A 122,278-nucleotide genomic window follows, 5' to 3' on the forward strand; every position below is an offset into this window, starting at 1 on the left:
ATCTAGTTAGCATTTTTTGAGCTTCTTTTTGAATTCCCAGCTGCTCTTTAAACAATGTAACATTTACTCACTAAACTCTGAATTCTAGTGAATTCAAATCTGAATGGCAAAATTAAGGCTAAAATAACCAAGCTGTGACTATAACTGAACTAGAAAATGTTTGTCTTTCCAGAACTGCTGTTTTAGAAGAAACCTTACCATTCAGCATCCAATTCCCTGCCATTCGAATTTTGGTGAATGGCCCATTAATTTCACGGGATATCCATTAAACCGTGAATTCCACTGACTCGAAGACCGAATCTGCATAATTCGGGCTACAATAGCCAAATTGGATATGTAGAATTATATATTTTTTTCAAATTAGTCATATAGGGCTAAACTTTGCAGTTTTGTGTTTTCAAGTCACCATAATTCCCTTTTTAAAGAATATACAACACACGGATATTGTGGATATTTTGGATGATAGTTGCCATTTAAAACATGTAATCCAAACCCTACTGACTTGTTTGCTTTCATGTGTAAACTTAAAAAGAAAGGGGTCATTGTGATCACTCGTTTATTCTGATCCCAGTATACGAAGAGAATTGCAAAACCAATGATGTAGTACGTAAGAATGAATGACTGCTACACACCCACGCCATACTAGTATATAGCATATATGTAACACTGGTTTCCTACACTTTTAGACTCTTTCTTTACCATTGTCCCATTCTCTCTGTCTTTCCTTGGCAAAAGGAGCATCAAACTTCTTGAAGTGGTTTAAATCGTGTGGTTGAGAGGGTTAAGGATTTTTAGAGGGGGAGCAGGGTGGGGAGAGGGGCTGGCTTTAATTTCCTTTCTGCAGATGTCAGGTACAAGCTGAGAGGGTCTGAAGGAGAGGGAATGGTACACACACGAGTTACACCCCACAGATTTAGGAGTACCAGGAGAAACTCCAGACCCTCCACCTCTCTGTATCCTGTTCCGAATTAGGAGTTAGGACTGGACAAACTCTGAGACCCTTCCCCCACCAACAACCTCTCTAACCCTATAATCTGACTACTCTGTTCATTTGGGGGAGGGAGCCTGCTGTGACCTGAAGGTGGTGGTCCTGTTTGACTTTGGAAACTGACCAAGAGGACATCCTATCTCCATCATCTCCAGGGACACTGAGAAGAGGTAGGCGGAGCATTAAGACCTGCAGGTAATGTTACCCCTGATGTTGGGTTATTCTGGGAATTAGTTAACATGCAGGAGGGTGTAATCTGGTGGTAGGGGGTATGTGGACAGTATTCTAGAGCTGTACTCGCCTCGCTACACGCATCGTCTAGTCACCCGGGTGTTATTAACTTTGGATCCTTTAAACACTGAGATTCCTTAATATCCAATATGTTTCTTTATTACTGTTACTATTCATGGGGCGCAGCCTTAAATTAACATTTAAAATCCATGTTTAAAAGCTGGTGGGTCAGAAGCCAAACTGAGCACTGAGCATGTCTCAGGACTGGGGTGAAAGTGACACATGTGGCTAAAATAATGGCATTTTATGACGACCGGTGGGCTGGACGTGATGGGAGTAGTTGACATTTTCCTTTAATGCAATAGCACATCCAAACATGTAATCACATTGTGTTTGTGTGGGTTGTGTCACAGGAGGGTTTTCTGACACTGTGATCTTAGGGTCCAGGTACTGTAATCCTTCCCAGCAGGTATCTAGCAGTCTACAGACTATGTGTGGCTACAATAGCTATTCTTTAAATGTTACAATGTGTAGCATTGTATGTATTGTACAATATGTTTTCAATCACAGTTTTGAGAATGTGAGAACCATTCCTGCATTCCTAGTGTTAGAACGGTTGATAATTAAATAAAACTGCAGCATAATGACAGAATACAGTGCTGTGTGAAGTATCTAGCTGGAGACATGCCCAGTACAGTCTTAACAGGCTATCTCAAAATTACATTAAGACTAAATGCCTGATTAAATATTTTTCTAAATTATTTTTTTTTTTTATCAAACACCGTTCACCTTCTACGCCATCTAGACGCCAAGATATAACTGTTCACTAAACTTCAAATTGACTGGGTAAATGCAGATTGTAGGCCAAAATTGCTCATTTGGGGAATTTCTTTGAGATAGATGCATCACTTGTAAATATTCCTTTAACATTAAAATATATATATATATATATATTTAGAGAAAGAATTTTAAAACTTCAAGTGTATTGAAAAAGGACATCACATCCACAATACCAGTTATTAGAATATCATTTTCTAATGTATAGACATAATACAATAGCCAAAAGAGAGAGGAGAAAAAAAACAAAGAATGCATGATAAGAATTAAGAAGGGAAGGGATTAGAGATGGGATAAGGAAATGGCTACACCGTGTAACAGGCGAAGGATTGGGTAATACAGGGATAGGATGGCTATTGGCATACCCCAACACAGAGTTTATAAATACATTTTAAGTGTTTTTTAGTAATTGGATTACTTTCTTCCAGTTCCCTGTATTGTGGAGTTTTGGGTTTATATAGTCCATATTTTGCTGTGATATATTAAATGTTGATGCCATAATAACATGCTGCTCAATTTGTACCTGTGTAGGCTTGTTCTCCATCACACGTCTTAACCCGTATTTAAGGGATGTGGAAGCATGGAGCCCCTTTACTTCTCCTCTCCCTATTCCTGGCTGCATTGTCCCCGCTGGGCAGGTCCCAGAGTGTCCTAACGGATGATGAGATTGAAGAGTTTCTGCAGGGGTTCCTCAAAGAACTGGTACCAGAAGAAGAGGAGGATGACAAAGGGGAGCCTAGAAGAGAAGAAGATGGGGAGATTGTCGAAACAACAGTTAGCAGAGGTGGTGGTTACGAAGAAGAAGAGGAGACTCTTGCAAGGAGAAGAGAGCCAACACCAAAGGGCGAAGGAAAAGGTAAATAAATGGTATCAACAAGAAGAGACGGTCATCAGTGTTAAAAAATGTTAGTTTTCCATACAGGTACTTTGAATTCTGTGCAGTGAGTGGCTGTGCCTGTTTCCAGATGGTAGATCAGTTACCATAGCATTATCAGCAAAAGATCCGTCAACAGGTCCAATTTTCTAGTTCTGCCCAAAAAGCAAGATCTGTTAATCCTTGTTAGAGCTTGTTGGGGTCCATAATGTGGTGTCTTTTCCTACATACTTTGAGATTAATGGCTTGAGATAATTATATGGTTTGCAATGCATGTTATGTCAATGAACCATACTCTCTATATTCCATCTAAGTATTACCATTGCCAGAGAGCTACACCACTTAGCATGTATAGCGTTCAGATTCATTCCCAGGTTGGTTTTTGGGTTTGGCAAGGGATCTACTTTTTCCTAGTAGCTGTAATTGTGTTGTTTGGGGTGATTAAGTTATGTAAGAGAAGCCATACACTAGTTTTAGGCCTAGATTGTATGAATGAGGTTTCCCAATGTAAGGAGTTCCAATGCAGCTTATTTGTAATCAGGGTCACTCAGTAGAACTTGGAAATTAATTACTCTGACTACACAGTACTCAGTCAGCTCTGTACTGGCCAAGCCCCTTATCCAGCCCCAGGAATAATACTATATTCAAATATGAATTTCAATTACAGTTCAAAACTGTGTCATTACAGCACCTACCAGAGAGACCTTACCATTCTTCCCAAATGTCCCTATTTAGGGGTGACAGTCCCTATATTGTGCAAAATCGCTGTGTCCTTCTTTTCTGCCTTAATGTCCCTCTTTTGCAAGAGCTCCATATTGTTGGTTGGTCTGAGTGTATGACAGAGCTTGAAGTGGTCTGGGTGCAGTGTCCCTGTCCCCTTAACCCTGCAATGTAAAACACTGAACACTGCAATAATTACAATGCAGGGTTAACTCCACCTCTAATGGCTCAGTCTCTACCAGGCACGCCTGTCGCTTAACTCTGTGAAATGATGCTGGATGCCCATATGCTTTGAATAAGAACATCCAGCATTTTCAAATACCCCATAGTAAAGCATTGCTGTGATGTTGGAGGAGGAGGAAACCGAGCCAGGGCCAAGGTCAGTGTTAAAAAGGGTTTTTAACCCTTTGAACACTGGGGGGAAAGGGCAGACCTTTAGCTATTGGTAGAGGAACACTATTGCGTTAAGAATACAGTTTTGTACTCCTAACGCTATAGTGTGTGAAATTTGTGTAAATAAACTTTTTTTTGCCATGGCTATAAATTACATTCAAGTTGCATAACTTGTTTTTAGTAAGTCACCAAAAACTTCTCAGAACAGCCCCACCCATGGCCACACCCCCACTCACACCCCTAATATTAAAGTGTCCCTCTTTGTCCATTTGAAATGTTGGGAGGTATGCGTTTTGAGGGTCATAACTGTCCCTAAACACTCATGTCCTCACAAGTACAGCCACAAATTAAACTGTGTTCCAGTCTGTTTTATTAGTGCTGTTAGGGCTGTTAAAAAAAAATCCCTGCTGTGACGTGTTAGTTGTATTATTGCTTCATTTGTTTTGATTTTACTCTGCTTGCTAGCTGTAGCCATCTAAATAATTTGTCTGGAACATCTGAAGGCACTTGAGGATCAGAATCTCTATAAATGTTATGTTAATATTTGTAAGACGTTAAGGACAGAACTGCCAGTACATACAAAAATCGGAATGTATGTTTTGTACCTGACCATTCACTGATAGGTTTCTCATATTCTAGTTTTTTTTTTTGTTTGTTTATGTTTTAAATATCCATTTGTTATAGTATTTGTTTTATTCTAATATTTGTTTTAAATATCTGTAATATAGTTTATGCCTGACAAGCTTCCCCAAAGATATTCCAGATTAATTAAATGTTAGAGGTGAGGGCTTTGCTCTAAATTGTAAAACACAGTCTGACGTTATATTGAGATTGTCACAATATTTAATGGCATTTGGAAAGCCGCCAAATCTGTTTCCCTGACATAGATTTCTATTGGCTGTTGTAATATCCCTGCAAACAGTAGGCACTTATATGTGCTTGTGTGAAAATACAAAAATCTTTCACTATGAGATACAGTGATAATACAATTTCACCAGTGTAATATAACACCAAGTGTTGTAAGTAAATGAAGAAACTTTCCTCTAAATTGTGGATTTTAACCCGAAGATCTCCTCAAATCTTCCTTATAAACATGAAACCAAAATATGGGTCAATCCAACTATAGGGAAATAAAAAATAACATAGTGCAACTCTGTTTGGAATATGTAATAGTGTTATGTGCCAAATGGATCACTCACACTTTAACTGTTAAAACAGGGCGTATCGATATTCCTTGTGGCTCTCTGGTGTTTCTTTGGTTCCCAATTTATTCAATCTCATATGTATAGAGAGAGTATATATGTGCTTGACTGCTATTCCATGCATTTAAAAAAAAATAAAAAAAAAATATTTTTGTATATTTTCTTTTTCATACATTACTTTTCCTAGAGGTTTTAGAGGATACAATAAGTTAAATACTGTAATTAATACATTGCCAACATACATTGTAAACCTAGCTCTGGTTAGTAGGTAAACTATATGACCAACTATGACCAACAAGGTTAAACTGCGCTACCTAAATTGTGGAAATTTAATAGGAAATGTTGTGGTTTAGGGACATTCTAAGCACCAAAACCACAAAATGTTACTACATTAATGTAATATAATGTTCCAAATATGTTGTTCCTTTTTTCTGGCAATACATTTCTGAGAAATGTCCATTTTTTTCATTGGCCTTAAACGCTACTCGTCACTGCAAATCTGGAGGATCCATGTTACACTTACCAGGGCTGAATTTCTACTCACCAGGGCTTAATGTTCACTCGTCAGTGGTTAGTGGCAAGTGAAAGTTTTAATCCCTGCATCAAAGTTGAATTCACCATGAGAGATCTATTATTGTATATGTAATCATCAGCAGGGTTTGTGATTTAATCTAAAAATCGAATACAGATATGTATAGATATAGCTGGGAAGGTGGTCTGATTAAGATTTGAAATGGGGTTTTCCCGTTCCAAGGCAGTTATGCTAACATTGTTCAAACCAGCTGAGAACGACATCTATAATAGTTTGACATGTTTGTTGTAAAATGCCAAAAAACGTATAATGAGGGTTAGGTGGGGAAATCTAAAGTAAATAGTGGATAAAAAGTGCTAGTACCATACCCCAGCTGCTATCAGTATAACTACAACTTGGTACATAGTTTTTGTATGCAATGATGTCCCTAACTGACACTGTATGTGAGTGCTTAGGTTTTCTCCAGAGCTGGACAAAAGGACGGGGAAAGATGTGAGTACAAATGGGTGCATCTGGGATAAAAATAAAAAGAACACCCCACCTCCCTCCATCCCGAACACTGTAGTGTTACCATGCAGGACCGCAGTAATGGCTCCTCTGCCTGATCTAACAGGGAGCTGCGAGTGGCATGTAGTTTTTTCACAGTGTCTATGCTGAATATAGGCTCTCACTGCTTCAGTCACAGGGTCCAGTCACTGGCTCATAGGCTTTTGGAAGTACGGTGTGAAAGCTGAGAAGGACCTGCATGTATTGGTTACCTTTTGCTGCATTACATAGTCTCCACTTACTATCTAAACCAGGAGGAGGCTGTAGCTGAGTAGCAAGGGATCTGTAATCTCTGTGCTCTTCCAGCACTGCTCCCTCGCCCACCCTGCGGTGATGCCGGTAGCTGGGTCATGATGTCACTCCATCCCAACTATCACTAAACAGCGCATAATAGAGCAGAGCAAGAAGACTCTGAAGATGACAACAGCTCCATTAGACCCCATGGAAAGTGTCCTCTATGGACCCAGTGGAAAGGATCCACTCCAGGTCTCCCATGGGTAGGAAGGCAGGTGGACTTAAAAACAAATAATTAAAAAAATAATAGTTTGTGAGTTTGTGTGTGTGTGTGAGAGAGAATGCGTATGTGTCTGTCAGTGAGTGTATGTCTGTCAGTGAATGTGTGTGTGTCTGTCAGTGTGTGTCAAATCAGTGAAAGTGTCTATCACTTAGTGCATCTGTCAGGTTTTTTTTGGCACTGCAGTGACCACATTCTATCTTTAATCAGGCTTGTTCTCCAATATGGGATTAATTTAAAGTTAAGTGTCTACACGTTTCATTTGGAATTTAAATCAAGTTAAATTACTTTCACGAGGCAGTAATACTTGGGAATATTTTTTAAGCTTTTAGACTCCGTAAACGGTTCTAGAACATGTGTTACCTAGGTTTATCATTAGCATGTGCCATAATCCAGACAATTTGAGCAGGAGAAAGTTTTTGCAAAGGAATAGACAGAATCTGCCTGTCTATATGTTGTGACACATCTTTGAGATATTTATTCTAAAAGACACATATAGAAAACAAGATATGCAACCTGGAGTTTCAGGTTGACACTGCAGAATCTAACTTTGTCTCTTTTGTCCCGTTACAGATTCAACAGGAAAGGTAAAAGAAAAGCCAAAGAAAGAAAAGAAGGAAAAACCTATTAAACCTACAAAGAAGCCAAAGGAGAAGCCCCCAAAGAAAGAGAAGCCTCCTAAGCCTACCAAAAAGCCTAAAGAGAAGAAGCCAAAACCCACCAAGAAACCTAAACCACCAAAACCCACTAAGAAAGCACCAGGGAAGAAGCCAGAGAAACAGCCACACAGAGAAGAAGTAGAGGAAAGATCTAGTAGACCTGGAATCTTTGAGGAAGATCAAGAGAGATACAGGAATCCTCAGATTACTGAAGAAGAGGTAGATGGGTACGGGAGGCCTAAAACAACCTTAGTAGAGGAGGAGAGATATGGTAGACCACAAATTACTGTTGAAGAAGAAGATGGATACAGAACTCCACAAGGTAAAGAGGAGGAGGAAGATCGGTACAGGAGACCCCAAATCACAGAAGAAGAGGAGGATAGATATAAAAGACCTGATCTTACAGATGACTATGATGAGGATGGGAACAAAAGACGCAAAATTACAGAAGAAGAAGAAAGGTATAGAAGGCCCCAAATCACAGAAGAAGAGGAAGAAAAGTATAGAAGGCCCCAAATAACAGAAGAAGAGGAAGAAAGGTATAGAAGGCCCCAAATTACAGAAGAAGAGGAAGAAAGGTATAGAAGGCCCCAAATTACAGAAGAAGAGGAAGAAAGGTATAGAAGGCCCCAAATTACAGAAGAAGAGGAAGAAAGGTATAGAAGGCCCCAAATTACAGAAGAAGAGGAAGAAAGATCTAGGAGGCCATCAGTGACTGACAAAAATGAAGAAGATTGGGAAGAAGGTGAGAGAATTTTTACGAGTAATATATTCTACACGTGATATGTACTGTCTAGATATATTATTAAACTTACTTTCTGCTGTCATACTATAAGACTCAGGTTTTTACTGAAGGCAATGAATGCAATATCTTTACTCTCAAGATCCCTTTCTTTTAATGAATGTAAAATATCTTCTTTGAGTTTCAACAAATTACTTTGTCTCTTGTCCTGAGCTTTTTTTATGAACTTATCCCCAGAGTGCTGTGTGTACTGACCTTGTATGTATTTTTATAATATTATCCCAGTCCCACTGAGATGTATTTTTACTACCGTCTACAGCCTTTTTTTTGGGGGGGGGGGGGGGGTTTAAACCCTTTTAAAAAAATGTGTTGCTTGAACTTTTGCCCGTTCCATAGTGGATTGGGTTCGGTTTCAAAGTGAGGAATGAATGCTTGCTACTCAGTCCCAGTAAGAGGCAGTCCAATTTAGCAGGAACATTGCTTATATCTCGTAAAACACATAACGCTCACAGCATTGAGATATTGGTTTAAAACATTTGCAAACAATTTGTGCTGATGAAACCTGATCACATCATGTTGCTTTTACTGCACAGGTGCTTTTTAAACCCGTGGGCAGATGGAAGCACAACGAGGTATATTTATCATTTGTGAAAATAGCTGCACTAAATTATTGACTGCCATCACAGATCAAAGCAAGGGATTGAGGAATAATGTTCGAAATTGCTAATGGGGATATTAGTGTCCTGCAGATTGATGGAAGAAAGCTACATAAGCAGAAGACAGGGAAATTACTGAACAATTGTCAAGTCTTGGGGTCGGTAGATCACAGAAACATACAATAATTACCTACTGAGCCCGAAAGCAACATAGAGAGGCCAAAGGAACAGGAAGGGGGATATATAGAATGGAATAATATATCAATACAGGCACATTCAAGGGTATTTTTTTGTGTGTGTGTCTTTTGTAGCTCATGGCTGTACTTAAAACTTTTCAGACTATACAGGGAAAACAACCCTCTTTAGCACTCCCATATGCATTTGGCTATGGCCCCCATAATTTTCAACCAGTTGGATGGCTTGTAGCCTAAAACTGTAACAAAGTCATGGCTCAGGTTTTGCTAGGCATATATGAAAGTTTAAAAAGCTTGTTGTTTTTCTTCCTAGCATGATTCCATATCAAGTAGCCATAACCGTAATTTCAAATAATACAACTTGGTCTATCCTGGTAATGCTAAGCTTTATTATAAAATGTTGATCTGAATTTGTGAAATTTATTGAAATTCCCTCACGCTAACACAAATATTATTTAATAAGTTCTGTATGTTTTTATTGCTACATATGTGTCTGTACTCTGTATGCCTTTTGTGAGACATTTCTAACTCTATATATTTCTGCTTAATGGTTCAGAACTGGTTTGCTCCTGTGGCTTATTAGTTAAACATTGATTTGTAGTGATCTGAAAATTAAATTTTGAATTTTAGGGCAGAATAGCTGCATTGAATTTGTCCAGTTAAACTTGTTTTTTCCAGTTTGGTTATTTTGGATAAAATTTTGTAACAATTGTCTCTGTTCATCAAAATTCACTGTCAAGTGAATAAACTTCATAAATATCCACCATTGGCTTCTCAACTATTGGTCTGCAGCTCTGATGGCTGTCAGTGGCAGAGCATTATGGAACATGTAGTCCAGACTAACAATAATTAAAGTGGTAATGTTGGTCACCCAGTACTCTGCATCATAACATTATGCAGGACCTAGTGCAACTGGTACTAAAGTAAACTGTGGCTTAAGGAAATATCATCTCTTTATTTTAATTTCATTGTAATTAGCATAGAAATGGTTGGATAACATATTGAATATATAAAAAAAAATACTCATCATCAAAACCCATGTAACGAAGAAGCCATCTCGCACCCTCTTAATAAAGTCCACACATGGGTTCTTCAAGTGATGTATTATAAGTGAATAGTGCAAGGATAGCACGGGTAACACCCAGTGCCTTGTGATGAGATAAGGATGGCAGATGATATATTACTTCAGGATCTGAAGAGCTGTCTGCTGGTTATATAAATCCCTGCTGTAACTACATGGTCAAAGTTCAACATTCTAGATAGAATTCATGCATGGAGGAGTAAGGCAGGCTTGGACAACAGCCTGAAAGAAACGGAAAGTGTATATCTGGAATAACTTTCCAGTACACAAAATGTTTTCAAGAATGATTGGGATATGTAAGGCTATAAGGATATTCTAAAGAACAAACTGGGTAAGAGGATAAGATGTGTCAATGGTGGGACTAGATGGACCAAGTGGTTCATATGTGCCATCAAAATAAGGTTCTAAGCAGTTGTTTTAGCCAGAAATATGATTTTTTTAAAGGAAATTATTAACATGTCTCAGAGAAGGATATGGTTACTATTTGCGCTGAAACATATAGAGAGCTAACAAATAAAACACCAGGCTCTAATTTTGATGGAGGAGAGGGGCGGAGCCTGACAGCGAGACGGGCTAGACGCCATTCCTGGGAGCTCCTTCCCGGCGTCTAAAATCGCACGAATATCGCCCATAAAAAGACCCCATCCAACCCTGACTGCAGCAGGTACGGGTCCGTGACATCCCGCGGCATCGACAGATGCCTTTCCAATACACCCCGAGGCAGACCAAGCCGAGACGAAAAACCGGGGCCTACCACGCGCCGACGCTCGCCGACCTCGAGGAACTCTTCGGCGGAACGGGCGCACACAAAGCAGGGGACATCCCCACTTACCCCCCTGCAACTGCTCACAGCCCCTTCCCAGCAATGGGGCGCCGCTCCCAGAGACCCCAATCCACCTCAGCAACGGATCAGCGTGATATCGGCACTCTCCTGCAGCGACAGGTACCATCCAAAATGGCGGCCGCCAGCGGCCCTGACACCCACACGTCCCCTGACTCACCAAACCAGACACACAACGCAATCCCAGCAACACAAGGGGATCCAAACCCCATGACTGGGGATATCCCTGGAGGCACAGCCCCTGCCACTAAGCAGGATCTTCACAACATGCAGAATACACTGCTGGAAATACAGAAGCTCCTAACTGCAGACATGGCCTCCATAAAATCTAATATGCAGCAGCTCAATGACAGGACAACACACACTGAAGGGGACATTGGGAAGCTTCACAATGAAGTAGCTGAACTGAAAACAGCAATGGTCCACTTAAAAACTACACAGCAGGCCATGTCACTTCAAATGACTGCACAAGAAGATAGGCACCGCCGCAACCACCTTAAAATCCGCGGGGTCCCCGCTGAGATCGACGCAGAGGAATTACCTCACTATATAAGACGGCTAATTGCCTCTCTACTACCACCAACGCTTGCCAAGAAATTCACTATAAATGGACTGTACCGACTGCCCACCATCACTAAAACGGCAGCCCCAATCACCGGTGACGTAATCCTCCGATGCTGTACACCACAAGAAAAGGGCCAGATTATGGCAGCAGTGAGGGGAAAAACCCCATTACCATTCGAAGAATCACACCTAACCTTTTACCAAGATCTCACTAAAACTACACTTCAATGGCGTAAATCACTGCAGCCCCTCACCAGCCGCCTGCGTTCAGCGGGGATAACGTACCGTTGGGGCACGCCAAGATCCCTACTAATCACACACAATGGGACGACCCACAAGCTCACAACTGAATCAGAAGCACCTGAAATACTCCACAAGCTGGGCCTTACAGAAGTGGCAACCACAACTCCTGCTCCCCGGGTCGAACACACCTGGGACCCCGAGTCAACAATCCCATTCGTACCGAGAGCCGCACCAACTACCTGACTGAACAAGAAGAGGGCGCAGCTACCTCACACTGAGGAACGAACTTTGACACATCACCAATGTTTTTGTTTTATACTATGCGCTATACTAACCTCTGTTCAGATCTCTCCCATCTCAATGGTTACCCTACTCTTACCCCTCATATACACCAAACGACCTACTACTACCCGCTCTACATACTAACAAACCCAGAGAGGGACAGTCCCAGACCCGTCTCGCACACACATATGAGATACACCCACAAGAGGTGTACAAACACCCCCCCCCCCCGTTGCCCCCTTGGTTAGGGGTATCTACCCATTAGGGTAACCGAAACAAACCTCAGATTAACACCACTCACACCTTGGTTACCCACACGCTTCCCTTATCAGCGCTCTCATGATCTAACGCACAACTACAACATAACCTACTGGTAACCTCATGTACGAAATTCAACCCACTCATGAATACCCAGTATACTAACACTTAGCCTCCACGAACCCTCTAAAACATAGTATACTTCCCTACCCGGACTAGAGGGAGGAAAACACTAAGGAAACCATACATATCATCCCCTCCATCCCACCGGGAGCTAACACCTCACAAATAATAAAAAATGTGCGAAATGTTTATTATGATGCCTTGACTACTAACCAATATCTAACATTATTACCCTGCATTACGGATACAGTACCAGTCCTGGCTGTTGTGGCCGGACGTGTTTATGTTAAACTGAAAACGCACCAAAATAAAGAATTTATAAAAAAAAAAAAAAAAAAAAATTATAATTTTGATGGAGGAAAGGGGGACAAATTGTGACCCCTACATTACTTGAGATCCATGTTTGTTATGAATTCATTTCTTAATCAAATAATTTTCCATCCAACCAATAAGACTCTTTCAAAAATGAGTACAATAACATCCCAAGTGTGGTTTTAAACATTTCAATGTGTGGTGTTGGCTGGATAAGAAAATAGTGGGATAAGAGAAAAGGACGGAAATATCTTGTTGCTGAGCTGTAATGAAGCAGACAGTTGCAAGGACCAGATTTTTCCAAAAGTGCATGGAGAAAGTGTGTAGGTGTAAAAACAATGTGAGCAAAGTCCAAATAACTCTCACAGAGATTTTTATCTTCCCTTTTACAATTCTAAAGCCAACTGGTCTTTGATAGAACTGTCCACCTTTACCATCTATTTTAAATACTTTAATTGAAACCCAGATTTAAAAATTATACGGGTGCACAGCACCGGCAAAATCTCATCAAAATCTGCCATTTTGCAGAGTCAAATATCCCTAATTTGCAACTACTCGACTAACAACTTACAGCGAACACCCTTACCGCTGACTCAACACCGTTCCTTTGTACTCCATCACACAAAAGACAATATCAAAACTCTGGGAGCCGAAAAAAGTCAGATACAAACACCCAGGCCAATAACCAAGATATTGCCAATTTATAAGGGTGCAAGGCATTCTTTATTCAGGAGGACTATGCCAACTCCACCAAACATAGCAAATGTATCTGCTTCACCAGGGACCACAGCATCCACAACACCTGCCACAAAGCAGGATTTTCAAAACGTACTATCAGATAGAAATTGTTCAGGCAGACCTGGGGTTAAGAAAGGCAGACATGCAGGTAGTGACAGACCAGCTTCAGGCCACAGAGGAAGACATCATCAACCTCCGTTAGGGTATGTCCACTGTCAATGAAGCCATACAACAGTTACAAGCTACACAGAAAACATATACATTTAGAGTAGACATGATGGAGAAACAAAGTAGACTGAAGAACATACAACTTGTTCCAAACACAGTTTCAAAAGAAACTAACATACAAAATGTAATTTTTTTTCTTGGGACTAGCCCATATGCTCCTTACATGTAACTTATGGTGAACTCAATAAAAAATACAAATAATCATATCAGACAATATACAGGGTCTTATAATGACATAAGGACATATTTATAAAGGATTGGGAGAGACTATAATTAACACAAAATATCTCTTCTGCCTGCAGAATTAGCAATATTTAAATCTATCTCAATATGCAAATTAACAAACCTTGCTATTCATGTAGTGCATATAGCTGTTGCTTCCAACAGAGGGCACTAAACAGGCCCTTCATAGCTAAATTCACCTAGTTGGCAACAAGCATCAGCAGGACAGGAGAGCACACAAAACAATTGACAAACAAATGCATTATACATACCCTGCACCTATAATGGGTACAGGAGGACATAGACATAGGAGTAGTCCGGGGCTCTACATAAAATGTCCATATGAAACCCCAGGTGATGGTGACTACCGGCACACTTCTATAATGACTTTCCTTGATCAATCATTCTGTGGAGGAGACCCTTGATACTTGAAACAAGTATGGGAAGCTGGTATAGACTATTGATGGACAGCACTACAGTCTTTGTCAGTATCAAGGGATGGAACTGTTCATACAATCACATCTCCAGAGGAAGTGCAAGCTTTTCTCATGGCTCTGTGTCTGTGTCATTCCCTGGCCCTAAAGTACTTACCACTAAAGGTTTGTGGGAATTGAGCATTACCATTTGTTCCACGATCAGGAGAAGGTTCTAATTCCACAACCTGATCTGTATCCAATGCATATTTTTTTTTTCTTTTATATGTGTTACTTTTAAGTTGTATAGCTTTGTTATTCTTTAACAGTAACCACACCACACTGGGTATTGTTTTTCATATGGAAAGAGATTCTTATGATCCTCTTTTAATGCTATTATCAGCTTATATCAGTACTAGTTGTATGTATATTATACTATCGTTAACAGTTTTTCTACCGAAAGTGTTGTTAACTTTCAACATTTAGACACTCATTATTCCCTATGGGGAAAGAATGAAGTTGGCAGTTACAAAGTACCAATTTAGGAAGATATCTGCTAAACTGCTGAAAAATATAAATTAGGAAAACCACTTTTCTTCATTTTGATCTTTTAGCTGGCTAGAAGATAACTCCTTAATTTGCTATCCTTAATTATGGCAATCCCATGTAAGGATAGCACATTAGGGAGTTATATACTAATGAACTGAGAGATTAAGCGTAAGAAAAGCCGTTTTCTTAATTTGGCACTATTAGTTGTTTAGTATATAACGCCCTAATTTGTTATCTTTATTAAAACTAATGGATCTGAACAATTTATTATGGATCCATCTATTTTTGTTTTGTTTTTTTATCGATTCGATGCTCTGAATTGCTAAATTCGACTGAATTTAAAAGAAATCCGATTTGTTCCTAAAACAATTGCACATGTCTACAAAATGTTTTAGAATTGCAAGGGTAGGAAAAAAAGATTTACTAGCTTTTACAAAAAAAAATCATGTTCTAATGACACAAAACACTTTCTGAAGAGGTTGCTGTAAGGTGAATCAGTTAGTAAATGGCACAAAGAAAAATTGCCTCCTGGGGCCGTCTGAAAATCAGCATGGCATGTGATCCTACTCTGGGATAAAACATGGACACATGTGTTTGTGATCTGAATGAAATGAAAATACTCTAGATTGGAGAGACCTATAATTAAACGCGACTAGTCATATACCACAATTTTCCATGATTCAGAAGTCAAAACACAGTTGCATGAATTGTCCATTTGTTTTAAATATTAAGTCATTTGTGAAATGTTCCCAACGATATTTTAAGCTTCAATGTAATGCTAATCCCTAATTCACAAGGCACTATATTCTCCAAAGTCAATACGTTCTATAGTGCCACTTTAAAATGTGTGTCCGAAATAGCTGATCTCAACCTTCGAAGTGGAGGCATAACAAAATTAAACAAAAGCCATGTGCAGATAGAGGCGCACCCACTGGGCACACCCTTTGCATATTTTGGGGTTGTGGCCCTGTTTTGCTACGTGTAAATAACAGACTCCTAAATGCTGTTGTATCTGTTGTAAGTCTTGAAATTATTTCAGTTCAACTTACATTTGAAAAAACAAACAAAAAAACAAGGTCGTGCAGTTGTGACCCAGTACCCGTTGTCAAATGTCCAATAGTTGCCCATTACCAGTTGTTGGGCTACAATTCTAAGAATTTAAACCAGTAACATGTTTTAAAAGATAATGAGCATTTGAATAGCCAAAGTGATTTTTAGTCTCCAATAATGGTGTGGCATATACCATGAAAATAAGAAACATAATTTAGTTCTGCAGACATCCATGAACAGGGTAATATAATACAGGTTACTTGTCATACTGCTTTTTTAACACCACTGGTGTTTGCATTGCCTCATATTCTGTGTTCTGCTATTGAATGCAATGAATTTTCCAGGTCGGGAAGTGGAGCCACCGACGGAGGATTACAATGATCGGCTGGAGAGAGAGGAATACGATGACTGTATGGATACAGAGTACTTGACCTACTCATTCTTTCTCTTCGGTCTTCCTCTATTTGTATGTCATCCTGAACTCCTAAACCACTTTTCTTCTAAATGTCTTTATCCACCTTTTCTTTGTGTTTTCAACCTCTTCTCTTTCTTTGCTCATTCCTCAATTTTGCCCCAAAGTTATGACCTTTTTTCCTGTCCTTTTTTTCAGACTCGTACAATAGAAGAGAAAAGAAGCCCCCAGTGGTGCCAGAGAGGAAACCAGTGCCACAGCCTCAGCCACTGCCTCCACCCAGTAAGAAATGTTTACTTCTAATCATTATGCCCCAGAAATTGTAGTTTATAACCGTGGCTAATACCAACAATCACTTTTTATGATTAGGACTATTCCCCATCATTTCAGCTCCTCACATTGCTAATATTTACAAATTGTGTCTGCAAATTCTGTGGAGAACAAAGACTGTTTGACAGCAATGCGTAAGCAGTTTACAATTCGTTTTCTGGTATCACAAAGCAATTAAGTTCTGGTGTAAAGGGATAATTGTATCATTTGTTATAGATTTGATTGAGTTGTATATATCTCCCTAAGCTTAAGAAGTCTAAGCTTTGTGTTTTTTTTAATTGGGTCTACGGACCTCTGCTAGGGAGTTTATACATTAAGTTAAGACCATCATGTCCATGGGTCAAACTGGCATTGGAAAGCTTTTCTGGAGTTTGGAGTTCTTCTAAAATAATGGGTCCCTGACATTTTTGGATTTCCTTTGGTACGAGGGATATGATTAGCAGAGTAGTAGTCCGCTGTTGCAAAGGGTAATGGATAGCTCAGGCTTGTTGGTTAGCCTTTGTTATACAGAGACATTTAATAGGACACACATTCTTCTACAAGGTCTCTTGAGTGTGAGGAGGGGCAAAAATTAAGCTGTATTAACTTATCTATAGTCATGCTAGGAGTCTGCATCAATTCTTGCTGTACTGATATGAAAATGTTATAGAACATAATGCAGTGAAATCAATGGGAGTTGACTAAGCTCTCTTCAAGCAGCTAGATGTGATTTGTAGTTGACATCTGTTGGTATTTTTGTGTGATTGTTCTAGTTCATTAAATGGGACAGGAGGGTTGTTATCCTTTATATCGTTACCCCTGCTATGGTGAGATTTCAATGGATGGATGAATTTCCGTGGTGAGTTTGCGGCAATATTGAGCTGGCAGCACTGAAGGAAGATGTTTTCGTGTTGAGTCCCATAAATACATAGAAGGTAAAAGCAGTGTCATGGCACATACTACTCCAAGTGTGCGCAACTTGGTTCTTGGTGTGAAAGGGTTAAAAATCACTATTTGTCTGCACTAGACAATAATAGTAAAAAATCCAACACCAGCCACACTTTACTCTGCTATCCAAAGCTGCCACACCAAGGCAATTTGTAAATAGGCACCTTGGGTTGCCCACTAAAATCAGATTTAGAAAACCCACAAAACACGTGTCTGTGTGTGGCAGTGTATCTGTCAGTCTGTGTGTGTATGTGTGTCAAGGTGTGTGTATGTGTCACTGTGTGTGTATCTGTATGTCAGTGTGTGTATGTATGTGTCAATGTATCTGTCGGTTTGTGCATATGTGTGTCATTGTGTGTATGTGTTAGTGTGTATACCACATGTATATGTCGGTGTGTTTATGTTTGTTAATGTGTATGTAAATGTGTAAGTATGTATGTGGCAGTACATGTACAGAAATCCTAGCAAGCAAACACCAACACAACACACACTGCAAACACAAACATGACATACAAAGACACCCCTAAACTCGAACTCTAAAATTATATACAAACACTTAAACACCAATACTACACACAAATGTACATCCATATTAAATATCCAACACTACATCCAAAAACACGCAAATGCAAACATTACATACAAACACATCCCTGTATTAAAATGCTAAAATTATATACAAACACCAACTCTACACACAGAAGTAGACCTGCTCCTAAGTACCACGATATGTTCACTATCTGGAGAAATTAGTGTATATATAGTAAAAAGACAAAATTTGGCAAAAAAGAAAACATTATGCTCTTCTAATTGAAAGGTTTATGCTACTGCACAAATTATATTTTTGGGGTGGAGGGGACACGATTTCGATGCACTATGTTAAAGGGTTCCACAGGAAAAATTAATTGGGAACCCCTGATCTAACAAGTATATTAAGCTGGTATGTGGCAGCAGACTTTTCAAAAGAGCGGAATAGGTGACTAAAACGTAACTCCATCTCAGGTGTGCGGATCCAGGGATGATAAGCCTTTTGTCTGTCCTAGAGTACTTGCAGTGGTGTAATTATTCCTTACAACAGTGTAATCAATGTCAACACAAATACTTGTGGGTCTGCCAGGGATCTGATATGGTGTCTGCCAAATGTGCAGTGGCCAAAGCAAAAGTTGGTGCACCCATTTATGCCAAGTTGGTATGGACCATCAGCTTTGAGGTCATTCACTAGTATCTATCATAGTAGTGTATAGGCCATATCTTAAACTGTGGTTCCTCAATAACTAGGTTATGGGCTGCAGAGCCTGTTTGACATGGAGAGATCTCGGCATGGCCATGATAATCATCCTCAAGCTTTCTCTATAATTCACTATTTTGTGCTATAAGATTGCAAAAAACAGATGACGTCACTATAATCGCCATCCTCTTTTTGCAGCTGTTGTACACTGCTCTTTATTCTTCAGTATGTGTTTATATGTCTTACTCATACTAGTCTTTCAATTGTCTCAAATTAAAGAGTAGGTTGCCTTGTTGGGTGGTGGTTTTTTTTTTTTTTTGTGAATTAAATTTTATTCAGATTTTCAAGAATAAATTTGCAAACAACAATAAAAGTAAACGTCTCAAGTGTGGTTCGGTGAAACACGCAGGTTTCCAACAACTGGCAGGTACAGGTAATAGGGCACAGTGTTAGCGACTCTGAAGTGTCGGTAAAATAATGCAGGGAAACGCGCAGGTTTCCAGGTCGAAACATGTGTAGTTAAGCATTTAATGGCATACCTGTGGTCTGCTGTATCCTGGTCCGGCTGCGCGGTCCGCAAGTCCACCCGGGAAGGGGGAGGGGGGGGGGGGAGGGGGAGGAGAAGAAAGAAAAAAAAAAAGAAGAAGAAAAGATATAAAAAGTGGGGGGGAAATCCCTCAGCGTTTGAGAAAGCGTCCTCCCTGCCCTATAGGTTTATGTGGTCCTTCATCTCTGTTAGGGCCAGAATTGTCGAGTTGACTTCTGTCAGTGGTAGCTTTATGTATGACGTGCGCTGTCTTGTCGGTCATTCCTTGTCACCCCTACCCATCGTCTCGGGACATGTCTCCACTGGTGTCCACTCAGTCTGTGATAAGCGTCTGGAAGTCGGGTTTCGTCGTGGTCAGTATCCAGTGTGTCCAGGTCGTCATATACGACTGTTCTCTCCCCTCTGCGTGTGAGGTGAGTTCCTCTAGTGCCCTGAGCTCTTCCATGCGCTTAAACCAGGTCGACACAGGTGGTGGGGTCTTTTGTTTCCAGTATAAGGGGATGAGACTCTTGGCTGTGTTTAAGATCCTGATCGTTAGGGATTTTTTGTAAGCTGAGCTACGGGTGGAGGTGTGGTGCAGGAGAAAGGCTGCTGGGTCTAAGTGGGGGGGAGTATCAGAAAATTTGGTGATGATCGTGTGGATCGCTGCCCAGTAGGGTCGTATCAGGGGGCACGTCCACCAGATATGGAAGAGAGTGCCTAGGGCTTTCTCACATCTCCAACAACTGTTGGTGGCGGTTGGATCGTAGGAATGGGTGACCAGTGGCGTGCGGTACCAGCGAGACAATACCTTATAGGCCGTTTCTTGTATGCCACTGGATGTGGAACAGTGAAGGGACAGGGTACAGATCTTTTCCCATTGGGCTGGCGAGAGTGTAATTCCCAGATCGGTTTCCCATTTACTCATGAAGCTCGGTGGGGGAAGTCTCTTTGCGTCCATGAGGAGGCTGTAGAGTGTGGACAGTCCCCTGGCCAGTGGGCTTGGGTCATGGCAGAGCCGTTCGAAGTCTGTGAGCGGCCTGTGGGCATGGACGTCTTTGGTGACTATTAGTAGGTAAGCGGATAGTTGCTTGTATCTGAACTGCAGCATGAACGTCGGTCTCCCCACGGGCAGCAGGGACTCAAGGGTCCGTATCGTGCCATTGGTGGTAGCGTGGCAGAGTCTAGGTAGCGAGTTTCCTAACATTTGTTGGAACGGGCTTGCGTCTAGTCCAGGTGGGAAGGCGTCATTATGCGTCAGGGGTAAGAGTGGTGAAATGGGCGTGGTGAGGGAGGAGGGTGTCCCCACTTTGTGCCAAACCATTAAGGTCGCTCTAATTAGCGGGTGTGGGTTAGCCAGCTGTCTGCCCTGGTGGTGGTCTAGCCACGGTAGGAGCCCTATTGGTCTGGATATTAGGTCTGACTCTATTTCCTTCCATAACTTGTGGACCTCCGATTTGGACCATTCCATCACCCTCTGGAGATGGGTTGCCTTGTAATAAACCTGGAAGTCTGGGAGGGCCAGGCCGCCCTTCCGTTTTGGTAGTGTGAGAGTGTCGTGTTTGACCCGTGCCTGTAGGTTGTGCCATGTGAATCTGAGCGCCATGGAGCGCAGCGTTGAGAAGTATGCCTCAGGTATGTGAATTGGCAGTGTCTGGAACAAGTAGAGCAGCCTGGGTAGAATGTTCATTTTTAACACTCCAATGCGTCCAAACCAGGAAAGGCGGACTTTAGTCCATTCCTCCAAGTCTCTGCATATTGTGGTTAGGAGGGGTTGAAAATTAGCGGTGTATATTTGTGACAGGTCTCTTGGTATGGAGGTGCCTAAGTATCTTATAGTAGTGTCAGACCATTGGAATGGGAGCGTGTGTTTCAGGGCTGCAACTCTATTGGGTGGGATCGAGACATTCAGAACCGAAGATTTGGCGAGGTTAACTTTGAAATTTGATAATTGGCCGTAGAGCTGGAACTCTGCCATAATTGCTGGCATTGATGTGTCAGGCTGAGTGACATAAAACAGCAGATCATCTGCAAAGGCAGCCACTACGTGTCTCGTCTGCCCTATCTGTATCCCTTTTATGGCTTGGTTGTCCCGGACAGAGTTAAGAAAGGGTTCCAGTGCCAGTACAAACAGCAATGGGGACAAGGGGCATCCCTGTCTTGTGCTGTTCCGGATGGGGAACGGGTTTGTGAGCAGTCCGTTCACGCATACCCTTGCTGTGGGTTTAGAGTACAGTGCTCGTATCCAGCTCATCATGTGCGGGCCCAGACCTATCTCTTCCAATACCGCCAGCATGTAGCCCCAATCTATGCGGTCGAAGGCCTTCTCCGCGTCTGTGGAGAGCAAGAGGAGGCCCTCCCGACCGTCTTGTGCCCTGTGGATGAGATCTAGTGTCCTGATGGTGTTGTCTCTTGCTTCTCTCTGGGGCGTGAACCCTGCCTGGTCTCTATGTAAGAGACCAGGGAGGTAGGTTTGTAGTCTGCGGGCTAGTATTTTTGTGAAGAGTTTAAGGTCACAATTTAGTAGGGAGATAGGTCTGTAGCTCGCACAGAGTTCCGGGTTCTTACCTTCCTTTGGGATTAGGGAGATGTTGGCCTCTAGAGTCTGTGTGGGTAGGCTGGCTCCGTCACGTAAGGTGTTAAGGGCAGTCAGGAGATGTGGGGATAATATGTCAGCAAATTTTTTATAGTATCTAGCGGGGAGACCGTCGGGGCCCGGGCATTTGCCCAATTTCGACTCTTTTATGGCCCAGGCTAGCTCGCGAGGTGTGATCGGTTCGTCAAGGGCATTCGTAGCTTCCCTGGGAAGTCGGTTATGTATGCGTGTGTGTAGGTATTGTCTAGTCTCTGGTAAGGCGTCACCTTGGCGTGGTGGCTCCCTGTCGGGGTGTATGGCATAAAGCTCCGCATAGTATTCCCGTATAGCCGCCGCCATGTCTCCCGGGAGATGTTTCAGTCGCCCTTCTTTATCGCGAATTTTAGGTATGTAGGATTCTGCTCTCTTTTTGGCGATCATACGGGCCAGCAAGGTCCCGCATTTGTTGGCGTGTGTGTGAAAGAAGGCTTTGGTGCGCAGGTGTGCCCTTTGGTGGTAGGCATTCATGATGGATGCCAGTTCCCTGCGTAGTGTCAGTAGCTTGGCACCATCGCTCTGGAGCCGTGTAAGTTTGTGCTTGGCTTCCACCACCTGTATCTCCGTGATTATGGTCGCCAGTCTGGCAGCCTTCGCTTTTTTCAGTGCTGCGCTTTTAGCTATGAAGTAGCCTCGTATAACGCATTTGTGGGCCTCCCACACGCAGAGGGGTGTCACATCTGGGGTAACATTGTCAGTGAAGTATTGAGTAAGTGCGGTTCGGGATTCCGTGGTTACTGTTAGGTCGTTAAGTAGGGCTTCGTTCAGTCGCCAGTTGCTGCACGTCGGCTTATAGAGGGGAGACGTTAGCGTCATGGTGAGTGGAGCGTGGTCTGACCATGTCGCTGTGCCAATCGTCACAGACTTAACATCCGTCAGGTAGTAGTGTTGTAGGAAAAAGTAGTCAAGTCTGGAGTACGTCTTGTTTGGATTGGAATAGAAGGTGAAGTCTCTGTCGTCAGGGTGCGTCGCTCTCCAACAGTCGGTCAGGCGTTGGTCTCTAAGGGTTTTGTTGATAGTGGTCAACACATGTCTGGGTATCGTCGAGGTGCCCGTAGAGGTGTCTAGGCTCGGTTGTAGGGCCACATTTAGGTCTCCCCCCATGATCAGACAACCCTCCGTAAAGGCCATGATGGCTTTCAGTGATTTAGTCATAAAACGGTGTTGCGCAGTGTTAGGAGCATACAGGTTGGCTAGCGTGTACGTACGGTCAGCTATCGTTCCCTTAACACATATATACCTTCCCCAGTCATCTTTCATGGTTGCTGTGGGTGTGAAATGTAGGGATTTATGAAGGAGGATGGCCGTGCCTTTGGATTTTCCTAAGGGGTTGTTGCTGAGATAGCATTGGGCGAACCGTTTGTCAGTCATTCTAGGTGTCAGACCTTCCTTGAAATGCGTCTCCTGTATGAATACTATATGGGCTCTTTGGCTGTGAAAGTGGCAGAGCGCCTGTGATCGTTTCTCAGGTTGGTTAAGGCCCTTGGCGTTAATAGAGATAATGTTGATGTCTGCTCTGGTTACCGGTTTCGGGTTCTGCATGACGGAGTACCTGTGGACTACTCTGGGAGGAGTAGTGCGGGCAGATAAGTGGTGGGCCTATGGGTTGCAGTACTACTCAGGTGTTGGGTGGGTTCAGGGGAGGAGCGTGTCAGAGGTACAGGGAAAGGGTGTTACCTGGACGGGTGGTCCTTGATGAGGCCCCTTCCCGAGTCCCCACGCGGACACCGCAGCCGGACTTTGAGTGCCTAGGAGTAGACACAGAGACAAAATAAAATAAAATAAACACTATGTAAACAATAAGTAAACAATGAACAATAAAACAACACTATACAAAATAATGGCTCGGGTGTAGGCCGAGGTGGAGTCGTCCCGTCCGTACTAGCGGTTCGGTCGAGTCCCCTTGCCTTTCTACCTGACACCCCGACCAGGTGGGAACGTGGCCTACTGGTTACTGAATGCTTCTCGGGTATACCCGGTCTCTCTCCGGGGTCCCGGTTCAGAGAGGGGAGAGGAAAGGATAAAAAAGGAGAGAAGAAACGAGGTGTTTCCCCGTGGGGTCACCTACAGCGGTGACAACCAAAAAAGAAAAACTCCCACGTGGAAGGCCCCTCCGGCTACCCCCTACCCGCCCCGCCCAAAAAATACTCTAGCCCCTAGGTTATCTGTGATCTTGTGAGTGGGGTATCTGGAAGATTATGCGTGTCGTGTGGACCAGGCTTCGAGCCTCGTGAGTTGTGTGTGTGTGTGAGCATCATGGCGTGTCGAGTTGGGTGGCGTGTCGTGGTGTGGTCCTGAGCTCTAGCGTCAGGCGTGTGTGTGGTGGTTGTGTTTCCCTCCTGCCTATCCTTCCCCATGATATATACCCAACCACATCAATAGAGGGGGAGGTTGGGCCCTCCGACAAAGACCCTATATCACCGTTACTAGTAGTCACAAAAATGTGCCGGTGGCACCGAGTCTCGTGGTGGGTTTTTTTTGGCGATCTTATGACATTGAGCAGATCTGCACTGTATTGCTTTCACCACAATGACTTGTGTGTCCAATGTCATTATTTCTCCCATGGGTCCGCCAGCTCAGTCCTTAGCGTGTCTTTTATATGATCCACCATGGAGGAAGGGTCTGCCTATTTTATGCAAGACTCACCATTTTTGTAGTAAGGGGAAATCAGCCAGTTGTACATGGTCTCTGCACACATGTCTGAACTAGAGTGAGATATTACCATTTTTTTTCTCGCAGTGCAGGCAAGCCAAGGTAGCACGGAATTCATCCATAGACCCTGATTGGTTATTCAAGGTGGAGCAGTGGGATCTTTGTCTATGTCTTTATGACGGCTCATTGAAGCAGTTGGCATGCTGGGGATTTCTATAGTCATGTGATCTAACACACAGCTAAGATAATGCTACACTTGGTGTAATTCTTATTTTTCTCTCTTTCGAATATGCCCATTTTCAAAATGTTACACATACAGAGAATAGTCACTGTTTGAACTTGCCTTCTTGGTTGAAATCGGTGACTATATCGAATGAGGAATTCTATTAGTCTGTATAAAAGAAAACAAATTCAAAGCGTGGGAGAGTAACCCCTGATTTACAAAATGTTTTTGTGTTTTGTGATACGCCATGCATTGCAGATCATTCTGTAGTTTGACCTGGCACTCTAATAGATGGGAGCCTCTCTTCCTTTGTTCATATGTTTGTCACTGAACTGTGTGTCAGTGTGACTAGTTGTAACATTTCCAGTTTCAATATCCTGTTTGAAATGGTCTCACATATATAGTTATGTGCAATTATTTTGCATTCTTGTTCACTGTCCAAATCAAACTCTGGGGCAGCTATTTTTAGATTAGATTCTCTATTTTATATGTAGCACAAATGTCTCTCGGTGGAATTTGTTGCCTCATCTGTGAACTTTTCTCCAATTTCTTGTAAGACATCAGATTTTACTTGAACCATTGAACCTGAAATTGTTTATTTTATGAAGCTAAATGTTACCGATTAAAGTAGAGATTGTAGCCTTATTAGTCCAGTGATGCAGATGTAAAAAAAACAGATAGATTTCGTGTCTTGCAATACCTTTTTGATTGGACTAACAGAATTTTGTAATGACAAGCTTTTGGGAGAACCTCCCTTTCTCAAGTCTAAAACATGTCGCTTTAACCCCTGTATCACAACTCAACTTTGAATTCAATGTGTTGTGTTTTCTCAGAAATGCCTTAGACTTGAGAAAGGGAGGTCCTCCCGAAAGCTTGGCATTACAAAATTCTGTTAGTCCAATAAAAAAGGTATAAAAGGTATTACAAGATACGAATGTTATCTGATTTTTACATATATTACCGATTAGATAGTTATCTCCTAACAGTGCCCTCTCCTCTGCAGCCATATTACTATTTTATTTACCTTATTTCTTGTACTTACAGGGAAGCCAACTGCGCAGCCAACATTACCTCCATATTACACCGATGTGAAACCTGACAAGAATTATGATGACTGTAAGTATAATGTGCAAGGAGTTTTTAGTGACGCGGTGTTGTGCGAAGGGTTGAAGAGACTTACTTAGCTCTCTCGGCTATTATACTAAAGTTCATTATTCAAAAAGTCTTGATTTTATTGTTGTGGTCAATATCAAACTGTTGTCATAAGAAATCTGACTTAAAAACATTGAGTGCCATTCTATGGTATCATTATACTGTATTCGAACATTGTAACACTGTGTCCCTAAGATATGAGGATACAGCTATGTATAGGAGATGCACATAGGAGATGTTGTGGACCCTAACTATCATAATTTATTATGATGCAGTTCATTTTAAGCAAAGTTGTACCTTCAAACTGTTCCATCACTGTTTAAGTTATAACAACACTGCTTTCTCAGGTGGACAGTACCATCACAGTGTCACATTTAAATAAAGCTGCATCTTTTAAATATGCAGTGTTAACTGCTTTGCTTCAAAAAAGATTCCCAGAAGTTCCCATTCTACCCCAGTCAGTGATTATCTTGTGCTCTTCTTAGGCCTTGATTTAATATGGAACATTTCCACAGACTTTAATTGTGACTTCTGTAGATAAATCATTTGGAAACATTTCCCAACAGTATTGGATCCTTTAGAAAGCTTAGAAAATGGAAGCCGTAGTAGAAGGCTACCCAAATTAATTTGATCCACGGACGCAATGGCTTTGAGCAGCAGCTGTTGTAAAACTGTGAGGAACTGATCCCCTCTTCGTTATCTTTCTGGTCAATCTCCATGGTCTAGAAAGATTTAAATATGCTGCCTGTACGTGTGAATGGCTGGAAAAATGTAATTTTAAAAAAGCAGTGCCTGGATGTGATAACTGACAGATGAGCCTAATTATAAAATATCTAAAAAAAAATGCATATCTATACATTTTATGTATGCAAAACTCCAAGCATCCTTTGTTGATATTCTTGATCAGGCTATAAAAAGAGAGCCTAGAACCTCTAGTAGAGACTCTGGAGATTAACCTGCCACACTCTGTACTTTGTTCTTTAGACGTGCTCCCCCTTTTTCTTTTGCAGATGATTACTTATTGCCCCCTGAAGTTACAGATGAAAATGAGTTTGAAGTGGAGACAGATGAAGGAAAATATGGATCAAGTAGTTATCTAACCAGTCCTGATTACAAAGTGCATGTTATATATAAAAAGGGCGATCTTATCCAGTTATAGACCAATGATATGTTGTCACCACAATCTAGCCTTTAAAAACCCTATAGCAGTATATAAAGTACTGCATATAAGGCATATGTAGTTGTATGAAGACTTCCCACTGTTAAATAAGAAGACTATCCAATTTTGATATACACAGAGTCATTCACCAAAGTGAAAATTGAAAGTTCATTTCAAATTCAAGGTAAAAATATTGCCATTTTGGCAGCATTTGCCTTAAATTTGAAATTCAATTTCAATTCACTTAAAATGTTCTCACTTTAGTGAATAACCTTGACAGACTATATTTGGCTGGTTTGCTATTATAAAATAATGTATTTCACACCAGTCACTTGTTTTATTTTTTTTTGAAAACCTGTTGAAAAAACCTTGAACCTTTTTGCATGTAACAGGCAGCCTGCTATGAAATAATAGTTGGCACTGATGACGATGTAAAAAATGGTCTTCATAATACAATACACACTTCTCCATATTGTTGTATAGACACATGTATTGATGTGAATTCATGGTATCTCCAGTTGGATAAGATCCTGCTTTCCGATTTGTATTGGCATAAAACCAGGAGATGATATCTATGAATGTGAGTGAATGGGCTCTCTGACATTCACTGAAAACACAGTTTATCATCTTCTGCAACAGAGAACTGAATGGGAATAATGGATTTGTCTTACTGACTGAAATATCTTTTTGTATTTTACTCTCTCTAGAGAAGCCTCAGAAACCAACTACCAGCAAAGAGGAAAGAGAAGAGGAAGAAAGGCAGAAGAAAGGTGAGGAGAGAGAAATATAGTGTAAGATGAATGAATATTGGGTAGAAAACAAACTGTAGATGGCAGAAGGCGTAGCTTGGGTGTGAGGTACTGGTAGTACCATAAGATGAATGCAAAGGGAAGTACTGGCACAAGGCCAAGAAGGTGAAGTCCAAGGAAGACAAGTCAGGTTTATCTGAAATTCATCAGAGAACAAATTCAGGTTTATCTGATTCTTTTTTTTTTAAAGAAATGTGTCTGAAATAATAAAATCTGAACACTTTTTAAGCATGCACTGAAAGGGTTACTAATGAGGCCCATTTCCCTCACACCATGAGATTTAAGAGTTAATAACTGATCTGGTCTGTGTCTGCACCCCTTTGGCTGTAGGATGAAAAATAAAGAGAGGTCATCTCATGGTGGAACCCGAATACTCACTATCCACATCCACTGGTCTCCGGGATAAGGGATACATAGATATAAAATGCGGAGGGAACCTACCTATTCCCTATGCATCTTACCTATATGTGGGTGGTGATTGACAGGTTAACTGTTGGAGTGGGTGGGTTGCTGTGCTGCCAACTCTCTCCCCACTCCCTTATCTCATGGACTTTGGAATGGGGACACATTGTACAATATAACAGGGGTCTTCCATTGAGTCCCACATGGCACCCCCTTATGGATGGTAGGTTAAAGATAAAAAAAGATCATAGGTGTTGGTCAATCACAATGCCTCTTGCTCCCTTCACCTGGGCTATGAGATTAGGAAAAATTGGAAAATATAGGAGGGGGTAGGCCTAACACCACCTGCTCCTCACCCTCATCCCCTGGGCTGTTATAAGTTGGAAAATGGTTAACTACAGGGGGCTTTCCAAACGTTCCCGTCTATACTCCTAACAGTAGAAGAGAGAGTAAAAACCCTGGTAAGCAGCTGTACTTACAATCCCAATCCCATTCCCATGGCTCTTGGACAAATAGTTAATGGTGGACTTGCCCAGTTGTCCCTTCCACCATGCATTCACCATGCTATGCTTATTCATAAACATACAGACAGTTTTATATATAGTTTGTATTTATGCATTTTGTACACTTTGGACATTTGCTAAAACAACCAAGTGATACAGAGTTCACATCCACTAATTTTCAGTGGTACGGATAAAGCTATATATCACATGATTTTATTGCAGAAAAGAAGAAAACCTCAGATTGGGACTCAGAGGAGGAGGTGGAAGAGCTTCCTAAAGAGAGAATAAGTGAGCATACAGCATTGTCTTCTAAATGATTACCTCATCATTACTAGACATCTAAATCATATTCCTCTCTCTCCTTGCATTCTATCTAGTTTACACTACTATATTTTCATTTTTTCTTTCTAATGCACACTGCTATCTTTTCAAGCTCACTATCCAATAGACACTGCTATCACTTCCTGCTCACTATCCCATAGACACTGCTATCAATTTCTGCTCACTCACATAGACTCTGCTATCACTTCCTGCTCACTATCCCATAGACACTGCTATCACTTCCTGCTCACTATCCTATAGACACTGCTATCACTTCCTGCTCACTATCACATAGACTCTGCTATCACTTCCTGCTCACTATCCCATAGACACGGCTATCACTTCCTGCTCACTATCCCATAGACACGGCTATCACTTCCTGGTCACTATCCCATAGACTCTGTATTCACTTCCTGCTCACTATCCCATAGACACTGCTATCACTTCCTGCTCACTATCCCATAGACACTATCACTTCCTGCTCTCTATTTTATACTTTATATCTCTTCATGCTCTCTTCCCTATACACACTGCTATTTCTCCCTGCTCACTATGCCATACTTTCTGCTGTCTCTTCCTCCTCTCTATCCCATATCACTTCATGCGTTCAATTCCATAAACGCATCTATCACTTCCTGTTCTCTATTCCATATACATAGCAAGCTCATTCAGTTCCATACACACATTTATCATTCCCTGCTATCTGTTTCTCACATCTAGATCTCTGAATCAAATGGTTATCATCTTCTGCTCTCAAACTGACACACATAGATACCTTACCCTGCTCTCTGATACACTTAGCTATCTTTCACAGTTCTCTGTCTGACACGCTTAGCCACATCTCTCACTTACACAATGCCCGTTGTCTCCATCAGAGTGTCCTCCACTTGGTCTGGAGTCTCACCGAATAGAAGATGATCAGATGCTTGCATCCTCCATGCTACGCCATGGACTGCATGCACAGAGAGGCCGTCTGAATATGCAGGCGAGTACAGTACTTTGAAAGTGATGTCACTGATAATAATAGAAAGCATTGCTATTCTGCTGATAATGTCAGTTCTTAATGTACCAAAGCTGAGGCCTACGTGACATATTAATATGACTGCTTTCTAAATTATATTCTTGGTTGTCAATACAAAATGGGGAGGAATTCTAAAATCCTGTGGTATCCACAGTCAATCCCTTTATTTAATCCTACCGTTTTTTTCTTTTCCTTTCCTTCATCTATGTCTGAGCTCTGCTGTTAAACTTTTCTCCTTTATTTTTTGTGTCCTCTCCAGGCAGGTACTAATGAGGATGATTTTTTCGATGGTGCCTGGTGTGCAGAGGATGATGGCCTAATCCAGTGGCTAGAAGTGGACACAAGAAGAAGTACACTGTTTACTGGCGTGATAACACAAGGACGGGACTCCCTCATCCAGTGCGTCTTTCCCTTATTCTACATGCTCTGTTGTTACACTTGTGAATACTCCTGTAGCATTTTTTTAATAGGAATACTTAGACTAACACTGGAACAGTACATATTACCGTAATCTAGATATATAAAATATATGTATATATGTATATGGCAAGTTCTCAATGACTCCTCTCTTCTTCTACAGTGATGACTTTGTCACCTCGTTTCACGTGGGATTTAGTAATGACAGCCAGAAGTGGGTTTTGTACAGCAATGGATTTGAAGATATGGTGAGTCAGAGTTTTCAGATGAGTAATGTACTACAAATCTCATTATCGCACTATTAAGGCCGCTAGGGCTTTATTCCTTCTATACAATGGGATGATTTGGCTCTGCATGTTTCAGTACTTTGTGCATTTATGTGCACTCTTTACTGGAGCCTGTAATATTATTGTCCATAGGCGATGTAACATTCAACTTTAGTATCACCATTGCTCGGTCCCTTACTCGAATTTTATGGCTACTGCAGAAATAGTGCTAAAATGTATTAACAGTTGGAGTTGCTTTACATAATCTATCTCTACCCTTAAGTCAAACTTCTAAACATGGATTCTAAACATTAGTTTCTAAAATGGAAATTCTTCCCGTAGGCTGTTTTCAGATAATTTGCTTTTTGGAGTAATTGTATCCATTATCAAATTGGTGTTATATTGTAGGACAGTGTTGAGTAAAGTTGGCATTGCAGAGTTTTGCAGACATCTGCATTGCCAAGGTTATCAATGAAGTACAATAAATTTGCCTAAGAACCAGCAGTTCTTGGCCAACACTTTAGCATTGACTGGAGAATATGGTTTGTTGGTTTGTAAAAGCTTTGTGTGTTCTGACCTTCAAATTCCATGGGTCGCACTGCCAATCTCTGCAGTAAAGACAAGGGAGAAAATTCTGGGTAATATTCATTGTTTGCCTGTCTCCCTACAGCTGTTCTATGCCAATGTGGATAAGGACACACCAGTTCAGACAGATTTCCCAGAGCCTGTGGCAGCACGATTTATCCGCATATACCCACAGACTTGGAATGGAAGCCTCTGCATGCGCCTGGAAGTGTTGGGATGTCCTATATCAAGTAAGGAGACTATTTTGACTCAATATATAATCTGTGCATGTGGCCAATAGCAGACTGTAGCTGTTTCTCATAATGGTTATTGTTTGTTTCATTAGACAATAGCGTTTCCTAAATTTAAAGGAACACTATAGTCACCAAAACAACTTTAGCTTAATGAAGACTTTTTTTGTGTATAGATCATGCCTCTACGTCTTGCTGCTAAATTATCTGCCATTAGGGAGTTCAATCACTGTTGCTTATATTTATGCAGCCACACAGCCCCCTGGCTGTAACTGACAAAGCCTACATGAAAAAAGAAATGGTTTTATTTTCAATCAGTTGTAACTAACTTTAAATGTTTTTATCTCCTGCTCTGTAAATTGAACTTTAATCACACAGAGAAGGCTCCTGCATGGTCTATCAAACTGTTAACACAGGGGTAGATAAGGAATACTAAATTAAATAGAATCTGTGATAAAGGAAGTGTAAACATTAGATGACTCTTTACAGGTCTTTAAATGAAAGGCTGTATAAGTCACATGCAGGGAGGTGTGACTAGGGCTGTATATACGAAACAGTTTAACTCCTAAATGGCAGAGCATTCAGCAGTGGGATGGCAGTGCCATGATCCATACAACAAAACTGTTCCAACAAGCTAAAGTTGTTTTGGTGACTATAGTGTCCCTTTTAGTGTGACTTCACACAAAACACCTCAGATGTAATCCAGCTGTGAGTTGAACCTATAAAATAAACTACTACATTACATACAATAGCATTTCGTGTTCATACTCTGCATTTGTAGTAGCTCCTTGTCTTTCATAAAATACAATTAAAACAATAATAACAACAATAAATGCACTTCTTTATGTTCCTGTATCAGAAAAGCCTGAAAATGCCTTATATAAAGCTTTGAGAGCAAAGCTGCAGTCTGTATATAAAAGGAAAGAAATGCTCGGTGTTCAAATGAGTAATGTGACCTCCTGCAATGTTGTCTGAATTGCTGAATTTATTTAAAATAATAAAAGTGGTTTATTGGTTTGATAAAACCACTGAAAAGCAATAAACAAAGTGTCCTCCCAAAACCACAGGATACACAGTTACCAGTTGAGAACAAATTATCAAAATCCACACACTTACAATCTCGACACATCCTCAAGGTACAGCAAACAATAGGGAAAAAAATAGGAATCTTTGATCTCCTAGAGATGATGGAATCGTAATAGATAGAAATAAAAACCTTCTTTATTATTACAATAACATAAAAATGAAAATTGGAAAAATGAGAGCATGTTACATGCACCGACATCAAAAAGATTGACACATTTTGCATCTTCCCTTTTTAACAGCTATATAGCTGGAGTGCAATGGATCATCTTCTTATGTGTTGCTTGTTTGACAAAAACAGTTTTAAAAAGAAACAGAGGACATTTGTTAGTCTTTAAGCACCATTACCACAACAAATCATTGTAATGGTTAGAATGCTATGAGGGCCTCTTCAACATCTATATAGTATCAGGATCACTAACCCAGTGTGTGGAGATGCTACTCACTCCACCATTTTTTTGTATTGTAATGTATTTTTTCTCTTTTATTTTCCAAGACGTGGTCAGTTATTACAGTCAGAATGAGGTAATTACATCTCCCGACAATTTAGATTTCAGACATCACAACTACAAAGACATGAGACAGGTGAGTGGCACTTCTCAAATTTTAAGGAGGCCTGCACTTACTCCTATGGAGCAATGTCCTCTGGTTTGCCAAATATATTCCATCTTTTACTCACTCCTTTTCTCTTTAAACTTTCACAGCTCATGAAAGTCGTCAATGAAGAGTGTCCAACCATTACCCGTATTTACAATATAGGGAAGACGCCAAAAGGGCTGAAGATCTATGCAATGGAGTTTTCAGACAATCCTGGGGAACATGAGACAGGTTGGAAAATAAATTACTTTAAGAGATCATGTTAAAACATTTTTTTTAAATCAGTCACTGAACTGTAGACCAGCCATGCGGTAAGACATGCAGACAACCTCTGCCTCTGGCTACACGTTGGGCTAGATCAAGGAATGATGTTTACAACATGTAGATGTTGTGGATGTTTACAACAATGCCTCTCGAATGCCACCAATATATATTCTGTATTCACTATAACAGGGCAACCTTTGGCTCACCAGTTGTCGTGGACTATATCTCCCATAATGTTCTCAGAGCCATACTGCTTGCAAAGCATCAGGGGATATGACCTGACATTTGGAGTGCCAAAGGTTACTTACCCGTGCACTAAATAATTATGTATTAAGAGTTGCCAAAAAACTTGTGAAAATGTTCATTAAGGTATTACATTTAAAAAAACAACAACTCCTAGCTGAGTTAGAGATTTAAAAAAACATACAAAAAATATTTTTCATGAAACTCAAGATTGTTTGTGAATTCATTAAACAGCAAATTATGGTGATAGGGGATAGCAAATTGTAAAAATATACACCAAAATAGCCAAGTAGGAAAACGCTTATTTGAAGAATTTTTCCTTCTAATAGTTATTTTGGCCTAAATATATTTTGGCCTCTCATTAGTCCAATGTAGGTCTGGCCTTTTGAATGTTTACTGATTTCCTTCGCTCTTCTTTACTGGCTTTTTAAGTCACTATTCTTATAGATGTTCTGTTTACCCTTAGCAATACCATACTGCCTTTGTCTCATTTATCCCCTCAATTTCCATGTCCTCCTTGGTTACAGGAGAACCTGAGTTCCGGTACACAGCAGGTCTTCATGGGAATGAGGTTCTAGGCCGGGAATTGTTGCTTTTTCTCATGCAATTTTTGTGCAAAGAATTTCGGGATGATAATCCACGCATCACGAGCCTGGTCAGGGAAACCAGGATACATATTGTGCCATCAATGAACCCTGATGGCTATGAGATTGCAAGCCAGATGGTGAGTGACGGGAGCTAAAACAGCACAGCCTTAAAGGGGAACTGGCACTTCTATAGAATTTACACTAGTGAAAATCACATGTAGTGTATAAACAACATTTAGTAAATGACATCACAATCCAGTACAGACTAGGCAAAGTCAGGGCAAACATCGGAAATAAGGAGACATGGAATCATTGTTTGATTTGTGTTCTTCTCTGTGTGCTATCTCTGTGCTGGCTGGCAGAACTCATAAACATGTTTGATAGAGAGCTAAACTGGCAATTCCAGATGCAAGATGAAGGGGTGTAGATTTCTACATTTAATTTTATTTTTCACAACTAAGAAAAACATATTTGTTAAATAGGGAAAGGCAGACATTATATTAAAATTCCAGAAGTGACAGTTCCCTTATTAAGGAGGGTAGTTTTATATTCTAAAGCTAGTTTTTACATATATTTCAATTTGCTATATATTGAGTATGAAAACCATTACTGATATAATACATTAGCTTTTACTTTTCAGCCTTCCTATGAAGTAACATTAATGCAATAGAAGAAAAAAAATCCAATTTTTTTTTTATATATATAATAAAGGTGACTGGTTGGTTTTAATGTTTTCCTTCTCTCCATTTAGGGCTCAGAGTTAGGTAATTGGGCTTTGGGCCATTGGACAGAAGAAGGCTATGATATCTTTACAAACTTCCCAGATTTGAACACAGGACTATGGGCAGCAGAAGAGAGGAAGTTGGTCCCTCATCGCGTGTCCAACCATCACATACCTATTCCAGAAAGTTTTCTGGCAGAGGATGCTACGGTAAGCAAAAAAATTTTTTATTAAAAAAATAAATAAAAGATAAAATGCTTTGAGGGTAATCTTAGTACTAAAAAATGAATAGTCCAGCTTGCCATATGGTAAAAACTTACAGTTTTTGTCCTGTATTGAAGTACAGGAATTAAAAGTCGAAGATTATTTGGAAATTATCTACTTGTTAAACTTTTTCTAAAATGCAGGTCGCTGCCGAGACAAGGGCGATCATGGCCTGGATGGACAAAATTCCATTTGTGTTAGGGGCAAACTTACAAGGGGGGGAGAAGTTGGTATCATACCCTTTTGACATGGCACGAGCGGCCAAAGAGGAAGTCCCACCGGAGCGACCTCGTCATCACTTTTATCAAGAAGAGGAAGAGGAAGAAGAAGAAGTTGTGGAAGCTGGTGCAGAAGATGAGGAAGGGGCGTCTCGAACTCCAGACCATGGAATTTTACGGTGGCTTGCTATCTCTTATGCTTCAGCCCACCTCACCATGGCAGAGACATCTCGTGGAAGTTGCCATGGAGATGACTATACCAAGGGAATGGGGATAGTCAATGGTGCCAAATGGAGGCCAGTTTCTGGCAGTAAGTATGCAAAGCAGAATTAAAGGAAAAATATTTTGCAAAAATAATTAAGCATGTATGATAACAGGCTGCTTAATTCACTGCTTGTGAGAGTGCTAACAGTAGGTATAGCCTTGCTTGTAGTTATTTTTCCTCAACTGAGGTTAAGCAAGGATATATGTTAAAATAAATATACAAGAATCAATTTTTTCGGGCATATTATGGGAAATAGAAATATAATGTGTGAGTGTATCCATCTATGTATCTCATATATTTGCGAGACATGATACTGACCACAAGTGATGCAGACTGGTGTTTGTATACACATACAATCTGCAAAAACAGATGGTGAAATAGTTCTGTGCCACAAATAACACGCAAAGTTGGATAGTGTGTTATAGATCCTTAATTGTGACAACTTCTCTCCATTCATCTAATATCTTCTTTTTTTTCAATAGGTATGAATGACTTTAGTTACCTCCACAGTAACTGCCTAGAGCTGTCCATATATGTAGGATGTGACAAATTTCCACATGAGAGCGAGTTGGCTGAAGAATGGGAGAACAACAAAGAATCTCTGCTGTCTTTCATGGAGCAGGTAAGTGATCGTACTCCACAAACAAGGTCCTGTGCACTGTGGAATCATTCTTTTCCTGCCATGCTATAGAATTGTTCTTTGTACATACAGTTTGTAGAGCATGTTGGTGGTTGATCATTGAGAGAAGTTGAGAGTTATGCTTTCCTGAAGTAAGTAGTATGTTCTCAAAGAGCTTGTGATGCGCCAGAGAGAAGAGTTCACAATGATGAGAAAGGTCATTCTAGTACTTGGCCACTCTCTTAAGTCTTTATGGTAGCCCCTCACAGTCAAGCAGATCTTTGAAAAAACTAGCTCATGAGTTCTGTGGAAATATCCTGGATCCTTGTCAAGGGAGCGGGAAGTAATTTGAGATATCAGCTAAATGGGATCTGGGGAATATATGAGGATCCACTAACATATTTCAGGAGACTTGTACTGGATAAATAGTTATGTATTTGTCAATGTGCTTGTGATGTTTTAAGATATGTATGTTTTCTGCTATTCATAGGTTCACCGTGGCATTAAAGGCATTGTGACAGATAGAGAGGGGGAGCCTATTGCCAACGCCACTATATCTGTTGCTGAAATAAGTCACGACGTGATGACAGGTAATGGAAAGAAAACATATGGGGGCACACAGAAAAGTCTGCAGAATTTCAAATAATCTATAGTTTTAAGAATACATATTTGTATTACTAACGCTATATTGTCCCTTTCCCTACTCCTTTCCACCTGTCTCAAAACTCAACACTCTCTGCAGATCAAGAAACCATCCATTACCCCCGTTGCAACTTACTCACTGGCTCTGTGTTACCTCTGATCTCTCCCTTTCTCTCCACATCCTGCCTCCAACTGTAGTAATTTCTGCCTTTGGTCAACCTACATTAACTCCTTTCTAAAGCACAATGTGACAAAGGTTTGGCTGTGCTTATATTTTTTCCTACCCCAATTACTGTAACTCCTTTTCAGTACCCCCAATGTCCACAGTGCTCCGCTACACTACTACTACGAACTACTATCTATTATGAATGCTGCTGCCAGACTTATCTTCCTTTCCCACCATCCTCTCATATCTCACACTTTTATAATTGTTATATTGTGTCCCTCAGCTTCAGGGTCCAATTCAACTTATGGACACAACTTACAAAGTCCCTCAACAACTCAACTGTTTTCCACTCTAATTTACCACTTCTTCTCACTCCACTCTGCTAGTGTCCTTCTCAGGGCTGGTGCTACCATAAGGCAGCACAGATGCAAAAGCCAAAATTACAATGGCAAAAAAGGGGTACAATAATCAAGACATGAAAATGGGGTAAGATGCCAGAAAAAGGGGGTAAAGAGACACATAAGAATGCACCGGTGGAGATGCATTTTTTTTTCTGGGGGAGCAAAATGCATCCACGCATGTTTTGCCTAAACACCTTGCACCAGCCCTTGTTCTTTGTCCTCACATTCACATTGCTATTTCTCACGTACAGGACTCCTCAGGGCAGTACCATTTCTTTAGATTGGTCTAATTCATCCTATCAAACTTTCCCTCATCCTATACATTAAGAAGCCACTTAAAATTACCGCTTTTTGAAAGCTTATCATTTTCTCGGTTTACATCCTTTACACCAGCCATCGTCACATATATAGTTATTCTAAATTGAGCTTAATTGTCTTCTTCACTACAACTCTTCAGACCAATATATTTTAGAATTAGGACATTTTGCACGATGTATGGAAAAAAAAATATTTTATTGAGGAGAAACTCAATATGTACAAAGATGCACACTTATATGATTGAGTGGCTAATCAGAATCAACACACTTATATGATTGAGTGGTTATATCCTAATTTAAGTGGACATATTTACTGAGAAATAAAGAATATACAAAGTCTGGTAATGAATGCACATATTTTATGGTGTGGTTTTTGAGTGCATTTACTAAAAAACATTTGCTGAATATTCTCTTTATATTCTTTTTCATTCTACCAGCAAGCGGTGGTGATTACTGGCGTATCTTGAACCCTGGAGAATACCGGGTGACAGCACGGGCAGAGGGCTACACTCCGAGTGTAAAGACATGTACTGTAGGCTATGAAATCGGAGCAACCCACTGTAATTTTGGCTTACAACGCTCCAACTGGAAGAGGATCAAGGAGATCATTGCAATGAAAGGAAAGGGTCCACTTGTACTAGCTCCTGCTGGAGGACGGCGATTATCACCTTCTGCACGCCAGCGAATGCAGAGACGCCGTATGTGGTTGAACCGCAGGGCTAAACTTACCACTACACCAGCACCCACTACAACACCCACTACAATTCCTGTTGTTATATCTACGACCTTACCACCCACAGAGGCCCCTACAACACTTCCTCCTCGTAGGCTGGAGCCCCCCACGCCTTCTGAGTCACTGTGGGACACTGAAACGGAGACCTACACAGAAATTGTTACAGAGTTTGAGACAGAAATTTGGGAGGAGGAGGTCACCACTCCTGTGGCCCCATTTACCACAGTAGAGACTTACACTGTAAACTTTGGGGACTTCTAAGAGGGGGAAAAAGGCTATTGGCGAGGGCATTGAGAAAATGTGAGAGGCATCAGAAAGGGCAAACTGGATTGCAAGGAACAGAAACCTCTCTTCAAAGTGATCTTGAGTTGTGAACATAACATGTGTTTACTCCTGTTGCTGGAGATTCAGTATATTGGGTTGGGAAAGGCCTCTCTTTGCAGGGAAATTAAATATCTTTTAGACAAAGTAAATTATCATCATACCTTCAAAATGTAGCTTGATCACCATGCAGGGTTTTCTGTGTAACATCCAAAAAAGTGCCATGCTATCTGCACCTGTACAGTTCCATCAATTACTAATAAAAGTTTTTTCTAACTAGCTTCTCCAGTTTGGTGATCTCATCAATAACCCTTTAATAATGACTTTATGCAATCAATGGGCAAAACTCAGTCTATTTGATAACTAACAAAAAATGCATATAGTATTGCAGTTTAGTGTTCTATCCTCATCTTTTACTCCCGCTTTCATATGAACTCAGCTCTCCATCGATTTCTCACACCTTAACCTCATGCTTCTCTCTAGAGAAATTAGTCCTTAAATACAGGATGTAAAGATGGAAACTTGTACCTGTACAAATACATACTACTTGGGTGCTGAAAACTACCACAAAAATATTCTACTGGCATTTTATACCAAAAATTACATTACTGTTATAAATCCTGCAAAATGTTTAACGTAAAACCAATTTAAAATGGGCGTACATTGAAGTATTTCCCATATGCCTCCTATTGTTTGATATAGCTTATGGTCTGCAGGCACGCTAATGTAATGTAAACAGCAGCTGCAGACAAAATGTTATCAATACCAATTCACTGTACTCACATTATTGTGAAAGATGCTAGTCAGTTAACCTTTGCTTGCAACTGCTGTTCAAATTCATAAAGTTATTAGAGAACCTGGTGAAGTTATTTACTAATGTTGTGGGTGTACTCCTTGTACAAGACAGTGTTCAGTTAGAAGCAAACAGATTCCCTGTGATAACATAGAATGTTATAGGTAGTCTTTCTTTAAGTAGTAGAATAGTATTCATATTTTTGGGCATAATGTGTCTGACAGCATAGAACATGGGTGTCCAACCTGTTGGCTTCCCTGGGCTGCATTGAGCAAAGAGGAATTGTCTTGGGCCGCTAATAAAATATATAATAAAATTTATTTATATAATAAAACTTCTTTTCTTGATATAGATGTTTCATTTGTTTAGTAGATAACTCCCTTATTCGTTATCCTTATGTGGGATTGCAATATTTAATGGTACCCAATTAGGGAGCAATATACTAAACACATACACATGTATATATATATATATACACACACACAATCACAGTCCCACATACATACAATCACATAAACACAACCACATGCGCACATAATTACTGGCATACACACACATTTAGTAATTAAGAGGTCCACCCAGCCTTCTTACCTTGCTCTGGAGGGATCACTGTGCTCTTCCTGGTAAAACAGTTTTATACACAAAAACTGCTTTATTAAGCTAAAATTGTTTTGGTGACTATAGTGTCCCTTTAACCCCTTAAGGACCAAGCTTCTGGAATAAAAGGGAAACATGACATGTCACACATGTCATGTGTCCTTAAGGGGTTAAACAGGCTGTGCAGGAAATGTGTAGGATTTAATTTCTACATGGCAGATAATTTAGCAGTTGGCCTGCAGGGGCAGTCTATACATTCCATCAAGCTAATGTTGTTTTGGTGCTTATAGTATCCCTTTCCAACTCCATTCGAAGTAAAATGTGCATTGCATAATTGAACTCACTGATGCCAAATGGATTTTATTCCACTAACATACAATTTCAGACCAGGCTTGCCAATATTTGTTGGTGGAGTAAAGCTCATCTAGCATTTAGAAGTCTGGAGTTATTTTGTTTTTTAGAAACTTAATTGTTTACATTCTAGGGTTACAATACACTTCTACTAGAGGCACTTCTTCTGGAAAGCATTGATTTCAATGCTTTCCTGTAAGAAGCATTGGATGTGTGCGGCGCTTAATTTGCACAAGTATTAGGTCCCCAATGCTAGTCTATGAGAACCATTGGATTGGACCAGAGGCAAGGAAGTCATGCCTCCTCAATGATGTTGCAAAAGGTGGAGAGTTGAGCAGAGCTGAGGGGAGTCTCTGCAATTAAAACAGTTAGGTTTTTACACCTGACACTTGGGAGCCCTGAATCTAACTACAAACAGGGGCCCAATAGGATTATGAATACAGGTTTGTATCCCTAATGCTGTAGGGTTCCTTTCAAGGAACACACAACGCACTGAAACCACTACAGCCTGTTGCAGTGGTTATGGTGCCATAAATGCCCAGCTGCGCTTGCATGGCAAGTAGTCAAACCATTTCAGAACTTAACTGGGGTCTGCCAGAGGCTTGTGGCCACCTCCTCTGCAGCCAAAAAGCTCTGCGCTGAGCTATACTAAACAGTGCAGTGAGGCACTTACTGGCTGAGATTGCTTGGCTGGTGTTCTCAGCTAATGAGCTAGCACTGCAAGGCAGGACTTAGTTCGGTGAAGGTAATGAAAGCTCTTTGTAGGAGATTGAAGCTCTGCAGCTACCAGTGGTGTATTTTGGATTTGTACTGCCCTAGGCACGATGAAACTTCAGTAGCCACCTAATTTAAATTTGCCCCACCACTTCCTGTTAAAGACCAACATGCACTTTGATTGACAGACACGCCTTTACAGATGCATGCACCGACACAGTAACTGACAGATACAGTCATTGGCACACACTGTTTAACCAACACACACTTTCACTGACAGATACACACTCAGTGATTTCACATACTGACCGACACACACAATCACTCACTCAGACACAAACTGACAGACAGACAGACAGACACACACTCACTGATTTGACACAAACAAACAAAATCACTCACTCACTGACAGACACCCACACTTTTTTTTTTAAATTCAAATCCACACAGCTATGGGAGAGCTGGAGTGGATTATTTACCTGGAGTCCTGTGCTGGCTGTTGGGCAAAATAGGATGAGAGGGAGTTGTATTCTTCTAGTTCAGCTCCCTCGCGCGCCGCTTAGTGATGCCAGGAGCCGGGATATGACATCACTACCGTTCCAGACATCACTAAGCAGCGCACGAGGGGGCAAAGCAGGAACAGATCAGTGCTCCCTTGTCACCTGCATGTGATATAACAGGGTGCCCACCTCAGGCCCACCAGGACAAGAGGCGAGCAAGGCATACGCAGGGGCGTCATCTTTTGACGCCACCTGGAAAGTGCCACTTAAGGCAAATGCCTTGTTAGTCTTGCAGTAAATACACTGCTGACAGTTACACAGTGGAAGCCGTCCTGATTCATAACCACTAAAACCTGTTGTGGTGGTTATGAACTTTCGTGTTCCTTTAGGAATAAAAAAAAAAAATATATATATATTTTGCAGCTGCCTCTTCTTTCCATAAATTGATTCAAACTCAGTGTATGCTTCCATTCTCACAGCCAATCACTGTCCTCTTATTATCTGTATAGTATATAAAAGCTGTGCTAAAGAAAAAGTGGGCTGTGATAGGCTGTGGGTCAGAGTCACCTCAGCAACTCAGCTCATACTAATCTCTCATTGGAGAAGCTCAGGAATACATCAAAGGCACTTATAGTCTTTTTAATCACGGAACCCTTTATCCCCTGATGAAGGTGCATCTACCTTAGCACCGAAATGCGCGTCGGTGTATAAATAGGGAGCTGAGACTGTTACAGACAGAGCTGGGACAGAGTATCACACAGGGAGGACTGAGACAAAGGAAAGAAACTTCACCAGGAAAATAAAGCGCAAGGAGCCAAGTGGGCAAGGGTCCGTGCGGAGTAAGAATTTGAAGTTACCAGCACAGCAGGATACATCCCAGGTTGTAGTCAATAAAGTATCTCTTGCACTTTACTTGGCATCCAGTGGATCTGTGAGGTGGACCAGAGGACGTGGAACCAACCAGTGTACAAGAAGGGAGTAGGAACCCCACAAGCCTACATATTGAGCCTAAATAATACTGGCTCCATCCTTGTGAGTACAAGACTAGAGATTTTCTTTACTCATATTTTCATACTTTGCAATACTGCACTAGGATTTGTTTATCCTCTTTGAATTTTCGGCTTGTATCATTATATATTTCTGTATCACCTAAAAAAAAAATCTACCCAAGAACCTACAAACTCCGCCTATTGTATGTATGTGTAGTTTTTAATTTATTTGTGTGAGTAGAGAGGAAACCACACAGGTGTTTATAGTGTGTTGGGACTTTTTTGGCTATACACCAGGACTTTGTGTACATTTTGTCCTATTAGAGAATCAACATCCTGGCCATATCACGTTTTGGGGAAGACCTCTCAGCCCATCTTAAACCATTCTATTTGCCCTATACAAATGTCACAGAAAATTTAAATAAACTGAAGAGTACTTGTATCGTTGGGCAAATAGGAAAGTAAAGACATTTGGCATTCCATAATATACAGTTTATGCTGCACAAAAGCCAATGTTTTACTTACCTGGAATCCAGTGCTGGGCAAGCAATGATAGGATTCTCATATAAAGGCTGTGATTGGTCCGTTTCACCAGCTTAGAACTGAGGCCAATGAGGGGAGGGAAGGAGTGAGGAAGGGCAATGTAAGTGGGAAGGGGATTGCAATCTTACCCTTGTAGGAGCTCTGCCTGCAAGAAGATATTCACGTTTGTTAGCAGTGTGCACAACATATTTTATGCACAGAATTGACATTAGGCAGCCTGGACTGCCAAGGTCACGTATGCTGGAGTGTAACTAGCTCCCAGCACACAATTACAAATATCTCAGTATGTGCAGTGTTTCTGCTTGAAACACTGTACATCCAGACTCCTACCACCATGACCACTTCAAATCACTGAGGTGGTCCTGGAGGTTGGAGTAATATGGATGTTCAAACCATAGCTTTAAGGTCTACTGCTGTGAGCAAAATTGTGATTTGGAAAGCACACTTATTTATATTGTTGCTCCTGGAAATTGTACCAATGGTACCAATAAAAATAAAAATCCAATTTATTTATATTTAACTACACAGTCCTTTTAACAATAATGTGGAGTTGACGTGCACCAATCCTTGCATGTTAACGTAGCATAGTGAATGCAGTCCTCAGAGATCTGTAGAGAGTTGCTCAAAGAAAGAATGGAACTCCTTAGCAAGCAAGGCAGAACATCAATTCAGTCACTTGATTCATCATCTGCGCTGAATCCAGAGAAGCTGATTGGTTGGCACTGCAGGGTTCGCAGGTTCACCAGGCAGGCTGTTTGAGTGCTGCTGAAGTCTGGAACTGTAAGAAGAAGTACACGCTGGCCTTCTGGACCTGTAGCAAACAGAGGGAATAAGGATCTAATAGCAGTAATGAAAACAAGACCAAGATGCTGCATGCCAAGCCAATAAACTCCAGGGACTAGATGAAGAAAAATCATCCACAACAGCCCTTTTTGTGCCATTCCATCATCTGGAAAATAAGTCCAATAATTTTTTCAAATAAAGTGGTAACAATTGAAGAGGAAGGGGGGAGCGGGACACACACCACACCACAAAAAAACATCAACTATACACCCCAATAACTGGGAGGAATACCTTTACATGTAGTTAAAGGGTTACTCTAACCCTTTGTATAACATTTTTTAATTCCGTTTAAAAGCCATATTGGGCATAATTAACTAGTCCCTCCCTATCATCCTGGAAATAAAGATTAAACTTACCTGCAATCCTATGCTGGGCGAAGCTCCAAGTGCTGGTTTTCCTGTCTTGGTCGACGTCACAGCTGCCTGCTCGTGGTCCAATCAAATGTTGCTGATAATGCTTTTGACTGGACCGCTCTGCTGGCTCAGAGTGCATGCCAAAAAGTCAAATGTGCTGGGGTTCAACCAGCCCTCAGCACAAAAGTACAAATATCTCTGTATGTGCAGTGTTTCAAGCAGAAATGCTTCACGTACTGTCTTCTACCACCATGACCACTTTTAAAGCAAAAGTGGCCGTGGTGATTGGATTAACCCTTTAATTTTCAGAAAGGTTCTGAAGTTTTGATGTCATTACTCAACTATACATTTTTCACTTGTATTATCTCCCACCTTCCGAACATGTGTGTTTTGCAGAGAAGCTACACATAATGAAAAACTGTACATCTAGAAAAGAGTTCCGTCTCTGAAGAAGTAGGGGTTCACCTACGAAACGCGTAAGACAATTGGATACACATCAGGACTTAGATCCAGCATACACGCATCATTTGAAGTCAGTATTCCAACAGGACCTGTTGGTTTGCTTTTCGTCGGAGCCGTCTACAGCACACGTTCCTCCGGAGTGAGGCTCCCGCTGGGACGCATACTGAACGAACACGCTGTCCTCACCGGCGGTATCATCACAAGCGGCAACTGAGAAATACAATCCACATCCATCCGAACACAATCCGAAGGTCTCTGAATATTTCTGACTTCTATATGACTGGTAATACCTGTATGAACTTTTCCTGATGTACATTTTTTAATATTATATATTTTTTTTTACATATTTTTATCTTTTGTCTAATAAACTGTTTTTTATTTATATCCAGTTTCAGAACCATTGCTTTCTACTAATCACTGTTACATTGTGTAACATTTTCAGCCTACAGTTCCATATACTGTATTTGCTATTATATTATTTTTCACTTTTTCCATCTACATCTTTGCAAGATACAAAGTATATAATTTGGTATAAGTGCCAGTCATTCTGTTTTATAGCAGTAATAGAGGCACTTGCACTGCACATTTTGTTTTAAACATTTATTTATCCATTTATTTAATGTACTATTTATTTATTTACAAGATACACATTCTCCACTTACATATAGCTTATCCAACTATTCGATTTTATTCATTCATTTTGCTTTTATGCTTGCCTGTATATTTTAGTTCTCTTTTATGTATCCATCCACATTTGTACACATTTTAGCCATATTCTAGGCCAGCTCCTGGTATTTGTACACAGTATTAGTGTCTCCCCATAACATTTAGAAATTAATTTTTCCCTCTGAAATCAATGAGAGCTGCTAGCATATTTACCAATCTAAATGTTGCTGGTGTATAGATGCACATCTGCTCAAATCCTTTGCAAAAACCTCTGATCTTAAGGTGACATATGTGTGAATCTGTACATTTACTGGAAATATAACCAGTACAGATTAGATCTAATATTAAGAAGACTCGAGAAACGTATTAAACAGGAGGAAAACATCGGAAAAAAAACAAACTAACCAGTCATTATTGCTTTATCAGTTGCCACGTGCAACAAAGATTTAATAGGATTCCATAGAAACAGTCAGTAATAAGCTGGCCAAGTGACAGCCCGGACAGTTTGAGAGTTTTGCCACGATCTTTCTCACCTGTAACTTCTTTGCAGCTGAAGCCGGGGGCACTGCCACAAAAATACACATGTGGACAGGTATGCAGGATGAAGGGATCAAAGTTGTGGAAAGGATAACAGCCTGTAAAAAAATTGATTAATTACCATTAATCTCAAATAATTCGGGACTAAAAAGATTAAAAAATAACCCAACCTCTGCCCTCTGCTTTGCTAAAATTGCAAAAAAATATATATATTTGCTAAAGATTTCCCATTAAGAAATGCTACCAACAGAATGTACGATAACAGAGAAAATGATAAAGAAACCTGATTTTTGTTTTTACCTAGAGTATCTGGGGCAGTAGGACATATGTGCCCCACCTGTAGAGTCCATTCTAATATCTCCAAGTAATCTTTCATGCTGCTGTACTTAGAAATATCACTTATGTTTTGACCTGAAGTTCCCAGGAACCTGGAAAGAGACTGCATATTAATATGTGGTTTAGATGTTGCGGATGTGAATTACCGTAAGCTAAATATTGGCAGTAGGTACCTGACGCCATCTATTTCGGCTTCATATGGGTTTGTTACCAGCTGAAGGGTGCCGTAAGGAGCAGACTGTGGGAACATGCAGCGGTGAAGAGGCTGCTGTGGAAGGACGTAGTTTGTGGGGTCGAAAGGGCCAGGCATTACATCCACAGAAACAGAGCCCTGTAAAGGAGAAAGTGATAACATGAAAACTTAAGAACGTAACATAATGCATATAAGGATTTTAGTGAGTTAAATTCAAGGCGAATAAAGCTTGTGAAGAAAGAAAAAAACAAAACAAAAACACCTTAGTATTTCACACAATGCAAAAATTAATTACGGACATGCAAAGGGGCGTCTTATACATACACTTAAATGAGAGCAAAAGAGGAAGGAAGGAATTCAATTTAAAAAGGTATCTCTTACACTCAACTGAAGAAGTATCTCATCCAGCATCTTCACAGCTTCCACACTTGCTACCTGGGTCTTCTTGCTAAGATATTTGGCCTAGATAAAAAGATAAAAGCAGAAATGAAAACTTGGTTAAGAGTGAAAGTCAAATGACATGAAACAATGAAGACACATTGTTTCCATGCTTACTGTAATTTTTTCTTCCTGTTCATTCACCATGGCAACACTAACCAATGGGTTTGCTCTTACTCTCACAGAAGAAAGGTCATGAAACAGAACTATGAAATCAATCCATCAGTCTTTGAGTCAACGTAATGCTTCCATAATGAATGATCAGGGTAAAATAATAACAGAAAATATGGAAACAACTTCCTTATCCCTTATCAACCCATTGCAGTAATAACCTATGGGTAATATCAAAGCAACATATAGGGAGAGATACATACAATGTTCAGATATAGCCAAAAAAAGCATAATGAGTAATCAATGGGACATCCATTCTACATCTGCTTTAATGACTATACCTAAGAAGCTGCTGGTTGCCAACCCCATGATATTCAATTACAGGGAACATTCTGGATAAATGCAGTTCCAGGCACCAGGCAGGTAGATTTTTTAAAATTCTTTTAGCCCTGTTGGGCAAGCGGTAGGGCTGCCTTGGGAGTGGGTTGGTGTTGGATAGTGAGTGTGTCTCTGACAGATGTAGAGCTGAACTGCCCACCCTAGACACGTCCTTCTGGAGCTGGCTGCAGCTCACTGGTTGCTCACAGGGAGGAGTGAGTAGCCAACCCCTCCTCACAATTCAGCATGACGTCATAGCCCAGTGGCCAATGTGCTATTAATGGGCAGAGTAAGCATGGGAAAGGCTGCTGCTGGTAATCAGGGCTGTGTTTGTCAGAGAATATGTAGTTTGTGTGTGTATGGGTCGGTTGGTGAGTGTGTGGATGAGTGTGTCAGTGTGCAGTATGTTTGCGTATGAGTCAGTGTATGTGTGTTTCAGTGTATTAAAGTCACCTACAGCCAGCACACAACATACCGTACTTGCGCCATACGCACATGACACAGCCAGCACACACAACATATACATGAAACACAGTGAGCACACACCCCACACAGACAACACACACCGAGCAGACACAGCAAGCAGACACCACACACATACACACATACACTATGATAAAGGGGGAGACGATGGGAGGGCAGAAGGTGAAACACTCAGGGTAATTCACAAGACTCAAAATGTTTGCAAAATAAATACAATAGGCAAAACTAAGGCAGAAATAGCTGTGTTGTGACTAAAGCAGATTTAGGGAATTTGTTTGCATTTTTCCTTTCAGATTAAGTTTGTGAAAATGTCAGTAAATAGTGCTGTCAATGGCCCAGGGCTCTAGGCAGGGGCCCCAATTTGTTTAATTGAGATAATTTTGTGTTAAAACAAGTAGATTGTCATAACAGGCATGCAGATTGGGCTACCTCTTTAGTCCCTTGGACAAGTAGATTAAAAAAGAAAAAAAAAATCCACAACCCTTGGAGTGAAACACTCTTCTTGCATGCAGCTTTTTTCCCCTTCACTGTGTAAAACATTTAAAATGATTAGAAACTCTAATATAAGATATAAATCAGCAAAATACAGGGAACCATTAAAGATATCCAGCGTTATAAAATAAATTTTCTTCAGACACTATAAACAGAATAACATTTCACTGATGATATTAAGTTGCTCTTTAACAGAGCAATACTACCACATTGTTATGCTCACCCTGTCTTGAACAAGTTATGAATAAATAAATGTTGAATGGTGTAACCTATGGTCATTTATAAATCCTTGCACATCCGGTTTTATTGTTGCCATGTTTCCTTTTATTGAACATTATTAACAGTTTGTTTTATTTAAAGTTTTTACACACAGAAAAGGGTAACAAGGATTTTGTATATCAAGCCAATAGGAAGAATTATAAAAACAGTGAGATAAAAAGTTACAACTGCAAAAGTAATGATACATTATAAACACAATGTAATAAACTAGACACGTGTCTCACAATATAATAAACACTTTTCAAAGGGTGTAAGTATGTAAGAAGAAAAAAAGAAAAAAAAAAAAAGAAAAAGGGTAAAGGGTGATAAAGGGATTTTATCACAAAAATATAAACAGAAGCCTAAGAATATAATTCACAAAACTTTCATTATGCAAATGGCAGGAATGAACAAGCACACTGACAATGTGAAAAATAGCTGCCATAACCTAGAAGGCAGCTGAGGGCAGCTACTGATTTAGATATAACGAGTCCAGGCACACAGGTTCCATCATACTGCAGATTTTTTATTGGAATGAGCACAACATGACAACTTTTCAGCCAATATAGACATGTAGTGCTTGTTCCAATAAAGAGTCTGCAGTATGATGGAATCTGTGTGCCTGGACTCTCTCTGAATGTGCAAGTATTCTAGCGGGCTTGCCATCCCCTGAACCAGGAGCACCAGTATATTACTGGGATCAATAACCTCACAGGATGTGTGCAGTCCCTACTGGATACATATTTGGCAACTGATTTAGGTAGTGGCAAAACAGGACACTCTTAGAACCAAAACAACTTTAGCTCAATGAAAAGGACAGCTGTGGCATTCTTGTGATACCCTACATGTATATGTAACTCATTATTATCAATAATAGATAAAAAAAAAAAAAGGTGAAACAAGTGGTAACACCCTCCACCAAAAACAACACATTTCTGTCCCCATTTTTCCTATCATATTCTGTATTGAGCTCACCTAAGCCAAGGCCTGCAATGTACTGTAGAGATTATGTAATATAGTATTCATTTAAAGGTACACTACAAAACACCTAAAGCACTTTAGCTTGCTTTATGTGTAAAGTGTGTGTGCATCCTGGCTGTCAAACAACTCATCCTGTTATTCAGTGAAGCTAATTTCAAGAGGCAGCAATTGCCCAGAGCACCTGCCTTGCAAAAACCTCTCCCTGAGCTGCATTCGGGGTCTGTGATTGGACAGCCACAGAAAGTATGGGCTGGGGAAGTAGGGGAGGGGATCTGCAGCTTTTGCAAGCTGTGTTTACATGTACCCCCACTGGAAAAAAAATGCATAATTAAATGCATGAATGTTTTCATTGGGGGTATATCTACTAAAGAAAGGTGTTTTTTTTTTACATTTTTTGGGGCAGTGGAGTTATCCCTTTAAGTGTTATGAAATTTGTTTACATTTAGTATGTAAATTATGAACAGCACTTTTTTTATATAAATTCTTTGTTTATAGCATTTCAATTGTTACAGAAATTGGAAAACAGGTTAAAGTAACAAAAACAGAAATAAGTTAATTAACTGCACCTTTTCAAATATTTATAAACTGCATGTTTACATTTTGCAGGCCTTGGTTCATACTTGTATGCCTTTGATAAAGCTCTGAATTAATGAAGAAAACACATCTCACTGTTCTGTAAAGAACTTATGAGGAATTTATACTAAGGAACAATCATTAAGGTGACTGAATCTGACTGAATGATCTTATCACAATAAACTTTGTAAAATCTATAATATCCACCAAAAAGTGGTCTGCCGGGTATACTGCGTGGGGGATCCGAGACTACAGAGAGATGAGAGACCAAGACTGTTGAGTGCCGTGTTTCAGATTAGCATGTTATGTGTACATGTGAGAGTCTAGTTTTTTTTTTGTTTTTGTTTTTTTAAATATCTGTGTTTTATATAAAAAGGTGTTTATCTAGATGTATATTTTGCACCTGTCCTCCACTTGTCCTTTTTGTATTTAAATATACATCTGGCACTTGCAATCAGAGGGAATGCTGGAAGGAAACTAATGAAGTTCACAGCTACTGCTATAACGCTTTGCTGTGACACTGCAGATTTTTTTTATTCAGTTTTATGGTTTACTTTTAGACTTTTTTTCTTCTTGTTTGAATACATTTTATAAAATGCATTTTGTTTGGTGGTTCAGGGTAATTCTCTTATTTTATATTTGCGTAACTTCCATATTGTTGGGGAAATAGGTTTAGAAGTATTTTCCTATCCTAAGCTATTGCTCCTACACAGCATTTTTAAGTTTTTTCCCTCTCTAGTTATCACTAAGCCCAGCAAACAATCTATTCATGTTACTGTGTCTTCACACTAAGTCCTAAAGTCCTTCCTGGGGGCTGTTTTGGTCTCATATGCGCATACAGACAAACAAGAGTCAGAAACAATAATTACAGGGAGTGCAGAATTATTAGGCAAATGAGTATTTTGACCACATCATCCTCTTTATGCATGTTGTCTTACTCCAAGCTGTATAGGCTTTGAAAGCCTACTACCAATTAAGCATATTAGGTGATGTGCATCTCTGTAATGAGAAGGGGTGTGGTCTAATGACATCAACACCCTATATCAGGTGTGCATAATTATTAGGCAACTTCCTTTTCTTTGGCAAAATGGGTCAAAAGAAGGACTTGACAGGCTCAGAAAAGTCAAAAATAGTGAGATATCTTGCAGAGGGATGCAGCACTCCTAAAATTGCAAAGCTTCTGAAGCGTGATCATCGAACAATCAAGCGTTTCATTCAAAATAGTCAACAGGGTCGCAAGAAGAGTGTGGAGAAACCAAGGCGCAAAATAACTGCCCACGAACTGAGAAAAGTCAAGCGTGCAGCTGCCAAGATGCCACTTGCCACCAGTTTGGCCATATTTCAGAGCTGCAACATCACTGGAGTGCCCAAAAGCACAAGGTGTGCAATACTCAGAGACATGGCCAAGGTAAGAAAGGCTGAAAGACGACCACCACTGAACAAGACACACAAGCTGAAACGTCAATACTGGGCCAAGAAATATCTCAAGACTGATTTTTCTAAGGTTTTATGGACTGATGAAATGAGAGTGAGTCTTGATGGGCCAGATGGATGGGCCCGTGGCTGGATTGGTAAAGGGCAGAGAGCTCCAGTCCGACTCAGACGCCAGAAAGGTGGAGGTGGAGTACTGGTTTGGGCTGGTATCATCAAAGATGAGCTTGTGGGGCCTTTTCGGGTTGAGGATGGAGTCAAGCTCAACTCCCAGTCCTACTGCCAGTTTCTGGAAGACACCTTCTTCAAGCAGTGGTACAGGAAGAAGTCTGCATCCTTTAAGAAAAACATGATTTTCATGCAGGACAATGCTCCATCACACGCGTCCAAGTACTCCACAGCGTGGCTGGCAAGAAAGGGTATAAAAGAAGAAAATCTAATGACATGGCCTCCTTGTTCACCTGATCTGAACCCCATTGAGAACCTGTGGTCCATCATCAAATGTGAGATTTACAAGGAGGGAAAACAGTACACCTCTCTAAACAGTGTCTGGGAGGCTGTGGTTGCTGCTGCACGCAATATTGATGGTGACAGATCAAAATACTGACAGAATCCATGGATGGCAGGCTTTTGAGTGTCCTTGCAAAGAAAGGTGACTATATTGGTCACTGATTTGTTTTTGTTTTGTTTTTGAATGTCAGAAATGTATATTTGTGAATGTTGAGATGTTATATTGGTTTCACTGGTAAAAATAAATAATTGAAATGGGTATATATTTGTTTTTTGTTAAGTTGCCTAATAATTATGCACAGTAATAGTCACCTGCACACACAGATATCCCCCTAAAATAGCTATAACTAAAAACAAACTAAAAACTACTTCCAAAAATATTCAGCTTTGATATTAATGAGTTTTTTGGGTTCATTGAGAACATGGTTGTTGTTCAATAATAAAATTAATCCTCAAAAATACAACTTGCCTAATAATTCTGCACTCCCTGTATATTCAACTCTCAATCTATTGATAAGCTAAAAGTTCCAGGTGCCTGCAATCAATGCCACATACCTTGACAGGAACAAGTGTGAACATAGCCTTAGAATAAATTTTTAAACACATGTACTCAGTTGTCGACATCAATTAGTCAACCAGGAAAAAAGTTCTCTTACACCAATAACCTCCTCAGTGTGGCCTATGTATTATAAGAAGCCCAAAGTAATGAACAGCATTACTACATTCTTAGTCAGTAATCTAAACTACTGACGCACTTACCTGCGATATTAAGAGGAGGGGGGGGGGAGGAGGGAGGGGGGGGAGGGGGGGGGGAGGAGGGAGGGGGGGGGGGAGGAGGGAGGGGGGGGGGGAGGAGGGAGGGGGGGGAGGAGGGAGGGGGGGCAAACAAAACAGCAATAGAGACAGGTAGATCATTGAAAGCTTGGGTCAATAGGAAATGGGGATATCAACAACTAAAAGCTTAATCTGCTTAACCCCCTAAAGACGGAGTTCTGAACCAGAACTAAGCCTAGAATTCATGTTATGGGCATGCTCCACTTTAATGTAAGGGATTCTCTTTAATTACCCTATACATATTATATATTGATTTTTAAAGGATAGATAGCACTTTCTTATAATCCTACATGTATACCTAACACAACATTAAGTGTGAATAAAACATTAAAAATGGGAGAAATAAAAATGCATTCTCACATGTTTGCTTGTTATACTTTTTACACATCCAATCGAACCAAATAAAACAGAATTATATGTCAGCCCTGATTGGATTGGTAAATGCCTAATATGTCTAGATCTAAATTAATTTTTGTTCGTTAACGCTAATCCTATAACAACACCCTCCCCCTAATGCAATTCCAACCCATACCACTGTATGCTCACATTCTAATCTTAACCCTAACCCTAAAACATTATCCAAATATCTATTAATGGAAATTATGCACCCAAACCCAGCATTGACCCTTACTTTACGCTACAGCTAAACCTAACCCTACCCCTAAGGAAATCCTCTTCTCATATCCGACTGATATCAGCAAAGAGGTTTTCTAGTTTAAACAGAAGAGAGTGGTATGGTGCTGCCATCTACTGCCTGTTTTCGTTAGTACATGTCCTGTAATAATGAATGAGGCATGCTTTCCCTGCTGATTACACTGTGAGGTTGCAGCATTTACAGACTCCGCACATATAAGTGACTATGTAGAGAATCAAATAAACAAGATGAACTAACTTATTTACAAAAGTAAAATGCGCAGACAAATTTTTTTATTTTTTTTAATATTTGATACCTGCTTCATGACAGTTTCTCTTTAAACATTCCAAGAAGGATAACTGAAGTAGGAATGTGTACACTTAGTCTAGTAAAATGCTTGATTGCCTGTACCTTATTCAAATAGTCCTTGCTCTGTGTGTTCTCACTCAGCAGATTCCCAGCCAGTATGACCCTAGATATCCGAGCTGCACAACCCTGTTCTTGCTCTGCTCCAGCTTGGCCAGTTACCAAGTCCAGAAGAAGCTGCAGACCCATTAGACTGTCACCGCTACCACCACCCAGACCAAGACCAGCAGTGAGCAACACATACCTGCAAAACCAAGCCATCAAGTTAGTAAAAGTAGTTATTAAAAAACAAAGAAACAAAACCAACAATGTCCATAAGAAATATGTTTTTTCTTGTCAATAAGAAGGTTTTTCTTAAAAATTTAGATTATTCAAAAATATATATTCAAGCTCAATTACACTGCTAATCCTTTATGTAAACAGCATATATTTGCAGTGCCCAAAGACATTGCTGGTGCAACTGCTGAGCACGGTCATGTTTTCTCAGCTATATCAGTTGTCTTGCCTTAAACCAGTAACATTCCAGGGGAGCCACAACACAGGTAGAGTTCAGACCCCCCAAGCTTTTTTTCATTTTATATACAGATTTCTCTGTATTGAACAATTCCTGTTTATCGTTTTCCTGGGTGAATTGCTTTGATCTCTGCACGATTGTATGAAAACATGCAATCAAACACAGATCCAAATGGCTTTTTTTTTTTTTTTTACATAGTCTGCACATTTTTAACCCACTTACCAGCATGGATTTATATTTCCATAATATAACCATTTGAGAACAAGGGTAGGATCCCTTGCAACTAAAACAGTCCTACTATGTCATTGGTCTTAGGTTGTCACAGCTAAAGTGGCATAAAGAATTATATTGCCAACATTGCTAACACAAAAGGCTTTGGGATGCTGTAACAACGAAAGAGACAACAAAGAGAAAAGGTACATGCGCAATGTGGGTATATATTTCATGTGCTAGGACTAGGTAATCCACTGTAGCTCACTCATAAGTAGGGAACAGATTTTCTGAGCACATTTTTGTTTGTTTTATTAAGGTTTTTATATTTCACAACACAGGAGTAGTAGTATACAAGGGATTACATAAGTATGGCTAGGTATATATTTATGTATCTGACATACAAAATCCAAAGTACATTTACATCAAAGTATAGGATGGGAATGATCTATTAAGTGAGTTAATTGTAGGTTTCCCCCAGGTTTCCCAAGTTAGCACAAGGCTCAACTTTTAGGCTATGGAAAATCAGAAAGAAAACAAGTGTTTTGAAGGAAGGAGGTCAACGTGCCAAGTTTATAATACATACAGAGTGTAATGAAGTGCATCTTTTCAATTTTGATTTTGTGTGGATACACAAAAAGAAATTTAATTACTTCTGCAATCAATAGAATATATATATATATATATATATATATATATATATATATATATATATATATATATAAATGGTGATTATACAGATTATCCTGCTCAGAATAATTTGTGAAAAAGTAATGTAACTTTTAGGAACTTAAAAGTAGTTATAATCATGCTAAGCCTACACATTTGAGCACAGGTAAGGGTTTTAAAATCGCATGCTTTATATAGAGACCCCCATGGACAGAAGTGCCTAAAATGAGTCTGTCGCCTGCACAGTAAGCATGGAGTCCTGTTCTGGGCATTTAAAGCCAACTTCATATGCCGCGTTACAGCATAAAAGCCTCTAAATAGTGTGTCTGCAGATTCACAAGATAAAGTTGCGAAATCACTCAGTTTACCACCACTGGAAATATAATTAGCATGATGTTGTGGCCAATTCTCCTTAAAATAGTTTGAAAACAGAACCTTTCCTATATGAAATCCTGGCGTGTCTAGGCACAAATTGTTAAGCGTTACTGTTGAGATACATAATATAAATAATCTGATAGAATACATATATATTAAAAGATGATTTAGCTAAAACTATGAACACAAACAGCCTGCACCAAGGCAAATTCAGTCACATGTCTTCTACAGTATATCACTGCCAGCAACTCTGCTCTCCATCAGCCCTAGCAAAATTAAATCTGGCAAAAACATTGACTCTTTCGAAGTCTTCAAAATACATTAATGGGATGAATGATATTTTCTTTCTGTCAACTTGAAAGGATTTCAAGACTTCTCTTCTAAACAAAACCAGATGTATCCATAAAATTTTAATGGATCCTTTTAACCCCCGGTACATATCAAACAAAATATTAAGGAAAGCGTAGAGGGTAACGAGGAAGCAATGCTCCCATTCTGCACATAAAACAACTAAAGATTAGAAATGGGGAGCAATTTATATAATCAATTTCACTGCTAATACAACACATACGTTAAAGACGTTAGTGGCTTTCAAATCTCTAGTTTCTAGACAGGCTGACTTTCAACTTTCAAATTCTGTTTCCACATCAAAAAAATGTGTTTGCCTCAGCAGTGGTGAGGGAAGAACGGTTGGAAAAACAATTGGGTCTGGCTGGCACAGCAGGTTTTAATAAGCGGAGTTACCCAAACAAAACCACATGACACGTGACCAAGGAAAAGGAGACTCACCTGTCGTCATCCACATCTGGCAGCGGAGTCTGTGCAGGGAGGGAGGCCAAGCAAAAATCTTCCACAATAAAGTTTCCTGCATCTCCTTCTGTCCCTAGAACTGCAAGAACTGTACCTGGAGTAAGTGGCAGAATGAAGGAAAGACGGATTGTGTGACTAACAGCCATGTGCTTTAGAGTGCAGAGATTTCACTACCTCAGGGCTTGACAAATTTGTTTGGAATCTAGGAGCCAGCTAAAAAGGTTAGGAGCAAGTTTAATTTACGAGAAATATAAAATTTTTAAAGGGACATAATAGTCCCCGGAACCACTACAGCTTAATGTAGTTGTTCTGGTGCTTATAGCCTGTCCATGTGTGTTGCCTTTTCAATGTAAATGCTGCCTTTTCATAGAAAAGGCAGTGTTTACATTGCTGCCTAGTAACACCTCTGGTGACAGTCACTCAGACCGCCACTAGAAAGTCTTGTGTCAGTGCTGCACAGTGTGCAGCACCTTTGTTCAGCGTTTTCATGCTTTGCATGGAGGTGCTGAATGTTACCCATAGGGAATAGGGAACATGCGCAATAGGAAAGCATTGGTTTAGCTGAGATCTTAAAGATTGATTATCTCGGCCACCTGTTGCAAAACCGGCACGGCATGGGAAAGAAGGTGAGTAAAAACACCTCTCATGATCGGAGGGGTGCAGACACACACACACACACAGACAGAAAGACACACACACACACAGACACACAGACACAAAGACACACACACACACAGACACAAAGACACAAAGACACACACACAGACAGAAAGACACACACAGACAGAAAGACACACACACAGAAAGACACACACACACACACACACACACACAGAAAGACACACACACACACACACAGAAAGACACACACACACACACACAGAAAGACACACACACACACACAGACAGAAAGACACACACACACACAGACAGAAAGACACACACACACAGAAAGACACACACACACAGAAAGACACACACACACAGAAAGACACACACACACACAGACAGAAAGACACACACACAGACAGAAAGACACACACACAGACAGAAAGACACACACACAGACAGAAAGACACACACACAGACACAGACAGAAATACACACACACACAGAAAGACACACACACACAGACACACACACACAGACACACACACACAGACACACACAGACAGAAAGACACACACACACACAGACAGAAATACACACACACACACACACAGACAGAAAGACACACACACAGACAGAAATACACACACACACACAGAGACAGACATACACACACACACACAGAGACAGAAAGACAGACATACACACACACACACAGAGACAGAAAGACAGACACACACACACACACACAGACACACACAGACAGACAGAAAGACACACACAGACAGACAGACAGAAAGACACACACAGACAGACAGAAAGACACACACAGACAGACAGAAAGACACACACAGACAGACAGAAAGACACACACAGACAGACAGAAAGACACACACAGACAGACAGAAAGACACACACAGACAGACAGAAAGACACACACAGACAGACAGAAAGACACACACAGACAGACAGAAAGACACACACAGACAGACAGAAAGACACACACAGACAGACAGAAAGACACACACAGACAGACAGAAAGACACACACAGACAGACAGAAAGACACACACAGACAGACAGAAAGACACACACAGACAGACAGAAAGACACACACAGACAGACAGAAAGACACACACAGACAGACAGAAAGACACACACAGACAGAAAGACACACACAGACAGACAGAAAGACACACACAGACAGACAGAAAGACACACACAGACAGACAGAAAGACACACACAGACAGACAGAAAGACACACACAGACAGACAGAAAGACACACACAGACAGACAGAAAGACACACACAGACAGACAGAAAGACACACACAGACAGACAGAAAGACACACACAGACAGACAGAAAGACACACACAGACAGACAGAAAGACACACACAGACAGACAGAAAGACACACACAGACAGACAGAAAGAAAGACACACACACAAATTGACATTTTCCATTTTAATCCACTCAGCCTCCCTACCTTTGGGAGAGCTGAGTGGACCTCCGTGGGGTCCAGTGGGGCTGCTCGCTCATACTGCGGTGACGGAGCAGTAATGTACCTGCTGCTCCTCTCTGCTCCCTGCAGTGATGCCAGGGCCGGAATGACGTCATATAGAGAAAAGGCAGTGTTTACATTACTGCCTAGTAATACCTCTATTAGTAGTCACTCAGATGCCCACTAGAGGTGCTTCCTAGTCCAGTGCTGCACTGTGTGAGCACCTTTGTTCAGTGTCGCCATGCTTTGCATGGAGATGGTGAACATTCCCCATACATCTGCACTGATTCAATGTGTCTCTATGAGGAGATGCTGAATGGCACAGTGCGGCATTTTGCTGTGCACGCGCAATTTGCTTCCAATGGTTTCTATGCATTGGAGATCATCAAGACTTATATCCTCAGCCATGGAGGCGGAGCTAGTCGTGGTGAGACAGACGCATCATGGGAGAAAAGGTGAGTAAAAGCTACTTTTCAGTGTGATTGAAGTGGGCTGGTCACTTAAAAAGCCAGACTAGCACTTACACAGACACCACAGACACAACTTCAAGAACTTAGACTTCATTGCTAAAATCCAACATCCAGTTATAGTAAAGAGAAAGGAAGGGCATAGGGAGTAGACTGACTACACTACTGGGAATTATGCAGGCTGCAATAGTAGCGTAGAACATCTTGCATTGCAATGATTCTTGAAGCAACTGTGTTACAACATGCTAGTATGGCATCGACAGATATTTTTTACATTCATGTGACAATTATTAAAAAGCTGCATTCACAGAAATGCTATTCCAGAAGGATGCTGAAAATGTCCATTAACAAACAAGATATTTGACCATTTGTATTTATCAACTGAATTATCTCTTAACCCCTTAAGGACCAAACTTCTGGAATAAAAGGGAATCATGACATGTCACACATGTCATGTGTCCTTAAGGGGTTAAAGGGACACTCCAGGCACCCAGACCACTTCTGCTCATTGGAGTGGTCTGGGTGCCAACTCCCACTACTTCTAACCCTGCAAGTGTAATTATTGCAGTTTTTTTTATAAACTGCAATAATTGCCTTGCAGGGTTAACTACACCTCTAGTGGCTGTCTATTAGAGATCACTTCCTGCTCTAAAGCACAGGAAGGACCTCCAGCGTCGCTCAAATCCCCATCGGAAAGCATTGAATGTATGCTCATGCGCGGCATTGCCGCGCAAGCGCATTAGGACTCCTTGGCCGGTGGGCGGGATCAGTCTCGCCTACCGGCCGACACAATACAGAGGAGGAGCGTTGCGGAGGAGGAGACAGCAGCGAGGGACATCGTCGCTGCCTAAGGTAAGTGACTGAAGGGGTTTTCACCCCTTCAGTAACTGGGGTTTGTTGGGTGGGAGGGAGAGGGACCCTCCAGTGCCAGGAAAACGGATTGTTGCACTGGAGTTTCCCTTTAACAACTGTGTTTAAATAGTGCTTCTCATTGGGAGTTGTATAAGCTTAGATTTTATTCATCTTTAATTAAATATAATTACAAAACATGTATAAATGCATCTTGTTGTATGCATTTCTGAAGAACAATTCATACATAAAATTACTACATTGATCCTACATTTAGAACTAAGAATGCATCTCATGTTTCAAATATATGTTATGGCATTTTTTTAAATTAAAAGACATGAGCAGTGAACACAGCATTAAAGAGCATTTAATATTTTTTCTGGGAAGACATTTTAAGTTCCACTAAATAAAGCCAGATTCTGGCTAAGACTGCCTCCAAGGTGCTATTTTAAAACAAACTCCCTTCAGTTTAATTGGCAAAAAAACAAAAACCAATGGTGCAGAATTCAAAAATAGGATCTCAGGGGAAATTGCTCTGAGAAACATGAACAAAAAACATATCAGCAGCAGGAGTCACGTGTGGGGTAATTCAGTTGACATCTAAAAACAAAGTGCAAGAATAAATTACTATTTTCTAAATCTAGTGCTCCACAGAGGAGCATGTGGAATTACCTGTTACAAACTTCTGTGTGTCGATGGTCCCCTCTAACTTGATCCTCTGCAGCTCATCCTCCAGTATAAGTTCATCCGTCTCGCTGATATATTTCTGCCTCGGAGGCTGGGGCAGGAGATTGTGCTGCATAGGTATAAGGGAATCAAGTAGAGCACATTAAAATGTGTTTTTTGTTATATAGAACATTAAAAACAATTTAAAAGAACATTTTTAATAGCTTTCCATGGAGCCAGATCCCTGCACATTTTTTGACATTTTACACACAATATCCAACTGCTCAAGTATAAACATTTAGATGTGTATGTATGTTTGTGTGTGTGTGCAAGGGTACGGTTTTAACGGCACATGAATATGCCAAATGTATTTGTGTATATAGGCATGAAGATAAATGTGTTTTAAAAAGAGTGCATCCATAGGTGTAAGCTTTAAAAGCAATTTTTTATTTCAAACTTATCCCCTATATAACCCAGTGAGCATCTTGCAGGCTACTTTTACCCATAAATACTGGGCATAGGAGCTGTGGGGATAACTTTGCAAACATGGACCTCATGGACGAGTTTAACCCCACAAGTGCCGAACATAAAGGTAAGGGTTTAACCCCCACAAGTGCTGAACATAGGGGTTAGGGTTTAACCCCACATGTTCCGAACATGAGGGGCTGGGGTTTAACCCCATGACTTTTAGTTGTAGGTTACAAGAAGCTCCTAGCTATGGGCTGTTGTAGCCTTTATGTTAAGTGGGGCTTTGCAATGGAGAAAAAAAAAATCTGGTTGTCAGTTGAAATTTCTGTGTCAACATGGTGCATGAGATTTGTTGAGCCCTGAAGTAGTTATGGTGCCAGGAAACAGTCTCTGCTTTCTTAGGATTCTATTTTTATAATGACAAAACAGGATTTTAAAATGGAGCTTGTCGCACCGCCAAGAAGAGCTTTCATTCAGACAATCAGTAATTATGCCTCTTGACTACCATTTTAAGCAATATCAATTAGCTGGTATGTCAACAATGATGAGAGAAAGTCTTGCAGGAACTGCTCTCTGGCAGCAAGCTCTTGAAGCACAGTGAGTGACTTATGACTGATGATGGCATTATTATTTAGGATCATTGTCATTTAACAATATTAAACAAGTGTAATGCACTCAATGTGAAAAACAGTACAATAGCAAAAAAGTTTCTTTTATCTAACAATCCATTTGCTGCTAGTTCGATTTTAAAAGTGGTTCCAGAGATTATATTAGTAAGTGGGGTATTAAAGAAGCAGTATGCATTTTGCATTACAATATATTTAACACCAAAAGCAAAATAAACCAACCTAAAGTTGCATTTATACTGTGCACAAAGACCGTATCTGTCACAAAACAGACTAAACCGAGGAATAATAATATAGACAGTAAATAGGAAACAAATATAAAATAATCCAGAATAAAGAGTGCAACAATGTATTAAACCAGGGCGGCTAAAAGAGGTGAAGCACTTATCTGCACCCAGTGAATTGTATAAAAATTAAGCAGCTAATGGTAAATTAAGATGAAATTGAGGAGGCTGCAGAAATGTGCTGATGCCAATGCAAGAAATGCTTCCTGGTACTGGAAACGTTTTCCAATAAAAACTAGGAAGACTTGATCTCAAAGAAACACTATATCAGTCAATCATAACAAACTCACACTTCATGTTCATGCATGCCGATTCCAATCTCAGCTGCATTCCCAACCCGTGTATGCAGGTACCCAAAGGAGGGCTTTAATACAGGAACAGTCACTACTTTCAATGCCAGTTATTAGAGAAGTCAGTACTACATTAATTTCCCATATTTCCTCCTTGTGCAGTCCATGTAGAATTTTAGCAGTTTGTCAAGTAAGTCTTTCTAGTTGGCTTTAATTACCACTGCTAACCCTACTTTCTGTGCTAGAGGTATCAGCAACACTTGCTTAGCTGTGCCATTTTTGTAATTTTTTTTTTCTTTCCAAAGACTAGGCTAGATATGCCAAACTGGTGCCAGTACAGAATGCCAAGTTTCTAGCTCATATTTCCAGTTACTTCAGGGGATTAACATGGCATAAGAAATTGTATGGAAAACAAAATTGTGAAGCAGCATGGAATGTATGGGCTGACATCTACTGGGGGATTTACGTAGCAGCAATAAAGAGATTTGTAAACCACTACAAGAGGTCTTGAGATTTTATTTATGGTACATGCAAATGAACATGCTTTGTGGTATTGTAAAAGTCAATTTAGTACCATATCTGTAAAGGGAGTGCTCAATCAGTAGCCAATGTATGTACAAACCACAGATATCAATGATTTATTAATTTACTGTGTTCTTAAAATATGCCACATGTTTTCTAGTTAGTTTAGTGACTAACTAGGTGATTATTCAATTATATTCGCTCTTCAAAGAAAAAAAAGTGTTAGTGTTCCTTTCAGGGTTTGCCTGACATGCAGTGAGAGGCTAAACTTTTACATCAAGCTAAAATATCAGTAGTCCATGCAAATAAATTCATATCCAAATCAACTGTAAAATCCTGTAGGTAGAAGCCTTAAAGGACTTCTTAATCCTAAGGGCTATAGGAAAAAAAAAAGACTAAGGACCATGTGACATGTGACCCTTTTCAATATTTGGTCTCTTTTCTGCCCTACTGGCTGTAAGTGCAAGAGTTAAAGGGACACTCTGGACCCCTAGAGCACTTGATGAAATGTTTTATGTTTGCAGCGTGTCCTCTTTTTCAATTTTTTTTTTTTTTTTTTTTTTTTTTTACAAAATGTGCACATTTCAAAAGAAATTGACACTTTTTATATCAACCTTGTTAAACCCCACTGGCTGTCAATCACGCAACCAGTTATTTTACTTCCTGGTTGTTTTGCTTAGTAGAGTTAAAGGGAAACTCCAGTGCCAGAAAAACGATCCATTTTCCTGGCACTGGAGGGTCCCTCTCCCTCCCACCCCCCAATCCCCGGTTACTGAAGGGGTGAAAACCCCTTCAGTGACTTACCTGAGGCAGCGGCGATGTTCCTTGCCGCTGTCTCCTCCTCCGCGACGCTCCTCCTTGTGATTGCGTCGGCCGGTGGGCGAGACTGATCTCGCCCACCGGCCGAGGAGACCTAATGCGCATGCGCGGAAATACCGCGCATGCGCATTACGTCTCCCCATAGGAAAGCATTGAAAAATCATTTCAATGCTTTCCTATGGGGTTTTGAGCGACGCTAGAGGTCCTCACACAGCGTGAGGACGTCCAGCGACGCTCTAGCACAGGTTTCCTGTGCTAGAAACTAGGAAGTGACCTCTAGTGGCTGTCTAGTAGACAGCCACTAGAGGTGGAGTTAACCCTGCAATGTAATTATTGCAGTTTATGAAAAACTGCAATAATTACACTTGCAGGGTTAAGGGTAGTGGGAGTTGGCACCCAGACCACTCCAATGAGCAGAAGTGGTCTGGGTGCCTGGAGTGTCCCTTTAAACTCAAAATGCAGGCAATTGTGCTAGAGCACATGCCCTGCAGACTTCTTAATGAGCTGCATTGGGAGGTCTGTAATTGGACAGGCACAGAAGTCTGGGCTGGGTTAGAGGGGCAGGCCTTGCATCTACTAAAAAACATTTAAAAAAAAGTTTGGACAGTTTCTCTTTAAACCATTAGTATACGCTGCCATAGCTTGCCAGGAAAATTGATATGTATCATCTATATGTTTTATGCAGTTTTGGGAATATAAAATTTTTATTACTCTCCAAAAGATTTTTGAAGAACAGCCTGATATTTTGTGCACATCTTTTGTTCCAAAGCAGGACTTTAGTTCTATATGAATCAAGCAGTCTGTCCATAGACAGTTGTTTCAAGTATTTCTTTCAACAACGTTTGACCAACAGAAGATGGAATAAACCCGGTTACTACACCATGAGATATTCATATTGTTACACTATGACATTTTCTAAATTATGTTATCATATGATATTCTCTCCCAGCCAAAACATATTAGAGACTTGTTGTATTGGATGGAACCAACTCCAAAATAACACAATCAAGTTTAACCCCTTAAGGATCAAACTTCTGGAATAAAAGGGAATCATGATATGTCACACATGTCATGTGTCCTTAAGGGGTTAAAGGACACAAATGCTAGGAACAATTGGTTACACAATGAAATAATCTACAACAGAAATATGCCCTGTTCATGAGGTACTGCTGGGATTACTGCCTCTATAAGTACAAACCCAAGCACAAAGCCGATTATGGCACTCTCTGAAACATTGGCCATTCTTTGCTGAGTGTCTCCAACACTTTAAATAAAAGTAAACTCCTACAGAAACGAAGGTAGATAAATCTATGTTCTATGAATATTTCTTTTTTTAACTCTATTCACCAGACATTATCATGTGCTATCAGGTATAACTTAATTCTAAGAATTAAGTGAACATTTAAATACCAGTGCAGGGAATTATGCAGTTTAAAAAATGTGCAAGGGAAAAAACACACATAGACATCGGAACTGTACCTCTTCGCTGATCTCCCTAAGGATTGAAGGTTGAAGCTCCATGGACTTGAACAGTGTTCCCACCACGCAACACTTCTCTGCACCTTGTAGCTCACAGAGCTTGCGTACAGTAATGTCATCACCTGCAGGGAGACATCATGGAATGGTGCATTAAACACGTAAAACATTGATAATCCACAAAAATATACACACTTTAAAAAAAAAAAAAAAATCCCTACCACGGAAATATATAAAACAGGGGTTCCCAATTAATTTTTCCTGTTGAACCCTTTGACATAGTGTATCAACATCATGGAACTACCGCCAGAAAAAAATAAAAAATGTGCCTGTGTGTGTCAAGGTGTGTATATCTGTGTGTGTGTATATATCTGACACACAGATACACACACACTGGCACATAGTGGCACACAGATACACACACCTTGACACACAGAGTGTATCTGTGTGTGTGTGTGTATGTATCTGTGTGTCAAAGTGTGTGTATCTGTGTTTGTGTATCACGGTGTGTGTATCAATCTGACACACAGATACACACACTGGCAGGTACTGGCACACAGAACACACAAACTGACACAGATACACACACCTTGACACACGGTGTGTATCACGGTGTGTGTATCAATCTGACACACAGACACACACACTGGCAGGTACTGGCACACAGAACACACAAACTGACACAGATACACACACCTTGACACACGGTGTGTATCTGTGTATGTATCTGTGTGTCAAGGTGTGTGTATCTATGTTTCAAAGTGTGTGTATCTGTGTTTGTATATGTATCTGACACAGATACACACACACACACACACACACTGGCACACAGATCTTGACTCAGAAATATATACACACAGTGACATATACACACACACACTTGCACCCACAGATACACACTAGCACATACACACACTTAGATACACACAGTGACACATACACAAACCTTGACACAGATACACACATTCTCACTGACAAGCACACATTCACTCTCATTGACAAACACACAAAAATTTTTACATTTTACTCCACCCAGCCCCCCTACTTTTAGTAGTGCTGGCATGGAGTCCCTGTGGTCCAGTGGGGCTGCTGGCGAGCGGTCCCTGGGGTCCAGTGGGGCTGCTGAGGGGCTGGTGTGTGGGCGGCAAGGGAGCAGTGAACTCAGATCCATCGCGCTCCTCTTAGTGATGCCGGAGCGACATCATATTCCGGCTCCAGCATCACTGCTATGTGCGCAAGGGAGCTGAGCAGGGAGATCATTGCTCCCTCGCCCATTTTATTTTTCAAACTTTTGGCAGAACCCCAATTGGTGTTTAAGTGTGCCTTAAAGGAACACTATAGGATCAGGAACACAAACATGTATTCCTGACCCTATAGTGTTAAAACCACCATCTAACAATACACAACATAAAGTTTAACTGTGTGTGTCAAATGAGAAACATTCTGCCTTCATTCAGGAAAATCTGGCTCCCTTGAGAAATATTTTAAAGTGATAAGGCCATTTTTCACTCTTATATAACTCTTATATAACATGCGGCTCCTTGCCTTTCAGCCCCACGGAATCACGTAACCTGGTCCCTCCCTGGGACGCATATACACGTACAAGGGACGCACACACCAAACTGACATATAGCTTTTAAAGCGGTGCGGCTCCGCCACGGCTTTGTAACCCGAAGTCCGTATGGTACCCGGCTGGGTACTAACTGTGGACGCGAGGACGACACCCCACATAGAACTGGCGACTAGTAAGTCCAGTCTTTTTTATTTTTATTCCTTTTTTCTTCTCTTTACCCTTGTCTCTCTTTCCCCCCTCTACCTTGCCCCATTCCTACCCCCCCCCCTCCGGTATGCGATAGTCTCAGAGGCGGAGGCACTCATCATAACACTTATGATCGGTATCTCTTATAGCAATAGGGACGATCTGATAGGGAGCCCACCAACGGGCAACGAGCGACAAACACCGCAACAGATATGGCTCTAAAACTACTTTCCATAAATGTTAAAGGCTTGAACGCCCCTAGAAAGAGACGCCTCATGCTCAGGGAGATCAAACGGCACAATCCTGACGTAGCGCTCATTCAGGAGACACACATTTCTCAAAACACGACGCTTCGCATTAGAGACCGTACTTACCCTACCTCCTATGAGGCTAGATCTCATCGCAAACACAATGGGGTGGCTATCTTAATACACAACAGGTGCCCGATCCAAATACGATCTACAGACATAGACACGGACGGCAGGTACATCATACTGTCAGGGACGCTGTACTCCCATCCAGTACACTTAATCAATGTGTATGCCCCTAACTCACCAGACGCAACATTCTGGGGGACAATGATGGATAAAATTAAGGCCCTGCCATACGGTATGTTAATCATGGGGGGTGACTTCAATGCCGCACCATGTCCGGCAGTTGACAGAAGCACCAAGACGGGCATCCAGAGGTCGCAGGGCAGGGGGGGTCAGGACAGAATGCTACATGTTTTTCTCCAAAACACCAACCTGATTGACGTGTGGCGGGCCCAGCATCCTGGAGAACTCGACTACACCTTTTATTCCGCACCGCACGGTACCTACTCGAGGATTGACTATTTCCTCGTTAACGATACAAGCATGGCAAAGGTAAAAGAGACCGCAATCGGTTCTATTACATGGTCAGACCATGCCGAAGTCACCCTGACGCTGGATCACCAGTGCGCAGCAGCGCCTTGGAACTGGAGGATGAGCCCACACCTGTTACGCGACGAGGGCTCCAAAGCTGAAATACGCGCCGACATACAAAACTACTTCAACGAAAACGAAACGGCTGATGTTGCCTCAAACACGGTATGGGCGGCCCATAAAGCTGTGATCAGGGGCACATGCATTAAACTTGCAACGAGAAAGAAAGCTCACAAGGCCAAAGAGGTGAACAGACTACTGGGAGAACTGAGGAAAGCAGAGCAGAGACATAAAACCGCTCCAACCCCCCAACTCACAGAGCAAGTGCAAGAGATCAGGCGATCCATAACCGCTGTACTGATGGATGACACCATAAGGGCCCTTAATTGGACCAAGAGAACGTATTATGAACACTCAAACAAAATGGACACCTTATTGGCCAGAACCCTGAGACCAAGGCAAAACCGGGCCCCAATCACTGCCATTAAACACAGGGACGGAACGATAAAAAACACCCCAGCAGAGGTGGCACAGGTTTTCACCGACTATTATAAAAAACTGTACAACCACACGCCCCGGTCTCAAACGTCTCAGGAAGAAGCTGACATGCACATGCGCAACTTTGTGCAGGATCTCGACCTGCCAAAACTATCGACGGCATCGGCACAGCTCCTTGACGAAGCTATAACAAGGGAGGAAGTAGATAGGGCTATAGCAGGCCTGAAAGGTAACAAGGCACCGGGACCAGACGGCTTCGATGGGACGTACTACAAGTCCTTTAAAGAGGAACGATCTCCACACCTAGCGCGAGTGTTTAACGACCGTTAGCAGTATGTCACTTGCTAACATAATACTCCTCCAGAAACCTGGCAAGGATCCACTACTCCCTGACAACTATAGACCCATTTCGCTGATTAATCAAGACATTAAGATACTGGCAAAGATTCTAGCAGACCGATTAAACCCAGTGTTAAAAACTCTGATCCACCCTGACCAGGTGGGGTTCGTACCAGATAGACAGCTATTTGAAAATACCAGGAGAAATATAAATCTCATATGGCGACAGAGGGCCTCTACCACCCCCACATTACTGGTCTCGCTGGACGCGGAGAAGGCCTTTGACAGGCTCGAGTGGCCGTACCTCTTCGACCTACTGAAACACCTGAACTTCCCCGAACGTTACGTGACGTCAATCAGGGCCATGTACAATCATGCTTCTGCACAAATTAGGATGACGGGAGCAGGACCCCAACCCTTTTTTCTGAAGAACGGAACCAGACAAGGCTGTCCGCTCTCCCCCCTTCTGTTTGTGCTGTCGCTTGAGCCACTCATGCAAGCCATGCGACGGCACCCCCTGATTACAGGGATCAAAGTAGCGGGTCAAGAGTTTCTCGCCTCCGCTTACGCGGATGATGTTCTGGTGACCCTCACGAATCCCATAGCATCCATGGCGGCACTCAGAGGCCTACTGACACAGTTCGGGGCCTTCTCCGGCTACAAGGCGAACCTGGATAAATCAAGTGCCCTCCCACTCGGTATGACAACAGAGGACATAACGACCATACAGGAAACTCACAACATTCCGATAGTACGTGATCATCTTAAGTACCTAGGAGTACGCCTGCCTGCAGATCCAAAAAATCTACACCGTCTGAACTATACCCCTTTGATTAAGACACTCATACATGACATGGACAATTGGCAAGACAAACCTATATCCTGGATAGGGCGCATCCACACAGTAAAAATGAACATCCTACCGAGAATACTGTTTCTCTTTCAGGCGCTGCCTGTCAGACTACTCAAATCAGATCTGGCACACCTCCAGAAAGCAATAGGCGATTTCATTTGGCACAACCGCAGACACAGGATATCCAGAAATGTACTATATAGACAGAAACAAAGAGGAGGGCTGGGCCTGCCACACCTATACTCCTACTACCTGGCGGCGCAATTGGCACAGTTCGCTATGTGGCATTCTCCCCTGGAGGTTAGAAGGTGGGTAGACCTGGAGTCACTTATGACAGGGGCAGACCTCCCGCAGTATCACATGTGGGTACGCAAAGAAGACAGGCCTATCCTGAGGACGACTTGCCCAGCAATACTGAACTCCCTAACCATATGGGACACGTATGCCCACAAATTTAACTTAACATCTAGGCACTCACCCATGACCCCTATACTGAGGAACAGGGCATTCCCCCCAGGCATAGCAGCTAGGGACTTCGCTAACATAGAGACGGCAGGTATTCAGAGAATCTGCCATATGTATGAACAAAAGAAACTAGTCCCCTTTGACATACTCCGACAGAGAATACACCTCACCCCAGCAGACCTTTTCCGTTATTTACAGATAAGAGATTACGTTCAACAGACAGACGTTCGACAGGCAGCAACCACCCCCCTAACATTCTATGAAAAAATGTGTCTGAATGAATATACACGAAAAGGCTTAATTACCACCATGTATGCACACTTATGCTCAGAATCAAAAGAGTGGGGACCGCTGACATATACGGAGGCGTGGGAAAGAGACCTGGGAGAGGTACTAGAGGGTGAGGAATGGAGGGACATATGGGAAGCAAACCATAAGGTATCTATAAGTGTCACACTACAGGAGCAATCCTACAAAACAATGTTCAGGTGGTACACCACCCCAGTTACACTACACCGCATGGGACAGACACCCACTGACGACTGTTGGAGGGATTGCGGACACAAGGGTACATACCTTCACATGTGGTGGGATTGCCCCAAAGCTCAGGCATTCTGGGCTAAGATCCATCACTTAGTCAATGGAATATTCCATAAGGCACCTGACCTCAACCCTTGGACGTACCTCCTGAACAGACCAGTAGATAATTGGACAAGAGCTGAACAAACATTACTCCATAAAATTACACTGGCAGCTAGGAGATCGATGGCACAAACGTGGCTCCAAACAGACTTACCCACCACCCAGAGAGTAATAGGCAACGTAAAAGAGGTACACCTAATGGATAGTCTGACGGCCAGATTGAAAGGCACCACACCAAAATTTGACAGAGTGTGGGAACCATGGCACGACTATGTACTCCCGGTCACCGCCTAGAACAACACACACCGATAAGAAGTACGAACATTGCCACGCTGCTCTGAGACGTCGCATACGACCCTCCCCATCTACCCCATGCCCCCTCTCCCTCCCCTTACTTCTTGCCCCCCCTTTTTCTCTATCCTTTTTCTTCTCTCTTCACTCCTAATTTCCTTAAATTTTATGCATACGGTATAAAACAACGGTGTACCACCACGCAACATGACCCTAATCGCACTTTACACTCAAGTTGCTCTACAAGATAGGCACAAGGCAAGGTGCGCCAGGGTAAACCCCTTATATTACGGGATGAGGCAACCCTATCAGGTTACGATGCATGAGGTTATATATGATATTTTATGTTCCACGGTTGTTTCTTTCTTCAAATGGTATCATCACCACGATATGATGCGGATCTCTAAAAAGAAAAAATCCCCTGGTGGACAGAGACAATGACGACATCAAGCCTCATGTGAAATTTTTTGAAGTTTATGTACAGTTTTTCATGGATGTTATTCCTATACATATATATATATATATATATTGTGGCTTCTGCGTAAGCCCATGCAATGTTATCATTCCTCTTTGTCCGACAGGATGCAAAAATAAAGTATTTAAAAAAAAAAAAAAAAAAAAAAAAATTCACCCCCGACACCCACTGGCAATGTACAAAGAAGCTCTAGCAGTTTTGGTCCCTAATGAGATTCAATGAGGCAAACCCACAAATGCTATCCTAATGTCGAAACACAGAGGTTGTCTGACAAACTCTTGGCTCACTGTTACTATACTCCAAGTACTCTGCATAAACAGTTTCCAAAACTTCCAGGAAGTATCTGGCACAGAGGTAAAGATGATGGTAGTTTGCTGTATATCTTTTGGCACTGTCTGTAATTCTGGAGAGAGATCTACAAGATATGCATGTCTGATGACCCTGGAAAATATCTCCAAGCCAGCTATACTTCCAGTTTGGTTACGTTAAACTTCTATTTGAAATTCACTTTCAATGCCTGACAATTCTCATTTTAGGGAGTAACCCTTAAACTTTCATATGTAGCAGTACTGCTTGAAAGGGACACTCCTTGCTAGAGTTGACCAATTATTTTCTTGTTACAGTATATTGATAATGCATTACGAAAAATACATTTTTTATATATATACACACACATACATACATACACGCACACATATATTTAGAACACAATCCTTGCATAGCATGACAAGTGTAGGTGCATGCAGTGTTCATTCAAGACCTAATTTTTACTCTTTCCAAAACACTTCACTTAGTGATGACTGATTATTTTTAAATATTATTGTATGTTAACTGTATTTGGAGCATTTCTGTAATAACCTTACACTAGTAGTTTTATTTACTTATGTCAAATCACATAAAAGATGCACATACCCCATCGCTGCTTTGCTCGTTCTACGAGGAGAGGCCTCATCTGCATCAGTCGAGTGGCATAAATATGGGCATACTGGCGAGTGAAACTTCGCTCACCAAGTTGGAACAGCTTAGACTGGTTGCAGTAGTGGTTGTTAGATACACGGTTGAAAGTAGAAGAAACTTCCGATGGTGGCGTCAAAAGCCCAGGCCCCTCTGACACAGCTAAATCCGTAAACATGTTGACTTAGAAAGATGGAAAGAAAAAAACAAAAACCAAGGTTATTAGAACATTAAGACAAAGGAAAAATAATACAAGTATACTAGCCCAAATATCCAATAATAGTCTATGTGTGCATTCTGTTCTTTTTCATATGCTTTTCACTGAAATCTAAATATGTGCTTAGAAATGTAGATTGTGGCAGATTATTGAAAACAACTGCCTTATCTAGTCTGTCTGTTCCAGAATCTCAGTGTAACCTTTTTATTTAAGCAGCTCTCAAGCATTACTGAATTGCTTCACTAGATCACGTGAAAGACTACGCAACGGATTTACTGTCCTCTATGTCAATAACAATTCTCCAGAGTTGGTTTAGTGAATAAGTCATATTGTTATAGTGTTCCTTCTGGTACCAACACAAATGCAATACGATTTTGGTATGCGGTCTTCAAAATAATTTAATTTAAAACCCCTCCCCAGCTCTCACAGTCTTGCATTACTGTACAAGGTTGGACATATATGTATGGAAATTTCACAAAACTAATTAATGCATTATCCATGCAGCTGCAGATTTTTCCAACAACAAATTCCAGGGAAAACTGCAATTTTTTTTGGTTAAACTGCTAAAAAAAAACAAATGGTGCCCATTGGCATATTTATGCAGCAAATTGTAAGGTGAAAAACACAAAGAGCTGATCTGGAGAAAATTCTCAAACTACATCAGCCTAAATTGTGCAACTTGGATTTAAATTCACAACAATTTGGAGTTTAAGGAATTACCCTGATGGCCCCCACAAACACTACAAAGAACTACAGAATGATTACAAACAAAGAGTGCCCCTTTATCTTACAGTAATTTACGGCTGTCTAGGAGACTGAATAAGTACATCATTAATCACCATCCTCCATAATAACATTGGGCTAAAATACAAAAATATGAAATCGACAGCATTTTGACATTGTTGTCCTCTCTCTCTAAACAAGTGGTTATATATATATATATATAAATATATAATATCTCTGTTCTGTATTAATAGAGCTACCTTCAAGACAGATGCTACTGTGTATACCTGGTTAGTATGAGATAATAATGACCAGAAGCAGATAGCCTGTAAAGTTTGGTTTTATTTTAAAACATAAAACTCGTGCTAGGTGTATTGTGATAACATACTAGTTTAATAAAGCACACAGACTGAAGAGAGACACACGGTGGTATTGAATGATGTAATCATTGGATAAATACGACTAGCGATGTGACTGTTCTATCCAGACAGAACAAATACATGGAACGCCTGATCTCTTACCGACCAGATCCCGCCACAACGTTCTCTTTCAGTAGTCCCGCCGCCAGGCTCTATAGTATCGTCATCGGCGAGCGCCGGACTTTGAAATCCGCCATCTTGTGAAGGTCTGGAGAAGAAAATGATAAAGAGGTGTTAGAGCCGTGTAAGTACTCCGCCATCTTGGTAGAGTCTTAGTAAAGTAAAGTGATCTAATGAGAATGTGATATGTAAAAAAAAAAAAAATATATATATATATATATATATATATATATATATTTTACAAATTAGTTCATGATGTTGATGATTTTATTCGAAATTGAGACTTTATTCCGGAATGGCATTAACTGCCCCACAGGTCTTAATCAACAGTACATTGTTAAATTTAAATCAGAGCTCAATGGTAAGTAAGCTTGTCTAAATCAGTGTTCCTCAATGTTTTATCACCCAAGGCACAACAAGGCTCTTCCCAGAATTCTGCAGGCACACCACAAGCAAAAAAAATATATAAAAATAGTAAGTTTTCCCATTAATAAATACCACAGTCAGTAAGCCCATTAATAAATATGACAGTAAATGTGCCCATTAGTAAATATCACACTAATGCACAGAGACAAACACATTGACCAAAACAGTCATGCAGTCACAAAGTGTATGGGGCTGTGAGTATATCTGAGAATGTTTGGCATTGTCTACCTGTGTATGTGCCGGAGAGTGCGTGTCTGACAGTGAGTATCCGTGGGCGTGAATTTGAGTTTCTATGAGCATCTGTATGTTTGTGTCTGGGGCCGTAGGTGTGTGGGGTAGCTCCTTGAAGTGTGTTGTGTGTATTGGGGGGGGGGGGGGGGGGGGGGGATTTATGTGACAGGGTGACATATTTGGGAAGGATGAGTGTGACATGATTGGAGGAGTTAATGTGATAGGGGAGTGTGGCATGGTTGGAATTGGTTGTTTGGGGGAGTTAATGTGAGTGTGGTGACAGTGTGGGGAGTTGATAGTTTGTGGGGTGGTGACAGTGTGTGTGGTGTGGGTGTCAGTGTGTGGGAGGGAGTCACAGTATGTGGAGGGTGACTGTATGTGGCGGGTGACAGTGTGACCAATAAATCTGACTCTGTCATTTATGCATCCAGGCTGACAGTGTGTGGAGGAGGAGTGGAGGGTGACAGTACCTGGGGAGTTATTGTGTGACCAGCTAAATCTGACTCTACTACTTATGCATTCAGTACAACCAGGGCCGGTGCAAAGAATTTTGGGTACATAGGCGAAGATGCATTGTTCCGCCCCCCCCCCCCCCCCCCCCCAAAAAAAAAACATCCTCACCTGTGCCTCTTAACCTCCCTTTTGTGTTTCTTATCCCGTCTTTAAATATCTGTGTGTCTCCTATCTCTCCTCTTTGTATGACTCTTACATCCTCCCACATTTTGTGTGTCTTACTCCTCCCAGACCCTATGTGTGACTCCTTTTCTCCCAGCCCCTTTGTGTCTTTTACTCTTCCCAGCTCCTTTGTGTGTGTCTCTTTCCTTCCCAAACCCCGCTGTGTGTTTTTCACATCCAGCCCCTCTCCCCGTCCCTTAATGGTCCCCTCCCTTCTCTGACCCTTACTGTTCATATCCCCTCTCTCCTGCTTTCCCTGTCCCTTAGTGTTCCTCTCCCCTCCCCCCTCTGTTCCCTGTCGCTTAGTGTTCCTCTCCCCCCTCCCTCCTTTTCCTGTACCACAGGGTATCTCTCCCCTCCTCTCCCTGTCCCTTGGTGCGCCACCCACCCCGATTGTGGTCCCCTTCCCTTCCTGGTGTGCCTCCTACCTTTCTTGTAGCGTGGCTGAGCGGAGCGAATCCCGGTACAGTGAGCTTTTCCTGTCAGTACTGCCAGGAACAGGAAACAGAAGTCCCTGTACCACGGTACACTCCGCTTGGCCACGCTGCAGTCAGGGGTGTATAAACACTGACAGTCACACACACTCAATGACAAACACAGATGTATCTGACAGCCAGACTCACTTATCTGACACACTCATTCATTGACAGACACTCACACGCACACTGACAGACACACAAATACTGACAGACTCATTGACAAACACACACACACACTCACATGCCCACACAGACACACACACCGACAGACCCACACTCACTCACACACAGTGACAGAATCTCAAAGACTTCAATTCTTTTGTTTATCAGCATTTCAAGATGGAATGCGTTTATTGCCTGAGAGATGATCTTTTAAAATCCAGTTGGATAGCAAAGATAGATCTCTAAGTCTCTGACCTAATGTGCCGGCAGAGGAGTTTCAACACCTATAGCACTTAATTTAGAATAAAACAAAATGGCATTTGCCTCACTTGACATCTGTGGTGTTTCGTAAAAATCTGGTTTGGTTAAAATGCATTTTAGCATTGCTAAAAGTAAAGGTATTAGGATGTTTATCTAGATAATATTCTCATGTCACAGTAGTAAAACTGCCGATGATTGAGCTGACTTGGAATTCTTAATCAAGATTGAAAAATCATAAGAATGGAATCCTGGGAATTTGCTATGACTTTAAAAAAAAAAAAAAAAAACAACAACAACCCTTGAACAAATCACAGGTGGTATTGCGTCATTTGGCCAGAATAATAGTATCCTATCGCTCTCTATCCAGGCGATGTTTTTGTAGGTCCACTCTATTACATAACATTGCAATGAGTAAGTGCCAGATTTCCATGTCTCAGTCTTTTTCCGAATGAGTGACAATAGGCCAAGAAGATCCATAGGCAAAGAAGATCAAAATGAACTCAATTGGCTTCAACACCTAGAAGTGGAATGGAAGTGCCAGCATTAGCTTGGACATATAGGGTTATTCACTACACTGGGAATTCAAAATTAATTTGAACCGTAAGTCTATAATAGCCATAGAATTGAATTTGAACCGTAAGTCTATAATAGCCACAGAATTTAACCCTGTTTGCATATGCTTACCACAGATTTCTACCAGTATTGGATAACTCAGGTCTTATTTCCCTAGTGATCTATATTAAAAAAAAAAACTAAAAAAAAACAGATTTGAAATATTGTAAATACCAACAGCTGGTAAATGTCTGTGCCTGACAGGTTTCCTTCCAACTCGTCTATGGACTTACTCTTATGTTTGGCTCCACTGCTACAATCTACATCTTTGCATTTGTATTGGTAAGACATGAATGTAATTAAGAAAAAGGTGTATTTTCTAATTCTTCGGCATAACATCTCTATCACGAAACTATAAAAGACTTGTCTAGCGCATGCGCACTACACATGAGGTTGACTTAAGCACAATAGATGTAGGAGCAGGTGACAGTGAATAAAACAACACTGAGATGTGTTATATTTGGGTAATTAAGTCATTTATCTTGGCAGGTAATTATTACCTGTTAGATACACGTATAAATAAAAACACACTAGTTATGGAACACAGAGTGAGCACACATATACAACTCTTCACACACAGTCAAACTCACTTGAATGGTTGACTGTACTGATATATACTTGTATTTTTGTAATATAAAATGTATTCAGGGTTTGTAGTTGTTACATTGTCTGTTTCCTTTTGCACCTGGGTGAGGCCAGCATAATTTCAGTGAGATTCAAAGGAATAGTACACTCAGCCTGTCACCAGCCAAACAGTTATACTGTGGTGACAGAGAGGAAGGAAGCCATGACATATGTGTTGGAATTTCTGTGCAAACCCCAAGTGCTGCTGTGGCACACCAGATATCAATGCCTTCAGTGTAATCCCACCAACCATGCTACCATTGGAATGTAAAGATGGTGTCTTGGTATTCTGCAGCCATCGTTTCACTTCCAACGTTCCCCTGGGACAGTTTCTCTTGGTAGAATTGCAAAGTGCCTTTTCCATTTAACTCAGGTGTCTTCTAATCTAATTTTGATTCAGCCTTGTTTAACGTCATTGAGGTCATCATAGTGACAGATTTAGGATGGAGCATTCCGGGATTCCTGTATTTTTTAAAAGTGTTTATAATGAAAAAACATATGACTTTATAAAAAACGCATATTCTTAATTCTTTATGGGTTTTTTTGTTTTTTTTTAATTTGTATTTTATTAGAGTTATACACATGTATACTTCTGTACCATTATATATGAGGTATAAACATTTAGAGAATCTTGTAGATCTCAATATAGATCAGCAAACACGGTTACAGCAGGTTGCGATAAAGATTAAAGACATACAAAAACAAGAGACAAAAGACAGGGGGAAGGCCCTCAGCAAAAGCAATAGTGTTTGTCCAGTAGTTAGGTATAGCAATAGGTCACATGGGTGGCCGGCAACTGCGTATATGACGCCTAAAGCAACAAAGATAGCATATAGTCTGATTAACAGTAACAGCTATGGCATGTCCGTACTGTCCCTGGTGTTAGGTGCGTGTTTCTTGGCCAAGCCGCTCCGTGGTTTCACTCCTCCCGAGGTCCCTTTCTCGTGCGGTTTATCTGCTCGGTTTGCCTCTTCCGATGCGCCGGCAGCTGGTAGCCCCAATTTATGAAAGAGTGTCTCTGGGTTGTCCGAGGAAGTTAGAGTGAGCATTTCCGTGCCTTGTGTAACGGTCAGCGAGCCCTCTGCGTTCCAGCGGTATTTAACTGAGCAGTCTCGCAGCCTCTTGGCCACCGGTGCCAGCTGCCTTCGTTCTGCCAGGACAGGGAATGGGAGGTCGCTGTAAATGGAGATGACATGGCCTTCAAAATGCACCTGACCCACAGTCCTAGATTTGTTTAGGATGGCGGACCGCACCGCAATGTCTCTGGTTGTTACGATAACGTCTCTTGGTGCGTCCACTGGTGCCGCTGCAGCCTTGCGTACCCGAAAGGCGGCCTGGATGCATGAGGTGTCTGCGACTGTTTGAACACCCATCGAGGCAATCAGCCTTTGGACATATGACATTACGTCCCCCCCATCTACCTGTTCAGGTATGCCTCTCAGGCGTACGTTTCGTCTCCGGTGTCGGGACTCCAGTGTAGTCACCATTTTGTGTAGTTGCTTGACCTGTGAGACTAGACCCTCCACCTGTTGTACAGTTGTCTGGAGTTGTGTGTCTCATGCCTGCTCTCTGACCTCGACCTCTGACACTTGACACTTGTGCTGCAGGGCCTTTATGTCGGCTTGTGTTTCTTGGAGGTCTGACTTCCACACTTTTCTCAGGTCCACCAGTAGCCTCTTTATGTCTCCCTTAGTGGATGGGGATGAATCTTCATCTGAGTCAGCTCTTAGGTATACTCCAGCTGGGTGAGGTGGATTACTTGATTCCTCCTCTTCAAGGGAGTCATCAGAGGCCCCTTGCTCGCTGTAGTGGTCGGGTGCCGTCTTTGCCAGTGCTGGAGGGGGTGTTCTCTCAAAGGACAGTCTTATATCCTGCAGTGCATTCCTCTCCATCTGCACTTGTCTCCTGTGCTTGCGCCCCATGTTTGCTGTGGGTTGTTTAGGGTGCCTGGATTACCCTCGCCGGCTGGGGGGGGGGGGGTAGTCCCTGGGGGGGTCTACACCGTGCGTTGAGCCTCCAGGTACCTGAGCAGCGGGGTCAGCCGCCTCCCGTCTGTGCACGTGTGGTAGGCCGCGGTCGCGGCTCGTGCCGTCGCCGATGTCAGAGTTTCACTTTTTTTTTTTGTTTTGTTCGGCTCAGGATACTCTCCGGGTGCCTCTCCAGACTCTGGTAAGTGTCCCGGTTGTGAATGGGCTCGGGTCGAGTAGCACGAGTCCCAGTGTAGGTGCTCTTTTGCCGGAGCTCTGGCGAGTTGCGTCCGCCTGGTTCGGCAGTTAGGCTCCGCCCCCAATTCTTTATGTTTTAATTATGTTTAATTATTGGTTTTGGAACGACACCCTTAGCCATCAAGATGACATCCAGTTGTGCTTCCTAAAATACTCTGCTGCTTGCGTGATCAAAGTGAGAGAGGACCACCATTTAAAATAACAGGTAAGTAATCTTTATTTTAATGTTTGAGGGTGGGAAGGTATCTGGCATCTAGATGGATAAAGGAACACACCATGCATTAAAAGTATATACCAGTTTTTAAGAATGGAGTGTTGTTTGCTCTCCTTCAACATGCAATAGGTATCATGGAGAAATTGTACTATTGGACAGTTGTACTCTTCCAAAAGGAAAACCGATCAAGTGGGATGAAGTGAATATTCAAGTGTTTGAATCACTTCAATTATTAGTATGACTATAATTCACATTATGCGGCATGTGAAAAAAATCAGTATACGTTTTTGAATGATACCCTTAACCCCTTAAGGACCAAACTTCTGGAATAAAAGGGAATCATGACGTGTCAGACACGTCCTGTGTCCTTAAGGGGTTAAAGATACAAAATAATTTACATTTCCAGTTCTATTACATAAATAAAGTCATTGTTTTTTTTAAATTTATTTATTTTCATTGAAATTTGTTATTTTGTTTGCTTTCCAGTTTTATTGAAATAAATGCTTATATAAAACAGAACGAAGAAATGTTCCCATGTGTAAGTATTCTGTTGAGCAATAAATAAGAAAAGAGTATTACAGTTCAAAGCCTTATTTGAGGTAAATAAACCTTGTGATTGTGGAAATCTCAATGGGATTATGTCTCATGGGAACCAAGAAAGATGGAGCAGGAGGAGCACAGATTTAAGGAAAAGAGAAATAAAATGTATGAGGGATTCTGGAGGAAAGAAAATGGTATCAGGTAAAGTACATCATATATCTTTTTTTCTAAATGTATTTTATGTTAAGGTGACTTCTGTTTGCAAGCAGCCTGTCTAGGTAGGATGTACTCACTGTTCCAGCATTTCTGGGTAAGGTTACTGAAATGTCTATGTAATTTTATAAACGTGCTCATTTAGTATGAAATATACAGAGTACATTAACATTTTGCAAGGGATCAGCAGTGACTCTCAATCAGGTTTATATCCTGCCCATATATCATTCCTCTCACCTCATTGTGAAAGTAGATAAAATAAATATTGTAGTTTGTACTACATATAGGAAATATACCCTGACTGTCATAATATATTTACTTGTCATCCAATTCCAGGTCTGATGCAACACATAGCAATGGGAAACTTAGTGAGTTCCTGATTCACACCTTTGTTCTGTCTGATCTGTGATAAGAGCATTATGAGAACATGTCCGGTAAGGCATAAGCGTTTGTACGTTTTGCATGTGCCAACATCTGCAGCCAGCCTGAAACTGGAGGCAGATGTTGGCACAGAGAAATAGTTGCAAGTCTATGCCTGTTCTATGTTTGTGCTAGCCATATGGCTAAAACACAGTGTACATTAAATAATTTGAATCTTAAAATGGAAATGTTTCATGTTATGCAATCAGAGTGTGGGTCAAATTGTCTTCATTGCCTGTGGCACATCTACTAGGCCTTCAAGATTCTTCTTTCTCATCTCCATGAGTGATGATGTAACATAGCGACTTATAGTCAATATTTCCAGCCACATCGATAGGAGTCACTGCCAACATCTGCTCCACCTGGAAAGTTATCAGAAACAATTTAAAAAATATTGTATTTAATATATAAGAGTCAGAAGCAAAGGCTACATTTAAATACTTGATGAAGCTTTTGTTGAGGTAGTCATTTTTTTGCATCCATAGAACAGGTTAGAAACCCGAGTGCAGTTTTGTTAAGTTATTGAAATACTCATTACAGAAATACTCAGAGTCAAAGGGCATTCTTTATACATATAACTTTTCTTATTCTTTATGCTGCTCTATAAATTGAGACTTGGCCTTGTAGTCCTGGTGTGAGAGGTATTATCCAACTCTGGAAATGAACATGTCCATCTTTCTCCATCTGCTTCTTGGGTCTTTTTTTTTTTACTGCAAAGTGTTTGTGAGCTTAATGCGATAAGTGATAATTAATTTATTAAGATGAGTAGGTTCATTATAACATAAATTTCTGCAAGGTGATACAGAATCTGTAGTGCCATCTCAACCATACTACAAACAAATGATAAATAAACAAAAAGGAGTGAGCGAATAATGTCAAGATGCTTAACACAAAATAGGGGGTTTACCCACAGACATAACTAAACCATTGAGAAAAAATGGTATGGGAATATGTTTAGAATATAACCTTAAAGGACCACTATAGTGCCAGGAAAACATACTCGTTTTCCTGGCACTATAGTGCCCTGAGGGTGCCCCCACCCTCAGGGTCCCACTCCCGCCGGGCTCTGGGGAGAGTAAAGGGTTAAATCTTACCTTTATTCCAGCGCCGGGCGGGGAGCTCTCCTCCTCCTCTCCGCCTCCGATCCTCCCTTTCGGCTGAATGCGCATGCGCGGCAAGAGCTGCGCGCGCATTCAGCCGGTCGCATAGGAAATCATTTACAATGCTTTCCTATGGACGCTTGCGTGCTCTCACTGTGATTTTCACAGTGAGAATCACGTAAGCGCTTCTAGCGGCTGTCAGTGAGACAGCCACTAGAGGATTTGGAGGCTGGATTAACCCTATCATAAACATAGCAGTTTCTCTGAAACTGCTATGTTTATAAAAAAAAAAAAAAAAAAAGGGTTAATCCTAGAGGGACCTGGCACCCAGACCACCTCATTAAGCTGAAGTGGTCTGGGTGCCTAGAGTGGTCCTTTAAATAAATAATCATTGAAATGATATATCCAACATCTTCAGTCTTGTTTATTTAGTCATGTAAATCTAAATATTTGGATAGTTCTCTACTATAAAAATATATATTGTATAAATTACAAAAATGTACAATAGTATAGCAGGCTAAAATGAATAAATTCCTTTATTCCAAAACTGGATTAATACACAAACCAAACGGCAGCTTTACTAAAAAAAAAAAAACAGCCCCACTAATTCATCAAAACACTTTATACTTTTTACACAGTCAAGAAAAAAGAGGCCTGGTTGCATTATATTATCTACTTAAACTGATATAAAGAGTTACATGACAACATTAATTAAAGTAGGAGTGGATTCATCCTTGCAATAGCTATTACAACAATGTCTTTTTGTGTTCTGAAAAAATGTCTAGTGAAGACCCCAACGGTGCTAAATCGTAACTAGTGTGGAAAATAGGTTCACGCAGAGATACTTGGTGGGTATATGAGCCCTCCTAAAAACACAGCTTTCGCGATAACACCTTTCTGAATAATTAGGAAGAGGGAAAGACAGATAAAAATCTGAGAATGATTCAATAATGTGGAAAAGTAAATAAAGCGAGAATTAAGGATAGAAATAAAGTATAAAATCGCTGTAACTCTTATTTTAAGAGATTCACACTATCCTGTCCCTAAATTGTCCCCACACACATCTATAACTCCTCAATTAGAGAAATGATTTTTTGATTAATCATTGATGCTAGTTTTATTTATTTGTTTTGTTTAGTTTTGTTTTTCTGGTTGCACTGATTTTTGCTTTGTGCATTGAATGAGCTTTACAGCAATGTATTGAATTATTTTCCCCTGCTATTCTAGGGTACAGCTAGGGCATTATCCAGTTAATACATTTGGATTACCCACCCATTTTGTGTGATATGCACCATATTTTTTTTATAGAAGAGAACTATGTAACTATTTAGATATACATGATTAGACACTGGATATACATTTTAGACATATTCAATACACCCCTTTTCTCTCATTACAATACAAACTTGTTACTGTTTTCTTGTTGGAGCTGAATTTACAGTTTAAAACACCATTCCTTCCCTCCAAGTTTACAGTCCGAATTGCACAAGACGAGAATTTACATGTTATAAAACCATAATACTTGACATTAACATTTGAATCTGCATGTGTCTTGAAGAGGTTGAAATAACAGCTACTGACCTCTTCTGCAGTGAATCTGTCTGCCTGCGTCATCAACAAATGCTTCAACCTGAATGGGGAAGAGAACAAAAAATCTTATAAAGGAACACTGTAGCATTTGGAATACATATCTTTATTCCTAATGTCCAAGTGTCCCTCGGTGCTGCCACAACCTCCTCCTCGGGTTACATCATCCTGGTGGAGTGCCTCCAGAATGATGGGCCAAACCAATGCTCCTCATTAAAGAGCATTAGGAAACGTAGGCACATGTACAGAGCTTGCCGCAATGTTCCTGCTCAATGATTCTGGTGATATGGGCAGCTAGTGGCAAGTACTTTAAGGAAGGTGGATAGCTGGGGTTGAAAAATAATGAGCTTTGAAATTTTAGACTGCAGGGACAGGATTCATGCCCCATAATGACTTTAGCAAGCTAAAGTGGTTTTGGTTCACAGAGTGACTATCTCCCTAAAGTGCAAGGAGATCATTAGATGTTCAAAGTACTCTTATTTTATTTATTTATTCCTCTCTTTATATTGGTGGGTTGTTTTTTTTTTTTACACTTTCTGTGGTTGGAGTTACTCAGTATGTCATAACACCTTGATTTCTGCTTTATTGCTGGAACTAAAACCTGTTAATGTTTTTTACAACATTTTGATTCACAAAAAACAAACAAACAAAGAAAAAAACATTAGGTAGTTTTTTGTGGCTTAAATCCCCACTATACGTGTGTAACCTCTCTACCTAGCTCTAACTTAGCAATTGTAGTGCTGTGACATGCCAAACAGGCAGGCCCACATAAAAAGGACATTAAACGGACAATATAGTTACCAGAACAACTACAGCTCAATCAGGGCTGTAATTGCAGTGAGGCAAACAAAGCATTTGCCTAGGATGGCACTTTCAGGGGGCGGCAAAAAACGCTACGCTAAGTGCCTAGGTAAGTGCTTTGTTTGCCTCACGTCCTGGGGGGGAGCAAGAGGTGGCCGACTGGCTCATAGTGTAAGTGTAGGCGGGCGACGAGGGAGCGCAGTCCTCTGAGCTCTTTCTGCTCCTTCAGAGCAGGAAGAGCTCAGTTCCTTTGCCACCTCCATTAAGCACCTGCCCGCCTGCCATCCCAGGCAACCAAGCCAGCAGCCCCAGAAGTCTGGACAGACTCCTGGGGCTGCTGGCTTGGTTGTCTGGGTGGGCAGGCGGGCAGGTGCTTAATGGAGGTGGCAAAGGAACTGAGCTCTTCCTGCTCTGAAGGAGCAAAAAGAGCTCAGAGGACTGCGCTCCCTCGTCGCCCGCCTACACTTACACTATGGGCTCATACACTTACACTATGAGCCCAGCCATCCCAGCCAGCCCAGCAACGGTGAGTGTATGAGAAAGTGTCTGTGTGTGTGGCTGTCAGTGAATGTGTGTATCCTGTGTTTGTGTCTCTCTCTGTCCGTGAGTATGTCTGTGTCTGTCAGTGAGTGTGTCTGTCAGTGAGTATGTCTGTTCCTGTCACTCAGTCTGTCTGTCAGTGAGTGTGTGTATCAAGTGTGTGTGTATCTCTCTGTCCGTGAGTATGTCTGTGTCTATCAGTATGTATGTCTGTGTCTGTAAGTGAGTATGTCTGTGTCTTTCAGTGAGTATGTCTGTGCCTGTCACTGTGTCTGTCTGTCACTGAGTGTGTGTGTCTGTCTCTCAGTGAGTTTGTCTGTCAGTGAGCGTGTGTGTCTGTCAGTGTGTGTATGTGTCTGTGTCTTTTATTGAGTGTGTCTGTCAGTTAGTATGTAGGTGTCTGTCACTGTCTGTCTGGCAGTGAGTGTGTGTGTGTGAGTGTGTCTGTCAGTGAGTGTGTGTGTGTGTGTGTCTGTCAGAGAGTGTGTCTAGCTGTCAGTGTATGTCTGTGAGTGAGTGAATGCATGTGCTTGTCAGAGTGTGTCAAATCAGTGAGTGTATGTGTATCTGAGAGTGTGTGTGTCTGTCAGTGAGTGGGTGTCTGTTAGTGAAAGTGTGGGTTGTTTAAACAGTGTGTGTGCCAATGACTGTGTATCTGTCAGTGAGTGTATGTCAGTGCATGTGTCAATGAGGGCGTCTGTCAGTCAAAAAAGTGGCCTTGACACAAAGTGGTTGTGCAAATTTAGATTAGGGGGTGCCTGAATTTAGTTGTGCCTAGGGCAGTACAAATCCAAGATACACCACTGAGCTTAATGCAGGCATTTAGCTGTAAATACTGCCTTTCCAGAGAAAATTAACGCCTCGGATGACCACTGGAGGTGCTGCACAGTGTCTCCATGCAGAGATTCAGTGTATTTCTATAATGAGATGCTGATTGGCAAGAACGGCGTTTGGCCCCGCTCTCCCACCCCGACTCCGTGACGATCTCAGCCAATCCAATGCTTTCCCTATGGGAATGTATTGAATCGGCTGAGATTATCAATTCTGATGATGTCAGCAAAGAGGCGGATCGTGCGTGGGGCCAGTGCTGGTGGATGTGGGTGGTAATAAGGTAAGTTTTAACCCTTTCTAAGCCACCTAAATGGTTGTTCTAACACAATAGAGTCAGGAATAGACGATTGTGCTCCTGACCCTATAGTGTTTCTTTAAAGGATCACTATAGGGTCAGGAACACAAACATGTATTCCTGACCCTATAGTGTTAAAACCACCATCTAGCCTCCATAAATATAGCATAATCTTACTGTATTCAAGCCTGAAGCTGTAACTTTGCATGCTGTCTGACTCAGAAAAACAAGCTGTCTGCTGACATCATCAGAAGTGGTGGCCTGATCCAATCACAGTGCTTCCCCATAGGATTGGCTGAGACTGACAAAGAGGCAGATATGGGGAAGAGCCAGCATGATTCAAACACAGCCCTGGCCAATCAGCATCTCATCATAGAGATGAATTGAATCAATTAATCTCTATGAGGAAAGTTCAGTGTCTGCATGCAGAGGGGCGAGATACTGAATGTTTGGATGCATTTTAGGCAGCCATGACCCAGGAAGGATCTCTAACAGACATCTGAGGAGTGGCCAGTGAAGTTATCACTAGGCTGTAATGTAAACACTGCATTTTCTCTGAAAAGACAGTGTTCACAGCAAAAAGCCTGAAGTAATGATTCTATTCACCAGAACAAATTCAATAAGCTGTAGTTGTTATGGTGACTGTAGTGTCCCTTTAAGATGCCCAGAATCCTTGTCAAGGACCAGTGAATTCCAAAGGCTTCTGACCCCTCCATATACCAGCACAAGTGAATAATCCCACTCCTCCCTATATCCATGAGGCCAGGAAAAAAGCTACCTACCCCATTCCCATATGCACTAATTATTTATGTCAATATTTGGTAATATTATGGGCCTGTTGGTTTGTTAGGGAATTGGGAAGGAAACCTGGTTTTCCCACCATTCTATCCTACTTATTCTTGCCTATCATATAAGTGATTGTAGAACATACTCATCTTTCTGGACATTGCCGGTTCCATTGGGGTCCAAGAGTTTAAAAGCATTGACGATAATATCTTCAGGGTCTGTCCCTAAAAAAAGAAAAGAGAGTGAGAGAAGGTACAGCAATTTGAAACTTGACCTATTAGAGAAATTGCAAACCATAGCTTTTATGGGTGGAGGAATTATTTAAAATATAGGAAAACTGAGGCAGAGTGTGGCAGAATGGTAGAGAAAATAGATTTGCCATGTTTCTGTTTGTTAGTCACATTCCACTAAACTTGCAAATAGACCCATGGATCTCCTGCATTTTGCTCGAGCCATGTGATTCTGCTGTGAATCTCTAGTGCAGACTCCTGCCCCAAGAATATACCTCCCAAGTGTCCAAAATCTAGACTGTCATGTGCAGACAATAATGATCCAGTCTTTGAGAACTGATGGTATATAATAGCACCTACCATTAAGCTTCTCTCCAAACAGTGACAAGAAAATAGTGAAATTAATAGGTCCTTTTCCTTCTTTTAGCATCTCTTCCAGCTCATCTTCATTCACGTTCACCTTGCCTAAGAGGGTGAAATTGAAGCAGATATTACATTTAGGAAACTGTTTTCCAAAGGCAGAAAATAAACATATCCAGAAAGTAAACTAAGCTAAACACATTATAGTGACATCAAAGTTTTGTCCATGTTTAGATAAACACTAGGTCATGCATGCACCTTATCCCAAAATAGGGCATCGATTTAGATTCCTGGACATTTGAAGGAAATGTTTTACACACTGACTACAGAGCTGCTGTGTTTATATTTGTATAAAAACTTCAGTGCCACCTGCTGCTTTCTGGACAACCATACCTCGGGAGCACTGTACATTCAGGCATCTATGGAGAAATACGCCTTTGGTGTTTTCTCTAGCTACCCTGAATGCACGCATGCGCTGTGTGTATAGCACTGCAGTGTGTAACTAACTTGCATGCTTTGCCCATGGTGCCCAGTAAAGCATGAAATAAAAATTAATTTATAAAGAATTTCAAAAGTTTTAGCACTACCATTTGATATCTTTAGTTAGCTATTTGGTTGTGCTAAAATTTCTGAACTGACTTGCAACAAATGCATATTTTAATTTTAAAGTGATAACATTTTAATCTTTTCTCTAATAAAGGAATCTTCCTATGTCAGCTTTTGATATTTAAAGTGGCACTGTCTTGCCGAACTTACCTTTTCCCAATCGATTCCTCTTCTCTCCCTCTCTCAGGATCTGTTACATAGTTACATACAGGCCCGGACTGGCCATCGGGCACACCGGGCAAATGCCCGGTGGGCCGCGGTGGCCACGGGCCGAGGCCGGCAGGGGAAGGTCCTAGGATCTATCCGAGCGCCGGCCCCCCTGTTTGCCATGGAGGGCCGGTGGGGAGATCAAAGATCTCCCTCACCGGCCCCCTTGGACAGACATGCGGCACATGCGGCTGGGGAGGGAGGGAGAGGACCCGGCAGAGCTCTATCTTGCAGCTCCGTCGGGTTCCTCTCGCGAGATCCGGCGCGTTGCCATGGCAACGACCGGATCTCGCGAGAGTGAACTCTAGCCCGCAGGCTAGAGTTCACTCACCACTGGACCACCAGGGATAGTGCCGGAACCCCCCTCCCAGGTACCACCATGCCGGTCCCCCCCTCCCAGGCTAAAAGGTAAGAAGGGAGGGGGGGATTTAATGCCTGTTTAGTTATTTTTATTTTTTACCCCCCCAAACACACACAACCCATTCTAACATTCACACCCATCACACACAGCACTCTCACACACAGCACTCTCACACCCATCACACACAGCACTCTCACACACAGCACACACAGCACTCTCACACCCATCACACACAGCACTCTCACACCCATCACACACAGCACTCTCACACACAGCACTCTCACGCACAGCACACACAGCACTCTCACACCCATCACACACAGCACTCTCACACACAGCACACACAGCACTCTCACACCCATCACACACAGCACACACAGCACTCTCACACCCATCACACACAGCACTCTCACACCATCACACACAGCACTCTCACACACATCACACACAGCACTCTCACACACAGCACTCTCACACACACACACACATCACTCTCACAACCATCACACACAGCACTCTCACACACAGCACTCACACCCATCACACACAGCACTCTCACACACAGCACTCTCACACCCATCACACACAGCACTCTCACACATAGCACTCTCACACCCATCACACATAGCACTCTTACACCCATCACACACAGCACTCTTACACCCATCACACACAGCACTCTCACACCCATCACACACAGCACTCTCACACACAGCACTCTCACACACAGCACTCTCACACACAGCACTCACATCCATCACACACAGCACTCACACCCATCACACACAGCACTCTCACACCCATCACACACAGCACTCTCACACCTCACACCCATCACACACAGAACTCTCACACCCATCACACACAGCACCCTCACACATCATAAACAGCACCCTCACACACAGCACCCACACACACATCACACACAGCACGCCTCAAACACAGCATCCATCACACACACATACTGCACCCTTCACATACACACTACATCCCTCACAGACACCCACTGCACCAAACACACACACACAATACTTCCGAACATATTTATATTATATATAGATATATATATATCTATATATAATATAAATATGTTTGTATATATATATATACACACACACACTACAGCACCCCTTACACACATACTGCACTCCTAAACACATTACGTTCCAGACACACACTAGATCCCTTACCAAACTCTGGATCATATACGCACACTAGATCCCTTTATACACTCTGAATCCGTTATATACACACACTCACTAGATCTCCTACACATTCTGGGTCCTTCAAACACACACTAGACTCCTGTATACACACACACTGCACCATCTACACACACACACACACACACATACACACACAACATTCCTAAAACACACACTCTGGATCCCTTATAAACACACTAGATTCATTGCAAACAAACACATACTACACCTCTAAACACACACTCTCTACAACCCCTACAAACACTACATCACCTATATACACACACACACTATAGCCTGTATGCACACACTTACTACATCCCCTATACACACATTCTCTACAGCCCCTAGCCACATATGGATTACATTACACCAAAAACACAACACGACTAAAACCGACCTTATTACACAATACTACACCACAATCAGCTCACTCTACACACACAATCCTACAAGCAGGCTCCAAACACATGCACAATGCTCTTTCCTGGCCCTTTTGTCTCCTGGTATCCATTTATAGAGACACCAGAGACAAGTTGCAAGGAAACACAGTGCAAGCATGTTATTAAATTTGCTTGCACTGTGCAGAACAAATACAGGGCTTTTTTTCTCATGCTAGTGCTCTTTAGCAGAGTTCTGCGCATGGTCTGCCCTGGAAGAGCATTTAACCAACACTTTGAGAGGGGGCGTGTTTGTCATTGGTGATGACGAAACACACCCTCTCTGCCCCGCCCCCTTCTTAGTGGGCCGCTGTGATAAAAAAATGCCCAGGCCGAATTTTTCTCCCAGTCCGGCCCTGGTTACATAGCTGAAAAGAGAGTCCATCGAGTTCAGCCTTCCTCACATTTGTTTTTTGCTGTTGATCCAAAAGAAGGCAAAACAAACCCAGTTTGAAGCACAATTTTGCAACAAGCTAGGAAAAAAATTCCTTATTGACCCCAGAATGGCAGTCAGATTTATCCTTGTATCAAGCAGTTATTACCCTACATTGAAAGATTATATCCTTGAATATTCTGTTTTTGCAAGTATGCATCTAGTAGCTGTTTGAACATCTGTATGGACTCTGATAAAACCACTTCTTCAGGCAGAGAATTCCACATCCTGATTGTTCTTACAGTAAAAAAACCTTTCTTTGCCTGAGACGAAATCTTCTTTCTTCCAGTCTAACGCATGGCCTCGTGTCCTATGTAAAGTCCGGTTTGTGAATAGATTTCCACACAATGGTTTGTATTGGCCCCAAATATATTTGTATAATGTTATCATATCCCCTCTCAGGCAATGTTTTTCTAAACTAAATAGGTTTAAATTTGTTAACCTTTAAATAGGTTTAAATTTGTTAACCTTTTATTAATTTTGTAGCCCACCTCTGCACTTTTTCTAGTGCCATAATATCCTTCTTTAGAACAGGTGCCCAAAATTGCACAGCATATTCAATATGTGGTCTTACCAGTGATTTATAAGGAGGCAAAATGATATTCTCGTCCCGAGAATGAATGCCCTTTTTTATGCATGACAATACCTTACTGGACTTGGCCACTGCTGATTGACATTGCACATTGTTGCATAGTTTGTTGTCTATAACAATTCCAAAGTCCTTTTCATTTGTTGTTATCCCTAATTCGCTTCCATTAACCCCTTAACAACGAGTGACGGACGAGGTCCGTCACTCAGGGGAATGCGTTAATGACGAGTGACGGACCTCGTCCGTCACCCGTTAAAATTAACCCCAGATCGCCGCAATCGCGGCGATCGCGGGGTTAATGGTGCTCCGGTCTGCCTCTGCATTAGAGGCAGACCGGGAGCACCGGATCGGGCTGTCAGAGTACATGTGCCCGCTCTGACAGCATGCCAGAGCGGGCACATGTGCTCTCTATACTCACCTCCGCCTCCCTGCACTTCCTGGTTCTGTGTGAAGTGCAGGGAGCCGGATCTTCAGTGATCCTGCCCCCTGGTGGAAAGAAAATATAGTCAAATTAAAATCCCCCCCCCCCTTTACCCCCCCTTTACCCATTTTAATAAAAAATTAACCCCTTCCCTGCCAATTGATCACTGACTACAGTGATCAATTGGCAGGGATTACATTTTACTAAGATCTGATTTTTTTTTTTAACCCCTGAGGGTTAATTCTTTTTTTTTTAACCCTCAGGGGTTCAATTTATTTAATTAATTAATTTAAATATTTTAAAATTATAAATTTAGCTAGCTGGGGAGGGTGGAAGTTAGTGGGGAATTGGGGGATTTAGTATTACGCTAACTAGGGGTTAACGTTAAAAAAAGTTTAAAAATACGCTTTAAAAAGTTAAAAAATTAAGTTAAAAAAAAAGTTTTAATAACATTTAAGTAAAAAATGTAAAAAAATAAACCCTTTACCCAGTCCAAATAAAAATTAACCCCTTCCCTGCCAGTCGATCACTGCCTACAGTGATCAAAATACAGATCACAGTATTATACTGTTCTAATTTTTTTTTTAACCCCTGACGATTAACTTTTATTTATTTTTTAACCCTCAGGGGTTAAATTTATTTAATTAACTAATTTAAATATTGTATAATTAAATATTTTGCTAGCTGGGGTGGGTGGGAGTTATGGGAAAATGGGGAATTTACTGTTAGTGCTGCTTACTGCTAGTTAGGGGTTAACGTAAAAAAAAAGCTTAGAAAAATGTTAAATCTGTAAAAAAAAGTTTTACGAAAGTTTAGGAAACTTTAAAAAAATGAATAATCAAAACAAAAGTTTAAAAAATAGTTTTAAAAAGTAAAAAAAGTTTTAAAAAGTAAAAAAATACATTTAATAACGCTCATTACCACTACACCTGGTACAAGCTAGCGGAAAAATGATCCCACGCTAAGGTTCAAAATATGCCTTTTGAAATACCCTGGGATGTCTTCTTTAAGAAATGGTATGGCTTTATGGGGTATTTGGTTTATATAGCCTGGTAAAATACTCTAAAATGGGACATGGGCACAGCGTAAAAATTTAAAGTTTGAAAAAAAATGGAATCGCTGTGTCCCAAATGTGCCCCTCCGATGTCCACATATACCTGGCAAAGGTACATACGGGGGTATTTTTGTACTCAGCAGACATAGCTGAGCAACATATGAAGTATTATACAGTGGTAGTACACATAAGGTTTGCAAAATATACTGTGCAAACTCACTTTGTGTGTCAAAAAGGCAGAAAAAACGCTTATTACCACTACACCTGGTACAAGCTAGCGGAAAAATGATCCCACGCTAAGGCTCAAAATATGCCTTTTGAAATACCCTGGGATGTCTTCTTTAAGAAATGGTATGGCTTTATGGGGTATTTGGATTATATAGCCTGGTAAAATACTCTAAAATGGGACATGGGCACAGCGTAAAAATTCAAAATTTGAAAAAAAATGGAATGGCTCTGTCCCAAATGTGCCCCTCCGATGTCCACATATACCTGGCAAAGGTACATACGGGGGTATTTTTGTACTCAGCAGACATAGCTGAGCAACATATGAAGTATTATACAGTGGTAGTACACATAAGGTTTGCAAAATATACTGTGCAAACTCACTTTGTGTGTCAAAAAGGCAGAAAAAACGCTTATTACCACTACACCTGGTACAAGCTAGCGGAAAAATGATCCCACGCTAAGGTTCAAAATATGCCTTTTGAAATACCCTGGGGTGTCTACTTTAAGAAATGGTAGGCCTTTGTGGGGTAGTTTGAATTTAAAACCTGCAAAGATGCTTGGAAATTGCACATAGGCCCGGCGTCAAAATTCAAAGTTCGGTCAAAACTGATATGGCTTGGTCTCCTATATGGCACTGTAGCTTCACAAAATAGTGCCATAGACATACAATGGGGGTGTCCTTTTACTCAGAAGACTTAGCTGAGCATAATTTGGGGGGTTTGAACTTAGTGGCACACATGAAATATACAAAATGCCCAGCAAAAATGCAATCCGTATGTAAAAAATGCACAAAATTATTTTTTACCACATACTTTGGCATGTAATGGTAAAAAAATGGGGGCATGTTAAGGCACAATATGCACCTTATGAGATACCCAGGAGTGTCTTCTTTTACAAATGGTAGGCCTTTGTGGGGTGTTTTGAACAGTAAAACTGTTATAATACCCCAAATGGAAGCATAGGCTCATTAAATCCGTCTCTCAAAATTCTACTGTGAATACTGAAAAGGACAGGTCTCCTGTATGGCACTGTAGCCTCACGAAATAGTGCCATAGACATACAATGGGGGTGTCCTTTTACTCAGAAGACTTAGCTGAGCATAATTTGGGGGGTTTGAACTTAGTGGCACACATGAAATATACAAAATGCCCAGCAAAAATGCAATCTGTATGTAAAATATGCACAAAATTATTTTTTACCACATACTTTGGCATGTAATGGTAAAAAAATGGGGGCATGTTAAGGCACAATATGCACCTTACGAGATACCCTGGAGTGTCTACTTTTACAAATGGTAGGCCTTTGTGGGGTTTTTTTGAACAGTCAAACTACTATAATACCCCAAATGGAAGCATAGGCTCATTAAATCCGTCTCTCAAAATTCTACTGTGAATACTGAAAAGGACAGGTCTCCTATATGGCACTGTAGCTTCACGAAATAGTGCCAAAGACATACAATGGGGGTACCGTTGTACTCAGCAGAAGTAACTGAACACATAATAAAACTTTGTACAGGAATAGCACACACCAAATTTACAAAATACACATGAGAAGTTCTTTGTTATAAGTTTGTGTGCGAAAACCCCCAAAAAACACAATTTTACTCCAATATTTAGCAGAGGTTGGCGGTAAAATGGCTACGTAGAAAGTGTCAAAACAACCTTAGGTAAATAGCCTGTGGTGTCTACTTTATATAAATATATACTTTTGTGTGGCAATTTTGTTTTCTTTTATGGCTATTAGGCTTACAAGACAAACATACCAAATTCTAAAATCGCTCCACATAAAAAGTTTATTTTACTCCTTGTGCTTTGTGACCTGTAACTACCAAAAAAAACTGAAAATCCCAGACACATTATATATTCTGTAATTCAGAACAACTAAATGAATTTATTTTTAATTACTTTCCTTAACCTGCACTAATTATGTACACATTATTATTGCAAAAACTGTAAAAAAAACACACAAAAATTCATTTTTTTGCATATTTCTGTATTTTTTTTATAATAAATAAGCATTTATATATACATGTGTTACATCAAATTAAAGCCCTTTCTGTCCTTTAAAAAACGGTATATAATATGTGTCGGTGCAATAAATTAGTAAAATGCAAATTGCAGTTGAACGCAAATAGCAAAAAATGCAAAAAATGCCGTTGTCATTAAGTGAAAGACAAGCTTCTGAAGCTCTGTCCTTAAGGGGTTAAAGGTATACGTTGCTTGTGTATTCTTTACGCCGAAGTGCATAACTTTGCATTTTTCAACATTAAATTTCATCTGCCATTTGAGTGCTCTGTCTGCTCTAGTTTTCTAGGGACTATATTGTCTTATGTATTTGTCCGATGCCTGACCAGCAATTTCCCACAATTCTCATTTTTCCTCCGTGATCTCACGGTGCCTCCTGTCAGTATTCTTAAACACAGGCGAAACTCCGAATTTCATCCTAACAGAATGAGAACAGTTTGTTCCTTCATGTTAGGACGTCAATCGGTACTTTTAGGTCGGTTCGAAATTTTATTGGAATAAATGAAATTCCGATCCGATCCATGCTGCCGTTGCATCTTGCAGCCGCTTAGTAGATAGCTCCCCAATTCCCACAGTAATAGTGAGCTATCTACCAAAAGGCTGAAAGACCAACATTGGTCTTACAACATTAAGGACTAGGGGTAGGGGTATTAAGGACTATAAGTGCCCCAAGTCCTTCACTTACCTTTTGTGAGATGGACTTTTCAAGTGTTCTTCAATAGCTTCAGTAGAGCGGTGACCGGTCCAAGATGGCGCCCGCATTCCTCGCTGCTCAGCACGCAATGCCATAGACGTGCGGCGTCTATGTATTCTATGTCTATGACTAGAACTGCCAGGGACTGGTTAGAAAGCAATGTCTCCCCCTCCCTCAGCAAAGGTAAGAAGGGAGGCGGGACATTAGCTATATTTATTTAGTTATTATTTAATAATTAAAAATATATCTTTAATCTGCCCCCTATCCCCTCACAAAAACTATAACCCCCTACACACTGCACCACACACAAATATACAGCCTCCTTACACACACATCCCCCCTTACACACACAGCCCCCCTTACACACACAGCCCCCTTACACACATTGCCCCTTACACATACAGCCCCCCCTTACACACACAGCCCCCATTACACACACAGCCCCCCCTTACACACACAGCCTCCCCCTTACACACACAGCCTCCCCCTTACACACGCAGCCTCCCCCTTACACACGCAGCCCTCCCCCTACACACACTGCCACCCATAAACACACATAGCCCCCAGTACACACACTGCCCTCTTATACACACAACCCCCCCTTACACACATATCCCCCAATACACACAGCCTTGATACACACACACTGCCCCCATACACACACTTCTGGCTCTGCCACTGACACGCTATTATATGGGGTATAATATCCTGCCATCTTATGGAGATTAATGCTATGCCACTAATGGTAATAATTTAATTAAGTGCAAAAGGGTCACAGCATCCAGACCACTTCAATTAGCTGAAGTGGCATGGGTGTCGACAGTGTCCCTTTAAGTGCTTTATGGGTCTGTAAATCAATTCAGAATAAAGTGGAGTCACAAGAACAAAGGTTAACGTTAGTTCTAGGTCATTTTCAATGTCTTATTTAATGGTATTCCCCTTAAAAGTGAGTCCCAGCATATCTATCAGTTGAGGTTGGAAGGAAGATGTGTACTCTGCAAAATCTGTTATTGTGAATTATGACATTTTGATTAGCACTGTTATACAGGAGCAGCATCCATTACTTTACAACAGCATTGCCATTAATTTCCTCTTTGTTTGATTGAGTAGGGTAACTCACCCAGTTGCATATATGTTTCTTTGAGGTCAGATTTGGTAATAATTCCATCTCGGTTCTGATCTATACAGCTGAATGCCTGGAATAATAAAAATCTGTATTATTTGCACAAAGTAGTGAACAAAGACATTGCAATAGATGCAGCTTGATGTATGGTGAATATGTGTGAACTATGTATCATAGTAAGGAAGAGTGAAAGATAATGTCATACATTCCAACCTGGTGATGAAAGCTGCTAACTAATCGGCATAGAAGGAAAGATGAATTTATGTTTACGTAAACAGAAAATGAAAATTGTGGGAAGTAGTGACTTCAGTTTAATAGTGTCACTATAACTACAGAGAGGTGAGGAACAGCCCAAAGCTATCTGTGAGGTTCCATAGTACCCAGTCTCTTTTCTTTTATATGGCCGTGGGAAAGAATGCACTAACCAGTAAAAGCATGGAGGACAGAGCGATCAAACACCCAGTACGTCATATAATCAATGAATTAAATGTTAAAACTATTTTACTTGAATACAGACTTAACTCTGTAACTCTTTAACAGTGGCCTAATTTACTGATTAATGTTAAAGGGACACTATAGTCACCTAAATTACTTTAGCTAAATAAAGCAGTTTTAGTGTATAGATCATTCCCCTGCAATTTCACTGCTCAATTCACTGTCATTTAGGAGTTAAATCACTTTGTTTCTTTTAATGCAGCCCTAGCCACACCTCCCCTGGCTATGATTGACAGAGCCTGCATGAAAAAGAAAATGGTTTCACTTTCAAACAGATGTAATTTACCTTAAATAATTGTATCTCAATCTCTAAATTGAACTTTAATCACATACAGGAGGCTCTTGCAGGGTCTAGCAAGCTATTAACATAGCAGGGGATAAGAACATCTTAATTAAACAGAACTTGAAATAAAGAAAGCCTAAATAGGGCTCTCTTTACAGGAAGTGTTTATGGAAGGCTGTGCAAGTCACATGCAGGGAGGTGTGACTAGGGTTCATAAACAAAGTGATTTAACTCCTAAATGGCAGATGATTGAGCAGTGAGGCTGCAGGGGCATGTTCTATACACCAAAACTGCTTCATTAAGCTAAAGTTGTTCAGGTGACTATAGTGTCCCTTTAATGTACAAATTATTCTTATATATGCCATTGCCCATCACTGTTGTGTTTTTGTTTTGGAATCCACCATTCCCCAAAGAATTAACCTTGTATGAAAGTCATCATTTTTTACACAAGTACCAGCTCTGCTGTGTTTAACGAGATAGCACGCTACTTTACCTCCTTGAATTCCTGGATCTGGGATTGCTCAAACATGGAGAAGACATTAGAGGAGCCACGCTGAGCACGTTTAGCAGCTGCTTTCCCTCGGGTTACTGCCTTTCTGCTGGCCTGTGCAACAAATTGTGAGAGAGCAAGTGACTGTTTGTGCTGGAGCATTTTAGAAATATACAGTAATGATTTATACTCACAGCCAGTGCAATTAAGCCAAGAGTAATCACAGGAGCAGCATTATAAATAATACAGTGCATTCAGAAACTATTCAGACCCCTGTACTTTTGTCATTTTCTTTTTATGTTGCAGTCTTATGCTACAGTTGTTTAAATTATTTTTTTCATAACATTCTACAGTTAATACCTCATAATGAAAAAGTAAAAAACAGATTTTTGAAAACTTTGCAAAATTATTAAATAGAAAAAAAATTAAAAAGATTTATTTCTACTAGTTTCTATTGTTAGTTGTTGATTTATTTACATATCAAATTAATGTGAAATATGTTTTTTTTTTTTAAATACTGTTCAATAAAATTGTTTGACAGGGAATACATAATCTGACCCATTGCTATGGCACTTGAACATTAGTGAAGAAGTACCCAATTTCTTCTCTGAATCATCTTTTACATCTTTCTACACTGGGATTGGAGTCCACCTATGGTTAATTCAACTGATTGATCATTATTTAGAAAGGCGCACATTTGGCTATATAACATATCGCAGCTACAAATAAATCCAAGCAAGACATGAGGTATGAACTGTCTGTATAGCCTGGATACATGATTGTGTCAAAGCACACATCTGGGAAAGGCTACAAACAATTTTGGCTGCATTGAAGGTTCCCAAGAATAAAGTGACTTAAATGGAAGACATTTGGCAGAACCAGGACTCTTCCCAGAGGTGGCCACATGGCCAAATTGAGCAATTAGGGGTGAGAGACTTGGTAAGTAAGATGATTAAGCCCTGGAGGGCTGCATGCTCAGTAACAACATTGTGTGTGTGTGTACAAGAGATGCAGTGCCCTGGAGGGCTGCATGCTCAGTAACAGCATTGTGTGTGTACATGAGATGCAGTGCCCTGGAGGGCTGCATGCTCAGTAACAGCATTGTGTGGGTCAGTACAGAAGTAAGAGAGACCCATGTCCTTTGATAAGGTTGTGTGAGTAAGTGTGCAGAGTGATTGGGTATAAGTAGGAAAGTAGTTGAGATATATAAATCAATAGGTAGAAAGACAGGCAGTACAGGTGTTGTATGATAGACGTCCAGTAATGGTATTGTGTTTGCCAGTAGGGGAAGAGCAGAATGAGGGAAGTCCAATAGAATATTATCAGTACATTAGTAACAGGGAAGTGGTTCATTAATAGTATTGTATGGGTCAGTATGGGAGTAACAGAGTGATGGATGTTCAGTAACAGCACTGTGTTTCAGGATTCACAGATTTATCAATGTCTAAGAATATAAATTATGTAGTCTGTGAAAATTAAGCACAGTCACTTACCATCTTTTTCGTTTCTTCTGTGTCCTACTGGAATTCCTGCCCCTTACTTTTTATATTGCTGTTTATCTCTGGTGCAGCTAAAATAGCTCTACCTCTTAGACAGAGGACCAAAGATGGCCTTAAAGAGCCGTGAAAGATAAGAGTCCACATTCCAGAGCTTTGTTCAGCTAAAATAGCACACAGCATCTCTTATCTCATATTGTATGTATTATTATCCCATTCACTGTCCTATTGAGTATTTTCCATACATGAAAGTCATATAACAATAAATTATTTTATCTTATATAGTTTGTATTAGGCAATATCTTACCATTTTAAAGAACTAGTTGCAACAAGATTAATTAATTTATTTATAAAATATTTTACTTGAGATTTCTTTCGTTTTCAAGTATGTCCTGGGTCAACAAAACATTGCATTGATACATTATGGTACAATAAAATACAAAAACAATATTAATACACAAGTATTAAGGCCTTTTGGCCTGTAATTGTGGGAGGGGCGTATGACTCACCTTCTACCTACTTAACCCCTTCAGGACGGAGTCAATAGTGCACGTTCTGATCAAAACAAAATGTAAACAAAAACTGGAATTTGCGCTATATGTCTGTTCAACCGTAGTTCCCCTCTTTCAAATTATATGCACCCACACTTATTATATATCATTTTGTTCAGGAGAAACAGGGCTTTAATCTATCATTAACTATTCATATATGGAACATAATTTATTATGAATAAAATAAAAAAAAAAGGTGAGAAAATAAGATTTTTTTTTTAATTTGTATTTCCGTCTGCCATTTTAGCTGTGAATGTCATAATACTGTTAGGTTTTACTGCAAAAAAATGTGCATATTTGTAATCAGCGATGTCTCACGAGTACAACAGTACCCCCCATTAACAGGTTTTATGGTGTTTTGGAAAGTTACAGGGTCAAATATAGAACGTTCCATTTTCAAATTGAAATTTGCCAGATTAGTAATGTTACCTTTGAGACAGTGTGGTAGCCCAGGAAAGAGAATTACCCCCATAATGGCATACCATTTGAAAAATTAGACAAGCCAAGGTATTGAAAGTGGGGTATGTTTAGTCTTTTTTAGTAGCCACTTAGTCACAAACACTGGCCAAAATTAGCGTTCATATTTGTTTTTGTGTGAAAAAAGCAAAAAACTAATATTTGGCCAGTGTTTGTGACTAAGTGGCTACTAAGAAAGACTGGACATACCCCACTTGCAATACCTCGGGTTGTCTACTTTTGCAAATGGTATGCCATCATGGGGGTAATTCTCATTCCTGGGCTACCATACGCTCTCAAAGGCAACATAACCAATCTGGCAAATTTCAATGTGAAAAAAATGAAATGCAAGCCTTATATGTGACTCTCTAACTTTCCAAAACACCATAAAACCTGTACATGGGGGGTACTGTTATTCTCGGGAGACTTCACTAAACACAAATATTAGTGTTTTAAAACCGTAAAACATATTACAACAATAATATAGACCATAAAAGTGCCGTTCGCTTGTAAAAAATGCAAAAAACTTCACTTTTACTTAAAATATCATTGTTGTAATACAATTTACCAGTTTGAAACACTAATATTTGAGTTCAGTGAAGTCTCCCGAGTAAAACAGTACCCCCTATGTACAGGTTTTATGGTGTCTTGGAGAGTTACAGGGTCAAATATAGTGCTTGCGAATTAAATTCTCTGCACTTTCTCCCTGTGTTGTCAGGCATGTCAATCAAATTTTAATTAATCAAATCACATAATTACGTTAAAAGATTATTTAAATATACACGTAGAATTTTAATATATATGCATTTATAGGTATTTAAATTATACGTGTATACTAATGTAATCTTTTCTGTAATTATATGTATTTATCTATATATATATTTGCGGTTATTTGTATTTTATACAACGATAGATATATATAGAATGTCATTCTAAGTGTATTTTGTTACCGATATATATATATTAATAACAAAATACAGTTAGAATGAAATTACATATGTATATATAATTTATATTAAATTTTGTTTCAATATTTTATTTATTTATTTTATTATTTTATTTATTTATTATTTTAATTATACGTATTTATATATAATATATATATGTACATCTATTATATATATAATATATATACATATTATATATATGTAACGTCATTCTAAGTGTATTTTAATATTAATTTATATACTTATATTAATATTAAAATACACGTTGCATGACGTTACATATATATAATATGTATATATATTATATATATAATATATATACATATTATATATATATTAAAATATATTTAATTTATTTTTAAACATGTTTATTTTATTTTTTTTACACCTCCTACCAGCAGGGGGACTGTCTGATATTTCAAACAGTCCCCCTGCTGGCATATCCATAGCCAGCTATAGGGGGCCATGTGATCGCTCTTTGAGAGCGATCACATGGCCCCCGGGGGCCTCATTTGCCGGAGGGGGGCTGCCTGGGCTCTCAGGCAGCCCCCCAGAAGAGGATCGCGGCGGAGGTGAGTAGTTGCTTGGTCCTGGGGGCTTAAACCGTTACGGCGTTCCATGCCGCCGCAACGGCTTTAAAGCCCATTTAAAGCGCGACGGCATGGAACGCCGTAACGGCGTTAAGGGGTTAAGGGACACCCCTTACCTGGCTCCATACCGTCCGAGGTCAGCGCTGCATCATGAATCCACTTCCAGTTCACGGACGGCGCCATCTTGCTTTCGGGAACTCTGCGTTTCGTTGGTGTTAGCTGTGTCCAGGAACTCCTTTCAGGTCTTTCCTCCCGGCCAGCCACGCACAAAAACCCGGTCTTCATTGTTGATTGAGTCCTCAGGACTTCAAAAACGTAAGTCCGTCGCCCGGATCACTTCCCACGGCGTCGCGATTTTTCACGGCCTTACTTTACGGCCGCACGCTTTACGGCCAAGTCACAGGCGAATTAACCCTCTGGTTTCCGGAAACCTATGTACCGTGTATGTAGCAATCGTATGCATCCTTATTCAGTATTCACAGTATGTTACCATGTTTCTATTTATCCTTATAAAATTTTCTGTACTTGGCAATTATCCTGGTAAATAAGCTTAATTATAGTCTTTTATTAAGTACCTCTGTATATATATTTTCATCTTGATACTTCATCTATTTTATACATACACACACACAGACTGTATTTTATATACATATGATGTTTAAAGCATATCCTCCCTATTCATGTGTTATAAATTATACTTAAGTTAGGGCTCAAGATATATTATTAAATTGGGATATATTAGTATAACATCCTGTTATACAACAGTTATGGTTAGCCTACATTACGGCTCCTTTTTCTGTCATGCTCGTACAACATACCACGAGCTCAAGGACACGGTCCTATTTTCTAAGAGTATAATGGAGATATGATGTTATTACAACCATGTACATTACGATTACATGGCACTAACTATTCAGGCCATTTCTTATCATACTCATACGAAATACCACGAGTATATAAGAACACGGTCCTACCTTCCACAGAGGGTTTCGGGTTGAATCACACGCATTGGTTCAACCACTCATACGTCACAACATTTTCTGCATAGATTGTCATTTCACATAATTTCACATGGCATTTACAAACTCAGGCCTTTTCTTGACACACTCAGACGACGTAACACGAGTATTCAAGAACACGGCATATACGTCTCACAAGACTTTCGGTTTTGAATGACCCGTTCTGGTTCATACATTCATACGTCACTTTACAGCAACATCTATGATTCTGCATATTGTCATTTTCACATTAAAAAGTCCCTTACATTCCCAGATCAGTTTAGTGACATGCATATCATCTGATCACCTTCCATATATACACATTACACGGCCAATCCCCTGCTGCCAGGTATCGGACTCAGCGTAACGCTTGTCACCAAGCATGGGCAGTCATGTCACTATCCTACTCATAGACTTTTACACCTCCCACACATACTGCTAGAAGCCCTAATCCCAGCCTATACAGATTACACAGGTCTCACGGGATCCATTCTCACTCTACCCCTTTTTAGGTTTATCCAGGTTTTCATACCTGTCGATTCTCAAAACTTTATACATACTACCAGGTACGTAAGCCTGCTCACGTTGTAATTCACATACGTTTCATTCTTCTAGGCCATAGAGTACTGGCAAGTTAGGGGTATAGGCCCAAATAGGTATCTCCCTTCTTGGCATTTCTGCCTATCGTTTAGTGGTCCGCGAGGCCAACACCCCGCCTCAACGTTTCGGAGGCAAACGCCATCGGGCCACACGTGAGTTAGCCGCCTCGCAATATTTATAGAGAGGGCCTCACCTGTCACTCCCTCCCCCTGTTTTCTTTTACTATCACCGAGAGGCCTACGATTCCTGCCACTACGACGGGTGGCCTCAATAACCCCTCGCGCCAACTCATAGACAGAGCCTCTCATAGCCACTTGGCAACTAGCAGGGCCTCACCTGTCACCAAAGAACAAGATTAATGGTTTCGCCTTACCCGGCATAATTAGCCTGCCAGTACATCCCCTAGGATTTTTCCAAAGTGTCTGGCGCATTCTCACAGTACGGGACAAGGTCAAACTGGAGCAAGATTGATACAGTCATTTTCTGCACTTTGCAGGTCTGAGAACACCGGCCCGTGCATACTGCTCCTCCATGGCCATACTGCCAATTTTTGTCCTACCACTGCAAACGAACCTACTACCTCACAGGGCACTGGTTCCGCTGGTTCAGCAGAGGAAACGCCCAAAGATAAACTGGGTCGTCCTATCAAGTTTTTGGGGAAATCCCAAATATGTAATAATTTCAATGTCTGTGCATGTAATTACAGTGCATGTAGGTTATTGCATATATGTTCAAACATGCTTTAGAGCACAGGCGAAAACCATGTGTCCGAATAAAATGTACCCTAAGCAATACTTAAAGGATATAAACATTTCTGTACTCACGGCATTACTGTCACAACATCCATCTAGACATCTGGTAGACTTCATCATCACTGGTCTATCACAAGGATTCCATACTGGTCTAATACACATGCCTACAGAAATCATTGAATGCCCTAATTTGCAATCTGCCCAACAAAACCCTACAGCGGTTAGCACACTTATTGCCAAAGAAGTGGCAGAGGGCTTCTTATCAGGACCCTTTCAGTCCCCTCCTTTTTCCACATGGAGGACAAATCCCATTGGTATTTTCACAGGGAAATCTTCCCACAAACAAAGACTTATCATCGATCTGTCTGCACCTCACACCTCTGCCACACCGAGTCTGAACTCCCTTATCCCCTCTGAGGAATTTTCTCTTCACTACTCCACCATAGATCACGCCATTACGGCTATCATGCAGGCAGGTGTCGGAGCACGGCTCAGCAAGACTGACATAACACATGCTTTCAAATTATTGCCTATCCACCCTACACTATGGCACCTGCATGGCATTAAGTGGGCCGGTCACTACTACTTTTTCTCACGTTTAACGTTTGGTTCAAAAGTAGTCCGCCCATTTTCGACGTATTCGCCGAAACACTATGCTGGTTATTGTTAAATGTAGCCAGATGCCCTACAGTTATACACTACTGGATGATTTCTTACTGATCGAAGAGAATATTTCTCCACCCAGTAGCCTCATAGAAACCATCAGTTTTTTTAAACAGGTGGGCGTCCCAGTTTCCCCCACCAAAACCGAAGGACCAGATACAGTTATCACTTTCCTAGGAATCATACTAGACTCAGCCACAGCCAGCAAGCCAGCCTGCCACACACCAAGATAGAGAACATTCTTACCAACATCAACCTTTACTTACACCTCGGTACTTGCAACCGCAAGAATTACAATCTCTACTTGGGTCACTAAATTTTGCCATGCGCATTATACCCCAAGGCCGGGCTTTCATCTCATGACTCCTAAACATGTTCCCACTGTTTAGCATGATGCACACAGGTTACCCCTGGATACCCAGGCCACGGCAGACCTACTTATGTGGAGAAACTTTTAACCACCTGGAATGGGAAAAGCATGTTCCCCCCTGAATTGTCTGACTCTTCACCTACCATCTGGTCAGACGCGGGTCTACCACAGGTTTCGCAGTAATTTACGGGAATGAATGGCTTTGGGGTAGTTGGCCTCCAGAGGTTCAGGACCTGGAGAGTTTTTCAACTACTTCAGCTCTATTTGAGATATATCCCATTGTGGCAGCTTCCGTGACATGGGGGCATCTATGGGCAGGTTCGTCAGTACGTTGCTACTCAGACAACCAAGCAACGTACCACATCATAAACAAAGGTCGATACAAATCACTGACCATTATGAGGTTCTTGAGGAAACTCACCTAGCTGGCCGCGTGTCACAATTTCTTCTTGTTTTGTGTGCATGTCCCAGGTGTATGCAACACGGCTGCTGACCATTTGTCTCGTTTCAATTTACAGGCTTTTCGACAAATACTTCCGTCAGCTGCACGCACAGCCACGACCACTCCACCTTTCCACCAACTAGTCATGGACTAGACGCTAATGCAACATAGCAGGACATTGTCACAATTAGCGCTATCCGCCAATAGCCGGAAGACCTATGACAGGGCTTTCCTTCTATTCAAAAGATTTCTGTCCTCACACAATATCGCACAACCTTTCATTATGACATCCTTGTTTGGTTTTGCTTCCTTTTTGCCACCTCAAACTCAAATTATCATACAACACAATCAAGCTATGTCTAACAGGCATACAACATCACATGTTAACATTACAACCAAACAACACAAGTTTCATGTCCTCCTACCAGATCAAAAATATCCTTAGGGGTATTCAGAGATCCGAACCTCCACGTACGGCGCAAAGGCTACCCATAGACGTCAATATTTTCAAAGATCTATCCAAACTACTAGATTTAAAACCCTTTGCCAACAACACAACCTTGTTATTAAAACCGCCATCTATATGGCTTTTTATGGGTTTTAAGACCAAGAGAATTTACCGCCATCAACACAACCCAGTCCACTCACATTCTGCTTCACTCACACTTAACAAAACTCATGGAGTACTATATCTTGCCTCTGCATCACTCCAAAACCAATCTACACGCACCTCCGGTAGAGGTTAGATACTATCCTACCCACAACGAGTGGTGCCCCGTCACATTACTGGACACATATACCCAGGTTTTACAAGCATCACCATCTCAACCATTTTTGTCTACAAGGTTCGGTACTCACTACCACCACCTTCATGACCCACGTCGGGTCATTGCTTACACAACTAGGCCTAAAAGCAACTAACTATTCGGGCCACTCCTTCCGCATAGGAGCAGCCACTACAGCGTCCAGTGCAAACATTCCAGTACATGTTATCAAGTCACTAGGGCGCTGGAAGTCCTCTGCATACTCTAGATACACACCTAACCCAGTACAAGAAGTTAGAAATGCCTTTCAAGATATGTCTGGTTAAAGTATGTATATTGCTCGTTTCGTAATAAATTTTGATTTTCTACTTTTGCCCTCTTTATTTACAGGTCTACCTCATCGTCGGTTCTGGCACACCACAACCGACTTGCTCTTGTAATACCATCCCACACCTAACAGTGTTTGTATCTTCTGTACTATCAGGAGCCCTTAACACAAGTATTAAGGCCTTTTGGCCTGTAATTGTGGGAGGGGCGTATGACTCACCTTCTACCTACTTAAGGGACACCCCTTACCTGGCTCCATACCGTCCGAGGTCAGCGCTGCATCACCCTCCCACCCACTCCTCTTTATCTACTCCTTTTTCTTACATTTCTTCTTGGTGGGCCCTCTTTATTTACAGGTCTACCTCATCGTCGGTTCTGGCACACCACAACCGACTTGCTCTTGTAATACCATCCCACACCTAACAGTGTTTGTATCTTCTGTACTATCAGGAGCCCTTAACACAATATATACAAAATTTAACATAGAACAGGTAAGAAATATATAATCAACCATGACAGGTGCATTTTGTTTTGAGATATGTAGAGAGGGATCTCTTAAAGGATTTTAGGCTTGGGGAAGATTTTAAAGTGTGCGGGAGGTCGTTCCACAATTGCGGTGCTCTGTAGGAAAATGAGGATCGAGACACTTTCTTTTTGTATTGAGGTATACCAAGTAAAGTGCTGGTACTGGATCGGAGGTTATTGGAGGTGGTAGGGTAGGCTCAGGTAGGGTGGGAGCTTCCCAGAAAAGCTCTGAAACACAGGGCTGGAAAGATGAAGGTTGCGTCTCGATTCCAGCGACAGCCAGTTTAGTTCTTTTAGCATGTCACAATGGTGGGTCCTGTAATTAGATTGTAGCACAAATTCGGCAGAACGAGTTATACAATGTAATACATTTATTAAGGTGGGTTTGCGATGCAGATGCATATACTACATTTCCATAGTCAATGATTGGCATCAGCATTTACTGTACAATCTTTTCCTTAACTGTAGGGCTTAGGCATGATTTGTTTCTGTACAGATCACCTGGTTTTGGAGGCCAAAAGATAAATTGGGGTCTAACAACATTTGAAAGTGGACTGCGGTCAGTGTGCTATTTGACTTTGTTTTGATGCATAAATTGGATGTAGAGAACAGATCAGGGCTGTTCTCATTCTTATATTCTAAGGACTGTGGAGTGTAATTACATAAAAATAAGAGGAAAAGGGGGCGGAGCCAGCACCTGAGCGAGAGAGACGCATCTTGCAGTAGCTCCGCTAAGCAGCTAATCCAAATGCAAAATTTCGGAGATAACGGCAAAAATTAACCAGCTATCCAACGTCCCACGAGTGCCTTACAGCATGGGCAAGAAGACTAAAAAATATAAAACCTATTCTGGCTCGGGATCCAGAGACATAGGAGTCTTTATCCGCACGGCCACAAGGCCTGACCTCGGCAAGATGGCGCCGGCAGAGGCCTCCACCTCACTATCATCAGAAGACGAGAGCCCGGCAGCATACTTACCTCCACCAAAGGTACTTGTAAAGCCCGGGGCACCCTTGGAACCAGGAGACCCAGCTCCCGCCACGAAAGCCGATTTCAAGGCGTTAGCCAAAGAAATACAGGCTATGTTCCACACGACATAGCGCAAGTCAGGGAGGAGGTCTCGATGCTCACAAGCCTGGTAATAGTAGAAGAAGGTCTCAAGGGCGCAGGGGTCGCCCAAACTGCCACTGACACAGCCTTGGGAGCACTGCAAAGGCAATGCAGTGCCCTAACTACTCAACTAGCACATATGGAGGACAGGGCAAAGGCACGGAATGTGAGGATCCGAGGGGTGCTGGAAGCAGTCACCGACGCAGAACTACCACACTACTGCCGACGGCTGTTGGCTACACTACTGCTGCCCAAGCAAATAAAGCAGATAGGCATGGATTCATGTTTTCGGCTCCCCAAAGCACCACAGGAGGCTCCCAGGGACGTACTTCTTAAATTTAACCGGGACTCCAACCGGGGGGCACTCATGAGTGCCACCAAAGACTCTCCCATGGTTCCTCTTTGAGGGAGCACACCTAACCTTTTTTCAGGGACATATCCAGATACACTGGCATTTTACTTAGGGATGTGAGGCTTGCATTCAGCTGCTCAACTTTGGAAACCCATTCCATGAACCTACCACCGCACAGTTTTTGTGATGATATAATGTTAGTAGAAGGGTGGAAACCTGTGGCTATGGAATTAGCAGAGTGTTAAACTATGCACCTCAGCACTTGGTACCCTGCTCTGTGACTTTACATGGTCTTCTGCTTCGTAGATCATAGAAACATAGAATGTGATGGCAGATAAGAACCATTCAGCCCATCTAGTCTGCCCAATTTTCTAAATACTTTCATTAGTCCCTGGCCTTATCTTATAGTTAGGATAGCCTTATGCCTATCCCACGCATGCTTAAACTCCTTTACTGTGTTAACCTCTACCACTTCAGCTAGAAGGCTATTCCATGCATCCACTATCATCTCAGATCAGTTGTTGGTGTTCCTAAATGCTTCCACTTTCCAATTATACCATGTATAGTTGACTGTGGAATGTCTAGTGGGATAAAATATCATGAAGTGACTTATTGCAAAGGTATGCTATCATGGTACCATGCTTGAATTAACGGAGCTCTTTAGAATGACCCATTTTTTAAACAAAATATTTGTAAATGCAGACTGCATGGCTAGGCGCTGAATTTTATACACCTGATTGAAACACCTGCATTCAATAATTAAAAGATGTGACCCAATACTTTTGTCCATAAAGTGTATATACAAACTGATATACAATGCTACACAAAGTTACACATTGCCACATACATACAGTTGCAAGAAAAAGTATGTGAACCCTATGGAATGATATGGATTTCTGCACAAATTGGTCATAAAATGTGATCTGATCATCATCTAAGTCACAACAATAGACAATCACAGTCTGCTTAAACTAATAACACACAAAGAATGAAATGTTGCCATGTTTTTTATTGAACACACCATGTAAACATTCACAGTGCAGGTGGAAAAAGTATGTGAACCCTTGGATTTAATTACGGGTTGAACCTCCTTTGGCAGCAATAACTTCAACCAAACGTTTCCTGTAGTTGCAGATCAGACGTGCACAACGGTCATGAGTAATTCTTGACCATTCCTCTTTACAGAACTGTTTCAGTTCAGCAATATTCTTGGGATGTCTGGTGTGAATCGCATTCTTGAGGTCATGCCACAGCATCTCAATCGGGTTAAGGTCAGGACTCTGACTGGGCCACTTCAGAAGGCATATTTTCTTCTGTTTAAGCCATTCTGATGTTGATTTACTTCTATGCTTTGGGTCATTGTCCTGTTGCAACACCCATCTTCTGTTGAGCTTCAGCTGGTAGACAGATGGCCTTAAGTTCTCCTGCAAAATGTCTTGATAAACTTGGGAATTAATTTTTCCTTCGATGATAGCAATCCGTCCAGGCCCTGACGCAGCAAAGCAGCCCCAAACCATGATGCCCCCACCACCATACTTCACAGTTGGGATGAGGTTTTGATGTTGGTGTGCTGTGCCTCTTTTCCGCCACACATATTGTTGTGTGTTTCTTCCAAACAACTCAACTTTGGTTTCATCTGTCCACAGAATATTTTGCCAGTACTGCTGTGGAACATCCAAGTGCTCTTGTGCAAACTGTAAACGTGCAGCAATGTTTTGTTTGGAAAGCAGTGGCTTCCTCTGTGGTATCCTCCTATGAAATCCATTCTTGTTTAGTGTTTTACGTATTGTAGATTCGCTAACAGCGCTGTTAGCATTTGCCAGTGACTTTTGTAAGTCTTTAGCTGACACTCTAGGATTCTTCTTCACCTCATTGAGCAGTCTGCGCTGTGCTCTTGCAGTCATCTTTACAGGACGGCCATTCCTAGGGAGAGTAGCAGCAGTGCGGAACTTTCTACATTTATAGACAATTTGTCTTACCGTGGACTGATGAACAGCAAGATACTTTTATAACCCTTTCCAGCTTTATGCAAGTCAACAATTCTTAATCGTAGGTTTTCTGAGAGCTCTTTTGTGCGAGGCATCATTCACATCAGGCAATGCTTCTTGTGAAAAGCAAACCCAGAACTGGTGTGTGGTTTTTATAGGGCAGGGCAGCTGTAACCAACACCTCCAATCTCATCTCATTGATTGGACTCCAGTTGGCTGACATCTCACTCCAATTAGCTCTTGGAGATGTCATTAGTCTAGGGGTTCACATACTTTTTCCACCTGCACTGTGAATGTTTACATGGTGTGTTCAATAAAAACATGGCAACTTTTCATTCTTTGTGTGTTATTAGTTTAAGCAGACTGTGATTGTCTATTGTTGTGACTTAGATGATGATCAGATCACATTTTATGACCAATTTGTGCAGAAATCCATATCATTCCAAAGGGGTCACATACTTTTTCTTGCAACTGTATACACAGCACATACACATATACACAAATAAATGCACAATGTCACACAACACACAGGTACAAACTGACATACACACACTGCCTTTGTGTCAGGATCGGGTCAGGGATCCAACACGCAGAGTACAAAGAGTAGCAGATACGTATACCGGTCCTTAGAATGGCCGGACTAAACGTAAAACTACGATAGAATGGTCAGAGACAAGCCGAGGTCGAGGGAACGAGAAGACAGGTAAGCGAGAGACAAGCCGGGTCAAGGATAACAGAAAGACAGGAGAGTAAATACCAAAGCCGGGTCAGAACCAAAAGGCAAGAGAATAACAAAGCACTGTGTGACTAGGCAGACTAGAACCACGACAGGGCAATGAGTAAATGAGAGAGCCACTGTTAAGTATCCTGGTTAGGAAGAGAAGACACGCCTCCGGCGAGTCCTGATTCGTCTCCCGAGATTTGAGTGACAGGACGTTCCGGGTTGGCGTCATGACGTCGATCTCCGGTCCTCCTGCTATAAAAGGAAGTGACTCCCTCGCGGCCGGCGTTAGCAAGACCGAGTGAACCGCGAGGGGCCGAGGAGACATGCCGTCCGGACGGATAAACTTCTAAGTCTCTACCTCTCTCAGAGGTAGAGGCTTCAGGTACCCTGACAGTACCCCCCCTCTCAGATACGCCCACCGGGCGGAAGGAGCCGGGGCGAGATGGAAAGCGGGAGTGAAATGCCCTGCGAAGGCGAGGAGCATGAACATCCTCTTGTGGTACCCAACTCCTCTCCTCAGGGCCATAACCCTTCCAGTCAACCAAATATTGTACTCTCCCCCGGGAGACACGAGAATCAATAATGGAGTTAACCTCATACTCCTCCTGACCCTCCACCTGAACAGGGCGCGGAGGGGCGATTGTGGAGGAGAATCTGTTACAGATTAGAGGTTTCAGCAATGACACGTGAAAGGAGTTCGGGATGCGTAAAGTAGCTGGGAGAGCTAGACGATACGCCACTGGGTTAATTCGAGTCAAGATCCTGTAGGGACCAATATAACGAGGAGCGAATTTCATGGAAGGAACTTTAAGGCGAATATTCCTAGTACTCAGCCAAACTCTATCGCCTGGAACAAAATTCGGAGCCGCCCTTCTACGTTTGTCAGCATGTTTCTTAACCAGCATAGAATTGTGTATAAGAATCTGTCGAGTCTGATCCCACAACTTCCTCAAATTGGCCACATGGACATCAACCGACGGCACTCCTTGGGAAGGAGAAACCGAGGGAAGAATAGATGGATGAAAGCCATAGTTCATGAAGAAGGGGCTTGAATGCGTAGAGTCACAAACGAGATTGTTGTGCGCAAACTCCGCCCAAGGAATCAAACCGACCCAATCGTCCTGGTGTTCGGAAACAAAACAGCGTAAGAATTGCTCAATCTTCTGGTTGGTTCGTTCGGCAGCTCCGTTAGACTGAGGATGATAGGCGGACGAAAAATTCAATTTGATGCCTAATTGAGAACAGAACGATCTCCAAAAACGGGAAACAAATTGGGAGCCTCTATCAGAAGTGATCTCCGAAGGAATCCCATGCAAGCGAAAAATCTCTTTAGCAAAGATCTCCGCCAATTCAGGAGAAGTCGGGAGTTTAGGCAAAGGTACGAAATGTGCCATCTTGGTAAACCTATCGACTACGGTGAGGATAACAGTGTGCCTTTTAGAAACAGGCAAATCCACAATAAAGTCCATTGCCACACAGGACCAAGGTTTGTCAGGAATTTCCAGAGGTTGTAGAAGACCACAAGGAAGCGAATGCGGTAGTTTAGTTTTAGTACAGACCTCACAAACTCCGATAAAATCCTTAATATCCTTCCGTAACGAAGGCCACCAGAAATCCTTGGAGATCAAAGAATACGTCTTGCGAACACCCGGATGACCAGCCACCTTACTCTCGTGAAGACACTGTAAGAGCTCCAATTGGAGTTCAGGAGGAACGAAATGTCTGGAAGCCGGAGTCAGTCTAGGTGCCAGATGCTGCAAGCTCCTTATCTGATCAAGTAGCGGAGAATGGATTTTGAGAGTAGTGTTAGCGATAATGTTACACTTGGGTACTATAGAGGACAAAACCGGCTCAGATACGGCAGCAGGTTCATATTGGCGAGACAAGGCATCGGCTTTAGAATTCTTAGAACCTGGCCTATATGTGAGTACGTAGTTGAAGTGAGTGAGGAATATGGACCAACGAGCCTGTCTAGATGATAGTCGTTTAGCCTCTCCAATATAGGATAAGTTTTTATGATCTGTCAAAATAGTAACAGGATGCAAAGTACCCTCCAATAAATGTCTCCACTCCTTTAAGGCCATTATAACCGCTAGTAGTTCCCTGTCACCAATGTCATATCTGCTTTCAGTACCTGACAATTTTTTGGAAAAGTATCCACAAGGATGTAATGGTTTATCTACACCCAATCTTTGGGACAGAACGGCACCTATACCTGTCTCAGAAGCGTCAACTTCGAGTAGGAAAGGTAGTGTAGTATCAGGGTGAACTAAAATTGGTGCGGAAGCAAACAGCTCCTTGAGTGTCTTAAAAGCCAGAAGTGCTTCAGTAGACCAATTCTTAGTATCAGCCCCTTGTTTGGTCATATTGGTGATGGGAGCAATGATAGAGGAGTATCCCTTAATGAAACGTCTGTAGTAATTGGAGAAACCAATAAATCTCTGGATAGCCTTGAGACCCTTAGGTAAAGGCCAATCTAATATGGATTGGAGCTTCTCCGGATCCATTTCAAACCCCTCCCCAGAATTCACATAACCAAGAAAGGTAGTTTGGGATTGGTCAAAGCTGCATTTCTCTAATTTGCAGTATAAGCCATGCTGAAGAAGTTTGTGTAAAACCCTTCTGACTTGTCCGTGGTGAGTTTCAATATCCCTGGAATGTATAAGTATATCATCAAGGTATACAATCACACAGTCATCTTGAAACTCCCTAAGAACCTCATTAATAAGGTCCTGAAATACCGCCGGGGCATTGCAGAGACCAAAAGGCATTACAGTATACTCATAGTGCCCATATCGAGTATTGAATGCAGTTTTCCACTCGTCTCCGTCGTGAATTCTCACCAAATTATAAGCACCTCTAAGATCTAATTTAGTGAAAATCTTAGAACTTTTTAATCGATCAAAAAGCTCGGTGATCAAGGGAATCGGATATACATTTCTAATGGTTATCTTGTTAAGACCTCGGTAGTCAATGCAGGGTCTTAAAGAACCATCCTTCTTTTTAACAAAAAAAAATCCAGCCCCAGCAGGAGAGGAGGATCTTCTAATGAACCCCTTGTCTAGGTTTTCACGAATATACTCCTCTAGAACTAAGTTTTCATTCGTAGACAAAGGGTATACATGGCCCCTGGGGGGCATAGTACCAGAAAGTAAATTAATTTTGCAATCAAAAGGCCTATGTGGTGGTAAGGTATCAGCCTTTCCTTTGTCAAATACTGCCTTTAAATCTTGATACAAGGACGGTATCTGTACTTTGGTAGAGTCGGTAGCGTTATTAAGTGCGTTGACACTACAAAGAGGTGACACTTTCTTTAAACAATTCTCTTGACAATCCTGACCCCACGAAACTATTTCCCCGGATCTCCAATCTATAACGGGGTTATGTCTCTTAAGCCAGGAGTATCCCAGGACTATGGGAACAGAAGGAGAAGAAATGAGTAGTAGGGATATTTCCTCCTTGTGTAGAATACCAGTAGTTAAGTTAAGAGGTGTGGTCTCCCGGAAAATCACAGGCTCAACTAAAGGTCTACCATCAATGGCCTCAACAGCCAAGGGTGTCTTCCTTAACTGGGATGGGATAGTGTGTTTGGTGAGAAACTTTTGGTCGATAAAACTCTCAGCAGCGCCGGAGTCTATCAATGCCATAGTCTCTAAAGTTCCCTTTTCCCAAGTTAAAGAGACCGGTAATAGGAGTCTATGTTCTTTGTAGTTATGAGTAGAGGACAAAATCGAAACACCCAAGGTCTGTCCTCTAGAGAAACTTAGGTGCGAGCGTTTCCCGGACGACTGGGACAGCTCAAACGTACATGACCTCTGGCTCCACAATACATACACAGTCCCTCCCTTCTCCTGTACTGTCTCTCCTCCTCTGACAGACGAGTAAGGCCTAACTGCATAGGTTCTGAAACCTGTGGAGTTTTGGTTTCAGAAATTTGAAATGATGGTGCTAGTCTAAAGGAAGATTTACCGGTTCTATCTCGAGTATTCTGCCTCTCCCTTAGACGTTCGTCAATACGAGAGATAAAGGAAATTAAGTCTTCTAGGTTCTCGGGAAGCTCTCTTGTCGCTACCTCATCAAGTATTACATCGGATAATCCATTTAAAAATACGTCTATATAGGCCTGTTCATTCCATTTTACCTCTGCCGCCAAAGACCTGAACTCTAGTGCGTAATCCACAAGTGTTTGGTTGTCTTGTCTAAGGCGCAACAGTAATCTGGCTGCATTGACCCTCCTGCCAGGGGGATCAAAAGTTCTTTTAAAAGCAGCTACAAAGGCATTATAGTTATAGACTAATGGATTATCATTCTCCCACAACGGATTAGCCCATCTCAGAGCTTTCTCAATGAGTAAGGTAATAATAAATCCCACTTTTGCCCTATCAGTAGGGTAGGAACGGGGCTGTAGCTCGAAATGGATACTGATCTGGTTCAAAAAGCCACGACACCTCTCAGGAGAACCAGCATAACGTACAGGTGGGGTAACTCGGGAAGAAGCACCTACAGTAGCTACCTCTAGCCCTGAACCCACAGAAGAAGCAGACATATTACGCATCTCCTCAGGTGGATTAATAGGACGTGATAGCAGCGCCTGTAGTGCTAGAGCCATCTGATCCATCCTCTGATCCATGGCGTCAAACCTAGGATCAGGGGAACCAAGCTGACAATTTGTACCTGCAGGATCCATGGCCCTGTCGTAATGTCAGGATCGGGTCAGGGATCCAACACGCAGAGTACAAAGAGTAGCAGATACGTATACCGGTCCTTAGAATGGCCGGACTAAACGTAAAACTACGATAGAATGGTCAGAGACAAGCCGAGGTCGAGGGAACGAGAAGACAGGTAAGCGAGAGACAAGCCGGGTCAAGGATAACAGAAAGACAGGAGAGTAAATACCAAAGCCGGGTCAGAACCAAAAGGCAAGAGAATAACAAAGCACTGTGTGACTAGGCAGACTAGAACCACGACAGGGCAATGAGTAAATGAGAGAGCCACTGTTAAGTATCCTGGTTAGGGAGAGAAGACACGCCTCCGGCGAGTCCTGATTCGTCTCCCGAGATTTGAGTGACAGGACGTTCCAGGTTGGCGTCATGACGTCGATCTCCGGTCCTCCTGCTATAAAAGGAAGTGACTCCCTCGCGGCCGGCGTTAGCAAGACCGAGTGAACCGCGAGGGGCCGAGGAGACATGCCGTCCGGACGGATAAACTTCTAAGTCTCTACCTCTCTCAGAGGTAGAGGCTTCAGGTACCCTGACACTTTGTGCTGGAGCAGGGTGGCTTCCCTGTGGACCATGGAGTAGTGAGCTGCTCCAGGCTGCAGGCTGTACAGGGTTTTCACTTCCCCTCCATGCACGCTTAAAGTGCTGCCACTCAGGAACGGAATAAGGGGCGCGCTATACCCTGGTGTTCTCCCCCACTGTATCCGCTGACAGGTGCACCGTGTAAGGAGATTAATTGAGCTCTCTGCCGCAGAACTACAGAGCAGGAGTTCTGTCTTACTGAAAAGTGTAATGGTATTGGAAAGAAAGACAATAATTAAAACATAACCTTTAATCCTTCAATTCATAAAAGATGATGCATCCTATAAATCCGAATGTCTGACATTTCTCCTAAAAAAGATATAAATGCCAATATCAATCTTTAATGCTTCTTAACCCCTTTCCCGACCGCGGATGTACCAGGTACTTCTGACAAAAAATGGTCGTTAACGACCTTGATCATACCTGGAACGTCATGGGCAATCTTTGCATAAAGCTAATGTGGTAATAAAGTGCTAGTGCAAGAAAAAAGTGCTCAAAAATGCATAGACCTGTGTTTTAACAAAGTGCTCTAGTGACTAGAATAAAGTGATGCTGATGCATAGAGAATTGCACATATAAGCTGAAACTGTAAAGGAAGTATATATAAAAAAAGAAATAAAACAACACACCTACCACAACCACTTTAAAAACAATAATCCATAATTATAGCAAGCAGGAGTAATTCAGAGGAATGAATTGTAGAACAATGTTTAATTGAGTCCCTTAGGTGCTACCATGTCCAATTCATATATCCAGAAGGCCTCCCGTTTAAGCAGCAATCTACCCCTGTCTCCACCCCTCCTTGGTTGCGGGACATGGTCAATGCCCATGAATTTTAAGGATGCCAAAGGATGTTGAAATTCAAGAAAATGTTTTGCAACGGGTTTGTCTGAAAATTGTTCCCTATAGGCCAATCTGATGCTTGAACAATGTCCTCGAATATGTTCGCAGAGCGGTGTCTTAATTTTGCTGATGTAACATAACCCACAGGGGCATACCAATTTATAAACCACAAAAGGGGTTTTGCATGTGATGGTTAATTTAATATAATATTTTCTGTTAGTATGCAGTGATTAAACGATCTTGCTGGAGTCATATGTCCACATGTTACACATCCTAAACAGCGAACACTACCCCGGCTGTGTGATTGGGTAGTTGATGAGAAACTTTTGATGGGATCCGTGTGCACCAATAGATCTCGGAGACTTCTGTTCCTCCTATAACAAATAAGGGGTGTTTCCTTAAAGACTTTTGCCAATGTGTCATCTGATAATATCATTTTCCAGGTTTTTTTGATGATTGATGTGACCTGTGGGGTAGACCGATGAAAGGTCATGGGGAAGACCAATCGTTGTGTTGGGTTTGCCTTCGTCTGTGTGCGGGCATACTTTGCCTCAAACAACGCTTCCTTCTTATGTTCATCTGAGTTTTTTCTTGATGACCCTAAGGTACTGAGCTTTAGGAAGGGAATTTTTCAAGGCTATCGGATGTGCGCTTCGTGCATGAAATAACGTATTCCTGTCTGTGACCTTGGTGTACAAACAGTATTCAATCTGATGTAATCCCACTGTTAGTTCGAGGTCCGGGTATTGAACCTTCTCTGGACTAATGTTGGCAGTGAACCTAATTGGTGTACATATTTGGTTCAGGTGTGTAACCATATATACATGCATACACACGTAAACACTCGTGCTAAATAGTTTCTAAATTTTGTCCTGAGTTTAAAAATACCCAATGTTAACATGCTTTTTTTTTTTTTTTTAAAGATATAGGGCTATAAGTACAAGTAGGACATTGCTGTTTCAAAATATATATTTTTAAAATTTATCAATAATGACATTGTAACACTGTTATCTGTCATAAATCTCTGAATCACACCTCACATGTACATTTTTTTTTAAATAGACAATCCAGGGTATTCAATATGGGGTATGTCCAGTCTTTTTTAGTAGCCACAAACACTGCCCAAAGTTAGCATTTATATTTGTTTGTGTGTTGAAAATGCAAAAAACAATTATGAACGCTAACTTTGGCCAGTGTTTGTGACTAAGTGGCTACTAAAAAAGACTGAACGTACCCCATTTGCAATACCTTGGGTTGTCTACATTTGCAAATGGTATGCCATCATGGGGGTAATTCTCATTCCTGGGCTACCATACGCTCTCAAAGGCAACATAACCAATCTGGCAAATTTCAATGTGAAAAAACAGAAAGTCAAGCATTTCAAAAACACTATAAAACCTCTACATGGGGGGTACTGTTATACTCAGGAGACTTTGTTGAACACAAATATTAGTGTTTCAAAACAGTTAAACGTATCACAACAATGATATCATCAGTGAAAGTGCAATTTGTGTGTGAAAAATGCAAAAATTCACTTTCACTGACAATATCATCGCTGTCATATGTTTTACTGTTTTAAAACACTTATATTTGTGTTCAGCAAAGTAAAACAGTACCCCCCATATAGAGGATTTAGGGTGTCTTGGAAAGTTACAGGGTTAAATACAGTGCTACCAAATTAAATTCTCTGGACTTTTGGCCTGGGTTGTCAGGCAGGTCCTGCAAATTGCAATCAATAAAATTACTTAATTATGTAAATATATTTCATAAATATGCACATAGAATTTAAATATATATACATATTTATATATATATGAAGTCTACATGTAGATCTATGAAACTATTTATGTAATTATGTATATGGACATATGTATATTTCGTATTATTTTTATTTATTTATATATACATAGATATATATATATAATTTCCTTCTAAGTGTATTTTGATATAAATAAATCTATATTAATATCAAAATACAGTTAGAATAGAATTACATATATATATATATATAAATAATTTTTTTAATAGTTTTTATTATTTTTAAATTTTTTATTTTTTATTAATTATTAATTATTTTTATAATATATATATATATATAGTTATTATATATATATATATATATATATATATATAGAGAGAGTTATTATATATATATATATATATATATATATATATATATATATATATATATATTTACATGTGTAATTCTTTTATTAGTGCAGGGGTTCTCAACCCAGTCCTCAGCACCCCCTACCAGTCTAGGATTTGGGGATTACCTGGGTGTTTCTAAGGTGTTTAGAAAAAGGGGGAAAAAAACACCTTAGACTCTAAGGTGTTTTTTTTTCTTTTTCTAAACACCTTAGACACACCCAGGTATTAGTGTAATTTTTTTTTTGTATTTTTTTTTTGCAATGCGTATGAGATAACAAGCGTGCATGGGGTACCCCAACGGCATTCCTCAAGCTTTGCAAACTTTTATAACAGTGGAGTATAAGTTAGTCCTTGCACAATTTTATAGTTAGTAGGTGAGGTATTAGTCCCAGGTAGTATCTGTGAATCGTAGCTTATATTAAGGCATTCACATGAAAACATGTATAGGTTCAGGTTCAGACACTTAATAGTTAAAGGGACACTATAGTCACCTGAACAACTTTAGCTTAATGAAGCAGTTTTGGTGAATATAACATGCCCCTGCAGCCTCACTGCTCAATCCTCTGCCATTTAGAAGTTTAATCCCTTTGTTTATGAACCCTAGTCACACCTCCCTGCATGTGACTTGCACAGCCTTCCATAAACACTTCCTGTAAAGAGAGCCCTATTTAGGCTTTCTTTTTTTTAAGTTCTGTTTAATTAAGATTTTCTTATCCCCTGCTATGTTAATAGCTTGCTAGACCCTACAAGAGCCTCCTGTATGTGATTAATGTTCAATTTAGAGATTGAAATACAATTATTTAAGGTAAATTACATCTGTTTGAAAATGAAACCAGTTTTTTTTTTCATGCAGGCTCTGTCAATCATAGCCAGGGGAGGTGTGGCTAGGGCTGCATAAACAGAAACAACGTGATTTAACTCCTAAATGACAGTGTATTGAGCAGTGAAATTGCAGGGCAATGATCTATACACTAAAACTGCTTTATTTAGCTAAAGTAATGTAGGTGACTATAGTGTTCCTTTAATGCTAATCAAAAATTCAAAACAGGCTAAACCAACTGCGAGGGGCCAATATATATTTTTATGTCGCTTATTGGGTCTATATATCACAGTAGTCTAGAGCCCCAGTGCGGTAACAATATTACAACAGTGGTAAAACATTGGAACATTGCATGGAGATAGCGATAAGACATATTGCTGGTCTGTCAGTTTTAGCCCCCTTGGAAAGGTGGTGAAAGGCATTAATAATCTAGAACTTAGAAATGAGATGTTGGCTATCAGGGCTGTTGGTATAATTGTATGACAAGGTAAATAATAGGAAACAAGCATAGCTCATAAGGAAAAATAATAGTTGGTCATTAGTCCCCGAGAGTTCCACTGGTCAGTTCGGCTTAGCCTACGCCCTCAAGGGGCAATGCACAGTCCAGCCATGGGGAGAGATGTCTTGGGCTCCTATGCTTCAGGGTGGGCTGTAGGGCAAAGCCACTCACCAGGGTCGATGTCACCTCCACTATCACTGGTGTGTCGACAGGCATAAGAATCGGTAATGTCCGTTCACATGGTGCCCGCTGCTGGTGTGGTGTACGCCGCTTTACTCTCCGCCACTTTAGCGCCTTCCTCTTTGCCGGAGCCCCGGGTTGCTGCTGCTGGGTA

General features: G+C 41.2%; 3 protein-coding genes across 5 annotated transcripts; 1 reads left to right on the forward strand and 2 right to left on the reverse strand.

Annotated features, from left to right (window-relative positions):
- The first annotated feature begins 840 nt into the window (after positions 1 to 840).
- AEBP1 (AE binding protein 1) lies at positions 841 to 39,252 on the forward strand. 2 transcript variants are annotated; one of them, XM_063448532.1, is made up of 21 exons: positions 841 to 1,183; positions 2,588 to 2,912; positions 7,411 to 8,241; positions 16,337 to 16,402; positions 16,603 to 16,686; positions 25,967 to 26,038; positions 27,085 to 27,162; positions 27,941 to 28,003; positions 29,170 to 29,235; positions 30,144 to 30,257; positions 30,553 to 30,688; positions 30,870 to 30,954; positions 31,643 to 31,787; positions 33,367 to 33,455; positions 33,575 to 33,698; positions 34,502 to 34,698; positions 35,313 to 35,492; positions 35,690 to 36,074; positions 36,512 to 36,651; positions 37,139 to 37,238; positions 38,612 to 39,252. In XM_063448532.1, exons 2-21 carry the CDS (start codon positions 2,627 to 2,629, stop codon positions 39,166 to 39,168), a joined length of 3,798 nt encoding a protein of 1,265 aa, XP_063304602.1. In that variant the 5' UTR covers positions 841 to 1,183; positions 2,588 to 2,626; the 3' UTR covers positions 39,169 to 39,252. The 2 variants fall into 2 exon arrangements, with proteins under 2 accessions (XP_063304602.1, XP_063304603.1); XM_063448533.1 differs by having other exon boundaries at positions 841 to 1,158.
- Positions 39,253 to 44,203: 4,951 nt separating this feature from the next.
- Positions 44,204 to 74,493, reverse strand: POLD2 (DNA polymerase delta 2, accessory subunit). The gene is made up of 11 exons (XM_063448534.1): positions 74,394 to 74,493; positions 72,891 to 73,115; positions 65,755 to 65,876; positions 61,273 to 61,396; positions 57,152 to 57,266; positions 54,640 to 54,838; positions 47,487 to 47,567; positions 47,086 to 47,243; positions 46,877 to 47,004; positions 46,573 to 46,674; positions 44,204 to 44,526 (listed from the first exon to the last, which is right to left on the reverse strand). The coding sequence occupies exons 2-11, from the start codon at positions 73,108 to 73,110 to the stop codon at positions 44,384 to 44,386; spliced, it is 1,392 nt and encodes a 463-aa protein (XP_063304604.1). The 5' UTR covers positions 73,111 to 73,115; positions 74,394 to 74,493; the 3' UTR covers positions 44,204 to 44,383.
- A 6,282-nt stretch (positions 74,494 to 80,775) lies between these two features.
- On the reverse strand, positions 80,776 to 100,250 carry MYL7 (myosin light chain 7). Of its 2 annotated transcripts, none has more exons than XM_063448531.1 (7): positions 100,170 to 100,250; positions 98,680 to 98,790; positions 97,410 to 97,481; positions 88,024 to 88,132; positions 87,579 to 87,657; positions 84,175 to 84,223; positions 80,776 to 81,855 (listed from the first exon to the last, which is right to left on the reverse strand). In XM_063448531.1, exons 1-7 carry the CDS (start codon positions 100,170 to 100,172, stop codon positions 81,751 to 81,753), a joined length of 528 nt encoding a protein of 175 aa, XP_063304601.1. In that variant the 5' UTR covers positions 100,173 to 100,250; the 3' UTR covers positions 80,776 to 81,750. The 2 variants fall into 2 exon arrangements, with proteins under 2 accessions (XP_063304601.1, XP_063304599.1); XM_063448529.1 differs by having other exon boundaries at positions 88,024 to 88,128; positions 97,406 to 97,481.
- Between the last annotated feature and the right edge of the window lie 22,028 nt (positions 100,251 to 122,278).

The sequence above is a fragment of the Pelobates fuscus genome, chromosome 3 (assembly GCF_036172605.1).
Source record: "Pelobates fuscus isolate aPelFus1 chromosome 3, aPelFus1.pri, whole genome shotgun sequence".
Lineage (NCBI taxonomy): Eukaryota > Metazoa > Chordata > Amphibia > Anura > Pelobatidae > Pelobates > Pelobates fuscus.

Bases quoted from the DNA above. Each gene is read 5' to 3' on its own strand.
- AEBP1 (XM_063448532.1), top strand. From the start codon at position 2,627: ATGTGGAAGCATGGAGCCCCTTTACTTCTCCTCTCCCTATTCCTGGCT. The intron at 16,687-25,966 runs GTAAGAAATGTT...TTGTACTTACAG, and splicing joins TCAGCCACTGCCTCCACCCA to GGAAGCCAACTGCGCAGCCA. The intron at 30,955-31,642 runs GTGAGTCAGAGT...GTCTCCCTACAG, and splicing joins GCAATGGATTTGAAGATATG to CTGTTCTATGCCAATGTGGA.
- POLD2 (XM_063448534.1), bottom strand. From the start codon at position 73,110: ATGTTTACGGATTTAGCTGTGTCAGAGGGGCCTGGGCTTTTGACGCCA. The intron at 65,877-72,890 runs GTATGTGCATCT...GTCTCCCTGCAG, and splicing joins ACGAGCAAAGCAGCGATGGG to GTGATGACATTACTGTACGC. The intron at 54,839-57,151 runs GTGAGTCTCCTT...TTGGTTTTGCAG, and splicing joins CCAGATGTGGATGACGACAG to GTATGTGTTGCTCACTGCTG.
- MYL7 (XM_063448531.1), bottom strand. The intron at 88,133-97,409 runs CTGGGTGAGTTA...AATTTCACCCTC, and splicing joins TCAAAGAAACATATATGCAA to TTAGGCAAGGTGAACGTGAA. The intron at 87,658-88,023 runs GTAGGTGCTATT...TTCTTTTTTTAG, and splicing joins GTTTGGAGAGAAGCTTAATG to GGACAGACCCTGAAGATATT.